Source organism: Misgurnus anguillicaudatus, chromosome 7, assembly GCF_027580225.2.
Source record: "Misgurnus anguillicaudatus chromosome 7, ASM2758022v2, whole genome shotgun sequence".
In the NCBI taxonomy this organism is placed as follows: Eukaryota; Metazoa; Chordata; class Actinopteri; order Cypriniformes; family Cobitidae; genus Misgurnus; species Misgurnus anguillicaudatus.
In genome coordinates, this window is record NC_073343.2 from 8,248,295 (window position 1) to 8,392,473 (window position 144,179).

Sequence of the window (144,179 nt, forward strand, 5' to 3'; positions counted from 1 at the left end):
AGGTTTTAGGTATCATTAGAATCAGTATTCAGATTGAAGATAAAAAACACTTTTAGTATGAACATTGTGAAACGTGAAACTCATAACTCAGGACTCTGTTAACCCGTGGTTTAGAATAACCTCTGGTAACCTATTTCAAGTGTGAAAACCCTAATGTCACACAATATTGTATATTACGTTCTTCCGGGCCTGCCGTGGTTGTAGTGGTTGTTGTGGACACTGGGCAAACCCCTGAGTAAAAAAGAGAGAATGAAATAAAAACACTTACACAACAGATTTCTTCTGTCATATTATTATATTGGTTCAAATGTAATTTTGACACATGCGGAAAGCTGTTGGATATCAGAAGAGTAAGTTATAGGCATTATAATTCATGTGATTTAAAGAACTTACACTCAAAGTCAAAGCAACAGGTGCCATGGTACTGACAGGAGCTTTCGCAAGAGCAGACACCAAAGTCAAAGCCACAGTAATACTCACATGTGTGAATCTCAACTAAAGAGGGGAGAAATATGTTTTACTTATAATACAACATGCTGGTGTAATTTATAATCACAGAGAGAACAAAGCTTCCCCAAACAATGTGTGACTACTGACTGAAAATCAACTGTAAAAGAGAGATGCATTGATATATCAACCAATAATAGGTATCGGCCGATTAAAGCATTTTCCTCGATATCGGCCAATAGTTTAAAAACAGCTGATAGTCATGGCCAATTTTTCCTCTCAATCAAAAGAGAACAGGAAAAGGCAATTCATTTGAGTACTGTCATAAATGTTCAATATTAATGAAATTTTGTCAATTAATAATATTCAGAAAATGTAATCCGCATATTTAAATATGACAGAAGTTACTATAACCACCAAACTATTGGTAATTTAAATATGACAGAAGTTACTATAACCACCAAACTATTGGTATCAGCGATTGGAAGTGCAGATGTTGAGTAATAATGATAATCAGTACATTCAGAGTCAATTAGAGTCAATAATGTTCCTTAAATTTAAATAAATGATCAAACCCCAATCTGTTGGATCCGGTTTATAAGTTGAGCAGTAGGCTATAAAGAAAATAAAGAAAACTGAATAAGTAAATTTACATTATGTAAGGATTTATAGTGAATATATATATATATATTCAGTCGGGAAGGATTTGTCTGTTTGATCAAAAACTCACTTGTAAAGTCAGGGCAACAGTTACCCAGATCTTGACAAGCACTGTAACATGCACAAGTGCCAACAAATGAGCCACAGCTATCCCTGCAGGAGGGGGAGCCATCTACAGAGGAGAAAAACAGATTTGACCCATTCCTCTTATGAGTGTGATATATGACTACTAAGAGATCATACAGCCTCTCTGTAAGTACTTAGTGAATATGCAAATGAGGGAAAGCTTTGGATTTCCATACGATACGGCCCGCAAAGGTGTCCAATCCGGCCCGCATGATGATGTATACAGTTTTATTAAATATTAAATACATATTTTAAAAACCCTTTCAGGCGGGTGTCGTGTTCGTTTTTAATATGAGAGACTTGCGGAAAGCAGCAAAACGCGGAACATAGACTAAACACGGTGCCCCAAAAGCCGTTTTATTGTTACCGCTCCGCTAAAGATCCACTGATTCCGGCGATCCACTTCGTGTTTTCCTGACCGCTCCGCAGCATCTCTGTGACGGTGTTCACTCTCTGCCTGGAGAGCGAAGACGACAGTTTCCGAAGTCCGTTGCATTAACAGGTAGATTCATTACATTATATCAGTTGTTAAACCACAGAATTAGTAATTTGTAAGCTTGTTTATGTATTTCTTCCGCTAATGATTTGCTGTCGATGTTCTAAAAGTGTTAACAACTTATCAAGGAAACAACAACAAAATATCCACATTCTTAGTATTAACGTTACAATGCGTGTCTAATTGATTTAATGTTCCCGATCAGATCTAAGTTAATATAAACACTACATTTGCTGCTGTTGGCACACTTTGTAGAAAAAACAAAAACAAAGAAACAGAGAATGGAAAGAGAGGCTGCTAAAGGCAGTTCAACATTGCACACATGGATTCAAAGCTCCATCAAACCAACAGATAAATCATATTGAATGTTTAGCAGACTTTAATTCTTGTTATTATATTTCCCATTATAATCACTTGTCTAAGTTGATGCTAGTAATATAACACATCATATTTATAATACTTCATTAAAACCATAATAATAGTACCACCCCCCATAGTGCCCTTTTTGCTTTTGGGCCACTGCCCCATCTAGCATTATCATTTTCTAAATGACTGTTCTCATTACAAAGAAAAGTGAATGGTTTATAAATAATTTTGGCATTAAGGCAAAAGAAGTTAAATTAAAGCTTTTCAACCTAAGGCCAGTGGGTTTTGTACAGATGTAAATATCCTTTCATGAGTAATATCAGCCTTTGTGGCGGTGCTTTTAGATCTGAACAGCTGACTTTACATTTCTAATGTAGGTATACATTGTTGCTGGTCTAGTGGGTAGTGCTGCACAGTAGTTTGGACAGACATACTGTCAGCAATCTGAGCTCGAATCCCGCCTCGTTGTATTTCTGTTTTATTCATACCAAACATTGGTAAAGTTTGTAGCCCTTTTATGCCCAAGTATTATGCCTAATTTCATTTTTATCTGAACTGCTGTCATCTTTTTGTCCATAGGATTGCATGCATAAAAAAATGAATATAATAACGTTCAGTCCTCCATTTATTTACTTCTGATATTTGAACCGTGATGAAAAATTAAATGTTTGCATTTACTAGAGAAGCAATTTCCAACAACAACTCTTTTCTTTAAAATGTATGCTCGTAGTTGCTGTAAACTTGTAGTAACACTTTCAGTTTTAGTAGTGAAAAGGATTTAGACCTCTTTGTCACGTGCTGTTGCCATGGTGAATTGTAATATTGGAGCTCCATTGGCTTTTCATAGGCCCTGTCCAAAATGGCGCACTTCATGTGGACTTGTGGCCTGAAATTGCGTGTGCTTGCTTAGAACTAACTCAGATCAGAAGTTCTGTAACTGAAAATGCAGAGTTTCCTATTTCAGAGAGTCAACTCAGAGTTTAAGTTTTAACTCGGAGTTGGTTGAACCTCCTTATTGAAACGGCCCCCAGAACTCGCATCATGTTTATTTTCTTAATTTTGAGAAAAGCACAAGATTTTGTTTTTATTGGGAGTGGACACAAAAAAACTAGACAGTTTAACGTTTTAAATGATGTATAAAGCATATCTGTATGTCCGAAATCAACAGAGTAATCTAAGTCTTTTTGCAGAGAAATTGAAAATAAAGAGTTTGCGGCGCCCGCAGTCAACCCCAGAGTGTTAAGGTAGAGACTCAACAAACATAAACAAAATATCAGATATCGAGTGCTGAACTGATATGCAGTACTTTAGTGCATCAAGCCTGGACTCTCTAGCATATTGAAAAAGAAAAAACATCAAATACCTTCTGATCAGGGGCGTCATGCACCAATTTTTTTTAAGGGGGCACAGTGTCAACAGCTAACAGAAATTTGTGCATACACAGACATCAAACGAAATATTATAGAGCTTTCAGTCTTTTCCATGGCACTTACATTTCTAACAATCTGAAAACCCCTGCTTTCATGCAAAAACCTCCAAAATAAAAGTGTTGACTAACTTTAATATCAAATACTATTCAATTGGAATAATGACACATTTGCATCATATTTACATCTGAAACGGCATGTTTTATTTATTTAAGTCTTAATGGCTTGTTTAATTGTGTCATTAATGCATTTTGCACAACAACTGCATTATCTTATAAAATTAATGTAATTTTAAATCCATAAAGTATATAAACAACGAAAATGACATAAGCTATAGCCACGTGATTGATTTTAATGTTCAATAATGATTTAAAAAAATATGTTTAGATAAAATTATTAGAGGAACGGATTTTTGCATTAAAGTTTACCTCATATGTGAGCATGTGAGATTCCGCGCCCGCGTGAACTCTGGCGAACTTTGGCGTTGTGCCAAGAAGATGAATCTCTACTAATATAACGTTGAGACGGTCACATTTAAAACCATACATTTTCTACACAGAGGAGGTTAACTGCACATTACCGTAGTGGGGTTTGGAAATGTTGTGAGCGTTTCTAACACGTTTTAATTCCTCAGATAGAAAAATGCAGCAGCAAGCCAGCAACAGGAGAGAGCTCGTGAGCGCGCCCAGACGCTGATGACGTCTGCGACTGTACTGAGTGCAGCACCAGCTGCCGCCAGAATAAAAGTAATGTAACATGATCAAAACACTATCAAAACGGCGAAAATATCCGAAAAGTGACAAGGATGCAGCACAGAATGTATAATAGTGTGCATATTAAATAGATTAAACGTCAAATAACAGATTAATGGACGCTTATTTGATTTTAAGATTGGATGCAAAATCCATTGGCTCAAAAAAACCAAGGGGGCACGTGCCCCCTTAGTTTGAATGGGCATGACGCCTCTGCTTCTGATGGATCCAATGTTGTGTCATAAGAGTCGGGACAAAAAAACAATATTTTAGCATCAAACCAAAATTAACATTGCACACTCATATCCCACCACCTAATGTTATGGAATATCAGTCGTTGAGGGTTCTGATGTGGTAGCAGTATCTGCTTTACAAAACAATATGCATTGGATGAAAATATATTATATCATTATATTCACCTGTTGTTGTGGTTGTGGTTGTTGCTGTAAGATAACACATAGACATGATCATCCAAGCTACCTGGTCTTTTTGCATTCATTTGAAATTTCTCAATTCCTATTGCTGGATATTACATTGAATCAAAATGAATTTCAATGTGTTTGTCAGAATTTCATAAAACTGTAGGCTACACTCTTCAAACGAATGTGTTAAAATAACAGATCTTGTGTCTAGTTATGGACAACACACCTAATGTGTTATATATATATTTTTTAGAACACCACACATTTTGTGTTGTTCCTTTTATTTATTTGAACACAAATTAACACAAAATGACACATAATGTGTTAAAATAACTGAAGACTGAAGGCTAAAAAGCACTAATTTTTTATGTTGTCAGTCAAATGCTGCTTGCAAGTTTCAGTAGCCTTAACCCAGATACAAAATATAATTTTTAAGAATACAATTTTCAATTTGATTGTATGTTACCTTTTCCATAACCTTAGACGCCACACATAAAATAAAGAAAGGCCTATAATTTGCGATATCTGATTTGCAACCTTTTTATGTACAGTAATGGAACAACTCTAGTACTTTTAAATTCTAGTGGAACTTTACCTTGTTCAGTAGGTACATATTCTATAGGGCTGTCACCTTTGCTGAATCCTTGAAAGCCTGTGGTGGTTAGAAGCACACAAAGAACCGTCAGAGCATCCATCGTTCAATTGAGGAAAAGTTGGTTTTCAAAGTTTACAGCATTACTTATATACTGATAATGAGTCCAAGGCGGATTTCCTTATAACACTACCCACACAGCAGGAGACCCCTATGCGGATCCGCCTTCAAGTCGCCAAACCCGCGTGACTATCACATTTGTTTTGGAGCCGCACAGAGGATCGTAAATTCTACTGTCAAACAGCGGATCATGAACAGGTTTTCTGTCCCAATGGGCAGGGCAACATGCATATTCATAGGCTGCTCCGGGTTGGAATAAGCGATTGGATTGCAAATTGTTGTTTGTTTTCCAGCTCTTTTTTGATATTTATATAGGGTGATAACGCTGAGTGATCACATGCCTTGTTTACAGTGGCAAGAAAAAGTGTGTGAACCCCTAGGAATAAACTGGTTTTCTACTGTGATTTGCCATAAAATGTGATCTGATCCTCATCTAGGTCACAACAAACACAATGTACATAAGGTGACAACACACAAATAATTCTAGTTTCTTGTGTCTTTTTTTGAGAACCCTCATTAAATATTCACAGTGCTGGAGGAAAATGTAAGTTAACCCTTGGATTTGACAGCTTGTTGAGCCTCATTTAGCAGCAAATACTTCAAGCAAGCGCTTTCAGTAGTTCTGAATCAGACCTGCGCATCGTTCAGAAGCAATTTTTGCACATTCCCCTTTACAAAACCGCTTTAACTCAGACACATTTGTAGGATGTCTGGTGTGAACCGCTCTCTTGAGGTCATTCCACAGGTTAAGGTCTGGGCTTTGACTAGGCCACTCCAAATGGCGTATTTTGTTTTTCTTAAGCCAGTCTGTATACAATGCTTAAGCTCATTGTCCTGGGGCCGTATTCACAAAGAATTTTAAGGCTGAAAGTAGCTCCTAACTGGCGAATTTAGGAGCAACTCCTAAAAATAATGGGCATGTCGCTCCTAACTTTAGGACTCCTAATTTTTTTCACTAAAAGTAATTCACGAAGCATTTTAGCCCTAAAAGTAGCACCTAAGTCTGGGACAGCTTAAAAGAAGTCGAGAGGAATCCTAACTCACTAAGACCTATTCACAAAGGATCGTAAAATGGCTTAGGTGCTGATTAACACATACATGGACAGTTTCACCAACTCAAAAGCATTGCCTAGACTTAAAAGCACACTTTAATGTAAGCATATTTTTATGACATTTGTTTCATAATTCATTACATTCATGACAAGCATGACGTTTTTAGAATTACATGAAACAATAATGATATTATATATTTAATATTGTACGCCAACCTGTTGCCATGCTTGCCCGTTTAAAGGCTGCAATCTCAACCCCTGACTGCGATTGTAATGCATACCACCGCCTCTCACAGCCGTCCGGGGTCCGCGACACAAGCGGGAATGCTGCATTGATCTGCAAACAAATCCTCTCCCCAGTGATGCGCGTGTTGATCCGAAATGAGCGCGCGGTTAGAGTCATCCAAAAATGTTTTTATGATATGCGGGTCGCGGTCGGTCGGGTCGTTTGAAATAAAAATGCCAGTTAACTATTTTAAACAATTACTACTTTAAAAAAATGCGGGCCAGCCAGGGAGCGGGTCGGGTATATATATATATATTTTTTGCGGTCCGAGTTGCGGGCGGGTTATTTGAAAACATTGGTCGGGTGCCGGTTATTTTGTACATTGACCCGCGCATCACTGTCTCCCACGTCTCACGCTTAGTTTTGCTTGATATCTCAGTGCCGAATTTCCCTTTTATTATGTTTCTTTTTTCCAGCACCGGGACAGCAGCTGTAACTGATCCTGCATCCAGTTGGGCTTTCTTTTCCGTTTTGGCGAGTTCATAATCCACCGTCATTTAGGCTTCTTCAATATGGGCAACATTTCCTTGCTTTAAGTAGTCTATTTAGGCTAATAGGATGTAAATTAATCAAGCAAGTGTTAATGCAATGTCGTTTTTTATTATTAGGCAATTGTCGGTTTTCATTTGGGTATTAGGGTACCTTGATATAATTTAATTTCATTCACAACTTTTCTTTTTTATATGCATTTCAATGGCATTAGGCCTACTATTATTATTTTGTGTAGGACACACAGACATATTTCAATGTTGTAATTGATTTGGTGCGTGTGTGTTATGTTCCGCATGACAGCCCTGTCATCTACAACCAATCACCGTGGTCATTGCGAGTCAGCTCGTGCATGAGAATTGACGTCATCCGTAGCAACGAAGACTCGCTCTTAGTTTAGGAGTAAACATTTTTACTTACTAAAAGTAGGTCTGAAAGGCGTTGTGAATAACTTTTAAGAAAAAACTCTTAGCTAAAATCTTTTAGTGTGATTTAGAAGTACTCTTAGTGGTAAGATAAAATTCTTTGTGAATACGGCCCCTGTTGCATTAACTAACTTCTGGTGGACAGCCACCCTGACATTATCCTGTAGGATTTTTTTAACTTAATAATTCATTTTACCCTCGGTGCCTGTCCAAAGACTTGCGTATGGTAGACTCAGGAACAGAGCTGTGTGCTCGTTCCAATGATGTCTTCAAGCCTTTAGCTGTTACTTGTGGGTTCTTCTTTACTTCATTGAGTATTCTGCATGGTGTCTTAGGAGTCATCTTGACTGTGCGCCCACTTCTAGGAAGGATAGCTACAGTATTTAACTGTCTCCATTTATAGACAATTTGTCTAAGTGTAGACTGATGCAGGTCTAAACATTTTGAGATTGTTTTGTATCCCTTTTCAGCCTTATAGAGGCTTGATCAGATATCTTTATAAGAGCATGGTTCAGAAGAGCTGATGCTTCTTAAGGACAGCAATATTAAGTGCCTTAATATCAATCAAAGTTGCACTAAACCACACATTTAAACTCATTTTATTAATTGGACTCCAGTTTGCCAGCTTCTGACAAAAGAAACTTTCAATAAAGTAATTAGTCCATGGGCTTACTCACACATTCCTCCAGCACTGTGATTGTTTAATGGGTGTTTCCAAACAAGAAACTGGAATTATTTATGTCTTGTGAGCTTATGCACATCGTGTTTGTTTATTGTCGTGACCTAGATGAGGATCAGATAACATTTTATGGCAAATCACCATAGAAAACCATGTTCATTCCTAGGGGTTCACATACTTTTATTGCCACTGTATATGTACAATTGTTTGGATTATGCTTTGTATGTGCGTTTTGTAAGAACACTTTTTCATGGCTTAACATTATCGTTTTTGCTATTTAGCCTACATTTACAATGCTAAACCCCAAACTAGAGCACGAATCGAGCACATATTTCTCCTCATTGTTTTTGTTATATCTTGTCCATAGTTAATGTCTTTTTGTAGTGTATTTTGCTACATTTATTGCATGCACTGCAATTAAACTCAAATGTGGCTAACTGCATTGTATAAATAAAAATGTTAAAATTCTCTGGTTTGGTTTTTTCCTTTTTGAGTTAGGTTGTTTTCACATATGTTGGTGCGCACCGTGGTGCGGCCTCGGAGCGCACCAAAATACATTGTATCATTTTTCAGTTAGTGCGGTCCGTGTTCACATATATATTTTTTACTTTACTCGAAATGCCGCACCGTACGCCATGTGACAACGGTCAGCGCTGTCATTGGTCTCTGACAGCTCTTACCGTCTCATGACCACCCCCACGTTTCCACGACAACCAGCCTGACAGGGAGAGAGTGCAGCTATCAAGATGTGGAGATAAACGATGCACGTGTTTGCGAAGTTTCTTTGCTTTAACGCGAAATTGCGTAGCTGTTCTATTAAAGCTTTTCTCACGGAGCCGTTTGCTAAAAAGCCCGTAATGTCACTATTTGTGTGTGGAGGACAGCTATGCATTTATAAAATCATCAGCTCAAACGTAAAGGAGACAGCGAATCTCTATGCAACGGACCAGGAATGGCTTGTTTGTTGTTAACCCACAATATAACACCCGGCTCACGTCACAACGGAAGCCCAGTGGCTCAAACATGTGGAGAACTTCCTGTATTTGGTTCGGCCCGAGGTCCGGCAGTGTTCACACCACAGGTGGGTCGCCCCAGAGTTCGGCAACAGCCGCTCCGAGACCACCTGTTTAGAGCGGTCTCGGAGCGGCCGTTTAGTGCGCACCTGAGTGCGGCTGTTGTGTTCACACTGACCCAAACGCACCGTACTCGGAGCCACACGTCATTTGGGCCGACCTAAACAGTGTATGTGTGAAAACACCCTTAGACTTCATAGAGCATTAATGAAAAGAGCAATCAATTAAAGAAGGATTCCTGTAAATAAAAATGGCCTAACATTTTTTTAAAGATTATTTACCTAATTGCATTATTGTTCAGACCAGCACTACATGTAAAAAATGTGCTGTAATAATGCAGCTGGTTGCCAGTAACTTACTGTAGAAGATAAAGACTGAAAATGTTTCATGTTCATTTAACTTTTAACAAACTGTTGCCAGTTAATAACATAAAAGTAAAATCTACAGTAAGTTACTGGCAGCTAGTTGTAATACTGTAATTTCTACATAATTTTTTACAGTGTATGTTTATGAGTGCTTTCCTGTTTTACCAAAAGGCAAAAAAGGAGGAGAGACCAAAAGATAAAAACAACATTTTAATTTTCTTTCTGGATGAGATAATGACATGTTTTAAAACAGAGTGATGAAGAGAGGATTGTAATGAAAAGAAAGATACCATAAGTGTCAAGTGGTTGTTCTCATTATTTGACCCAATCAGCACATCATACTTCCCTGGATCCAGCTGCAGTACAGATGCATAGAATCCATTTAAAGAATTCAGGATTCCTTAAAGCCTTTTCATTAAACTGACACTGCCCTTCCAGGGGTTCAATGGCTGAAAAGAATTTTCAGTAAGTAATGTCAGACTTACTAGGTAATGCATTGATAAGATTTATTCACCCTTCTATCCCAACAGAGGATTGATTTACACATAGAGAGCAATTGATTAAACAACAAAAAGAAAAGCAAGTGCAATGCTTAGATGTATAAATATGAATGGGTTGCACCTACACTGTTAAAAATAATATGCCATATCTACTCAATAAAATTGTGGCAACAGATTACAAGCAATATCATTAATTACATTCAACAAATAAAAATTGAGTTGGATTTACTCAATAAACCCCTTAATATTAACCTTTTCAAAAAGACAAACTGCAATTTGCAATTAAAAATGTATTAAAATTTAAACAAAAATATTGGGTATACTAAACAAAGAACTAGCACTATACAATAAAAAATATTATTGGTAATTAAATGAATAAACACAAGCAATAAATGAACAGAGCGGGCAAATGCAATGCTGTTTGATGTGGTGGTCAAGGAAAATTACTATAGGCCTCTTAAAGGAAAACACCTATAATTTCTACAGGGTGGCAATGTTCAACATATATGCTTCTATCCAACCCTATATCACTAAATGATGTACCTATAGGCACTAGTGATGTACCTATAGGCACTAGTGATGGGTCGTTCGCGAACGAGCAGAGCCGAATCTTCAGACGCATGCAGGGGAGCCGGCTCTTCTAAGGGAGCCGAGCCAGAAGAGCCGAATCTATGAAAAGAGCCGGACTGCCATCACTAAAATGTAGAGCCAGCGCTTGAGCCGAAAGAGCCGAATCAATGGAAAGAGCCGGACTGCCCATCACTAATAGGCACGTATGGACCAGCGTGACAATGTCACGTTTTGCCGCGTATGAGCATGTCATGAGTAGTTTTTTGTTTGTGTCACTGTCACGTATTGGTTACTCAACTTTTTTGTCTTATTTTCAAACCATTGTCGCTTCGGTTTAGGGTTAGATTTGGTGCTTGCGTTATATGTCACTTTAAATATTGGTTTATAAAAAAAGATACAAGACTTATTCTTTTATATTTTCTAAACTTTAACCAATTTTCGCCTGACGTTGGGGTTAGAGATGTGTTTGGGTAGGGATGTCATTTTATGTAAATCAAGCCCTCAAGTCGGTCAAAGACAAAATTAGGAATAAAATTCCACATAGTAGGTTATTTCAAACAAAATTTTAGCCAATTAATTTTGAAAGCATTACTTAAAGTAGAAAAATCTAGAAAATCTAGGCCACCACTGTTTTAAAACAACAGATTTACGAATATAGTGTACACGATTCTTCCATAAAAAATTATAATATCTGATCAATAGTTTTGATAGTTTTATTTTCTAAATGTATAGATGAAACAATATAGGTCAGCATAGAGATTCCTTCAGCTTTTGACAGGAGGACTCTACCTCTAAGGGACAAGTCCCTTAATAACCAGAGATTAAATGTACTTTTATCCTTTCAAGAACAGGATTGAAATTAAGAGAAACTCTATCTTGTTAATTTTTTGAGACAACAACTCCTAAATAATTAACAGTTTCTTTATCAGGGATACCATTTATAGGTACATGTCACGACTGGGAAACAGGAAGTAGGACGCATACGCAGAGTTCACAATAAATAGATAACCTTTAATAATAAATAAGAAACAAAACACGAGGAGTAAAACAACAGGCAGGTAAGTAAAACAGGAACATCCAACACAGGAACAGACAGGGAAGTAATGACAATGATACGGCAAGTGCACATACAACAGGCAGGGGTATATATACAAACAGACTAACGATAAACAGGAGTGATGAGGCAGGTAATTAATTAACAAGAGTCCAGGGGCCTCATGTATAAAACTATGCGTAGGATTCTTACTAAAAGTCTACGTACGCACAAAAGCCAAAAATGGCATACACCAAAAATTATGAAGACTTATAAAACAAAGCAATGTTCCCTTTATAAATCACAGATCACCTGCAAGTGTGCGTACATGAATCATCCTAATATCCCACCCTGCAAGCCCATTCTCCCATAAAGTTTGTTTTTTTATAAATCACAACCTTTGCGTGGGAACTGGCGTACGCACGTTTCCAGCCCTGTTTTGTGCGTACGCATGCTTTATACATGAGGCCCCTGGTGACGACAACCAGAACAGAAACATGACACGGATCAACCGTGATAGTACAAGGGAGGAGCTTTTCAAGGCTAATATTTCACACTTTTTAATATTGAGGCACAGACCTGAGGCATTTGAAAAGAGTTGAAAACTTTTAATTGCCTGATGAACCTGGCTGGATTTTTTTTTTTAAATAAGGCTGTGTCATCCGCAAGCTGACTAATCAAAATATTTCTACCGGCAATATGAATCCCTTCTAGTTTAGTATTCTTAATGAAATGACAGAAGGCCTGTACTACAATAAGAAAAAGATATAACGAGACTGAACAGCCCTGTCGGATTCCCCTTTCTAGAAGAAATCTCTGGGTTGTGCCAACTTTACGGAGCTATTTCCTCCTGCATACAAAGTTTCCATGGCATTACAAAATAGGGCCCGAAACCAAAACGCTCTAAACAGAACAAAATGAATGGATGCTCAATTGTGTCAAAGGCCTTGAAAAGGCCAAAAAAATAATTAAACTCTCATCTTCGATAAGATCAGAGTAATCAATCAGGTCGAAGACAAACCTAATATTATTGAAAATATGGCGGGTTTCATAAAACCTGATTGATTTTCGTCAATTACTGAGTTTAAAATCAACTTGAAACGGCTTGAGAAAACAAGGGCAAACACTTTATAATCATCTTTAAGAAGGCTGATGGGTCTCCAGTTGTCTAAGAAAAGTGTGTCCTTTTTAGGCTTAGGTATTAAGCAAATGACACCCTGGGCCCTATCTTGCACCCAGCGCAACTGACTTTGTCAGTGACGCATGTATCATTCGTATTTTGCACCGGCGCACAGCGGGTTTTTCCCTCCACAGGCGCACATCGGCAAACTAGGGAATTAACTTGCACTCCCTGGGCGGTTCAGCGCAAAAAAGGAGGCGTTTTCCGGCGCAAACCATCCCTGATGCTATTTTGCAGTTTCAAAAAACAATTGCGCCACTGACCAAAAAAAACTAGTTGTCAGGACTCTGCCACGAGAGTTTGGTTTTATATTTATATTTTATTGTGATGGCAGAGTTCTGACAGTCTCTTGTTTCATGTGGAGGCCATGCCTTGTTTAGTGTGGCATGTGCCTCTGGTGTCTCGTCTCTAGTCCCAACCCCCTTGTTCTCCCTGTTAATTATTCATTATCAGTTTATCCCATTCACCTGTGTTGCCCTCGTTATCTTGTTTAGGTTTCCCTATTTAATCTCCTCTTGTCTCTTGTCTAGTCCTGGATCGTTGAGTTGAATCATGTCATGTCTTGTAGTCTATCGTGTTTATTCAGTTATAGTTTTCGATTGGCATCTCCCCTGTCCTTTCGTTCAGGCTCTCGCGTTGCGGCGCACGCGGGAGCGGTCTACATGCCTCGCCCCATATTGGGGTACAGATACCCGTGTAGCTCCCCGTGCCGTGGTGGCCGGGGCATCTCTTATTTCTATTTCATCAGCAGCAATTTCCTTTAGTGATGGGAGAAACGAAGCTTTTCGAAGCTTCGAATCAATTGAACCAATTGCTTCGAAAATGTATTCACTTTTTCGAAGCAGTTCGAACCACCACACACACTGGCGACCCCTGCTGGTCAAAATAAAGTAAAGGCAGATATGGCCAAACATTTTACACTTTTTTTTACAAAATAATAGCAAGATTTTTATTAAAATATGTTTAAAAATTATTTTACTTAATTAAGACATAGTTAAAAGTGTATTATGTGTTTTAGCTTTATTTAGGGCAAACAAATCATTAAAACTACCCTTTTAATTATGCACATTTTGTCATTAAATCTGTCTATAAACAAAAATAGACAAAATGGCACTGTTATTAGTCAGAAGGATAAATGTTTTATGAACTTTTATAATAAATCTGACCCGAGTTCACCGAAACATATTAGACACTGGTCATGTGATCAACTCCCCCTAGTGGTGAACCATCGGATTTTCGAAACATTTAGAAACAGTAATGAATTAATGAAGCCTCGTTTGCTAAAATCACGTGACTTGGGCTAGTTTGAAACACGCTCCGAACCACTGATTCTAAACAAAAGATTCGTAAATGTTTCGAAGCCTCATGAAGCAGTGCTTCGAAAACGACCATCAATAATTTCCTTTTGTTTCCTCATTGTCAAATAAAGATACCTCTTGCATTGGGATTTTTTGACTCTGTCGTTCCTTACAGAATTTGTTGGTCAACCAGGTGGCCACCTATTAAAGTCACCACCAATCATTAAGTATGTGTTTGGAAATTTTGACTGCCAATAAGCAAGTTTATTTTCCATAACAAATAATAAATCATTCTCAGGTCTATAATTATACCCATAATAATTATCAATGATAACATCACATTATAACACTTTAAAACTAACAACATAAAGTGCCCATGCTCATCACAGTATGCAAAACATCCCCTGCGAAATAACTTTTTAAACAAGAAACTCCTTCTGAATGCTCTGAACCGTGAGAGAACCATATCTCACTACCCCACTGAGATTTCCAAAAAGCTATATCTGTCAGGATCCTGTCAGAATCTTGTTTTGAATTATATCTAGTCTTAGTGACAGGGTTCTAACAGTGCCATGCTTTATGTGGGAGATGCATGGTTTTAGTATTGGGGTCTTCAACTACTCTTCTTCGGGGGCCAGATTTTAAAATTGTAAATATGAAGGGGGCCAAACTTTTACCCCTATTTTTACTTTTGATATATTTATTACTTTTACCATATGTGTGTGTGTGTTGTTGTCGTTTTTGTTACTTTTGTTGTAGTATATTTAAAAAAAAAACATATTAAAAACATGCATTTAAAAAAAAGGAAATTTAAAAGCCTTTTAATTACTGAAAACTCATATTTTCTTTATTAATATTTAAAAAACTATTGCAGTTTAACATGTAAGAGCCAAATGTTAATAGTAAAAGTGTAAAAGATCAAAACACTTAAACATATTTTGTTTATAACTGTTTAAATTTCATTAATTGTTACATGTCAAGAATTCACAACATATAGCCTTCTCGTAATGACTAAAATTGCACTACATGTTCTGTTTTTTAAAATATTTTATAGATATATATGCTAAACAGCCTTTCCATTGTACATTACATACAGATATAACTGTTGGGAGTTCGCCCCCTAGTGGCAATCGTAATGAAAATGTAGTTTAATCGTAAATCTGTCATGGGAGAGAACCTTTAATCTACGAATATATGTATAGTTAATAATTTACTTACCAGTAATTAAAGTATTCAAGTGTTACTGAAAGTAAAACAAAAAATAATTAATAATTTTAACTTGTAACACACTGAAATACATCACTTCCGGTCGCCGCGTCACATGCGGTGTAGTTGCATAAGTTTATTTTCTTTAGTGCAACCAAAGCTTGAATTGGATCAGATAATAAAGCACCTGGTTGACACCCCACACAGCCCCTTTCTGTGTTGTCTTGTACAGTGGAAAGGTAAAAGTAAACACGCTTAATTTAAAGCAACACCAAAAGGTTTTTTTACCTTAAAATAACGCTTCCAAAACAGTTTCAGTCGTTCATCCACTCTAAACAGGGTGAACAGCACTTTCACATTCGCTTTGCAGCCCTCTATCGGCCAAAACCGCACTAAAGAAGTTTCCAACCGTCGGGTAGCGGTCCTGTAGTCCGAGTGAATACTACAAAAACTTGCTTTACGGCAGACCTACAATCCTATCAGAGCCAGCTATGCCTCAGTATTTATGACAGTGGGTAATGAACAATTACGCTTCTAACCTGTAGGGGGAGCAAAGAGCCAAAACTCTTTGGTGTTGCTTTAAATCAGACTATGGCCGTTTCTCAATAAGGCTGCAGCCTCCGGAGGTCGCATTTCCAGGCTGCATACGTCATTAAGTCTTATTTCAGAATTTTACAAATTATAAAGTTGACTATTATTCTTAGTTAATCTTAAATTGTTGTAATGTGCTTATGATTTGTGAATGTAATGCTCAGTTGACTTAAACTTTATGACGTATGCAGTCTGCACATGCGACCTCCGGAGGGTGCAGTCTTCCGATTGAGAAACGGCCAAAGGTGACCGGCGGGTCAGATAAAGATGATTGGCGGGCCGCATTTGGCCCGCGGGCCACCAGTTGACTAGCCCTGGTTTATTCTGACCATACATTTCCAAGGTCTCGTCACTTTTTCCCCGATCCCTTACTTGTGATTCTTTTCAGGGGTGTGTCATTAAGTTCTCTCTATTTAATGTCCTTTTGTTTGATGTTCTTCATGGTTCCAGTCTTGTTTCATGTCAGTGTATTTCAAAGGCGTATCTTGCTGGTGTTTACTTTGTCATGTTTCTTGTGCAGTTTAGTGTATTTATATTGTGTCAAGTTTAGTGTCAGTTTAGTGTAGTGTTTATCTTGTTCTGTTTTCCCCCTCGTGTTTTTTTTCTTGTTTGTTTTAATAAATTATCTGTTATTCATCTATTGTCTGCATCTGGGTTCATCCTTAATCAAATCCTCACAATATCAGAATCTTTAGAATGTGACTCTTGAAAAAATACAAAGTCAGAACCAAATGTGATGATCGGACGAAGAACAAGGAAACCCAAATGCAAACGATGTCGGGGAAGTGAACACTGAACATTTATTTAACAGAACACTGAAAACAAAAGCCCACGTTGGGGCAACACAACATTAAACATGATTTCCAAAGACACTGACAAAACACTAAAACAACTAGACTCGGATGTAACATTTAAACTGGAAACAACATACATGACAATTCACATCAGTACACAATGACCCAGCCAGAACTGAACCCAGCAGCGATGTCAGCGCGTTTTGTGCAGTCGGAGCTGCCGAAGCCAACGCGTTCAGCGCGGTCGGAGTCCCCGAAGCCAGCGTGTCCAGCGCCACCGGAGCCACCGAAGCCAGCGTGTTTAATGCCGCCGGAGCTGCCGGGGTCAGCGCGTTCAGCATCGCCGGAGCCGTCGATGTCATCGCGTTCAGCGCCGCCGGAGCTACCGATGCCAACGCGTTTAGCGCGACCAGAGCCGCCGAAGTCAGCGTGTTCAGCACGGCCGGAGCCGCCCAAGCCAGCGCAGTTCAGCGCAGCCGGAACCTCCCAAGTCAGCGCGATCAGCGCGCCCGGAGCCGCCCAAGCCAGTGCGTCCTGCTCGGTCGGAGCCTCCTTAGAAGGAGGCTACTGTCAGGACTCTGCCATGAGAAGTCTTTTTAAAATTTGTGTTTTATAGTGGTGGCAGGGTTCTGACAGTCTCTTGTTTCGTGTGGAGGCTCATGCCTTGTTTATTGTGGCATGTGCCTCTGGTGTCTCGTTCCTAGTCCCCGCCCCCTTGTTCTCCCTGTTAATTATTCATTATCAGTTTATCCCATTCACCTGTGTTGCCCTCGTTATCTTGTTTAGTTTCCCCTATTTAATCTCCTCTTGTCTCTTGTCGAGTGCTGGGTCACTCATTGTGTACTGATGTGCATTGTAATTTTTGTTTATTCCAGTTTAAATGTTACATCAGAGTCTAGTTGTTTTAGTGTTTTGTCAGTGTCTTTGGAAATCATGTTTAATGTTGTGTTGCCCCCACGTGGGCTTTTGTTTTCAGTGTTCTGTTAAATAAATGTTCAGTGTTCACTTCCCCGACATCGTTTGCATTTGGGTTTCCTTGTTCCAGTCATGACAGAATGAACGAGCCCAATTGAACCCAGCGGACTACGCAGCATGCAATGTGCGTCAGACCCAGAATGGTGGTCCTCCATATCCGACCAGACGCTCTCCGGCAGTGGTCCCTTCCCACCGCAGAGGGGGCTTCCCTCAGGGACTATGCCCTGACGGTGGAGAGAAGTAACGTTAGCGGAAGTTACCCGGAGTTTCTGGCCAGCGCCTACCTGGTGGCTGGAATGAAGGACTCTCCACCCATTCAGGAGCAAGGGAGTTTGCTCCAACTTCCCTATTGGGAGTTAGTAGACCGTCTCGCGCATCGGCAGCAACCAGGGAGACCAGCTGAGCCTGTAGGATCCTGTCCAACCTCCTCCAACCCGCGGGGTCTTCTCACGGGGACGATCAAGCTGGGGAGGTCGGATCTTGTTCCTCCAGCTCCGGAAACCACTCCTGCACCCGATCTCCATCCTACACTCCCCGCATCCAGACGGAGGAAGACGAGGATGAGGGGTACTTCGGAGCACCCGCCTGCGCAGCCACGGACACGTCAGCCGCCTGCGCAACCACGGACACGTCAGCCGCCTGCTTTTGGGACTCATTTTGGTCACCCTGGACATTTTGCACACCCTGATGTTGCCCCCCCCCCCTCCCTGATTTGTTATTTTTGTTAAATCACCCCAACCCATTTGTCAACTATGTTTGTCTCCCATTAATGTTGTTATTTCATGGGTGTTTTCTATTGTACAGTCTTTCGTTCCTCGTGTTTAATGTGTTGTTTTGTAGCGTCTAGCATCCGCCTTTAACTCTTTCACTGCCATTGACGAGATAAAACGTCAATTAACAGAAAAAGCTACCCCCCCAATGACGAGATTTTCCGTCTTTCCGCAATACCGCTATTATCCACCAGATAATATACAACCCGGAAGTAGCGCCTCATGTGAAAGAGAAAGAACTCCCTGTATGTTTTAAAGATCGCTCTGCATCTGATCTCTATCAAAAGTCCTTCACAAAAATGGAATTATCTCAGCTTTTTGCTCAAAATTGGGTGTTTTTGAAGAAACCTACACATGTTTGAGAGGTGATTACAAGAGAACTAATAAAGGTAGGATGAAACGGTTTTGTATAGTTGAAAGCAGAGGGTCTGTTCTTTCATCTGATATATTGTTTGTTTATATATTTAAAGAAGAACATTTTCTGGAAGGCATTAAACTTTTGTGAAAATCATGAAAAATGCTGGCGCTGGCTGGCAACTTTAAAAAAAAAAAACGCTGGCGGGGAAAGAGTTAAAGGAGGGGGTACTGTCATGGGCTTGCCAGACCTTTTGTACTAGATTAAGGTCTGAGTGCATTTGGCAAGACCATGACAGTACTATGTTCTGTGTGGGGACACGTGGAGTTATATTGTGTATGTGACTTCCACGTGTTCCCACTGTCTTGTCGCTGTCATGGTCTTGCCAGACCTTTGTGTGAGATTCAGGTCTGATCTCAGAGGGCAAGATCATGGCAGCATTGTGTTTTGTGTGGGGACACGTGTTTCACATCATGTATTTGTGTCACATGTTCCCAGTGTCTTGTCACTTTTACCCTACTCCCTTATGTACTCGTGTCTTGCATAATTATGTTCACCTGTCCCCATTTGTGTGTGTCTTTATAATGCCCTCTCGTTCTCTGTCATGTGCTCGTTCGTTTGTCCACATTCAGTGTATCCTTCATGTCTTCCGTGTTCACTGAATTGTGTAAATCCGAGTCTGTGTTATTTTTGGTATCCTGTGTTTGTTTCTTAGTTCTGTGTTTCATCACCACTGTTTATTTATCATCTGTTTTACCCCCTCGTGGGTTTTTGTGTTGTTTAGTTTAATAAACCTTCAGTTTATTTTATACCTTGTCTGCGTTTGGGTTCTCCCTTATTCCAGTCGTGACACCAAACTGTCTGGTAAACAAAAATAAGGCCTTGCGCTTAACAGCCTCTCTTAAACCCCTGCCGTTTAAAGTCAAAACAGAAAAAGACATTTAAAGAACAAAAACACTATTAACCTGCTTAAAGACAGAACTAGGAAAACAAACAATTATTAAAAATAGGTCGCAAAATTGAAAGACGCTGAAAAAGGTCAGATAACATTAGCACCATATTACACCTCAAACTGTGCAAAAAAACCTTACAAAACGAACCAGAGCCAGCCTCTAAAAAGTACCTGTCAAAATCTGTGTCACTGTATTCTGGACCTCTGGCCACAGCTTCCTTCTTCTTTCACGATCTCCAGCCGAAATTTCCGGACAGCATCTCGGTACAAGCGGATAGAAAACTGCATAATGGTCACCCTGGGTCTAACAGTCACACCTTGTTGGATCTTCCAGAGACGATGAACTACGTCGATAACTGCTGCGAGCTTGTCCTTTGCACTAGGATCTTCAAATCACGCCTTCTCATATGCGTTCATGCGATCATTTCCATGTCATCCATCTTTCGTTGCATCTGCACTACGGGCGTTCGACATGATCCACGCGTCGCTCAAGATGTGTAACCTTATCAACAACAGCTTTCAATTCAGCAGACATGTCAGCGATCTTTCTTTCAATGCCATCAGAGCAGCTGTTGATCAACTGCGTTATGGCTAACAGTTGTGACGAGACATCAGCTCGACCATCGTCACTTGCTCTTTTCTTTATGAGCGGCAATTTATATGGACTGATAGGCAGTGGAGGAAACTCAGAGTAAAACAGATCTTTCTCAGATGGGCAAGTGACCACGTAATCATGTCCACAGCTGGCTAAAGAGCACATGCTATCATCAGCCGATTTAGTAGCAGCCGAAGAGGGGTTCAGATGACCACGTTTACAGCCCATTTTAACATAGAACTGTGGAAAACTTAAAGGAACAGTATGCAAGAAATGTATATCAGTTAATCATAAAATGGCCCTGATATGTCACTAGACATTAAGAAATCATTTTCATTTCAAATACTTATATCACGAACAACAGTGGTCTGGCCAGGATATTGTCATTTAAAAAGTGGAGTTGCAGCCTTTAACTGATGTTTATGTAGTCATTTTGTGTATTGGCCACCAGTAGTGTGATTGCAGTACCAGCTTTAGCCACAAGTTTTGTTATTGCAATACCAGTTTTGGCCACAATCCTACATACTGTTCCTTTAAAGACAGAGCGGTAATAAAGAATAAACAAAGCGCACACATAACTAGAAGTTTTTTTTCCACTACCTAAACACAGTTGGTGCAAGAGCTCAAACAAACACATCTGGTCGGGTAGCCATCTTGGCGCGCTGCCCACAGGTCGTCTTTTGTACCGCAGTAAAGTCTCGCCTAGCCATACTAGAAGCAAGTGTTTTTTGCTGCTTTTTCTGGACAAAGCCCGCCCACGAGTTTGACTGACATGCCAAACAACCAATCACAATTTGTTTCATCTAGCGTCACGTTTCGGACTCCCCACAATAACGAGCCGGCTGGCAACAAGTCAGTTATATAAATAACCAGCCGCAACCAAATAGCATCTAAATAAACAACATTACTCACCATAGAACAAAGTTGTGCACTTCATCAACAGCCACACAAATGAGTCGCTCACTGTAAAAATTTTCATTGTAAATTCACAATAAATAAATGGATAAATTTTGCATGACTTTCACAGCAAGGATTACAGCAATATACTGTGCAATATACTCACAGCAATTTACTGTAACATTATATCTGTGATATTACAATGCATTGATGTAAAAGCACAACTGTATACTGTAACTTCACAGCTTCAATGGCAAAGCAATTACTGTGATATTACAATACATTACTGGGGAATTACAATCTTTTGCTGTACATCGTTACAACAAGACCATGTACTTTTGCAGTGTGTACTGTGAAAGTAATGTACAAGTTGACAATAATTTACTGTGAATTTACAATGTATACTGTGGAAGTCATGCAAAAATTGTCCAATAACTTACAATCTAGTGAATTTACAATCACACATCCTGCAACATGCTGATCCAGCCAGAGTCGGGCAGAGAGAACAACCGTTGAGTTCATGGTGAGTTGGTCACGAGACATACATTGCATGAATAACAATTAAAAGAATATCCCAATTAGTTCTCTTAAAGGCGGAGTCCACGATGTTTGAAAGCCAATGTTGATATTTGAAATCACCCAAACAAACACGCCCCTACCCCAATAGAATCTGGACCTTCTGTTGATAGACCCGCCCCACACATACGCAACCCGGCATTTGATTTAATTTGATTGGCTATAAGTGTGTTTTGGTAGTCGGCCCGTCTTCTTTTCCAACGCGTTTTTCAAACATCGTGGACTCCGCCTTTAACTCAAATAAGCATGTCAAAATTTGTGACTATCATGTTCAGTTTTGCTGCTGTTAAATAAGCCGAGAGTGAAGCGGAATTACCTAGTAATGTTACGTTACAGTGTAGTTGACTGGCTGTCCTTTTAACTTTTGACAATGTGACTGAAGTATTGCTTTAATAGCGTGACAGTTGAAGCAATGAGACATATCATCTCTCCTTAGCCTGTTATATTGAAAATGTATGTTTTACAATTTGCAGTGTGACATTATTGCTAAGTTATGTCTCGTCATAGTATAATACTATCGGTGGAAGACCGCTAACGTTAACGAGCTTGAAAACCACAACGAACTTATTCTGCCTAAATAAAGTAATGATTACTGTATTTATAACTAGCATATCTCTTGTTACAGTCCCTGCATTGTAAAATGAAAGTTAGACTTGAAATAAAATATTAAAACTAAAAGAAACATTTAAAAACTTAAATAAAAGTGCGTATTTATCAGAAAACATTTTTCTTGTCACTGTTTTAGTAGTATAAGTTTTGTTTTGTGTTAATATTATTCTGTTTGTGTTGCGTATATTTCTAAGGTTGATTAATTTGATATACTGTTGAAAAGTTTAATCTACATCAACGTGACGTGACATATTTTCTAAAATAAATGTATCTTTTTCTGATTCCATATTTATTTTAATAAGTCAGACACGTCTCCGGTGTGTCCTGCTGACAGGTGCGGTGGGCGCGTGCAGCAGGTGACGCAAATTATGGCGAAGTTTAAACCGTCTCATTTCAGTTCTCTTCACGAACTTCTGAGGCTGCCACCTTGAAAGACCGAGTGCTCACCTTTTAAGGTCACATGCTTAGAAGGTTGCAGCCCTTGAATTGGGAAACAGCTTTTGAGCTTCAAAACCGCTCAAGGAGTCTATGGGTGACCTCATGGACACTACGTCTATGTTTTTTGGTTCAAAACAGTTCGATTGTGTCATGTGACTTCTCAGGGCATATTTCAATACAATATTTCACTGTAATCATACAGTTTAATGCTGTGAAATGCTTAATTTTTTTCACTGTGTTGCTGTGATATTACAGACCTTTTTGTGATATAACAGCAGGTTTTAGATTGCAAGATTTTACTAAAATAAGAGTTAAATGCTGTACTAGGATACTATACTTTTCACAGGTGTTCATTGGGATATTACAGGAAAACTTAATTACAACAAGTTACGGTAAAATAATACTGTTAATTATTGTAAAATGCTGGTAATTTCTAACAGTGCTCCTGTTAAACATCTGTTTGAAGCATATCTCTCCATACAAGCAATTCAGGAGAACTGAACATTTTGACTCCACTAACTGCCTCAAGCAAAGCTCTTGGACGTCTTTAAGAGAGTCTATGCTGCATACTTTGTGTATTTTTGAGAATCCAATGTTTAGCTGATCATGATAACTGGTCATTATTATCCACGTGAACACGACTGATTCTCTTCCTCAATGGAACGTCAGAGCTTTGTTTTCCAGGGACCGAAACTAATTGCGACACTTGTGTCTCCTGGAAATCCGGTTTATTTCAACCAATCAAAGATGACTTTGACATTCTCACAGGGTTCTCTTTCATCATCTCGTGTTCGAGATCCACCTATGGGAAGGGCATCCGTACCTGACCTATACAGAAGCATCCAATTGCACCAAGTCTGGCTAGACAGACAGAAGCGCGCAGCCAACGCCAGGTAAGACCACACCCTCTTACCTGCTGGCATATAAGGCCAATGCGCGCTGCTCCTCCTCAGTTGACATTCGCTTCTCGCAATCTCTACACGGATACAGTTCGGCTGGTTTTTCACTGTTCACTGTGTGTCTTCAGGAGGAATTATCGTCAGATCAGCCTCCGCCTGACGTGTCAGTTGTTATTCCAGCCAGGTTATCTGTGTCTATTTCTTCGTGCATCTTCGAGCCGCCCACGCTCGTGCTTCCTTTTCTTCCCCTCATCCACGGCTGCCCGCCACGAATTTCTCCGTATTTTTCGCTGGAATGTCGCTTTCGAAAGCTTCCGCTACTCCCGGGAAGTCTTCATCACGGGCCTGCCCGGCCGCGTGTGGAGCTTTAATCGCCGCGAAAGATTCTCACGAGTTCTGCGTGGTTTGCTTGGGCCTCAAGCATGCAGATGAAGCTCTGCTTAACCCCGAGAATTGCAGCCATTGCCTTTCACTGCCGAAAAAGCTGCTGCGGCGCCGTCTTAAAGTTGCTGCGACCCAGTGTGGAGACGATGGCCTTTCTGGTTTGGATGAGGGGCTTGGTGAAGCGGACGCACCACCGGAAACATCCAAAGGCGCGTCCTCCCTCAGCTGGGCCGACATGCCCAATCCTGCTTTCCCAGAAGAGGACATCTTCCGGGAAATTGCTGTGTTAGCAGGCGAACCGGCCGGTTCCTGTGACGCTGACGACGCGGACCTTCTTGGGACCTCAGAGGACGAGGAGGCCATCCCGCCCTCTTGTGCTTCCCAGGTTAATCCCACCGCGGCTTTACCCCAGTCCATTCTCCTCGAGGTGTGTGAGCGCGCGGCCGCACGGCTCAAAATCGAGTGGCCGGCTCCACAGAGCGCCACCGACCAAGAGAGGGACATTTATGAAAATAGCTGGGACCCCCTCCCGGCCCAACTTTTTCCCGTTCTTCCTGCGTGGGCAAAACACATGAAGCACTATTGGAACGACCCGCTGGACCTGAAACACGGTCTCGAGCCTTCGATCGCCAGACACCTCAACCCCGTCCAGGGTGGGCTGCTCGCTCCACCAAAGCCGGTCTTGCCGAATAAAATTGACAGTTTTTCTGTGTCGGTTCTGCAGGCCTCTTATAAGTCCTCAGCCCTGGCGGTAAGGACCTTCAACGTTTCCTCTCTCCTTTCCGCCTACCAGGCGGAAAATCGGGATGACTTGGGGGCCCAGCTGTACAAGGGGACTCACTCGCCGACCTTATGGAAGGAGATTCTCACAGTTAACGACCTTGTTCTCCGTAACGCTCGACAGGCCGTCCAGGCTTGCGGGCGTTCTATGGCGCTATCCGTGGCAGGGGAGTGTGCGCTTTGGCTCAACCCGTCGGGCCTTCCCGACAGTGAGAAGAGGCGGATCGCTGGTGCGCCGGTTGAGCCTGGCCAGGCCCTTTTCGGCCCGCCGTGGCTTTGATGCAGCAACGGTGTGATCACAAAAAGAAGGAGGACGAAGCTTTCAAGCTCTGCCTTCCCAGGAAGGCAAACACACGTCAGGTGCCCCCTGCTCGTTTCTCTAACCCCCCTGCTACGGGTCAGAACCCGCATCACAGTAAGGAAAGACCCCGCAACAAACCCCCCCCATGGCAAGGTAACCCACCACCTGCTAAACCCTGGGGAAAACCGCCTCCTGCTGCGGCAGGGAAACCCCCTAACCCGACCCCTAACATCCCGAAATGCAAGCGGCCGGCCTGATGGTCGTCCGTGTGGGGTCCTTGTTCACGGGCCACAAGCCCAGCGGACTCTCTTTTAACCCCAGAGCTTCCGTCCAAGAGACAGAGGTTTCTCACAATGGGGTCGACCACCCCCCTCAAAAGGCTGCCCAGCCCGTGTGTTCGGTGGACATGTGTTCTCCCCCCACGTTCAGGGGGTCAGTTGTGAGGAAATGTACAATGAGCACAAACATTGTTCCCCTCACCTAGGGGTGGGCGGTATGAGCAAAAATTCATATCAAGGTATTTTTCACTCTTCAGCCGGTATAACGGTATTACGGTATGTTGCCATATAAGATAAAACATTTTGGAGTCACACTGTAGTGTGACAAAAGGACAAAAATTGTATTTTTAACCTTATGTTACTAATAAGTGAGGGATTGGACATAGACATGATTTTTTATCTTTTCCCATTTTTTCCTTTCAAAGCGCCATTGTGTGGATGGGTGCACTCATCTTCTTATGCATATTGTCACTAATATGGGAAGTATGAAAGTATGGAAATTAGTATGGTCATTTGCTGGTAGGCTATGTTCCTTATTACAATGTTTTACGCTACATCCAACAACTTTAACGCTGTGTGCTGTGTATATCTTGTGTCTGTTTGATTTATAAACAAATAACAAGATTTTCTTTTTGTTGTTAATATGAACATCTGATGGGAGATGCCATCTCACTTTAAATTATTATTAATCCCTGAACGCATTAATGAATGCAGTTTATTAATACAAGTTAGTTATATTAATAAATGTATTTATTGCATTTAATTTAATTAACCAGCAGATTCACATTACCAAAAACACTCCACTCATACGTTTTTATGCGTAAATATGCACTATGTATTGTTTAATAGCCTCTCTAATTAATAAATCTGCATTAAGAAAACGAAATTTACCATAAAGGCTGTTTTTAATGTGTTTGGTACGTTGCTTGCGTTATCCGCTAAAGCACTCTGAAAGCGCTATTAATTTAACCGTAACTCCTCGACCATTTGCGCTATCAAAAAAAAAAGGAATGGTTCCTAAAAGAAGATACTTTGCACTTTTTGGCAAATTATGGGTTATTACGGTAATTTCTTGCTTTCCGTCCTCGAGCGCGTGCAGGGCGCAGTAGAGAGAGCAGATCTGAGTAAAAAGGGAGTAACACCGTTAAACGACTTTGAAGCCGTGAGGTAAAAAAACTCCTAAATGTATAACACTGTTGACGCGCTGTTGGTGTCTTGGGACTCGACAGCCGACTGTTTAAGTTGATTTTCAATAAAGCAGTGTTGATTTTGTTCGCTTCTGGGTCCTGTTATGTTTCAGAACCTGGTAATGCTTAGGTTAGCCACGGGCTTGTTTCTCGCCAAACTCGCTGTATACAGATCACAACACCTGAAATATAGAATTTGGCAGGATTTGCGTGCACTATTATGTTCATCCTCTTAAAAAAAATGATGATTAAAAATAGATTGAAGTGCGATCGGAGCTTTTTGTTTTGTGTTTCTGTGGACAGCGCATCTCGGCAACGTAGATATGACTTTTAAGACTTGGGTAAACTCCCGCGGGGTCTTGAAAAAATAACATTCATAAAGTTAAATTTAAGTCCTAGGATGAAGATCTGGGCGTTTTAAGGCCATAGATATAACTTTCTGAAGGTTAATTTTTTGTAACACCCCGCGAGAACCCTGATAAGTGCAAAAATAGAATTTAAAATATGTAACTTAACGCCGGTATCAACGGTTTTGCAAAATCCATATCATGGCGTGACACAATACCGGTAATTACTATCATACCGGTTTATTGCCCACCCCTGCCTCACCCAACAAATAAAGGCTTCGGCCCAAGTGTTCCCCAACACAAAACACACAAAAAATACGATAAACACAATAAAACAAACGAATCAAATGAATTCGTTTCAGAGAGAGGACATCTCTCTACAGAGAGAAAATCTCTCTCTGAACCCACGCATGTCGCCCCCTGGTTGTCCGCTAGATGGCGCCATTGCATCACAAATGAGTCAACCGGCCGCTCACCAGTTGAGCTGCGCGTCCCCGGCGCTGGTAGAGACTCATTGGGTCATGAGAACAATCACGCAGGGCTACAGACTACAGTTTGTGAGAAAACCCCCGCTTTTCAGCGGTACTCTCTTCTCTCACACAGAGGAGAATTCCGCTCACATTCTGACAGAGGAAATCTCCTCTCTCCTAATAAAGGGAGCGATTCAGGTGGTGCCCCCGATCTGATAAATTAGGGGTTTTATTCTTGTTATTTCCTGGTTCCAAAGAAGGACAGTTCCCTCCGCCCTATCTTAGACCTCCGATTGTTGAACAAACATTTAAGGAAATACAATTTCAGAATGTTAACCCACGGTTCTCTGGCCCGAGCAATAAAACAGAACGACTGGTTCACCTCGGTCGATCTGAAGGATGCTTTTTTCCACATAAGCATTTATCCGCCTCACAGGAAGTTTCTGCGTTTCGCATATCAGAACATATGTTACGAATTCACAGTTCTTCCTTTCGGTCTCTCCCTCAGCCCTCGGACGTTCTGTCTGTGCACGGAGGCGGCTCTCGCCCCTCTAAGAATGTCAGGTCTACAGATTTTGACATACATAGACGATTGGCTCATCATAGCCGAGTCGAAAGAGAAAGTGCTGTGGGAAACCCACCGTGTGCTCTCTCATATCACGTCCCTGGGTGAATGTGAACAAAAGCAATTTCCCACCCAGTAGGAGTGTGATTTTTCTGGGGTTGGAACTGAACTCGGTCTCCATGCGAGCGCATCTTTCTCAGGAGCGCGTCCGCTTTTTAATGAATTGTGTGTCACAGTTTAGAGAGGGGGAGAGAGTGCAGTATCGTTCATGCCTCAGATTACAGGGTCTTATGGCCTCAGCTATTCAGGTTTTGCCCCTGGGTCTCCTGAGAATGAGACCATTCATGAAATGGGTTTTGTCACTACATTTCAGCCCGTTACGCGATCTCTGTCGCGGTGTCACAGTGACGCGCACCTGTTCGGCAGCTCTGCGCTGCTGGAGGAACGCAGACTTTTACGCACAGGGGACACCCTTGGGAACAGTCATGCTGCGAAAAGTCGTGACGACAGATGCCTCCCTAACGGGGTGGGGTGCAACCCAGGAGGGCAGAACGGTGAACGGGCTGTGGCCAGGCGGTCTCCGTTCAGCGCACATAAATTATTTGGAGCTCCTTACCATATGGAAAGCTCTGAATCATTTTCTGCCGCGTCTGCAGGGGCATCACGTGCTCGTTCGCTGCGACAATACTACAGCTGTGGCATACATCAATCGCCAGGGCTGTATGCGCTCATCGAAACTCCACAATCTAGCTCACAAGCTGTTAGTGTGGATCAAGGGGGGTTTTCTGTCGTTACGCGCGACTCATGTTCCGGGCATTCTGAACAGGGGCGCGGACCTTCTGTCAAGGGGAAACCCTCTTTACGGGGACTGGCGTCTCCACCCGCAAGTGGTGTGTGCGATATGGAGGCGATTCGGACAGGCAACCGTAGATCTGTTCGCCTCGCGCGAAAATGCCCATTGTCCTATCTTCTTCTCGCTAAAGGACTCGGACGCACCCCTCGGGGTGGATGCACTGGCCCACCCATGGCCCGAAGTGTTGCTGTACGCTTTCCCCCCTCTGTGCCTTATAATTCCCACACTGTCCAGAGTGAGAGAGAGAGGCTTGTCTCTCCTTCTGGTGGCACCCAGATGGCCCAAATCTCAGTGGTTGGCAGAAATAATTCCTCTGCTATATGCCCGGCCGTGGCCCCTCCCCCTCCGCACAGACCTGTTGTCTCAAGCGAACTGAGAAATTTATCACCCACACCCGGACAGGGTGGCTCTCTGGGTTTGGCCCATGAGAGGACAAACTTAAACGTGCTGGGATTACACCCGGGCGTAATTGCTACTATTCAAAATGCCAGAGCCGTTTCTACGCGGTCCTTATATGGTTGTAAGTGGCAAGTGTTTGAAAGGGTGGTGTAATGAGCACGATCTCATATCTTATCAGTGCTCGGTCCCTGAGATTTTGCGTTTCTTACAAAACCTTATGGATAAAGGCAGGTCTTTTTCCACAATTAAGGTTTACCTGGCAGCTATTTCTGCTTGTCACGTAGGCTTTGATGGCTCTACTGTCGGGCAGCATCCTTTAATCTGCAGATTTATGAAGGGTGCCCGTCGCTCTTTGCCAGTCATCAGGAAGTCTGTCCCTGAATGGGACCTCTCCATGGTGCTGGACGCCCTGTCTCAATACCCCTTTGAGCCCTTGGGTGTTATTTCCTTAAAGCTGCTGTCTTTTAAGGTAGCTCTGCTCTTGGCTCTAACATCAGCAAAACGTGTTAGCGAACTGCATGCATTTTCTGTACACCCTTCATGCACTAAATTCTCTCTGAATGGAGAAAAGGTTTTTCTGAAACCTAACCCGGCATTTATGCCTAAGTGCTTCCCTGCGTTCACATCGGAGGTGCTGGAGCTGTCCGCTTTTCACCCTCCACCTTTTTCCTCTGCGGAGGATCAGAGGCTTAATGCTCTATGTCCTGTTCGTGCATTACAGACGTATATCGACAGGACTAGAGTTTTCCGGAAGAGTGACCAACTCTTTATCTCATGGACGCCTCCTCACAGAGGGAATCCCGTATCTAAGCAACGTCTTTCACATTAGCTTGTGGACGCGATTGCCTTGGCATACGAATCGAAGGGAGTGCAACCACCTGGGAATATCAGAGCTCATTCTACGAGGGGCGTGGCCACCTCTTGGGCTTTGTTTAGGGGAGTGTCACTGCAGGACATATGTTCTGCTGCGAGCTGGGCTTCTCCCCACACATTCGTGCGTTATTATGGGTTGGATGTTACTAAAACCTCAGTAGCACATTCCGTTTTGGGTGTAGGGTCATCATAGCCCTTCACTGCTGCACACCTTTTTCCTACTGTTGTCTTTATAGTAGAAACAAGCGCATATGGGTTTTTGAGCTCGTTCATGTTACCAAGCATGCATTCACATCTCTGCCCTACTTTGTTTTTGCATTTATGTGTTTCTACAGGGTGTGCTTTTTACATAATTTCTGCCTTGCATGCGCACCACAGCCACTTGTGTGTGTGCGTGGGGCACATTTTTATGGGACGTGTCGGGCACCCCCCCCCCCCCTGTGTTGGGCAATCGGGGAGCTGTCCATGTCTCTCCCATAGGTGGATCTCGAACACGAGATGATGAAAGAGAACAATAGGTTACTTTCGTAACCCCGGTTCTCTGAAACATCGAGTGGAGAGATCCACCAGCTTGGCCCCGCTTGCCGCACGAGAAGCGAATACACTTACTGAGGAGGAGCAGCGCACATTGGCCTTATATGCCAGCAGGTAAGAGGGTGTGGTCTTACCTGGCATTGGCTGCGCGCTTCTGTCTGTCTAGCCAGACTTGGTGCAATTGGATGCTTCTGTAGAGGTCAGGTACGGATGCCCTTCCCATAGGTGGATCTCTCCACTCGATGTTTCAGAGAACCGGGGTTACGAAAGTAACCTATTGTTTTCAGAAAACAGTCTGTGGGCGTGACGTCTGAGGCTAAGACTAATTCGCTTCCTACCCGGCCGCAATTCTCTCTTTCATAATAAAAGTCCTTATTCTCTGATGTCCTCTTGCATCTTTCTTTCCCATTACATATTTTTACAAGATTTAAATAGGATACTTTATGCAACATTAGAAAGACAGGTAGCCAAACCACACCACTAGGAGAGGTGCGTTGTGGCTTGTTTCCGTTGTGTTGTGGCTTTATTTCGTTTTGTTGTGGCTTTATTTCGTTTTGTTGTGGCTTTATTTCGTTTTGTTGTGGTGTTATTTTGTTTTGTTGTGGCTTTATTTCGTTTTGTTGTGGTGTTATTTTGTTTTGTTGTGGCTTTTTCGTTTTGTTGTGAGCTTACGTTTGCTTTTCAAATGTTGCGGTACTTGCCTCAATGGGCCACCGTAAAAAAAACAGCCTAAGAATGATAACACACCATATAATAAAAATAATCCTTATAATTATTTCCTTATAACACAACAATATCCTAGAGAATGTGATGGTAAATAAATAAAATGACTGCATAACTGTGGAAAAGACACAGCTGGATGATCAGTGGCTCTTGAGAAAATGTATGGATTTTTTATTGACACAAAGTTTATGATATAGTGATCAGAAATTTCCGTGTAAATAATCACAAAACATAATGGTTAAATTTGCATTTTTCTTTTTTGTTAAATATTTAGAACAGCCTATCTGGCTTTTTCAAGAATTTAAATAAACTGTTTTTAACAAAAAATTTAAGTTCTGTAAAATATAACAACATTCACACAGTCATATAACTGTTAGTAAAAGAGAGTACTTGAGAGTAAAAGAAAATTAAATATACTGACTGTGGAAAATGTGGTGTAATGATTTAGAGCTGATTCTGTGATCATGTAGTAAAGACATTAAATACATAAAATATTGCACTAATTTATTTGTTAAAATGTTATTAATCATACCCCAGAAAAGATTATTAGATCTTTGCAGGAAAATCATTTTTTAATTTAAATATGTTTCACATTTAAAGAGATTTATATAGTAAAAAAGTGACCTAATTTCATGTACACTGTTCCTTTAAGAGCCTGTGAGACACGTAATATAAATCTTCTTTGACATGACTCTTGTTTTCTTTATTTCCCCCCAATATACATAAATATACACTGCGGTTCATTTAATCAAGTTTCTCTAACAGATTTTGACATAATATGATGCGTGTTTTTTGAACTTACATATACAACCATTATCATCTTTAAGGACTATATTCCATATCAAGAAGGCCTTTCATCTAGTATCTACACCAATAATTACAAATGTGCAGAGTAAAAAATAAAGAATTTAAGTCATGAAGACACAATAAATCAGAGAAATCAGGTTAATATAAACAATAGAAGCTTCAATGACAAGCACATCTGTTTGGGAATGCTTTATTGATTTGGATTGAGAAGTGGTTAACAGAGATTTTTGATAATTATCATTGTTTTCAGCCAATGAAGATGATCTCTTTATTTCTTTCTCTTCTCAGACTTCTTCACACCAGGCTTTTCTACTGGACAGAGAGATAAATTAATGAGTCATTTAGAAAGACAATTACAACTGATTCCTGTTACCAGTGACTGCCAGTGACTTCTTTTTTGAGGGCGTGTGTTTGGCACGTCATGTGTGCATCACGCGTGATGTCAAAATACGAGCCTGCTGCAGACGCTTCAAAAGGGGTTTATGATAAAAGAGACGCTCGCGTTTGCCAAATATTAGTAAAAAATCTCATGTGTAATCAGGGTTTAGTGTTAAAATTGTGTCTTGCGAGTGTTTCGTAAACGTGTCTCTTTTATCATAAAACCTTTCGACACGTGTGCTGCATGCACGTTCTTTGACATGATGATGCTCATGACTCTCTTGCTAAAATGTATTTAAGACAGATAAAACATCAAACAACTTAGATGACTGATGAGGTAGATGTATTACTACAACTGACCCCTTATATGACTATATAAACATTTTTAAGCATATTTGGAAAAGGGTTATTAAACTTGAGTAGCACAAACAAAGTCCTGTAGGCGGCTATTGTTGTTGGTTATGAAGTACTCACACATGCCTGTATACCGAACACACAATACTCATCCACATGACGTCATCGTTGTCACAAATTTGTGTTTATGTCTTTTACACAGAAAGTTAATGCCATCATTTTGAACTTTGTACCTTGAAACCCATTTACAAAAGCTTATGTTTACAGAACCCGAAAACGCTGTTGTTGTGTAAATGAAAAACCAAAACGGCTGAATTTTGGTTGAAAACATTGTAATTTAAACCACCCCTAAAACCGTATTTCATGTGCATACTTTCTTTCTATATAGATTGTAATACAAAAAAAACCAAACACTTTTTGTCCCTAAAGATCCAAAAGAATTACCCTCTGACCTTTGAGTGTGATTGGCCCCAGTATCACAGTATTGGAGTGGTGGTTGGATTCAAGGGTCCTCTTGCGACGTAAACGGCACCCCTGACGACACCGAGAGTTGTAATCATTTTCTGGGCAAATGATCACCTTACACTGCAGGTACACATTGGCATGAGTCCGAAGGAACTTAAAAGCCTGGAAACGGAACCTTGCGTAATACTGCTGACCGTTGATGTAGGAATAATATGAGCTGTCTCTGGGACATCTGAAACAAAACAGCGAAACTCAAATTTAATTTACAACTAACCCAGAATTATTTGAGCCATTAATAGATATTGTTTAACACTGTTGTGTACTATACGGTTAAGGAAGTAACAATAAAAAAATTAAACGTCTATGTACTAGTCTATATTACATCCTAAACTAAAAACATCAAATTTTCTGTGGTGTGATTTTACCCATTACGCAGCAGGTCATAGGAGCGGGTTTTAAAGTCATTTGGATCTGGAGATGCAACACAGGTCTCCAGGAAGAGATCCAGGCTCGTATCAGGTCTGTTTAGCCAAACCTGAACATACATGTATTGGTTAAGGTTCACTTCATATGGAGAGTGAAAAATTTGTTGGTTGAAACTGCTAGAGGTGTAAAAGGCAATGCTGGCATTAAAGCGACCCGCCCCTGTGAGGTTAGCATTGATGTCCTCTTTGGCCTTGTAGAGTATCTGCACCACAGTGTCCGGCTCCATTCTGCAGCCCACGTGTAACAGAAACTGTGGCTGAAGGGTGATCTCGCCCGTTTGAGCCTGAGATGCCCGCACGTTGTTGGTGTAAGTCACATAACCATTCATCATCTAGAGAGAAAGAGATGTTGTTTAATTCACAGAATGGAGAGCATAGTAAGGCAGGAGGGCAGTGTTGATGATTCTTCCTTTTTATTATTCAAGCACTAAATTCTTGAATGTTGCTACAAAAACGTGTGATTGTACCTCTTTGCCAGTGCCACACGTGTTGAGAGAGAAGAGGAACACAACCTCAGTACTGTTAATGGTGGGTCTGCATCGATGGTCATCCACATAAAGGTCATTTCCATTGAACCCAAGTGAATTCAGGTACGATGTTCTAATGACAATAACCATGTTGTCTGAAGAACAGTCCACACGACCTGCAGAGCAAAAGTTTTATTCATTTTATTTACTTTAATAAGCATATTTACTACAATATGCTCCCTTTCCAGCTTATTACCTTGATCTGCAGTCAAAGAGCTTGTGAACTGGGCCTTAAAGCCATGGCCGACACCAGAGTAGTCACTCCTGAAGACAACGGTCAAGTATCGAGAAGATGAGTGAAACGTCTGGTTTGTGTTGGCATTGAAGCAGATCTTTCCCAATTGTTGATGACCAGTGGAAGAACCATCATGTACAGAGATGTAGTCACAGTTACAGCAGCGCTCCAATCTGAAAGAGCCAGAAACAAGCGAAAAGGTACCTGAACCAAAAGAGTTGGATGTAATTTCAATTGCCATTAACATTGAAAATAATAAGGGGATAGAAACTCTTCAAGAGAGTTAAAATTTGTATTTATTTCCAACTACAGGTTGCTAGTGGTACTGGACATCAAACCAAATCAAAGATTGTTCATGAAAAAATGTAATGATTTAAAGGTAAGACATCTGTTGATCGCAAACATGATTCCACCAACACTGCAATAAAGCTGATATTTCACTTACTGTACATCGGCAAATGACAAGGAGATCCTCTGTCCTGCCTGGGCAGAAAGATACCACACACAGTATGCATTGTCATAATAATAGTGTGGATAGTTGGGACTGGAAAACATCCCAGAACCATACAGGTGTCCTCCACATGCTGGGTGATTATCTGCAGATCAGAAGAAATTAAGTATAGTTACAAACAAGTATCATGAGAATCAAGATACAGAATTTATACATTTACACATTACAAAAACCACGTTGTTGCAGTAGTACTGTACCTGTTATGGATGGCCATGATGTTGTAGGCGCTGGGCAATACCCTAAGTAAAAGAGGTAAATATGGATAAAGCTTTAGCAAAGCAAAAATTTACTTCAGATGCATTTTGGGGAATATGCTCTGATAGATCATGCACAAAAAATCAACTTCACCAAAGAAGTGTTTGAGATCAATTGAAGCTTGTTCAGGTTCCCAATAAATCCAGCATTATGGGAACATTGGATGCAGTTTGTTTATCCAGGGTAGCAGCAGGGTTGTGCAAGTGTGTTTGTTTAACACTGGATTTTGTTGAATTGGGGCGACCCCAGTAATGAAATACCCGGTCATGAGTTGCAGGCGTTAAGTAAAACTGCATTAAATGTCTGTGCTTTGTTGGCAATCGGCATATGTAAATTGCACGAGCATGTAATGAATCATAATTTATTAAAGTTTTTCTGAATTGCTAAAACACTAAACCCCAATCTCTGAACCAAATTCACAGTGGCCTTAACACATTTGTCAAATCGTGCACTATTTTTGCAAAACTCTTCACTAAAACACACATTTTACACTGCAATAATGCACTTGTTTGATAAATGCCAAACACAGACAGGCAAAAGTTGAACACAACTACCACACAGTTGTCATTAAAATTCTACACAGTTTTTTCTAATGGTATTTTTTACCAATTGTGCCAATTGGAAACAGTCTGAGAGTCAGATGAAGAGTATGATGAAGAACAGGACACCAGAGACGATGCCATTGGCAAAATTTGCAGTTGAATTGCTGACTTTTTACAAAATACAAGTGCTGCTTAAAGTAAGTTGAAAACTTACTATTACCTGCAGTACTTACAGTAAAGTATGAAACTGTTCAACCCGGCGCTCAGGTAGAATATTTGTGTGATAGGTGCTCTTGGGGTAGGGAAAAATCCAAGGACAAAAAACACAAGTCCCAGGCACTCAATCAAAAAATACCAAAAGGAGAAGGAATAAATAAAAAGCCTTTATTAAGTGTGGCTTACATTCTATAAAATCCAAACGCCAACATGTTTCGACCAGCAAGTGGTCTTCTTCAGGGCAAAGCAACTACAGTAAAGTATTCACTAAATTCACTGAACTAAATTTGTGATTACAGTAATAGAGATTTTTAATAGTATTTGTCAAGTGTGTTGTTAAATACAATAAACATGTATTTTTTCTGTAAGCAGATGTTCTGGATGTTGTGTTTTCCATTTTTTAAGGTAGTGTCTAATGGATGCTCTCTAGTGTTTTATATTACATACTTATGTGTGTATGATTCGAAAGCTTAGTTTCTAAAGCTCATCTGTATTTGATACATTTCATAAAACTAAAGACTTTGGAGATGTGAAGGATGCAGAACTACTCTATAGGAACTGAAGATTACAGTTTTTCTGAATTGCTAAAACACTAAACCCCAATCTCCCAATCATAGTAGCCTAAACCCATTTGTCATCATGCACTCTTTTAACAAAACTCTAAACACAAACTTCTCACTAAAACACACATTTTATAATGCAATGCACTTGTGTTATAAATGCTAAACACAGGCAGGCAAAAGTTAAACACAACTACAACACAGTTGTCATCATCAAGAAAACACAACAACTCAAAATTGCACACACTTTTTTTCTAATGGTATTTTTTACCAATTGTGTGGATTGGAAACAGTCTGAGAGTCAGATGAAGAGTATGAGGAAGAGCAAAACACCAGAGACGATGCAATTGGTAAAATTTGCTGTTGGATCGCTGACTTTTTACAAAATACAAGTGCTGCTTACAGTAATATTACTTGCAGTACTTACAGTACAGTATTCACTGTATTTACTCAACTAAACTTGTGATTACAGTAAAATAGATTTTTAACAGTATTTGTCAAGTGTGTTGTTATGTACAATAAACATGTATTTTTCTGTAAGCAGATGTCCTGGATGTTGTGTTTTAAAAAAATGTATGTAGTGTCTAATGGATGCTCTGTAGTGTTTTATATTATAGACTTATGTGTGTATGATTTGAAAGCTTAGTTTGATTTTGAGTACAAGTGAAATGGTTTTGAAGGAATTGTTTGAAAATCTGTGAATTTAGTTTGGCAATTGGGTTTGTGTTTAAGGTTTTGAGAAAATGAGTGATGGTTTCAAAAATGTGTGTATGATTTGCAAGCTTAGTTTGTAAAGCTCATCTGTATTTTATAAATTTTATAAAACTAAAGAATTTATTTTTGATTATTAAATAATATTTTAATTTATACATAGCAAATCAAGATATTGCAGCTCTGAGAAAGTTTTATCTCCTGTTACTTACATTCAAAGTCAGGGCAACAGTTACCATGGAAGTAACAAGAGTTGTTGCATGAACAAGTGCCAAAGTCAATGCCACAGCTGTACCAGCAAGAGTAAATCATCTCTGGAGAAGAGAGACATTTTACTCATCAAACCATGCATACCTGTAAAGTTTTATGACTACAGAATACGGTCTCACCAAACTGATTTACTGATCATCAGAATGAATATTTAGACTCAAGTAATACAATTTTATCAGAATAGTACCTGGTGTCATGGTTGAACTGGTTGTTGTGGACACTGGGCAATACCCTGAGTAAAAAGAAAATAAAGTAATAAAAAATAACAGAACTTTGAGTGGAACATAATGGTAGTTTTTGTTATATTATTGTATTGGTGCTAATGTTATTTTGACACATGGGGTCAGAAGTTGCATATAAAAAACTGAGTAGATTTTAGATATCATCCTTTTACAGTATGTGATTTCGAGGAACTTACACTCATAGTCAGGGCAACAGTTGCTATGGTACTGACAAGAGCTCTTGCATGAACAAGTGCCAAAGTCAATGCCACAGTTATCCCAGCAAGAGTAAATCATCTCTGAAGAGGAGAGACATTTTACTCATCAAACCATGCATACCTGTAAAGTTTTATGACTACAGAATACGATCTCACCAAACTGATTTACTGATCATCAGAATGAATATTTATACTCACGTTTTACAAATACAATTTTATCAGAATAGTACCTGTTGTCATGGCTGTACTGAATGTTGTGGAGAGTGGACAATACCCTGAGTAAAAAGAAGGAAATAAAGTAAAAAAAAAGACAACTTCCACAACTTTGAGTAGAACAAAACGGATATTTTTGTTATAGTATTGGTGCTAGGGTTGCCACCCATGTCTGATAAAAAACCTGGACATATCGATGACCCGGCCAATTGGTTTGTTCACAAGCCACACCCCCCCCCCCATAGCATAATATTTCTATAGGCCTATGTCATTATTGGCAACACTTTACAATTCTCTTTTTTTTCAATTCTTATTTGTTAACTAACCGTGAGCAGTACATTTGTTACTGTATTTGTTAATCTTTGATAACGTTAGTAAATAAAAATACAGCTGTTCATGGTTTATTCATGTTAGTTCACAGTGCATTAACTAATGTTAACAAGATTTAAATAAATGTATTATTAACATTAACAAAGATAAAAAATTGCTTTATGCTATAAGTGCAGTTTATTATTAGTTCATGTGTTAACTAATGAACCTTATTGTAAAGTGTTACCCAATTATTTGTTCATTATGTTAAAATATGTAAATCAGGTTTAAAATTTATTAAAGCTGCTTATACTATTTATGTAAACTGTTTTTATTTATATTCCATTGCAACTTTAAACAGGTCTAAATAGCAACTGGCAAATATGCACATGAAATTAAACTTGTTGAACTCACCTCAACATGCATTTTACAATCATTTAACTCGCCATGGGAAAAGCTGAAGTCACTGTTACAAACTCTACACCATGCAAGATTTTAACTCTTTTAAGACAGGGATACACTTTTGTGTAGTCTGGTGTAAAATGTGTCTTACATTTTCGCTTTTGGGGCATTCTCCCTCTGCCATGGTGCTCCTGTTTCTAGATACACTGATTAGTTTGGTTCGGGAGAAGAGATAAAAGCCCGCCCACACTGATAATTGATTGGTTGATGTCCTGAAACAGGCCAATCAGGATGCTCTCTGTCTTACATGCGCTAAATGAGGCAAACACACACACACAGACGCAAGGTCTCCCTCTCTGCCGTGCGCGCGCTTAATTTCATATTCACATAGCTTTTCGAAAACCGGGACATTCAGTGTCCCGGGAGAGTTGATAAATTTCCCGGGACAGGTTATTAAAAAGAAGGACAATCCCGGTAAAACCGGGACAGGTGGCAACCCTAATTGGTGCAAATGTTATTTTGACACATGTGGACAGCTGTTGCATATGAAAAACTAGTAGAGTAGATATTAGTTATTTTGTGTGATTTCGAGGAACTTACACTCATAGTCAATGCAACAGTTGCCAAGGTACTGACAAGAGCTCTTGCATGAACAAGGGCCATAGTCAATATCACAGCTATACTCGCAAAAGTAATCCATAAGAATATCTGAGGACAAGAGAAAATATTAATTTATTATTACCTATCTGATTATGAATGACTACATAAAGGCTTTTCACACTTGAAATAGTTATTCTAAACCCTGGGTTAACAGAATCCTGGGTTATGAGTTTCACATTTCACCTTGTTCATATTAAACCAGGGGTTAAGAGATAACCCTGGGTATTCATAATCTGACGTTTCACACTGTGCAGTCCTAAACCCTTAAAGTGCGCTGCCGTCCGCTTTTAAATAACAGCTTATCTCGCGCTTCTACATCAGTGCCAAAACGGGTTACAACCTAAAGAAGGGTGGCACACTGGACGCACAGCTCAGCGCAGCAGCGAGTGGCGTCTAGGACAACTCGGAGGTATCGTAAACCGGAAGTGCACATTAAATAGTGTGAGCTTAGTCAGATAGCGTCTACTTCGAAATGCAAAATATATGTTAGCAACCAATGTTAATTGTTAATGATTTGGGACAAATATGATGTTATTTGATGTTAAACTATGTGAGTCGCGCTCTGAGGTGCGACAGGGATTTGAGCAACTTCCTGAGTCAAAGCTGGGCGCTGCAGACAGGCGCCACCTGTCGGTGCCAGTGTGCGTATACTCATAGAAAACAATGTGTTACATTTTTTTTGGAACGACGCTGTGCTGAGCTGCGGGTTCATTGTGCGACCCCCCTAAGACTCTATTGGCTGTTTTAAGCCTCCTGGGATGTCTTTTTACTCTAATTTAGGCTTTTTCAGTACACAGATCGTGATATGAGGTACATGCTCTATTCAGTTTTGATTGGCTGACCGTTGCTAAGCGTCGTGTCATAACATTCTAACTCCGCTTTCCAGTTTCACATTGCATGCGTTTGGCACCACAATGTAAGGGATAATGTGTAGCCAGCAGGTTGTTATCGCAAAAATAAGCCCCGCCGCAAAGCAGAGGGTTTTGTATCACACTTAAGTGGGTTATTTCACGACAACAACCTGCTGCTTGTTTATTATTCCGCTTATTAGACGGCTATTTACCCCATAGGTAAGGTACAGTAAGGAGCATTAAATATTGATTTGAAATATTTTACTTTGGGATTTCAGATAAGACAAGACGTTTAATGTCACGAAACACACTATCTATTTGATTCAGCTGTTTGCTGCTACCCAGTCTCAAAAAATTATGTACCTATAGTCACGTAATTTTTTGATTATTTTTCGTTTTTTTTTGTGATCGTATCACGAATTTCTGTTTATGTGCCATTGTCACGTATTGGTTACTCAACTGATTTTTCCTTTTTTCAAACCATTTTCGCTTTGGTTTAAAAACGCGGAAATTTGTGATACAATCACGAAAAAAACGCGGAAATTCGTGATACGATCACGAAAAAAGAATAAAAAATGACATGACTATAGGTACATAATTTCGTGTGACTGGGTTTCATCATTTGTAAATATAATGCCGGATATGTTAATAAAACACATTTATATTTAAAGGAGCGGTGGATCAAATACTCAATTTTAACTTGATAATTTGTTATATAAGAGGTCATCATACTTAAATGAACATCCTGCAAGTTTCAGAACTGAAAATGTCCGTGCTACTAAAATATAACAGTTTTTGGCACCAAGTCAGTATAACACCAAGTGTGGAATTCGGAAAAATATGACGTCAAAGTAGAATTGAAGCACCTCCCCATGCCCATAGCCAAATACAAGGACCACTTTTGTAGCCCCTCCCACAGCTTTGCGTGACACACGTGTGTCTCAACAATAAGTAAACATGTCTTTAAAGATTGCCAAATGTAACCAAACCATGACTTTTAAATACATTTTTTTCTGAGAGACTTTTATTTTGACACGGTGATCTGAAGTAACCATGGAAACGCATTTTCGGTTGTGGAAGAACGGTCTATGGGAAGAACACAGACGTTGGATAACGGAGGCTCAACATTAGGAATGCGTGGATAAAGTTTGCTTTTGAAGAAGTTCCAGCTCGTGTTTGTTTACTTTGTGTACACAGATTTATTTGTAAAGAAGTCGATGCCGGATTTGCAGAGAGACTGTGATTAAAAACACCACTAATATTGGATCTGACAAAAATGACACAGCAGTATACACAGTAAGTTTATTTAAGTAAAAAAATTAACAAAGTTTGCTTTGTTAGAAGAGATCGCTTGATATGTCTGTTGTAACATCCGTGTCTAAACACGCATGTTTCACTGTTTTAATGTACTAAAAACATTAAACGATTAATAAAGGTACAACACTTAACAACACAACTGTAATTTAACAGTAGAAATATACAAAGTTATTGATGAAGTATTTATCAGCCGCAGTTTAGATTCTGATGCCTGCTTACTGAGTTGTATACGGTATTTTAGGCGAGTTGCGTTTGAAAGGTCAAACACTCAACCAAGCTTTTTTATCAAATAACTGTGGTATGTAACGTTACGTGTATGTCAAAGCAACCTCACAAGCACAATAGAAATATGCGAAGTTATTGATAAGGATTTATCAGCCACAGTTTAGATTCTGATGCGCGCTTACTGTGTTGTATATGGTAATTTAGTCACGTTGAGTTTTGTTTCTACTTTACTATACATATTGTCATTTATGTGTATCATCTTTAGCACCCAGAATCTTTTGTGTCTCAAACATATTTGTGTTCGGCTGCTATTTTTACACATTAATGTTTTTAAAACATTTGCGCACATGTAATGACGGGTAATGAAGCTGTCCAATCATAGCAGTGGGCGTTTACGTCCAGGTCTTAAGTGCGGCCCGCCCCTTCAAACGAACCATTTCTCCAGACAGCCACTAATCCATGTTACAAAATAGCGTATTACTTATTGCTTTTGATGTTTTTGAATGTAAAAACCACGCGAACATCATAAGTAGACATCAGACAACAGTATAAAACAATAAAATCAACAAATTCACCGCCCCTTTAATTTTGTGTAATATTAAACCGTATATCAAAATGATTTGTAGCATCCTGGTTACCGTGTATTATTAGTTTAAAATGGTAGTTATCTGAAAAGAATGAACCTTGGAATGCCAATCAGAATCTAGCATTTTAGAGAGCTGTGTAATCCCTAGGTTAGTTTCATGGATAATCCGCTTCTAAATTACAGTGAAATGCTCCATAACCCAGGGTTAAGACAGATTGTACAGTCTCCTTAAACTAATAAATTGATTTTCTAGGTTTAAGGTATCATTAGAGTCAGTATTTAGATTAAAGATAAAAAAATACACTTTTAGTTTGAACAGTGTGAAATGTGAAACTCATAATAACCCAGGACTCTGTTAACCCGGGAATTAGAATAACCTTGGGTTAATTATTTAAAATGTGAAAACCCTAATGTCACAATACTGTATATTACGTTCTGTGGTTGTAGGGGACATTGTTGTGGACACTGGGCAAAACCCTGAGTAAAAAGAAGAAAATAAAGTTAAAAAAAAAAAAACACAGAACTTCCACAACTTTGAGTGAAACATAACGGACATTTTGGTTATATTATTGTATTGGTGCAAATGTTATTTTGACACAGACAGCTGTTGCATATAAAAAACTAGTAGAGTAGATATTAGTTATTTTGTGTGATTTCAAGGAACTTACATTCATAGTCAATGCAACAGTTGCCATTGTACTGACAAGAGCTCTCGCATGAACAAGTGCCAAAGTCAATGCCACAGTTATCCCAGCAAGAGTAATCCACAACTGAAGAGGAGAGACATTTTACTCATCAAACCATGCATACCTGTACATTTTATGACTACAGAAAGATTATACGGTCTCACCAAACTGATTTACTGATCATCAGAATGAATGTTTAGATTCAAGTTTTATAAATACAATTTTATCAGAATAGTACCTGTTGTCATGGTTGTAGTGGTTGTTGTGGACACTGGGCAATACCCTGAGTAAAAAGAAGAAAATAAAGTTAAAAAAACAGAACTTCTACAACTTTGAGTGTAACATAACGGACAGTTTGTTATATTATTGTATTGGTGCAAATGTTATTTTGACACATGGGGACAGCTGTTGCATGTGAAAAACTGAGTAGATTTTAGTTATTATCCTTTTATGTGATTTTGAGGAACTTACACTCAAAGTCAGGGCAACAGTTGACATGGTACTGACAAGAGCTCTCGCATGAACAAGTGCCAAAGTCAATGCCACAATTATCCCAACAAGAGTAAATCTCTGGAGAAGAGAGACATTTTACTCATCAAACCATGCATACCTGTAAAGTTTTATGACTACAGAATACGGTCTCACCAAACTGATTTACTGATCATCAGAATGAATGTTTAGACTCAAGTTTTATAAATACAATTTAATCAGAATAGTACCTGTTGTCATGGTTGTACTGATTGTTGTGGACACTGGGCAATACCCTGATTAAAAAGAAGAAAATAAAGTAAAAAAAAACAAAAACACAGAACTTCTACAACTTTAAGAGGAACATAACGGACAGTTTTGTTATATTATTGTATTGGTGCAAATGTTATTTTGACACATGGGGACAGCTGTTGCATATGAAAAACTAGTAGAGTAGATATTAGTTATTTTGTGTGATTTCAAGGAACTTACACTCATAGTCAAAGCAACAGATGAGATGGTACTGACAAGAACTCTCGCATGAACAAGTGCCAAAGTCAATGCCACAGTTATCCCAGCAAGAGTAATCCGCATGAATATCTGAGGACAAGAGAAAATATATTAATTTATTATGAGCACTCTGATTATGAATGACTACAGAAGGGCTTTTCACACTTGAAATAGTTAACCCCAGGTTATTCTAAACCCTGGGTTAACAGAATCCTGGGTTATGAGTTTCACGTTTCACCCTGTTCATATTAAACCAGGGGTTAAGAGATAACCCTGGGTATTCATAATCTGACGTTTAACACTGTGCAATCCTAAACCCTCAAATTGCGTTGGCGCTTTAAAAAGCCACTTTTAAACAACAGCTTATCTCGTGCTGCATCACTGACAAAACGGGATACAACCTGAAGAAGGGTCGCACTCCAGATGCGCTGCTCAGCGACGCACCGTGTCGCATCTAGGACAACTCGGAGGTATCGTAAACCGGAAGTGCACAATAAATAGTGGGAGCTTAGTCAGATAGCGTCTACTTCAAAATGCAAAATATACATTAGCAGCCAATGTTAATTGTTAATGATTTGGGACAAATATGATGTTATTTAATGTTAAACTATGTGAGTGGCGCAACAGGGATTTGAGCAACTTCCTAAGTCAAAGCTGGGCGCCACGGACAGGCGCCACCTGTTGGTGCCAGTGTGCGTATACTTATGGAAAACAATGTGTTTGACTTTTTTGAACGGCGCTGCGCTGAGCAACCCCCTTAAGATTCTATTGGCTGTTTTAAGTCTCCTGGGATGTCTTTTAAATCCAATTCAGGTGTTTTCAGTACACAAAGGGTGATATGAGGTACATGCTCTTAATTTTCTTATTAGATGTCCGTTGCTAAGCATCAAGTTAAAACATTATAACCCCGCTTTGTTTCACACTACATGCGTTTGGCACCGCAATGTAAGGGATAATGTATAGCCAGTTTGCTACAAGTTGTTATCACAGAAATAAGCCCTGACGCAAAGCAGAGGGTCTTGTATCACACTGAAGCAGCTTATTTCGCAATAACAACCTGCTGCCTGTTTATTATCTATTTGATACACTTGTTTGCTGCTACCCAGTCTCACAAAATTATGTACCTATAGTCACGTAAATTATTTTTAATTCTTTTTCAGAATACTGTCACAAATTTCGGCGTTTTTTGTCATTGTCACGTATTGTTTACTCAACTGCTTTTTCCTATTTTCAAACTATTTTTACTTCGGTTTAGGGTTAGATTTGGTGTTTGCATTAGGATGTCACTTGAAGTATTGGTTTATACTATTTTTTCTGATTTATTTTTTTATATTTTCTAAATTTTGAAACATTGTCGCCTGGCGTTAGAGTTAGACTTGGGTTTGGATAAGGATGTCATTTGATGTAAATCTAACCCTAAACCAAAGTGAAAATGGTAAGTAAATAGGACAAAGCAGTTGAGTAACCAATACGTGACAATGACAAATAAACAGAAATTTGTGACAGTATCACGAAAAAGAATTAAAAAATTACATTACTATAGGTACATAATTTCGTGTGACTGGGTTTCATAATTTGAAAATATAATGCAGGATATGTTAATAAAAGATTTATATTTAATTTTGTGTAATATTAAACCGTACCTATCAAAATGATTTGTAGCATCCTGGTTATTAGTTATAAACTGTTATTATTTTTAAACGGTAGTTATCTGAAAAGAACGAACCTTGGAATGCCAATCAGAATCCGCTTCTAAATTACAGTGAAATGTTCCATAACCCAGGGTTAAGAAAGATTGTACAGTCTCCTTAAACTAATGAATTGATTTTCTAGGTTTAAGGTATCATTAGAATCAGTATTTAGATTGAAGATAAAAAAAATACACTTTTAGTTTGAACAGTGTGAAATGTAAAACTCATAACCCAGGACACTGTTAACCCGGGGTTTAGAATAACCTCGGGTTAACTATTTCAAATGTGAAAACCCTAATGTCACAATACTGTATATTACGTTCTGTCGAGCCTGTTGTCATGGTTGTAGGGGGCATTGTTGTGGACACTGGGCAATACCCTGAGTAAAAAGAAGAAAATAAAGTTTAAAAAAAACACAGAACTTCCACAACTTTGAGTGAAACATAACGGACATTTTGGTATATTATTGTATTGGTGGTGCAAATGTTATTTTGACATATGTGGACAGCTGTTGCATATGAAAAACTAGTAGAGTAGATTTTAGTTATTTTGTGTGATTTCGAAGAACTTACACTCATAGTCAGGGCAACAGTTGCCAAGGTACTGACAAGAACTCTTGCATGAACAAGGGCCAAAGTCAATATCACAGCTAAACTCGCAAAAGTAATCCACATAAATATCTGAGGACAAGAGAAAATATATTAATTTATTATTACCACTCTGATTATGAATGACTACAGAAAGGCTTTTCACACTTTGGGTTATTCTAAACCACGGGATAACAGAACCCTGGGTTACGAGTTTCACACTGTTTATACTAAACCAGGGGTTAAGAGATAACCCTGGGTATTCATAATCTGACGTTTCACACTGTGCATTCCTAAAATCCTTAAAGCCAATCAGAATCTAGCATTTTAGAGAGCTGTGCTTCAGAGCAGGGTTTTATAGTTTCATGGATAACCCGCTTCTAAATTACAAGTGTGAAATGCTCCATAACTCAGGGTTAAGACATATTGTACAGTCTCCTTTAACTAATGAATTGATTTCTAGGTTTTAGGTACATTAGAATCAGTATTCAGATTGAAGATAAAAAAAACTTTTAGTATGAACAGCGTGAAACGTGAAACTCATAACCCAGGATTCTGTTTACCCGGGGTTTAGAATAACCTCAGGTAACCTATTTCAAGTGTGAAAACCCTAATGTCACACAATACTGTATATTACGTTCTGTCGTGCCTGTTGTCATGGTTGTAATTGTTGTTGTGGACACTGAGGAGACAAGAAAAAATATATTAATTTATTATTACCACTGTAATAACTGAATATAGAAGGGCTTTTTACACTTGAAATAGCTAACCCCGGGTTATTCTAAACCCCAGGTTAACAGAATCCTGTGAAGAGTTTCAAATTTTACACTGTTATACTTAACCAGGGGTTAAGCGCAGTGTGAAAAGACTGAAGACAGTCTTCTTAAACTGATGAATTGATTATCTAAGTTTTATGTATCATTAGAGTCAGCATTCAGATTGAAGTTTTACAAAAAACACTTTTAGTATTAACAGGGTGAAACTCAGAGTCCTAACCCAGGACTCTGTTAACCTGTGGTTTAGAATAACCCCTATTTCAAGTGTGAAAACCCTAATGTCACATATATATATTGTATATTGTATATTGTATATTACGTTCTGTCGAGCCTGTTGTCATGGTTGTAGTGGTTGTTGGGGACACTGGGCAATACCCTAGGTAACAAAGAGAGAATGAAATAAAAACACAACAGATTTCTTTTGTCATATTATTATATTGGTTCAAATGTCATTTTGACACATGCGGAAAGCTGTTGGATATCAAAAGAGATTTATATGATTTTAAAGAACTTACACTCAAAGTCAAAGCAACAGGTGCCATGGTACTGACAGGAGCTTTCGCAAGAGCAAATGCCAAAGTCATAGCCACAGTCATACTCACATGAGTAAATCACATCTACAGAGAGGAGAATATGTTTTACTTATAATACAGCATGCTGCTGGTGAAATTTATAATCACAGAGAGAGCAAAGCCACCCCAAACAGTGTGTGACTACTGACTGAAAATCAACTGTCAAAGGAAGATGCACTGATATATCTACAAATAATCGGTATCGGCCGATGATAGCATTTTTTCTAATATCGGCTATCGCACAATAGTTTAAAAACAGCTGATAGTCATGACCAATTTATTCTCTCAATCAAAGGAGAAAAAGAAAAGGCAATGAATTTGAGCGCTGTATTACATGTTCAATATTAATGGTCATTTTGTCAATTAATAATATTCAGAAAATGTAATCTTTCAAATTTAAATATGACAGAAGTTACTATAACCACCAAACTATTGGTATCAGCATTGGTTGGAAGAGCAGATGTTGACTAATAGTCTAATTGACTAATAGTCAATTGAAATCAATAATGTTCCTTAAATTCAAATAAATGATCAAACCCCCATTTGTTGAATCCGGTTCATATGTTGTCAATGAGCAGTAGGCTATAAAGAAAATAAATTAAACTGAATAAGTACATTCATATAATGTGAGGATTTATACTAAAATATATGAAGAGTTTGGTTCCAAAACGCAATAAATCCATTTTGACAAATTTCGGTAAAAACGTGTTTTCTATACCAAGAAAGTGACAAGATGAAAACCAGTATTTTCTGTTACACACTTTCACATAGCATCTTTAGGTTATAAAAACATAAAAAATTCAAATCCATAACTTGATTTTCAAAGATTTATTATAAAAACGAATTCTTTTTTCCACAAAATGCAATAAATCCATGACAGTTTTTTATTTCAAAATGCTATAAATCTATTAAATCATTGTATAAATGTGCATTCATCTTTACCATTTTATATTTATTTAGTTGACTAGTGGTATACAATGATTAAAAAATAAACATTAATGGCATTAACCAAAACACTTACTTCGTTATATTAAGAACACAATGTTTTAGCATGAGAAGCTTGATGCTGTCTGGAGAACAAGCAACCGAGTGCCTCTCGCGGAAATTATTAGCTGTTGATGGCTTACGTTTCTTTCCCGTCACAGAAAACCATCACAGGTTTGGCAATGCTATTAAAGTATTATTTTGTTTTGTTTGTTGATCACGAAGTACAAAGTAGATGAGGAAAACCAGGACTCCGTGTACTACGCGCGTCCGCCATTGTTTGTTTACATTGCGTGAACGGTAGGCTGTAATATCAGAAATGGATTTATTGCATTCTGTAAAAAAGGAGCAGTGGCGTTTGTCGCATTTTGGGAAAAAAGGGAGAAAAGATGACAGAATATCACGGCGGGTATTTGATTTTGCGTAAAATTAATTATTTACTTTTAACTACTGACCTGATATAATACTGATTTTGGCAGTAACTCATTTTTTTCAAAAATGGCGTTTATTGCGTTTTGGAACCAAACTCTTCAATATATTCAGCCAGGAAGGATTTGTCTGTTTGATCAAAAACTCACTTTTAAAGTCAGGGCAACAGTTACCCAGAGCTTGACAAGCACTGTAACATGCACAAGTGCCAACAAATGAGCCACAGCTATCCCTGCAGGAGGAGCCATCTACAGAGGAGAAAAACAGATTTGACCCATTCCTCTAACTGTGGGTTTACACCAAACGCGAAGCGTGGAATCACATCGCGTTGCTCGCTCTAGATTACTCGCGGGATTTAACTTCGTGTCACGCAAATTTTTCGCTCGAGTTGAATATTTTCAATATGGACGAAGAAGCGTTTGAGGCGAATAGTGCATGTTTTCACGGGAAAAGCGCCGCCCATATCACGTCATTCGCATCGCCCCATACATCCTTTGTATGTAATCTACTCGCGTAACCCGTTGAACTCGCATCTGGTGTAAACCCACAGTAAGAGATCATACAGCCTATAAATACTAGTGGAATATGCAAATTAGGGAAGCTTTGAATTTCTATTATAATTTATGTGAAATTAATTATTGAAAATATATATATATATATATATTTAAAGTGCAATATGAGACTAATTTGTATCTTTTATGTTTTTATTATAGGCTAAATTTAGTTTATGTCCAAGCGATTTTTAACAGCACCTGAGGATGTTGTTGGACCTGCAACTGTAGTTGTCTCAAAATCTGGCCAGTCAGTTGTTTTTACACAGTAGTCTATATAAAGAATAGAAAATATATATTTAAAACAAAATTCTGCCATTTAAATACAAATATGTTAAAGAATGATTTGTAAATTCACTCCTAAAAGTGCTTGGTTATTTTTAGCCCATTGTTGGGTCAAAAAGGGACCTATGCTAAATTAACCTATGCTGGTTTGTTCTATTTTGACCCAATCATGGGTTTAAAATAACCCAGCACTTTTTAGAGTGTTGGCATTTGATCTTCCAGTGCCTGTCTGTTGGAGAGAAACTCACTCTTGTAGTCATGGCAACAGTTTCTGTTGTACTGGCAGTTGTCGTCGCATGAACAAGTGGTATAACTATATCCACAATAATTCCTGCATGATTTGGAATCTAGAGAAAAAAGCGACAGATTTCCGGATGACAACATGCAAAAATAAACAGGACGTTTTACCTTTGTGTTGATCACAAGTTGAATCCAGTATGTTTCAGATGTGTGAATCATCCAATGACCATTTTTGTCCACAAACGCGTATAATCCGTGAAATATAGATATATATAGTCTATTGTTTACATCAGATTTCGGATGAACGTCCGGTAATAGAATATGATATACAATCTGAGGACTATTTACATTGTTACATGTAAGGGTATATGAGATTACGCTTGTAATCTGGTATAACACATGAACCCGCCTTCAAAGTTTGTATTTAAAATAGGAAGGTAGTATAATAGATAATCCAAACAGCGCCGTCGAAAATGTGACATCCTTTAGGGATGTAACCAATCGTTCGCTCTATGATTACAAGCCAGTCACTTTTTTACTGTTTAGCACCATTTTTTAGAGTGTAGATGATGTAAATTATAAATTAAGCCATATTTTATTTTTAACCATACCTACAAAGACCCAATCTGCACGAAATCCTTTTTTGGTTACACTGCCATCGCTGTAGAACACCACAGTCACATCATTCTGGGTGGAGTTAAAAGATTGTCTCCTGTTCTCTCGCAGTTCTCCCAGTAAAGGATAAAGTGAAGTAGGACCGTCAAATACTTTAATGTAATCACAGCATTTTTCCAAACTGAAGACAAAAAGCAAAAATGTTTTGTTAGCATAAACACTTTATGGGAACATAGACAAAAAACATCACTACCAGTTTGGAAACATAAATTAGTGTTTTAATATACACATATATTAACTGTAGAATAAAAATGGTTTAATTTGTCTGTGCCAATGATCTAAGGAAAATAAGTATAAAGAAAGCACAATGTCCAAATCCACAAAGGTGAAGGTCAAGAGCACTGTTGTTTGTCCTGTGCTGTGAATGGTCCACGTGCATCGTGCATTATTGGGATAATTGTTAGGGTACTGAGGGCTGGAAAATTCACCCATCAAATCTGTCATGTAGTCACCACATGGTTCTTTGCATAAAAAATCAGAAAAATTGTGTTACTTAAGACACAGACTCAACAAACTATGAGACATCGAGTGCTGAACTGATATACAGTACTTTAATGCATATACCAAGCCTGAACTCTCTAGCATATTAAAAAAAGGAAAACATCAAATACCTGCTGATGGATCCAATGTTGTGTCATAAAAGTCTGGACAAAATCAAATATTTTAGCATCAAACCAAAATAAACATTGCACACCCATATCCCACCACCTAATGTAATAGAATATCAGTTGTTGAGGGTTCTGATGTGGTAGCAGTATCTGCTTATCAAAACAACATGCATTGCATTATATTCACCTGTTGTCAATGACCAAATGGTTGTTGCTGTAAGATAACACATAGACATGATTATCCAAGCTACCTGGTCTTTTTGCATTTATTTTAAATTTCTCAATTCAAAAATGAATGTGTTAAAATAACACATCTTGTGTCTAGTTAAGGACAACACACCTAAAGTTAAAAATTACCACATCCTTTCTTAGAGTGTACAAAATAGCAAAAAGTGTCGCAAACACTTTAAAAAACTGCAGAGGATAAAAACACAAAAAAGCTAAAGGCTGAAAAGCACTACTTTTTTATGTTGTCGGTCAAATGCAGTTTGCAAGTTTTAGTAGAGTGTAGGGGCCTTAACCCAGATACAAAATATTATTTTTAAGAATACAATTTTCAATTTGATTGTATATTACATTTTCCATAATCTTAGACGCCATAAATAAAATAGAGACAGGCCTATAATTTGCGATATCTGATTTGCAACCTTTTTTATGTACAGTAATGGAACAACTCTAGCACTTTTAAATTCTAGTCTTTCCCTTCTTCAATAGTTACATTTAATATAATGCTATAAGGGGTGCTGTCACCTTTGCTGAATCCTTGAAAGCCTGTACTGGTTAGAAGCACACAAAGAAGAACCGTCTGAGCATCCATCGTTCTCTTCGGGAAAAGTTGGTTTACAAAGTTTAAAGCATCACTTATATACTGATAATGAGTCCAAGACGGATTTCCTTATGACACTAACATCCTGGAGCCTGTGATAGACAAAAAGCTAACCAACTGCATAACTGTGGAAAAGACAATGCTAAAGGTGTTACAAATCCTTTTGTGTTTATTTATTTTGAAATAAATTAACACAAAAGGAGTTGTATAACACATTCAGCTGTGTTTTTCAACAGTTATACAGTTAGTTAGCTTGTCCATCACAGGTGACAGGATGTTAAAGTGTTATAAGGAAATCCTTCTCATTATCAGTTCATTTATTTATGTATTGACATTGCGATTTGTGATAATGATCCAATGTTGCACAGGTGATCATTTACTTGAACCTTTGGCATGCATGAAGTATTTTGTTTTGAAATTTCTTGTTCTACTTTGAAATACATATCCAATAACCAAGTCGAAGCCTGCTATTGAGGATTTGTTAAATATTTGTTTAGTGATGACATAAGCAAAGGCAGTGCCCTTCAGACATATAATTTCTTTTTTTTAACCTTGTTTTTTATTGATTTTTTTAAACAGAGTAAAAAGCAAGGTAAAGAGGAGGAGAGAAAAAAAGGAAAAAAATACACACATAAAACATAAAGGAAAAAAGGAAAATAAGTATCTAAATACTTCTAAACTAAAAAAAGGAAAAAGGAAAAAAAAATACATATGCCCTTAATAGTAGTTTAGATAATATATCACAAGTTGATATATCATCTGTGTGGTTTAAACATTGTTATATGTTAAAGTCCTTAAGCAAGTATCTTTCAATTGGTGCCCATTTTTCTTGAAAAATGTCAGATTTCAGTTGCAGGTCCGCAGTGATTTTCTCAAACATGTATATCTGTCTCAGTCTTTGTGTCCAGTCTTGTGTGTCCATGGATTTCAAAACGAGGGGTGAGCAGTGGACTGAGCCATTGGTTGCAATTTGCAACCTCACCACTGGATGCCGCTAAAAGTTACACACTGCACCTTTAAGAATTATGTTACAAATTGATTTTTTTTGTCAAATTGATTGACAAAAGTATGACTTTACTTTTATTTATTTTCAGTGCAACAATTCTGTATAAGTAATCTTATCAAATTTAAACTATTTGTATTAAGTTTTTTTTTTTGTATTGTATATGCTGCTCTTTATGACATTTCCCAAGGTATACATTATTTTTTAATCAGTGTGTATTTTTTAATCAGTATGACCTTTTGCACAACACAATGCTCTACCATCAAGCTATACACAGTGGCGTGTTTACCAACCAAGCAATTGTGTGGGCCCCGTGTGCTTGGGGCCCCCTACTGGCCACAAGTGATTACTTATTTAATGATTTGATGAGTATGTTGGACTAATTCAGACCCTAATTTAAAACCCAATTCACACAGCTTACATTGTTTTAAATACATCCCATTAGGAGTTTGCAACCAAAGAATAAATCTGAGAGGGGCTTGAAAATATTTTTCTGTCCAAGAGTGGGGCCCGGTGGAAAACGTTTGGGAACCATTAGCTTCAGGAAAAACCAAGACCTTTCTTTTTTACAGAGAATGATTCTGTATCATTTTGAATTAGACAATTGAAACTATTTAATTTTTTAAACCAAGATGTTTTGTCTTACACCAAAGTGTAACAATTTTGTGTTATGTTTCAAAATAAAATAAATCCAGTTTATATGCCCAATTTAATTTTATATACTCAATATTACTGTTGTAATATTATAATTGCAAAGTCACTTTTAAAGGTGCAGTGTTTAAAAATTGGCACCATCTAGTGGTGAGGTTGCAAATTGCAACCAACAGCTTAGTCCACTGCACACCCCTCGCTTTTGAAACTTTGAAACAAAGAAGCTACGGTAGCCACCACCGGACAAACATGTTATCGTCGGAGACAACTTCGTAAAAAAATTGTCCGTTAAGGGCTTCTGTAGAAAATGGCGGCACAAAATTGCGACTTCCATGTAAGGGGACCCTCTGTGTATGTAGATAAAAAGGTCTCGTTCTAAGGTAATAAACACATAATGGTTCATTGTGAAAGGTCTTTATACACTCCTGATAATATAGTTTTGTATATTATTTTGCATTTCTGTCAAGAGATCCTTCTAACCTTTAACTCTTTCCCTGCCAGCGTTTTATAAAAAAGTAGCCAGCCAGCTCCAGCGTTTTTCATGATTTTCACAAAAGTTTAATGCCTTTCAGAAAATCTTCTTCTACAAATATATAAACATACAATATACCAAATAAAAGAACAGACCCTCTGCTTTCAAAAAAAACAAAAAAAATACGTTTCATCCTACCTTCAGTAGTTCTTTTGTAATCAGCTTTTGAATATGAGTAGGTTTCTGCAAAAACACCACATTTTGAGCAAAAAGCAGAAATAATTCCAACCTTGCACACCAGGAAAGGAAGCATTTGACAAGGGCATAAACATGAAAGTATGGAAAAGACACAGCTGACAGTGTTGTAAAATTGATCGCTGTCTTTATGGACTGATAACAATGCAAATATATGTAGACAGTATGGCCAAATGGACACCTATACTGTTGCACTTATCCTGAATTATGTGCACTGTAATAAAAAGATTTGTTGGTTCAACCTAAAAAAGTTAAAAAATTGTATTGCAACTTAAAAACATTAGTTGAAGTGTTTTAGAAACAACTAATTCAAATGCAAAAAGTAATTTAGACATTTCAGAAAAAGTTAGAGGAGCGCCTGAATTTAAGGGCGCACTCACACTACCCAAACCAAACCCCCTAGGGCGCGTTTGACCCCCAAAGCCTGGTTTGTTTGACTAGTGTGATCGCTCTGTTCCGCGCCCAGGCACAGATTGGTTATTCGCGCCGTGGCCGGGTTGCAGAGGTGGGCCGGAGCGCGGTTCACTTGGGCTCAGGCGCGGAAGGCTGTGGTGTGAGCGCAATCGCGTCAGTTGAAGCCGTCAGTTGCGCGACCACTCACCTTCAACTGCCTTCGTACAAACCTTTTGATGTGCGCAGCGGGGTTATGTGAATGTACGAGCTGCGCACGTGACAGATCAACCAAACAATATGATGACATATGAGAGGGCTGTCTGTAATCGCGCACCAAACGACTCTGAATAAAAACACAGACTTATCATTACGGTGGGTTCCAGTGTTAAGAGAGAGCTTTACTTCCTGCTTTTTTCAAAACAATTGCATCTTAATGCCGAAAGCGCGCCCGGACTCGGATCGATTAAAAAGTACAGTGTGAGTGCGTGCACCTGGGGGAGTAGGGAGGTGTGACAATCTCGCTGGGGCATGGTTTGGTTTGGATAATTTGAGTGTGCCCTAAAGCCTTCTTTTTATGTTAGTTAACAACACAAAGTGAGGACTGTAAGTCCAACCACATTTACCAGTAGTTTTCATTCTGTTGTTCATTCTATTTTCATTTAATTTATCTTCATTTATGCACCTAACAAAAGCAACTTGAGGTGTAACTAAGTATATGAGTTTATAGATCTACTTCTTTCCTTGGACTCAAGAATGTCTCGGTTAAGTATGTAACCATGGTTCCCTGATGGAGGGAATGAGACGTTGTGTTGATGACGACAGTATGGGGTGTGCTCTTGAGAGCCAATCTGTCTCATGTCTTGTAATCATAAAGCAAGCATAGGCAGGTATAACGTGCACTGCTGCTAAATGGCATCAAAACCTTCCAGTAAGTGTAAGGGGGTCCTCATCCGAGGAGGTGGAACAGACTCTTCACCAGTAACACCAGTTTTAAAGCAGATAACATTGATTTAACCACAGGGAACTGAAGTATGCTGGAAATGTGCCAAAAAATAATGGATGTAGAAAAGGGTCACTACGTAGATCATACCTCCCCACTGGGTCATTGACACAGAGTTCAATTCATTTTTCGAGAAAAGAGATGCCCTGCACTGGGGAGAGCTTCCTATTTTCCCAGTTGACCCGAAAACCCAGACGGTCTAGCTGTTGTAACACTAAGTCCCTGTGGGCACAAACCAATTCCTGGGAGTGCTCTAGAATAAGCCAGTCATCGAGATAATTGAGAATGCAAATCCCCTGCTGCCTGAAAGGCGCTAGGGCCCCCTCTGCGACTTTGGTAAAGACACGAGGAGACAGGGACAGACCGAAGGGGAGGACCATGTACTGATATGTCCTCTTCTCTAAAGCAAACCGAAGAAACTGTGTCTGTGTCGAGGAAGAATAGAGACATGAAAGTATGCAGCCTTCAGGTTGATGGCCATAAACCAATCTATCCTGGTAACAAACCTCAGCCAGGATAAGTCTCTGTGTACACCTTGAGGGAAGGCAGAGAAAGAAGTTTCTCTAGTCCCTCTTGGAGGAATTAGGACATGAAAGTACGCAGCCTTCAGGTCGATGGCCACAAACCAGTCCTGGTGACAAACTTCCGCCAGGATGCGTCTCTGTGTTAACATCCAGAACAGCATGCGATAAATGTAATTGTTCAGCGCATGCAGATCCAAGATGGGATGCAGCTACGTCTCTTCTTCGGCACTATAAAATACGTGCTGTAAAAACCCAAAGACATCTCGGCTGAGGGGACAGGCCCTATCGCATACTTGACCAAAAGGGTGGCCACCTCTGCCCAAATATTCGCACCTCTGACAAAGGTAAACAGAACACCACGAAACTTGGAGGGGCATCTGGCAAATTGAATTGTGTAGCGGAGATGGATCGTATGCACCAGCCAACGTGAAAGGGCTAGGCAGCAAGACACCGCGCGAGAGGCATGAGAGGAATGATCTGCTTCGTAGTGCCGGCGGGGGTGGCTATATGGTGGAGCGTGGGGGGATGGCAAGCATTCCCTGCCATCACTCAACTCACTTGAGTAGACGTTGTTAGAGAACACAGACAAATCTGTTGACTGTTGGGGGTCCAAGAGTTGTTCGGTGCCTGAAAAGGAAGAGAAACATTGCCCAGGGAGGACAGATGAAAATGCTCTTTTATTGACCAAGTGGGCACCAGGCAGAGGGCATGACAGGAAGGGATCCATCTTGCAAGGGCCCGGGGACAATATAACATTCCAGTGAGCCAGGCACGATGGTTGATGTTTCCTCCGTGGGCTAGGACAATAGGGGCAGCTTGGAAGCTTTAGGAAGGTCCATTGCGGTCACCTGCTGACCCACCTGCCTGTTGATGGATCTCTTCCGAGGTCGGCCGCGTTGTTTCTTCTCCAATGGAGGGGGAGTTGATGCCAACACTAGGAGGTTTTGGCTGGTTGGGTGGGACCTCAACGGCCAAAAGGTGGCTGGGTCATGCCAGGGCAAGATGTGTTTAATCGCCTCGGTCTGCTTCTTCACCATGGAGAACTGATGAGCAAAGTCCTCCACAGTATCCCCAAAAAGCTCTGTTTGCGAGATGGGGGCATTGAGAAAGCGAACCTTCTCGGCATCCTTCATTTGTGCAAAGTTGAGCCAGAGATGTCTCTCTTGGACCACCAAAGCGGACATTAAAATGAGAACATGCCCCCTCCATGAACACTGCCTCAGCGTGCAGGCCAAGACAGCAAACGTGCTCGTCAGCAGGAGAGAGAACATCCAAGAACACATCCAAGAACACAGAGACAGAAACCCACCCTTAAAAGGACGCTCACTCTGTGTGGAAATTTGCTGTTTTAGACAACTTTGACTAAAACTGCTAAAGTGCACAGGGGATGAATCTGCTACCATACAGTCACGCCAACAGTAAAACAGATTTCCTAGATTTTCAACTGGAGAGAGAGAGATCTGACCAGTGAGCTCCGAAGAACAAGAGCGTCTGAATGGTGCATGTTGTCTCTTTTTATACACGTGAGTGTGGGCGGAGACTGGTACCATTTACGCAATTTTATTGCAAATTCATTTGTGTTTTACACACAAGTCAGACCAGATTGGCTCTCAAGAGCACACCCCATACTGTTGTCATCGACACAATTCAAGTGAACGACAGAAATGGAACCTTGACCTTGATATACTCTACCACTATATTTTGTTACAAATCTGAATTTGGTTACATGTTGTTCTTGTAAAAATAACTTTTATGTATGAAAATTATGTATGATATTCCAACAGTGATTAAAAGGTGTTGGGTTTCATTTATTTATTTGCCTTGTTTTAGCCTAGATGTCCCGGTTGTGTTTAGATGGCTATTAGATGTCCTATAAATGCAAAATTGCTTGCTGGGTCGCTACATGGTGGCACATTGTCAGAAGACAATGCACTGTCTGTGGCCAATGGCATTAAGTCAGGTAAATTTAAGAGAACTCTTTAACTCGCAAGACAAACTGTTGAAAAAAGAGCCCCCCCCCCCACCACGTCCAGGTACCATCCTTTGACTAATGAAAATAAGATAATGAAACCTTGAAATAAAAAAGTGTATTTTAAGGGTGTCACGATTTCGATTTTAAAAGAAAAGCGATCGAAATTAAGTCACAACCTCGAACTTCAAATAAAAAAATTCAAACATCAATGCTGCCACACCCATATGTCACGTCCGGTCGGCTCGCCAAGCAGCAAAAAAAAACACGTATTGAGTGCTGCGAGTCAACCTCCTCTAACTTAGCTAGCTACAGCCAGCCAGTCAAAAGATAGCATGGCAGATGCAGCAGACACCATGCGTGCTGCTCTTTACATTGGGAAAAAAGCAGCAAGCGCATCCCACCTTCAGCTTAAAGGGGATTGCACATAGGAAGTTGCTCAAATCCCTGTCGCGCCACACAGCGCCACTCACATAGTTTAACATTAAATAACATCATATTTGTCCCAAATCATTAACGATTAACATTGGCTGCAAATGTATATTTTGCATTTTGAAGTAGACGCTATCTGACGAAGCTCGCGCTATTTAATGTGCACTTCCAGTTTGCGATACCTCCGAGTTGTCCTAGATGCGACGCGGCACGGCACGACGCTGAGCTGCGCGGCCGGTGTGCGACCCCCCTTAACTCAATCAACGGCGTCTGTGTCAGGACCGGTTGGTTCTCTGAACGGAGATCTGTTTAGGTTTCACAACAACTTATTTCAGTTGCTTAAGAGTTATGAAAACAGCATTTAAACATGACTTATTGGGGTGTAGTCTCACAATCTTGTCTGACGGTAATAAAAGTGCGCTTTAAGGTGCAAAGTACTGACAGAAATGTTCATCTGACAGGAAGTTTCATTTTATCAGGTATGTGCATGTACCATATTTTTCCACTGGCAGCACGACTAACATGGCAGGGCATCTCCTGGTTCAAGGTCAGAAATTATATTTCATTAAAGTCTAGTCTAAAAATGGCATAGTATTATAAAGATTGAGAATCGAATCGAATCTTGACCTTGACCAAAAATGTAATCAAATTGACCAAAAATGTAATCAAATTGAGGATTTGGAGTATCGTGACACCACTTGTGTCTTTACAAAGAACAATAGAGGCACCAATGACAAGCAAAGCTGTTGAAATTTTTTATTGATTTTGATTTAGATTCATTTGATTAGTTAATAAAGATTGATTAATGTTATAATCAAGAGTCTCAGAAACTGAAGACGATCATTTATTTATGTTCTTTTTCCATCCTGCTTCACACCAGGCCTTCAACCTTAACGGATAGATAAATGTAAAGTCAGACAGGCTGAATATTAATAAATCATAAATAAGGAATTTGGGTAAAGGTTACCTTCTGATCTCTGAGTTTTATTGGCCCAAGTATCACAGTATTGGTGTAGTGGTTGGATTCAAGGGACCTCTTGCGTCGCTGTCGGCAGCCCTGGCGACACCAAGAGTTGTAATCATTATCTGGGCAAATGATCACCTTACACTGCAGGTACACAGATGCTTGAGTCCGAAGGAACTTAAAAGCCTTGAAGTGGAACCGAGCGTAATACTGCTGACCGTTGATGTAGGAATAATATGTGCTGTCTCTGGAGCATCTGAAAGAGTAAACGTCACAATTTACATTACAACTAATTGTTTGAGCAATTGATGGAACTTATTCAGAACAGGAGCAACAACATTTTTTCTGTGTTTGTACTTGCTTAGAGGCAATTTATAATAATCTTTGTTTGATATGGTGGAGGAAGTAACATTAAAAATTGTGAAATAAAATATAACATTCTCTAAATGACCTTACCCATTACGCAGCAGGTAATAGGAGCGGGCTTGGAAGTCATTTTGATCTGGAGAGGCAACACATGTGTCTAGGAAGAGATTCAGACTCCTATCAGCTCTATTAAGCTGTACCTGGACATACAAGCTCTGGTTAAGGGTCACCTCATATGGAGAGTCATACATTATTTGGTTGAAACTGCTGGAGTTGTAGAAGGCCATGCTGGCATTGAAGTGACCTGTTCCCATGATATTGGCATTGAGAGTGACATTTCTGGTCTTGTAGAGTATCTGCACCATAGTCTCTGGCTCCATTCTGCAGCCCACACGTAACAGAAACTGTGACTTACGAGTGATCTCGTCTGACTGAGACTCAGACGCACGCACATTGTTGGTGTAAGTCACAAAACCATTCATCATCTAGAGAGGGAAAAAAAGTGGGTAATGATGTTTTCCGCACAGAATACATTTGCAGATACATTTATATTTATTTCAGCACAGAATTTTTCACATGTTGATTTGTCAACCATGTGTAAATCATACCTCTCTTCCACTGCCGCATGTGTTGAAAGGAAAGCTGAACACAACCTCAGTACTGGTAATGGTGGGTCTGCACTGATGGTCATCCACATAAAGGTTATTTCCATTAAATCCCAGTGAATTCAGGTATGACAATTGAATGACAATGACCATGTTGTCTGAGGAACAATCCACACGACCTGCCGAACAAAGGGTTATGTGCTTTTACAGCAATTGTGTGCATTTGGTAAAATTCAGGAAAGATAAAGGAATTTAATTTAGCGCTCTTGCTTATATTTTAGATATGAGACATTTTAATTTGTTTCAGTTGCTTTGATAATTGTATTGTGGTGTCTGGCTTTCAGCTCATGTTTAACTACATATGTCTGATTTACAAAAGTGGTACTTGTGGTATGTACTTCTGACTCTAAAGTCTAATTGGATAAACTGCATTTAAAACACATCTAATGCTCCGTTTACACCAGCCGCGGTAGAGGCGGCAAAAACGCGTTATTCGCGCGTAGTTGGACGCTTGAACATTTTTGTTTACTCGCTTCATTCGCGAGTGAAAGCCGTGGGTGAAATTCTAGACATTCGAGACATTCACACGGAAATCCGCATCATGGGAGGGGCTTCTGCGACTCTGCGGAGACTCCGCTCGTTTCCTGTAATCACGTCACTACTACAGCAAGGGCCTGTTTGGTTAACGCGGCGCGGAAATCCACCAAAGTTCAGATTTTTCATCTCGCGTGTTTCTCGCGTTCCGCGCCATTCGCGCTGTGCGTTCCACGCCATTCGCACCTACCGCGCTGCAGGATGCCTAATCACATCTTTGTATTGACTTAACACGTAAATCACCTGCGCTTGCTGCCTCTACCGCAGCTGGTGTAAACGCAACATAATGATCACAACTCTATAAACATTTGTTTAAGTCTATATCTACTGTATGTTTATGTCAAACTAAAAACGTTGATAGGCAACTAAGAAAGCCTACAGTTAACAATATTAATATGCAGATATAACACTATGCAAAATAATTATTTATTCCTTTTATAATTAATAACCAAACTGTTTAATAAACATTTACATCTTTTAATAATTGAAGTTAAATTCAAATTCATTTCTATAGCTCTTATCACAGTTTTAACACTGATTAATAGATATACAGGTGCTGTTAATATAATGAGAATATCATCAAAAAATGTTGATTTATTTCACTAATTCCATTCAAAAAGTTAAATTGTATACAGACTTATATATTTAAAATGTTTATTCCTTTTAATTTTGATGATTATAACTGACAACTAAGGAAAATCCCAAATTCAGTATATCAGAAAATTTGAATATAGAATGTATGCACGTGACGTCACCTTCGGCAAAAAGTTATGCCCACTGAGTGGCAAAAGACTCTCATCATGAGTGCTGTACATCCTCATACTTTTCAGTGTAATACTTTTCAGTTGGGCAAGATTTCTAAAAATCCTTTATTTGGATTGGTCTAAAAGCGAAATTGAACCCTGGACATTCCAGCCTGTTATCAAAGGTAATTTATTTTCATTTTGCATTTTACTTGAGAAAAAAATCACGATTTCGATAAATTAGATTAGCCAGAAGACGAACCCAACCAAAGAGTAACTCCACTTTTCCCCTTGAAGGGAAAATCACCAAAACCCTCGATAAAAGATGACAAGAACCTGTGCAATATGTGGATGTAAGGACAACATATTCAGGCCACCGGGAGTTTTTATTGTTTACCTCAGCACGACTCTCAGTTGACACACCACTAACAGATAAATCGAAAATTAGAATATGCAGCCAGCACTTTCATCAGGAGGACTTTGAGTAGCCTACTGTTTTCAGCCAAGGTTTTCCGCGGACTCAGGTAATGGTAAATTGGTCAAAATATCTAAAACATCATTTTGCTTATTTGTTGCTTGTTTTGTGTAACTATGTGTCACGGTAGGAAAATCCATTGTTTTCCTCCGTGTCATGTTTGTGTGTGTGTGTTGTTCACTTACCCTGCCATGTGCTCGTTAGAGCGATCCCTTTCACCGGTGTGTTGATTGTCTCGCTCCAGCTGTTCATCATTACATCATCTCCATAAAAACTCACCTGACTTTCTGTTCCCTGCCAGATTCTATTGTTTGCTCAGTCTCCGTGTTGCTTGGTTGTTCCCTGTGCTTTGGATTACGTGTTTCAGTTTGGATGTGTATTGTCGTCGTCGTCTTCGTGTGGATGTTCCGTGTCAGTCTGGATTTCACCACTGCTCACCACTCCACCAACGTCGCACTCAAGACACCAACTTCCACCGTAGTCATCGTCACCATTGCCAACAACAACACCGGACTGGATTACTTCCGCATTTGACATTGCATACTCTCTCTTTGTTTATATTTAATAAACATTGTTTCATTTTTACACCTGCGTTTGCTTCCGTCTTTTACAAGTCATTATAGAAGAATCTGGCCAACATGGAAGCAGCAGGTGGTCAGCCGATCTCCGCGTTGGAGGAGTTTCTCCAGCGATCTCTGGCTCGTATGGATCATCAGGATCAAACCATCGAAGACATGCGGAAGGCCGTCCAGGCAATGGTGGCGAAGGTTTCCGAGCTCTCTCAGCGATCTCCGAACATCACGCCTCCCACTGCGCCACCCATGCCGCCCGCACCATCTTCACCTCCAGGGGGTAGTTTCATCCAGGAACCGAGACTGCCGATCCCGGAGAAATATGCCGGTGAGCCCAACTACTGTCGTACTTTTCTCTCTCATTGTTCTCTACATTTCGCCCAACAGCCCCGGACATTCTCGCTCGAGGAGACCAAAGTGGCGTTCACGCTCTCGCTGCTCTCGGGCAAGGCTGCCCTCTGGGGGACGGCGGTATGGGAAAACCAGGACAGCTGTTGTTCCTCGTTCGCCTCGCTTTCCGAAGAAATGAAGAGGGTTTTCGATCGCTCCGTCGCCGGGAGGGAGGTCGCCCGGCTCCTCACGGATCTCCAGCAGGGGGAGCGGTCGGTCTCGGACTATGCCATCGAGTTCCGTACCCTGGCGGCGGAGTGCAGGTGGAACGAGGAAGCGCAGTGGGACCATTTCCTGCATGGGTTGGCGGATCGGATCCATCGAGAGATCATCACGGCGGAATTACCGAAGTCGCTCAACGGTCTGGTGGACTTGGCGATCCGGGTTGACGCACGCCTGTCTACCGTTGCCAGAAGGAAGACTCAAGTTCTGCCCCTACGTCAAGCGGAGTCCACGGATCCTCCCATCGAAGTTTCCGCCGGTGGTCTCTCAGATCCGGAACCCATGCAGGTGGGTCGAGCTCGGTTACCCTGGAAGGAGAGGAATCGGCGGAGATCCTTGGGTCTTTGCCTGTACTGTGGTGAGTCGGGTCACCAATGCCAGAGGTGCCCGGTAAAAGACCAAGCCCGATAGTAAGACAGAGGCTACTATCGGGCAGGATCTCCGCACAGAAGACCTCTACTACATCCACTCTCCTTCCGGTGAGACTACGGTGGTCCACTATGTCACACTCGGGGCACGCACTTCTGGATTCGGGGGCGGAGGGCAACTTCATCGACAGCTCACTAGCACGTAAGCTCAAGTTACCTTTCACTGCACTCACCCACCAGATTGCGCCCTTCGCCCTCAATGGACATCAGTTACCCACTATCAAGTACACCACAGCACCTATCACACTCATCACTTCCGGAAACCACACAGAGACTATTTCATTTTTTATTACTGACACTGCTCTCTCTCCCATAGTTCTTGGTCATCCGTGGCTTCATTCCCATAACCCAAGTATTGACTGGAAACTGGGTTCTGTTACCAGCTGGAGCGAGGAGTGTCATAAGTCCTGTCTTGTCTCTGCTTGTGTTTCTGTGTCTGAGTCTGTGTTTCAGGGGAAAGCAGTGGATTTGTCTACCATGCCCGCGGAGTACCATGACCTGAAGGAGGTGTTCAGTAAGTCGCGGGCTGATTCTCTTCCTCCTCATCGTCCCTATGACTGTGCGATAGACTTATTGCCAGGTACGTTTCCGCCTAAGGGCAAGTTATACTCTCTGTCTGTTCCGGAGATGGAGGCCATGGAGAAATATATTTCTGATTCTCTGGCAACGGGGTTCATTCGCCCTTCCTCATCTCCAGCGGGGGCGGGGTTCTTTTTTGTGGGGAAGAAGGACGGATCCTTGCGACCTTGTATTGACTACCGAGGGTTGAACAACATCACGGTAAAGAATACTTATCCTTTGCCGTTGATGTCTTCAGCTTTCGAGAGGTTGCAGGGAGCGTCCGTTTTCACTAAATTGGACTTACGTAATGCATATCATTTGGTTCGCATCAGGAAGGGGGATGAATGGAAGACTGCGTTTAACACCCCTCGTGGCCATTTTGAGTACTGCGTGATGCCTTTCGGTCTCACGAACTCGCCGGCAGTCTTCCAAGCACTCCGCCTTTAATGACGTGTTGCGAGACATGGTAGACCAGTTCATATATGTTTACCTGGATGACATATTGATTTTTTCTTCGTCTCTCCAGGAACATTTGCAACACGTACGACGAGTGCTTCTGCGGTTGTTAGAGAATGGGCTTTTTGTCAAGGCGGAAAAATGCGTTTTTCATGCACAGTCTGTCTCTTTTTTAGGACACATCATTTCGACTGAGGGTGTTCGCATGGATCCTGAGAAAGTTAAGGCTGTGGTAGATTGGCCATCCCCAGAGTCTCGCAAGGCCCTGCAGAGATTTCTGGGGTTCGCCAATTTTTATCGGCGTTTCATTCGCAATTTCAGCCAACTAGCCGCACCTCTGACCGCTTTGACTTCCCCTGGTTTGACGTTCAGGTGGTCAGACGCAGCTGAGGCTGCGTTTGCCAAACTGAAAAGCTGCTTTGTTTCAGCTCCCATTCTTGTAACCCCTGATCGTTCACGTCAATTCATAGTGGGGGTCGACGCGTCAGAGGTGGGGGTAGGAGCAGTGTTGTCCCAGCGCGCATCCTCAGACGGAAAGGTTCATCCTTTCGCGTATTTTTCCCATCGTTTATCTCCTGCGGAAGTTAATTATGACATTGGCAATCGAGAGTTGTTGGCGGTCAAGCTAGCACTGGAAGAATGGCGTCACTGGCTTGAGGGGTCGGGTGTACCTTTCATTGTATGGACGGACCATAAGAATCTCGAATACATTAGAACTGCCAAAAGACTTAACTCCAGGCAGGCTCGGTGGGCATTGTTTTTCGGTCGTTTCGATTTTACACTTTCTTACCGGTCGGGTTCCAAAAACATCAAACCCGATGCTTTATCCCGTCTTTTTGAGCGTTCCGATCGTACTGCTACTCCCGAGCCCATTTTACCAGAGAAAATCATTATCTCTGCGCTCAGATGGGAGGTCGAATCGAAGGTTTTGACAGCCTTAGAAGGGGTAATGCCCCCGGCTCGCTGCCCACCGAACCGTTTATTTGTGCCGGAAGGGTTACGGTCAGACGTTCTCCAGTGGGGTCATGGTTCCAGTGTTGCTTGTCACCCAGGGGTTAGTAGAACTAGGTTTCTAGTCAAGCAACGATTTTGGTGGCCTGGTATGGCTCGTGACGTCCACGACTTCGTCTTGGCTTGTTCGGTTTGTGCCGTTGGTAAGACTTCCAATCGTCCTCCAGATGGGTTACTTTTACCGCTGTCTGTCCCTTCGAGACCCTGGTCCCACATTTCGCTAGATTTTATTACCGCCCTCCCACCCTCTAAGGGTAATACGGTGATTTTGACCGTAGTGGACCGGTTCTCGAAGGCGACCCATTTCATTCCCTTGCCCAAATTACCATCAGCCAAGGAAACAGCGGTAGCTGTCATTGACCACGTCTTCCGAATACATGGCCTCCCGACAGACGTGGTCTCTGACAGGGGTCCCCAGTTTGTGTCCAAATTTTGGCGAGAGTTCTGCAAATTGCTAGGGGCGACTGTTAGTCTTTCATCCGGGTTTCATCCCCAGAGCAACGGTCAAACCGAGCGAGCCAATCAGGACGTCGAAAGGGTGTTGCGATGTCTGGTTTCCAAGAATCCTTCGTCCTGGTGTCAGCAACTCTCAATTGTGGAGTACACACACAATTCTCTGCCGGTGTCATCTACGGGCATGTCTCCATTTAAGTGTAGTTTAGGGTACCAACCACCTAATTTTGTCAGTACTGAATCCGAGGTGTCGGTTCCCTCCGCAAACGCACTAGTCCAGAGGTGCCACCGCACCTGGACCAGAGCTCGCAGAGCTCTGCTCCAGGCAAGGTCACGTACCAAGGCCAAGGCCGATCGCCACCGGTCGAAGCCTCCCCGATACGTCGTCGGTCAAAGAGTGGGGCTTTCAACCCAGAATATTCCGATGCGTTCCGTCTCGAATAAACTTGCTCCCAAATTTATTGGCCCGTTTTCTGTTACCAAGATCATTAATCCGGTAACAGTGCGTCTTAGCCTTCCTCCTGCGTACAGGAGGGTTCACCCCGTCTTTCATGTCTCCAAAATTAAACCGGTGATTTCTTCCCGTCTTAATCCGCATACCCCGGTTCCCCCTCCGCCTCGTATCGTTAATGGGGAGACCACTTATTCGGTTAACCGTATTCTGGACTCCAGACGGAGGGGACGCGGATTTCAGTACTTGGTGGATTGGGAAGGTTACGGTCCGGAGGAGAGAAGGTGGGTTCCTGCTCGGGACATACTGGATCACCGCCTTATTGATGAGTTCAATCAACAGGTAAAGCAGGCTGGGAACGCCGAGGGGCGTTCCTAGGGGAGGGGGTACTGTCACGGTAGGAAAATCCATTGTTTTCCTCCGTGTCATGTTTGTGTGTGTGTGTTGTTCACTTACCCTGCCATGTGCTCGTTAGAGCGATCCCTTTCACCTGTGTGTTGATTGTCTCGCTCCAGCTGTTCATCATTACATCATCTCCATAAAAACTCACCTGACTTTCTGTTCCCTGCCAGATTCTATTGTTTGCTCAGTCTCCGTGTTGCTTGGTTGTTCCCTGTGCTTTGGATTACGTGTTTCAGTTTGGATGTGTATTGTCGTCGTCGTCTTCGTGTGGATGTTCCGTGTCAGTCTGGATTTCACCACTGCTCACCACTCCACCAACGTCGCACTCAAAACACCAACTTCCACCGTAGTCATCGTCACCATTGCCAACAACAACACCGGACTGGATTACTTCCGCATTTGACATTGCATACTCTCTCTTTGTTTATATTTAATAAACATTGTTTCATTTTTACACCTGCGTTTGCTTCCGTCTTTTACAAGTCATTACACTATGGTTAACATACTACAAAGAAAGTTAATATCATGTTATTATTATGAACATGAGCAAAGCAAGCTAATATTAGCTCATCCTGTTCAGCTGTCAATCAAAGAACAATATCATCTACTGTCAATCATCTCGCTCAAGACCCATTCAGAACATTCAGAATATGTAGTCGTGCATTTTTTATTTGAGTTACTTTTTTAAAAAGTAATGCAAGTTACTTTTTAAGTTTAATTAATTTGATTAAAAAAATGTAATAAATTAAACTAAACGTAGTCACATTATGCACTGTATGCATACACGCCTGTGTGGGAACATTTTGAGTCAGAAACTGAGATGGCAGGTCAGAGCTCAACATTTTTGTTATTAAATATGCAATTTCTGAATGCAGAACTTTTCGGTCATAAAAACACCTGCAAGGCCTGAAAGAGATCAAGCCTCAGCCAAGAAAAAGTAATGCAAAAAAGTAACGTAAGCATTAATTTTCATGAAAAGTAACTAAGTAACACAATTAGTTACTTTTTTATGAGTAACTTAATATTGTAATGCATTACTTTTAAAAGTAACTTTCCCCAACACTGGTTGGAGCATAATGTTTTAGGGTGGAGTTCTGCTTTAAGTATTATTCTAATTTTCTGAGACACGGAATTTGGGATTTTTCTTAGTTGTAAGTTATAATTATCTGTCAGGATCCTGCCAGACCCTTGTTTGGTAATTAGGTCTAGTTCTGTATGGCAGGGTCCTGACAGTACAATGTTCTGTGTGGGTACACGTGGCTTTATATTGTTTGTATCTTGTCACGTGTTTCCAGTGTCTCGTCACTTTTACCCCGCTCCCTTGTGTTCTCTTGTCTTTATTGTTTAATTATGGTCACCTGTTCCCCTCTTGATTTGTTCTGCTATTTAATGCCCTTTTGTTTGCTGTCCTGTGCTCGATCGTCTGTTTACATGGTGTTTGTTCCACGTGAATGTTTAATAGCAAGTCTAAGTCAAGTCAAGTCAAAGTTATCTAGTCTGTTAGTTTATTCAAGTCTATCTTGTCTAGTTTAGTTACCATGTAAGGCTGTCTGTTATTGCTTTGTTTACCCCCTCTTGGGTTTTTGTTTTCTGTTTTATTAAATAAACCTGTTTGAGTTACCTGCTGTCTACATCTGGGTTCTGTCCTTTCCGAATTCCTGACATTATCAAAATTAAAAGAAATAAACATTTGAAATATATCAGTCTGTGTGTAATGAATTAATGTTTTTCAAGTTTCACATTTTGAACGGACTTTTTGATGATATTCTAATTATATGAACAGCACCTGTACTATATAAACTATGGTCAAATGTTTTAAAACACCTGACTGAAATGTTACCTATGATCTTAAAAATCTTTTAATCTGTAGGTACATGATTAAATGCTTGACATTTTCATAGACAAAACATATAGCTGTGACAAACAGATTAATTTTAGTTATTAGAAAATTAAAATTTTATTAAAAAAAATATATTTTTGAAATAGATGACATAGACTGAAAATTAAAGGAAATGTATTATTATTATGTAATGTGGAAAAACTATATAAATAAAGAACATGTGAGTGTTCCAATACTTTTGGCTAGTAGTGTATATGTAATTTGAACATTGTATTAGTAGTGCTGATCACTTCTGGTTGTTGTATTGTTTATACATATTTATTACAATATACACCCTTTCCATTCAATTACCTTTATCTGCAGTCAGAGAGCTTGTGAACATGGCCTTAAAACCATGGCTGACACCAGAGTAGTCACTCCTGAAGACAACAGTCATGTATTGAGAAGATGAGTGAAAGGTCTGTTGTGTGGTGTCATTGAAGCAGATCTTTCCCAGCTCTGGATAACCAGTGGAAGAACCATCATGTACAGAGATGTAGTCACAGGTGCAACAATTCTCCAGTCTGAAAAAGTCAAAAACATGTTCTTGTCTGTAATGTTAAGTAAAGGCCATTAGCAATTTAAAATTACATGTGGCTTTTTATAAAAAATAAATCAACACAGAAAAGAAACATGTATTCCTCAAGCAAGTTAAAAAGCATATTTGTTTCTACCTAGCTGTTGTTAGTGGTACTGCACAACCAAACTGACAAACTAGTACACCAATGCCTTTCTAATTGTAGTTAGCAAATATAATTCCACCAACACTGCAAAGTCAGTCACAGGTAGTGTCTTACTCACTGTACATTAGCAAATGACAGGACGATCTTCTGTCCTGGCTGAGCAGAGAGATACCACACACAGTTGGAATTGTTATAATAATAGTTTGGGTAATTAGGACTGAAAAACTGTCCAGAACCATACAAATGTCCTCCACACTTATATCCTGCAGGTCAGAAGAAATTAAGTATCGTCAGAATCAAACACAAGCATGATAATATTTAGACTTATCACACAAACTACTTTGTCATAATAGTACCGTTTGTCATGGCTGGCTGTAATGTTGAGTCCACCAGGCAATACCCTGCGTAAAAAGAGAAAAAAGACTGGTTGAACTGATTTAAATTAGCTTTTAGCTTGAGACTGTATTTGATTTCTGCTGCACTTTTGTTTATTTGCATGTTTGTTTTCTGTTTTTTTTTTTTTTTTTTTGGTTGGTACATTTAAAGCAATAAATCAACATTAATTCTGCCTGATCCATCCCATTTTGGAAATAACAACTTCCCAAAACTTTAATATATTTTTGCATTAGCATTTGATTTTCAAGTGTCTGTTGGATCAAGACAAACTCACTGTTGTAGTCATGGCAACAGTTTCTCTCGTACTGGCAGGACTTCTCACATGAACAAGTGCGAAGTTGATATCCACAGCTATACCTGCATGAATTGGAATCTAGAGAAAAGATAGATAGATTTTAGCTATACTCAGGCCCGGCTGCAGAATGAAATGACTGAGGGGGCATGTGAAATTGTTGAGGAGGCTTAACTTTATACCATCAATGATACACTGAGATTTCACTTTGAAAAGACATATTTTTAAATGCAGCGGTCCATAAAACACTCCATATGTAACTGCACAGCGCAGGTAACCAGAAATTCACTAATGATGATAGATTATGAGATATTATGTGATAGTCTATAAGTGTGGATTTACCGGCCGCAGCACACACTTTTGAAGGAGCGCTGAGAGCAGAGAAGCGCCCGACGTCATTCGAGTCTTTCCATTGTCCAATCGAATGAGGGGAGAGGCGGTCCTTACGTTCTGGTGAGTAAAGTTTACAGTTGCTATGAAGAACCGGGCTCCACTCGCACTCTCCCCTGAGTGTTTGTGCACCTCTCACCCTCAAACAAGGTCATACCCAGTGTTCGTATCGAAGGGGGTCTGGGGGGGTCCCGAACCTGCTATAAGCCTTGAGGGACCCCCATAAACCACAAAAATATAAATTAGGGGGGGGTCCCCTGGTATAAAAAATAAAATACAACATGAATTTAAAATTCTCATATTGGGCTGTCACAAAGCGATAGGCCATTATTTGTTCAAATTTCGCAATAAACTAATTCAAATGATTTCAGTCTGAAATAAATATAAACTCGCAAGTGCGCCTCCCGCTGTTTTCTGGAGGAATGACAGACTAGTTAATGTGTCTGCGTGTCGTGTGGATTATATTCACCTCAGTGACTGTACGAATGTTAGTAATCTTTAGGGTTTTTATTCTTCTCAAAATATTATTTCATAACAGTGGCGAGGCTACACACTCAAATTGACAACTGCCTGGTCCACCAAGTCAAAAGAAACACAAAATATTTTATTGGGAAAGCAGAAGAAATTACGCATAAATGATAATAACTATAAATTATAGTCTCTTTAATACTAATCGCTCAAATACACACCATTCAGAAATAAATAACTATTTATAGAAAGCTTATCTTTTTCATGTGTAGTTTAAACTTTGCAAATGTTAACATGCAAGTGATTTAAAAAAAAATTGAGCGCAAGATGTTAAAGTGAGCTGTTTGGTGTGTGCACAGGCAATGACGCACACACATACTCCAATGGACGCACACTCATAAGCGGGCGCACGGAGACGCGTGATTCTAAAGCATGCAAACACAAAATTATCTCGAAATACCACAGTCTTGGCACCTATTCTCATAAAAACATTCAGTTATGTCTTAAAGTGAGTGCAAATAGTTCAGATAGAAGTCAGATCTTTGTGTTGGTCTGAAAGTAGCAGTTCTTATCTGCTTATGTTTCTGTCATTTATATTAACCAAACAACAGAAAACAAAGGAAAATCACTTCTGTATCTTTAAAAAGATTAATTATATTTAATTTATATAATAAAGAAGACAGTGTTAATGTTTATTTGATTCTATTTATGTACCTAAATACTACTGTTAGATCTTACTTTATTTGTAACTTTGTTCTTTTCTATTTTTATCATTTCTTAATTTGTTCTAATTTTATTTTCCTAGTGTCATGATTCGGCCCTCTTGTCCTTGTTTTAGTTTTAGTCATGAGGCAGAATCATGACAGGCCCATGTTTTGTGTGAAAGCACTGGCCTTGATTATGTAAGCCATGTGCTTTCTGTCTCGTCTCTTTACCCCGCCCCCTTGTTTCCTCATTAATTATCCCATTATTGTTTGATTCATGTCACCTGTTCCCCTCTTGATTTGCTCCCCTATTTAATGCCCTTGTGTTTGTTGTCTAGGGCAGATTCGTTTTGTTAATATCTGTACTTACTAGGTATGGGAGAAACGAAGCTTTTCGAAGCTTCGAATCAATTGAACCAATTGCTTCGAAAATTGATTCAGTTTTTCGAAGCAGTTCAAAACCCACACACGCTGGCGACCCCTGCTGGTCAAAATAGTGTAAAAGCAGATGTGTCGAAACATTTTACAATTTTTTTTACAAAATAATATCAAGATTTTTATTAAAAAATGTTTTACAAAAGTATTTAACTTAATTAAGACATAGTCAAAGGTGTATTATGTGTTTTTAGTTTTATTTAGGGCAAACAAATGAATAAAACTAACTACCCTTTTAATTATGCACATTTTTGTCAATAAATATGTCTATAAACAAAAAGTAGACAACATGGCAGTGTTATTAGTCAGAAGGATAAATGTTTTATGAACTTTCATAATAAAACTGACCCGAGTTCACCTAAACTTTTTAGACACTGGTCATATGATCAACTCCCCCACTGGTGAACCATCGGATTTTCGAAACGTTTCGAAACAGTTATGACGTAATGAAGCCTCGTTTGCTAAAATCACGTGACTTGGGCCAGTTTGAAACAAGCTCCGAACCACTGATTCGAAACAAAAGATTCGTAAATGTTTCGAAGCCTCATGAAGCAGTGCTTCGAAAGCGACCATCACTAGTACTTACCTGTGTGTTTATAGTCAAGAGTATTTTGTCAAGTTTATGGTTCTATTATTCATATCCTAGTCTCGTTCCTGTTTTTGTTTAGTCAAGTCCTGTTAGCTATTGTCAGTTTTAGTCTTAGTCGTTGTCTTGTTTTACCCCCTCATGGGTCTTTTTTAGGGGTGTAACGATATTACGAACCGAACGATCGCGATACACCACCCACGATACGAATCGCGAACCTCCCATGTCGTGTCGCGGTACTCTCTCACGCCTCCTGCTGCCCATTGTTGAGGTTAATGTCACTTATCTCTGACTAACTAATGTATTTATTAAAAAAATATATTTCCATGTATTTGATTAAATTGTATTAGTAACGACTAATAAGAGCTTTTTAAATGCTGTTCTAAATAGTATATTCCAAAGTTACTGTTTTCCAAGTGCATGTCATGTCACGTGACTTGGGAGTGAGCGCAGGTCACAGGATGGCTGCTCCGCCTGAGATTGCATGCAGATCCCCCGGACACATTTAAGTCTCTTGTGGGAACATTTTGGGTTTCCAGTGGAGTACAGGAATGAAATTCGTGTCATAGACAAATCACACACAATCTGTCGTAACTGTGTGCGTGTGCTTGCGTGTCAGATCGCGTTAACCGAAGTGAAATAGAAGAGCGCGAGATCATTCTCCAGAACAAAAGTAAAAATGTAACAAGACGTTGTCTGTCTGAGGTAAAAACAGAGGGTTTACACGTTTGCTGCTATTTTAATCGCAACAGAGATTTGATTCGCTTCAATATTTGATTGACAAGACAGCTGACTCGGTGGTTGCTTAGCAATATAAAAAGCCGCGTCGCTCTGCTCTTTTTTAATAAAGGCAGTGCGCCTTGCTTTTCCAAGCGTTTAAAGCGCATTTGGTGTGATTAGCCCCTAATGATGTTTAAAATCTCTAGCCTGTGGTCAGGACATGAATGGATTAAATCAGCAGATTTGCAAAGGTTTATCTCCACATAAAATTAGCAGGGTAACTGTGCAGTATGTCACATTATATAGCATATTGTCATGATTTCGGCCTTACCGGTTTGCTGTGTGTCTGTTTTCCTTTGTCTTGTATGTTTGTCTCACAGATCCACGTGCGCGTCTCTCACAGGTGTTCCCGTTTGCTGTGATTTCCTCACTGACGTCATCATCACCTGAAGCTTGTTTGATCCCCAATCGGCTGCAGTATATAACTTTCTTGTTCCCCTCAGTCTTTGTGAGTCCGTCATTGAATGTACTAGAGGTGCTTCTGATGCATTTCGCCATCTTGTCCTGTCATGTCATGTGTGTTCCCAGTTTAGTTCACAAATATTAGTCTGTGTTATCTGCTGTCTCGTCCTTGCAGAGTTCCAGCCGTCACAATGCTTCAGTCTTCTCAGTTCTGCAAACAGTCTGCTCATGAACTAAGATAGTCTTTGCTGTGGAGAGATTGGATTACTACGAGTCTCAAGTCAGTTCATCATCTTCTGCACACAGCTGAGTCGACTCTTGTTTACTGAATTACTACCACTGTCACCAGAGCTTTGTCACTGCTCATCTTCAGCGAGCTGTTCAGTTTGTTGCGCTGTCTAGCGCTTTCATTGTTGACCACCACTAACTGTGTTTCTCCTCTATATCACAGCTCTGGACTGTTGCTGTTGTCGAGCTGTCCCTTTTGGGTTGTGCCGTGGTTCGGTTCGCCGTGTAATTCCACGGAGGTTTAATTTCCCCCCGGATACCTAAAGTGACTTTGGTGACTGAGAGACTTTTTGTGTGAGCTTAATTAACATCACTCTGCTCTGGAATCCTTTGTCTGTGTTCCTTACAGAATGGACTCGCCAAGAATGGATTCCTCGGAGGCCGATTCCATGAGGTCGGCGCTTGCACAACAGGGCTCCTGGTTAGGCCAACACACTGGCCAGTTAACGTCCACCAATCGGATGGTTGATGATCTTACTGCCCAAGTCGCCGATCTCACTGCTCGTTTGGACCGTATGCAACGGGAACATTCTTCATCTCCACTCGAGAGAGAGCCTCATGTCACTGACCCGACACCATACAACGGAGATCCAGCCGCTTGCCGAGCATTTCTATCTCAATGTTCTCTGATCTTAGTAAACATCTCTGATGTTTCAGAACGTACTAAGGTGGCGTACGTCATCACTCGTCTAGTCGGTAAGGCCCGGGACTGGGCCACCGCTGTTTGGGATTCCCACGATCCTTGTCTCTCTTTACAGAGTTTAAAGATAAGATGGAGAGGCTGTTTGATCGATCTGCCCATGGTGACGCTGCTGCCGCCCATCTGACTCGTTTTACCCAGTCTGGGTTATCAGTAACAGACTATGCTATCAAGTTCAAGACTCTTGCTGCCATCTGCCAGTTTGTTGACGGTCTAATCGACGGTATTCAGGATGAGATTTCCACGCACGAACTGCCCGAGTCCCTGGAGGTAATTATTGATTTAGCTCCCCGCATTGAAGCTCGCCGATCTTTACGTGCACAGCGTCGAATTCTACGACAACCAAGAACATCCTTGTCTCCACGTCAACCACTGCCCTCATCTAACCCCCCTTCATCTGAGTCAGAACCTATGCAGATTGGTAAATTCCGGTTATCGGTCCAAGAGAAGGAACAACGTCTTCGTAATGCACTGTTTCTGTACTGTGGCAAGCCAGATCACATAGCTAAAGACTGTCCGTTAAAAGGGCTCTGCCCATCAGTGAAGTCGAGAGGACTGATGGGCGCCTCTACACCTAAATTCTCCCCAAATTCCTGCACTAACATGCCTGTCACGATATCCTTCGCCAGGCAGGATTTTTCCACTATTGCTCTGCTAGACACGGGGGCTGAAGGTAACTTCATTGATCAAAGATTAGCTTATTCCTGGGGTCTCTTCATTTGTTCCTCTCAAGAATCCCCTGGAGGTCTTCTCTCTGCGTGGCCAGCAGATGGCACAGATTACTCACTGCTCCACACCTGTAAATCTTCGTATCTCTGGGAATCACCATGAGAAGATTGTGCTGTACCTACTTCATGCTACTTTGTATCCCATTGTTTTGGGGCATGGGTGGTTCGTACAGCATAATCCTCACGTGGATTGGGTTTGGGTTCCGCTGTTTCTGCTCTTGTGTCTTCCCCTCCGCAGATACCGGCGGCCGATTTGACCGGAGTCCTGGCGGAATATGCCGACATCAGCAATTCAGTAATGCCCGGGCCACTTCCCTTCCTCCTCACCGGTCATATGATTGTGCTATCAATCTCCTCCCAGGCACGACTCCGCCTAAAGGAAGACTTTATTCATTATCTGGTCCAGAGAGGGAGGCTATGGATAAATATATTAATGATGCCCTTCATGCTGGTCTCATCTGACCCTCCACCTCGCCCGCAGGGGCGGGGGGTTTTTTTGTTAAAAAGGACGGCTCTCTGCATCCCTGTATTGATTACAGAGGATTAAATGATGTTACTGCTAAGAATCGGTACCCTCTTCCTTTAATGTCATCTGCTTTTGAGCTTTTACAGGGAGCCCAGGTCTTTACCAAGCTTGATTTGCGCAATGCTTATCATCTGGTACGCATTAGAGAGGGGGATGAATGGAAGACGGCGTTTAACACCCCTACTGGACACTTTGAGTACTGCGTTCTGCCTTTCGGGCTTTGTAACGCTCCGTCCGTCTTCCAGGCTCTGGTCAATGACGTGTTGAGAGACATGATTAATAAGTTTGTCTTTGTGTATTTAGATGATATTCTCATCTTTTCTCCCTCTATGCAGGAACACACTCAAGACGTTCGCAGAGTCCTTAGACGTCTATTAGAGAACCAGCTGTATGTTAAGGCAGAGAAGTGCAAGTTCCACCAGAGGTCGGTTTTCGTTCCTGGGTTTTGTCATAGCAGCTGGGGAGATACGTCCAGATCCCGCCAAGGTCAAGGCAGTCACTGAATGGCCCGTCCCCACATCCCGTAAGGAGCTATTAAGGTTTCTGGGTTTCGCCAACTTTTATCGGCGATTTATCCGTAACTATAGCCAGGTTGGTCACCTGCTTACGGCACTCACCTCAACTAAGACCAGGTTTGCTTGGAATAAAGCACCTCAGGAAGCCTTTGATAATTTAAAGCTCCGGTTTATCTCTGCTCCTGTTCTCTCTATTCCAGATCCAGCAGCCCAATTTATCGTTGAGGTTGACTTCTGATGTCAGGGTCGGCGCTGTCTTGTCTCAGAGCTCTTCTAAGGATGGCAAGGTGCATTCATGTGCCTACTTCTCACATAAGCTTAACCCAGCAGAACGGAATTACAACATAGGTAATCAGGAACTGCTAGCGGTCAAGTTGGCTTTGGAGGGGTGGCGTCACTGGTTGGAGGGGACCTCAGAGCCTTTCCTGGTCTGGATGGACCATAAGAATTTAGAATATATCCTTTCAGCCAGGAGATTAACATCTCGTCAGGCCCGCTGGGCACTCTTCTTTGACCGATTTAACTTCACTCTCTCATACTGGCCTGGTTCCAAGAATACTAAGCCCGATGCTCAATCCCGTATGTTCGAAGGTCCTCAGCCCACCAGAGACGAAACCATCCTCCCGGAGGGGCGGGTGGTGGGTTCACTGCGTTGGGAGATCGAACAAAGAGTGGAGCAGGCTGGTCGAGAGGGTGAAGTGCCAGTCGAGTGTCCAGCGGGGCGATTGTGGGTTCCGGATGTGTTGCGCTCTGAGGTTATCCAGTGGTGTCATGAGTCCAAGTTAGTTTACCATCCGAGAATTCGGAGAACATTGGCTGCCGTCCGCCAACGTTTCTGGTGGCCCTCTATGGGTCCTGATGTCAAACAGTTCGTATTAGCCTGTCAAGTTTGTGCCCGCAATAAGACATCCCATCAAGCTCCCTTTGGTTGTCTTATGCCTCTTCCTGTCCCATCCCGTCCCTGGTCTCATATTGCCATTGATTTCGTTACCAACTTACCCAGTTCTGAAGGTAACACTGTAGTGTTAATAGTAGTAGACCGTTTTCCCAAAGCGGTTCATTTTATTCCTTTGCCCAAACTCCCTTCTGCCAAGGAAACTGATAGTGCCATGATCAAACACGTCTTTCGCTTACATGGTCTGCCTACTGACGTGGTTTCTGATAGGGGTTCCCAATTTATTTCTCGTTTCTGGCAGGAGTTCTGGAGACAGATCGGTTGTACGGCCAGCTTGTCTTCAGGTTATCATCCCCATATCAATTGGTAATGCGAACGGCTAATCGGGATCTAGGTAGAGCGCTGTCTGACATCTCAGTATCCGAATTCCTGGTGCCAACAGTTACCCTGGGTAGAGTATGCGCACAACTCCCTTCCAACGGCTTCCCTTGATATGTCCCCGTTTAAGGCGTCCATGGGGTTCCAGCCTCCTCTGTTCCCGTCTCAAGAACCCGATGCAGCGGTTCCGTCTGCATTAGCTTTCGTCCAACGTTGCAAACGCACCTGGAGGAGAGTTAGAAATCTTCTTCTTAAAGGTTCCACACGAACCAAAGCCGCGGCTGACCGTCACCGCCGACCAGCCCCTCGTTTTATTTGTGGGCAGAAGATATGGCTTTCGTCCAAGGATCTGCCTCTCCGGGAGCCCTCTCGTAAGCTGGCACCCTGTTTCCTTGGGCCATTCACTATTGTTAAGGTCATTAACCCGGTGACAGTTTAGCTCAGATTGCCATCAACTCTCGGTCGGGTCCATCCGGTTTTCCATGTTTCCAAGTTAAAACCGGTATTTTTCTCTCCCCTTAATCCTGCCCTTTCGGCTCCCGCCCCTCGTCTTATTGATGTTATCCCGGCTTACACTGTCAAGTCCATTTTAGATGTGCGCCGCCGGGGTAGAGGTTTCCAATATCTGGTGGACTGGGAGGGCTACGGTCCGGAGGAGAGGTGTTAGGTACCGGCCCGGGACATCCTGGATCCTGGCTTGATAAGGGAGTTCTGTCGGCGACGAGGTGAGCCTCCCGATGGCCCGCCAGGTGTCGGTCGTGGGAGGGGAGTAATGTCATGTTTTCGGTCTTACCGGTTTGCTGTGTCTGTTTTCCTTTGTCTTGTATGTTTGTCTCACAGGTCCACGTGCGCGTCTCTCACAGGTGTTCCCGTTTGCTGTGATTTCCTCACTGACGTCATCATCACCTGAAGCTTGTTTGATCCCCAGTCGGCAGCAGTATATAACTCTCTCGTTTCCCCTCAGTCTTTGCGAGTCCGTCATTGAATGTACTAGAGGTGCTTCTGATGCATTTTGCCATCTTGTCCTGTCATGTTTGTTCCCAGTTTAGTTCACAAATATTAGTCTGTGTTATCTGCTGTTTCATCCTTGCAGAGTTCCAGCAGTCACACTTCTTCAGTCTTCTCAGTTCTGCAAACGGTCTGCTCATGAACTAAGATTGTCTTCGCTGTGGAGAGATGGGATTACTATGAGTCTCAAGTCAGTTCATCATCTGCTGCACACAGCTGAGTCGACTCTTGTTTACTGAATTACTACCACTGTCACCACAGCTTTGTCACTGCTCATCTTCAGCGAGCTGTTCAGTTTGTTGCGCTGTCTATCGCTTTCATTGTTGACCACCACTAACTGTGTGTCTCCTCTATATCACAGCTCTGGACTGTTGCTGTTGGCGAGCTGTCCCTTTTGGGTTGTGCCGTGGTTCGGTTCGCCGTGTAATTCCACGGAGGTTTAATTTCCCCCCGGATACCTAAAGTGACTTTGGTGACTGAGAGACTTTTTGTGTGAGCTTAATAAACATCACTCTGCTCTGGAATCCTTTGTCTGTGTTCCTTACACATATGTCCTATGTGATTTCCATATTATAGACGAGAGCATTCAACGGCAATAAATGTCTGCAATAAATATCCTAACTACATTATTTCTCAAAACTTTGAAAAAACTTATATATATATATATTTTCAAAGGAACTTTCGTACAGTTATTCAAAGATGCACACATTATTCCGCATATGATTTGAATATTAGACGAGAGAATTTATATAACAGCAATGGACGTCTCATATGGCAATAAATATAGGCTATAACTTAACATAACAGCATAATGAAATGAATAAACAGAGAAGGAAGCAGGATTGACATGTAAATTGTATTATTACCGTAAAAACAGCAATATTACTGAAATAAACTCTGAGGTAAGCTTAATGCGCCAAACACTCTGTTAACCGCAAGTTTAAATAAGCAATAAAAGTGGATAAAACATTATTATCTCTTAAAACTTCATATGACAAAATGATATTTAAAGGAAATGTATTCTTACAGTTATTCAAAGATGCACAAATTATTCCATATATTATTTTCAGCTCGTTCGTCTCTAGCCTCGCTTGTTGTGTTATGTAATAGCTGCTTGACAGGTGCGCATCTCTGTTTTTCAAACAGGTATCATTATAACCTTTATAACAATAGAGTAAACTTTATAGTTGCTTCCACTGTGTTTGTCTGATATGTATAACACACGTCAGCAAATGATTATTATTATCTGAAAATAATTTTTATTTATTATTTGCAAATTATCATCTTATTTGAATAGATTTTTATTGCTGCTTCCACAGACATCAGGGTGTATTTTACAAACTATAGGCTATTGTTTTACCAGTGCTTTGTACATGTGTATTTAAATGTCTGAAATCTAAAATAGAAACAATTCTACTGCAACGCTTCGATCTCTCGATCTTCTTCAGGCATCATATATATGAAGAGTTTGGTTCCAAAACGCGATAAACGCCATTTTTGAAAAAAATGAGTTACTGCCAAAATCAATATTATATCAGGTCAGTAGTTAAAAGTAAATTCTTAATTTTAGGCAAAATCCAATATCCGCCGTGTTATTCTGTCATCTTTTCTCCCTTTTTTCCCAATATGCGATAAGCGCCTATCCCCCTTATTTACAGAACGCAATAAATCCTACAGCGCACCCTTCACGCAATGTAAACAAACATGGCGGTGCGCTGAGTACATGGAGTCCTAGTTTTCCTCATCTACTTTGTACTTCGTGATCAACAAACAAAACAAAATAATACTTTAATTGCATTCATAAACCTGTGGTGGTTTTCTGTGACGGGAAAGAAACGTAAGCCATCAACATCTAATAATTTCCCTGAGAGGCACTTGGGAGATGGGTGCTTGTTCTCCTGACAGCATCAAGCTTCTCATGCTAACACATTGACCCCAGATGATCTTATGAAAAACTTTCCATAATTTTACTCAAAGTCAACGAAAATCGAGCAGGACCAAAACATTTTACAGATGATCGTCGTGAAAAACGTTAAGCGAGGACGTCAAGTATAACCGCAGAAATGACAGTGTTCTTAATATTACAAAGTATTTTGATCAATGTTTATATTTTTAATTAGTGTGTACAACTAGTCAATTAAATGAATATAACATGGCAAAGATGAATGCACATTTATATAGGCTATTGATTATATTTTGAATAAAAACTTGTCATGGATTTATTGCATTTTGTGGAAAAAATAATCCGTTTTTATAATAAATCTTTGAAAATTAACTTATGGATTTGAATTTTTTATGTTTATATAACCTAAAGATGCTATGTGAAAGTTTGTAACAGAAAATAGTTGTTTTCATTTTGTCACTTTCTTGCTATATAGAAAACACGTTTTTACCAAAATTTGTCAAAATGGATTTATTGCGTTTTGGAACCAAACTCTTCATATGTTTGATGCCTGAAAAAGATCGAGAGACCAAAACGCCGCAACAAAACCACTTCCATTCTAGATTTCAGACATTCTATTTTTGCAAGTGGATATTGTGCGGGACCTCTCTTTTTCTATTTGTCAATATTTTGACTTTTGAGTCCTGCTCTCCTACGCACCTATCGCACACAGGTGTGCAACGTTTATGTGATTGAAATCTAAAATAAACATTATGAGTTTGAAAACACTGCATAGTGTTAATATATGACACCGCTGAGCTCGTCCGTCTGGCTCAGCGTCAACCAACGCGAAAGACGTTTGAATCTGGCAGTAATGTCACGTTCCTGAACATTCTAAATCCCATATGGGGATAAGGTTAAATTATTATTTAACTCAAAATGATGAAAGTTTTTTTTGTAACCATAAATTCAAAAATAAAACAGAGGGGGCACAAATCAGATCTGAGGGGCCAATGCCCCTTTTTGCCCCCTCGTGGCGCCGGGCCTGGCTATACTGCTATTGTAACAAGTCACTTGGCATTAGAAACTAGATTAAATCTATAGTATATGATACATCAAGTCATATACATTTCATCACATACCTACAAAGACCCAGTTTGCATGAAATCCTTTTCTTGTTACACTGTGATCACTGTAGAAAACCACAGTCATATCATTCTGAGTTGATTTAAAAGATTGTCTTCTGTTCTCTCGCAGTTTTCCTAGTAAACGTCCACGTGAAGTATGACCATCAAATACTTCGATGTAATCACAGCATGTTTCCAAACTTAAGAGAAAAAGAAAATTATTTTATTTTATTATACAAATGTTTTGACACAATATTTGAGGACACTTCACAAAAGCATATGCTAACAAATTTTGCAATTTGTTAATGTTTTTTTTTTTTGTTAATTCTTCATGCCATTCCAGCATCTATATGGTGTGAACTGGTTAATCCATAATTTTAAAAAGTTTTAATATGCCTGTGGCAATGATTTAGAAGCAAACAAATACAATATAAGCGCAATGTCATACTCAACAAAGGTGAAGTTCAACAGCACTGTTCTTTGTCCAGTGCTGTGAATGGTCCATGTGCATCGTGCACCATTAGGATAGAAACTAGGGTACTGAGGGCTAACAAATTCACCCATCCAATTTTCCATATTGCCACCACATCCGTTGTATCCTTATAGACAAGAACAGAGCAGAAAAAGATTGTTACTTATTTCACAGACTTATTCCTAAAATAAACCAGCAGACATTTAGTACAAATGCATTAAAGCATTGATAGTCTATAAATATATAAATAAAGTTATAACCATGAAACACCATTCCCATCCGATGTAATGTTACAATCTTTACCTGTCCATTTTAAGCCACTTATTACTCAATGTTTTACAAAACAAAATATGCATGATTTAAAATATGAATTATGAAAATATGCATTACAATACTATTTTGTACTAAAATGTATTATATTATGAAACACTAATGTCCATTTTAATGTTATGTTATATTTACCTGTCCATTCCCGGTCAACGGTCGCGTTACTTGTTGCTTTAAAAAGCAAAATATGCATTGATTTAAAATATGAATTATGAAAATATGCATTACAATACTATATTGTACTAAACTGTATTATATTATGAAACACTAATGTCCATTTTAATGTTATGTTATATTTACCTGTCAATTCCCGGTCAACGGTCGCGTTACTTGTTGCTTTAAAAAGCAAAATATGCATGATTTAAAATATGAATTATGAAAATATGCATTACAATACTATATTGTACTAAACTGTATTATATTATGAAACACTAATGTCCAATTTAATGTTATGTTATATTTACCTGTCCATTCCCGGTCAATTGTCGCGTTACCTATTGCTTTACAAAGCAAAATATGCATGATTTAAAATATGAATTATGAAAATATGCATTACAATACTATATTGTACTAAACTGTATTATATTATGAAACACTAATGTCCAATTTAATGTTATGTTATATTTACCTGTCCATTCCCGGTCAATTGTCGCGTTACCTATTGCTTTACAAGGCAAAATATGCATGATTTAAAATATAAATTATGAAAATATGCATTACAATACTATATTGTACTAAATTTTATTATATTATGAAACACCAATGTCCAATTTAATGTTATGTTATATTTACCTGTCCAGTCACTGGTTGCGCTGCTTGATGCTTTACAAAGCAAAATATGCATAATTTAAAACATGGATTAGGAAAGCATTACAATACAATATTATACTAAATTGAATTATATTATGAAACACCAACGTCCAATTGAATGTTATGTTATATTTACCTGTCCAGTCACTGGTTGCGATGCTTGATGCTTTACAAAGCAAAATATGCATGATTTAAAACATGGATTAGGAAAATATGCATTACAATACTATATTGTACTAAATTGAATTATATTATGAAACACCAACGTCCAATTGAATGTTATGTTATATTTACCTGTCCATTCCCAGTCACTGGTTGGGCTCCTTGGGGCTTTACAAAGCAAAATATGCATGATTTAAAATATGAATATTTTTTATAAATATGAATAATTATATTATGAAACACCAACGTCCCACTCAATGAAGTGTTATAGGATATTTATCAATGCAATCAGTTTTCGGGAAAATACAAAATATGCATTACTTAAAATACCAATTATAAAAATATGCATATTATGTTCATAAAAACTACTTTGTCATAATAGTACCTGCTGTTGTCATGGCTGGCTGTGATGTTGAAGCCACTGGGCAATACCCTGAGTAAAAAGAGAAAAAAGACTGGTTGAACTGATTTAAATGAGATTTTAGCTTGAGACTGTATTTGATTTCAGGTGCACTTTTGTTTATTTGCATGTTTTTTTAGGGCCCGAGCACACCGGGGTGTGAGGACCCTATTGTTCTTCAAGGAGTAATTAGGGGTCAAGCACCGAAGGTGCTGAGGCACCTATTGGAATTGTTAAGGCCGGGGTATACCTTTTATCCGCGTCCGCGCAGCTTTTCGAGTATACTCCCCGCGGCTACACGCGGATGGCCGCTTTCGACACTATAAGCAATACAAATGATTTCTTATTCAAATTATTAGTCTAACAGGCTGTCAGGGCAGCACTGATTTGGTGACATTTACAGTACATTAAAACATTAGGATAGGTGAAGAAAAGTGACTGATCCACCATTGCAAACACAGTTTAGAACAAACAATAAGACAACAAAGAACAGGAAACAAAAAAAAAAAACATGCTCCAGGGCTTTCTGTTCTTGGAAGAAGTAAAAGTTAATGAAGACAAACGATAGTGTGCAAATGCTGTCTATTTCCTTTGTATAATTGTTTATATAGTGGAGTGCCCTGTATAAATATGTTCACGGGCATGCGCTGTTGTACGCGGACTGTACGCGCACTGTCCGCGCGGTCTCAAATTTTGGGCTGCACGCGGACGGTCCGCGCGGCATACACCGTGTAACCATTACACCTGCGTGTCATTTCTATTTTACCCCGTGATCAGACCCAGCATTTCTGATAGCAAGATATGCCCCTGAGGGGTCTCCTAGCATTCTGTACCACATGTGATGCCCCCAGCACGGGATGAGCAGCCACGTATGACGGGCTTGCGGTCTCAGGGGTGTGCATAGCACCCCAACTACCGCGACCGGTGCACTGTATATCTGGGACTTGTACGCTCCGCTATGGAGATTGCGACTGTTGCGTTTTTTACCGTTAAGGCGGTTTTTGCGCTCTCATCACCTGTCGCATCTCGCCCGTCATCTCCTGCTTTGGAGTCAGAAGCATCTGAGGTCCCTTCGTGCCATTTACATCCCGGGTTCACTCAATACAGCGGCAGACGCGCTTTCCCGAGCTGCACGCCCCGGCGAATGGCGACTCCACCCACAGACGGTCCAGCTAATTTGGAAGAAGTTCGGTTGTGCACAGATAGATCTATTTGCGTCACCGGACGATACCCACTGTTGCCTGTTTTATTCACTAACCAAGGGCAGCCTCGGCGTGGATGTGTTGGCACACAGCTGGCCGCGGGGGACGCGCAAATACGCATTTCCACCAGTGAGCTTAATCGCACAGACACTGTTCAAAGTCAGGCAGGACGAGGAGAGCCTTTTATTAGTCGCCCCGTACTGGACGACCAGGAATTGGTTTTCAGAGTTAATGCTTCTCGCGTCAGCCCCTCCCTGGCGGTTTCCCCTGAGGAAGGACTTTCTTTCTCAAGGAAGGGGCGCATTTGGCACTCGCGCCCCGACCTGTGGGATCTCCATGTATGGTCGTTGAGCGCGCGCAAGGTTTAGGTGATTTATCGCAAGCGTTATCTAACAGCATCGACGCGGCACGAGCACCGCCCACATGGCGGGCTTACGAGCTTAAATGAAACCTTTTTCGTCACCTGGTGCTCTTCGCAACGCAAGGACCCCAGAGAATGCCGCATCAACATTGTGCTTTTATATCTTCAACATAAGTTATATGGTAGGCTGTCACCCTCCACCATTAAAGTTGATATCGCCACTATTTCTGCTCATCACTCATTTATTAACAGCAGATCAGTTGGCCAGCATGATTTGGTTATTAGATTTTAAGAGGCGCTCGCAGGCTAAACCCCTCGCGCCCTCCCTCTATTCCTCCTGGGACCTGTCCAGGGTGCTGAAACCCCTACAGATCCCCGGTTCGAGCCTTTGCAGTCTGCGAGTCTGAAGTTTTTGTCAATGAAAACTCTGACCCTGCTAGCATTGGCCTCTGTGAGGTGAGTAAGGGATTTATATGCATTCTCTGTTGACAATTCGTGCCTTTAGTTTGGTCCTGATGTCTCGAGCGTAACACTCAGACCCAGACCAGGCTACGTGCCCAAAGTTCCCACCACTCCCTTCAGAGATAAGGTGGTGAGCTTGCAAGCGGAGCCTCCGGAGGAGGCAGACCCAACCATAGCTTTATTATGTCCCGTACGAGCTTTACGCCTCTACGTGGATCGCACACAAAGCCTCAGGACTTCAGATCAGCTCTTTGTTTGTTACGGTGGTCAGCAGAGAGGGAAAGCTGTCATTAAGCAGAGGATGTCTCATTGGATAGTTGATACTATCGCCCTTGCTTATAATCTGCAGGGCATTCTTTGTCTATTTAATTTGAGAGCCCACTCTACTACAAGTGTTGCCTCATTTTGGGCACTCGCTTGTGGTTCCTCGCTAACAGACATCTGCAGAGCTGCTGGTTGGGCGACCCCTAACACGTTCATTAGGTTTTACAGTGTTCGTGTCGAGCCTGTCTCCTCTCGTGTTCTTTCCTCGTTAGGGGAAGCACGGAGAACAGGCTCGCAGGTCGGCTTGCAGCCTCCGACTGCTGCTCAGTATGGAAGGCCATCAAGGCAAAAATGCATAATAATTTGATTTGTCTTCCTCCGCTGCCTTGGCAGACTGATGTTGCGGAGCATCCGCTGCCAGCCTCTCACTAGCTGCATCCTCGCGAACCTGTGTTTGGCTCGGGCGTCCACATTGCGTCCCACCGGGTTCCTTTGTGAGTATTTTTCCGTGGGGTTAATCCTACTAGCCCACGTTTCCCTCAGCAGAGCACTGCTTTGCTTACACAGCCACGGCTGTCATTTACACCTCAACTATGGTTGACTTTCGCCCATCAATAGCCCTTAATGGGGCGGTGGCTTCTGCAGCGTTCCTATACCGCTCAGATAGGGCGCTTCCCAGTCGCTGGCACTACTGTGGGGTTAAAGGAACATCTAGTGCCCAGCCTTCTGCCTTAAAACCTAATTCTCCTTATCCTTAAGTGGAACCGGAGGGCTTTACGCAGACACTGGAAGAGGTCAGCCCTCAGTGGCGTTTTGGTAGGGATTCCCAATTCATCGGTCACGATGTGCGTCGTAGTGACCGACTGAAAGGGAACGTCTCGGTTACATATGTAACCCACGTTCCCTGAAGGAAGGGAACGGAGACGTGACGTCTCGTCGCCACAGGGCTGCTCCCTGCTGTTTATCGGCCAGTCACACTTTCCGGCTTTCTCAGCGAAACGAAGCTAATTTCCATATTTGCATCTGCGGCTTATATACGCACCTGGCGGGGCAGCGCCAGCATTATGCAAATATCTCAATGCCAAGTTCATTGGCGTTTTAGTAGTTTACGAAAGCAGATTGGTCTCTCTAAGCGAGTTCCCAATTCATCGGTCACGACGTGACGTCTCCGTTCCCTTCCTTCAGGGAACGTGGGTTACATACGTAACCGAGACGTTCTAACTATACAAAGCTTAATGCCAATGGGTGAAATGTCCCTTTCATCTTCAAGTGCCTGTTGGATCAAGACAAACTCACTTTTGTAGTCATGGCAACAGTTTCTCTTGTACCGGCAGGAGTTCTCACATGAACAAGTGCGAAATCGATATCCACAGTTGTACCTGCATGAATTGGAATCTAGAGAAAAGATACATAGATTTTAGCAATACTGATATTATAACAAGTCATTTGGCATTAGAAACTAGATTAAATCTATAGTATATGATACATCAAGTCATATACATTTCATCACATACCTACAAAGACCCAGTTTGCATGAAATCCTCTTCTCGTTTCACTGCCATCACTGTAGAAAACCACAGTCACACCATTCTGAGTTGATTTAAAAGATTGTCTCCTGTTCCCTTGAACTTTTCCTAGTAAACGTCCACGTGAAGTATGACCATCAAATACTTCGATGTAATCACAGCATGTTTCCAAACTTAAGAGAAAAAGAAAATTATTTTATTTTATTATACAAATGTTTTGACACAATCTTTGAGGACACCTTTACAAAAGCATTTGCTAACAAATTTTGCAATTTATTAATGTTTGTTTGTTTATTCTTCACGCCATTCCATCATCTGTATGGTGTGAACCGGTTAATTCATAATTTTAAAAAGTTTTAATTTGCCTGTGGCAATGATTTAGAAGTGAACAAATACAATATAAGCACAATGTCATACTCAACAAAGGTGAAGTTCAACAGCACTGTTCTTTGTCCAGTGCTGTGAATGGTCCATGTGCATCGTGCACCATTAGGATAGAAACTAGGGTACTGAGGGCTTACAAATTCACCCATCCAATTTGCCATGTTGCCACCACATCCGTTGTATCCTTATAGACAAGAACAGTGCAGGAAAAGATTGTTACTTATTTCACAGACTCATTCCTAAAATAAATATATGAAGAGTTTGGTTCCAAAACGCGATAAAAGCCAAGTTACTGCCAAAATCAGTATTATATCAGGTCAGTATTTAAAAGTAAATTCTTAATTTTACGCAAATCCAATATCCGCAGTGTTATTCTGTCATCTTTTCTCCCTTTTTTCCCAAAACGCAATAAACGCCACTCCTCCCTTCTACAGAACGCAATAAATCCGCTCCACATATTACTGGGCACCATTCCACGCAATGTAGACAAACAATGGTGGTGCGTTGAGTACACGGAATCCTAGTTTTCCTCATCTACTTTGTACTTCGTGATCAACAAACAAACAAAAGCAAAATAATACTTTAATGGCATTAATAAACCCGTGGTTTTCTGTGACGGGAAAGATTGTATCATCAATATCCAATAACTTACACGAGAGGCACTCGGGAGACATGTGGTTGTTCTCCCGACAGCATCTGTGAAGTTTATGTGATTCTAACACATTGACCCCAGGGGATCTTATGAAAAACTTTCCATTATTTCACTCAAGGTCAACGACAATCGAGCAGGACCAAAACATTTTACAAGCGGATCGCTTTGAAAAATGTTAAGCGACAGCGTCAAGTAAAACCGCAGCAATGACAGTGATCTTAATATGTGGGTTGCAACATGACAAAGTAAGTGTTTTGATTAATGCCATTAGTGTTTATTTTTTTATCAGTGTATACCACTGTTCAACTAAATGAATATATCATGGCAAAGATGAATGCACATTTATACATTGATTTAATAGATTTATAGCATTTATAGCAAAAAATGCTTTTTGTGGAAAAAATAATTTGTTTTTATAATAAATCTTTGAAAATCAAGTCATGGATTTGAATTTTTATGTTTTTATAACCTAAAGATGCTATGTGAAAGTTTGTAACAGAAAATAGTGGTTTTCATCTTGTTACTTTCTTGGTATAGAAAACCCGTTTTTACTGAAATTTGTCAAAATGGATTTATTGAGTTTTGGAACCAAACTCTTCATATATATAAAGTTATAACCATGAAACACCAATTTCCCATACGATGTAATGTTACAATCTTTACCTGTCCATTTCAAGCCACTTCTTGTGTTACTACTTGATGTTTTACAAAGTAAAATATGCATGATTTAAAATATGAATTATGAAAATATCCAGTATACTATATTGTACTAAATTGTATTATATTATGAAACACCAACATCCAATTTAATGTTATGTTATATTTACCTGTCCATTCCCAGTCAATGGTCGGGTTAGGTGATGCTTTACAAAGCAAAATATGCATGATTTAAAATATGAATTATGAAAATCTGCATTACAATACTATATTGTACTAAATTGTAATATATTATAAAACACCAACATCCAATTTAATGTAATGTTATATTTACCTGTCCATTCCCAGTCACTGGTTGTGCTACTTGGGGCTTTACAAAGCAAAATATGCATGATTTAAAATATGAATATTTTTTATAAATATTAATAATTATATATCATATTATGAAACACCAACGTCCCACTCAATGAAATGTTATAGGATATTTATCAATGCAATCAGTTGTCGTGAAAATACAAAATATGCATTACTTAAAATACCAATTATAAAAATATGCATATTATGTTCACAAAAACTACTTTGTCATAATATTACCTGCTGTTGTCATGGCTGGCTGTGATGTTGAGGCCACGTGGCAATACCCTGAGTAAAAAGAGAAAAAAGACTGGTTGAATGTATTTAAATGAGCTTTTAGCTTGAGACTGTATTTGATTTCAGGTGAACTTTTGTTTATTTGCATAAATTATGTACAATCAGACCGAATACTTTTACTATTAAAATACTACTACTTCGGATTTTGTGTTGACTTATAGCTTCATTTCATCAATCTTTCATAGCTAATATACTATTTCTGTTGTATATTTCTACATAATAATCTAATCATGTCAAAAACATTTCTTGAATTTTTTCGAGGAACTTACAATTAAAGTCAGGGCAACAGTTGCCATGGTACTGACATGAGCTGTAACATGAACAAGTGCGAAGTTGATATCCACAGTTATACCTGCATGAATCTAGAGAAAAGATACATAGATTTTTGCAATAATGTTATTATAACAAGTCACTTGGTATTAGAAACTAGATTAAAATCTATGGTATATGATATATCAAGTAATATACATTTCATCACATACCAATTATGAAAATATGCATATTATGTTGTTATGTTATGTTAAATTATTTACCTGTTGGCCATGACTCAGTGATTCTTGCTGTAAGATTGCACATAGACATTATATTTAACTTAAGCTTTATTCACTGATAAATATTTTCTATAGAAAAATGTTTCTATTGCAAGTGAAGGATTTTCATACCTTAAAAGCTTAGAAGTACATAGAGAAGAACAGCCAGAGGTTTCATGGTTCTTGTCAGGCCAAGTTGGTTTCTGAAACTTAAAGCATATACCCAAAACTAGTTTAAGAAGGATTTCATTTTGATTGTGAAAGTGATGAGTTCAGCATGTTAGTCCATGCTTCTGCTTTTAAGCCCAAAACAGAGTGAGAAATGAAACTGAGACACAGATTGACTTGCTCACATCTTCCTATTTTTTCTTCTCTACATTTATCATCTTTTTTTGCACAACTGCTCAGCAATGATCAGCAACTATTTTTAGTCAATACTCCTTTACCAGATAGAAAGTCTTTACCATTTATGTTTTGTCATATGTTTAAATGAGAGAGTGTATATGAACCAAAGAGAGCTGGGCACGTCCTTGAGCTGCGTCTCAAGGACACAAGACTTACTGTTCACAGGCAAGCCTATTGAGAATATCAGAAGTCTTATGCAAAGTCCTTGAGAGATGCAAAATCACAGTTCTACAACTATTCTACAACAGTTCTATAACAGCAGGCCTGGTAACTCCAAACAAATTTTCTCTACTTATAATCACATTCACAAATCACATTACTTTTTCAAAATAAAGTACACTCTAAAAAACGTTGGGTTAAAATTAACGTTAGGTTAAATATGGACCAACCCAACACTGGGTTATTTTAACCCAACAAGGGTAGAAATAACTTTTTGTTGGGTTGAAACAACCCAACGTTTGGTTAATGTGTTTAAAGCTGAAATTTTGTGGTTTAAATTGCTTTCATACCTTTCATTGTGGTGTCTATAAATAACAAAGCATAGATTTCATTGAAAAAGCATATTTATTGCACATGAACAATAAAAGAGTACATAGCCCTACACAAACAATCAACTTTCTAATAAAAAAATATATTAGTATTATATCTCACAATCTAAAATGACAGATACCCGGTTAACATTACAATTAGATCAAGTAAAAAGTTGTACAAGTAAGGGATAATGTATTGGCAGCATGTCATCACAGAAAAAAGCCAACAGTTTCTTCAGGACAAATGTCACAAACACATTGGTTTAATCATTTGTAAATTTAATGTCGGATATGTAATTAATAGACATTGATATTTAATTTTTGTGTAATATAAAACTGTACCTGTCAAATGATTTGCATTGGAGTTTTTAGTTTTGAGCAGTAGTAGAATGTCACGACTGGCCAATCAGAAACTAGCATTTTAGAGAACCGTGTAATAAGAAATGGTTAATGTAACACATAAGATCAACACTAAGTTGCAGAAACAGTCAACATATGATCAACATGAAAAATCACCTTAGCATGACAAATAACTACACAGACTTCTTATAGAAAAGGATTCCGTTCTTGGGAGTTTGTAAACAACAGTCTTCAAAAACACCCACACTGATGTGCACTGCTTAGTAAAATTAAAGTCCAAAACATAAAAAAGTTTAAAACATGTCAACATCACCAAGGAGGGTGTATTGCTGGAGTGACTGTCTGTCAAAAAAACGAAGGCTTTATGGCAGAGATCGTCATCTTCCAATTCAAGGACAAATGGGAGTGGTTTTGTCACCTCAGCCTCTCAGAAGAATGCAACCATGTTGGTCCCAACCTGTTGAAAACAGACAAAACACTTGTTAGAATGCAGGCAAAGACGCTAAATGCATGATGCAGCATTATTATACAAAACCAAACAATTCATATTTAGATAGCTATTTACCGATAAGATGGGCTTGACAATTGTATACAATTAAAGAGATAGTTGGGCCAAAAATGATATTAAACCCATGATTACTCACCTCCAAGCCATCCAAGATGCATACGTCCATCATTTTTCAGACTAACACATTTTCAGTTATTTTAGAAAATGTTTTAGATCTTTCAGTTAATCAAATGTAAAGTTATGGGGTCCACTCCTTCAAGTAAAAAAATATTTGCATCCATCCTTCACAAAATAAATCCATCTGGCTCCACGATAATAAACAAAGGCCTTCTGAGGGAATTCCGTGCAGTGTTGTTTTAGAATTATAACAAAAATAACTAGCTTCTGCTAATGGCGCCATATTGGTCGCGTCCGCATTCAAGATGAGACCTGTCCTGAATACAGAGGAGTCTAAGCTAGTTATTTTTGTTTATAAAGTTTAAATATAGATATTTCTACAAAAAACGGCACGGATTACCCTCAGAAGACCTTTGTTTATCATCGTGGAGCCATTTGGATTTCTTTTGTGAAGGATGGGTGCACATTTTTTGGACGTGAAGGAGTGGACCCTGTAACATTACATTTGATTAACTGAAAGATCTAAGACATTTTCTAAAATATCTCAAAATGTGTTTGTCTAAAAAATTATGGACATATGCATCTCGAATGGCTTGGGGTTGAGTAAATCATGAGTTTAATATAACTTTTGGGTGAACTATTCCTTTAATCGTGCAACCTTACATACCACTTTTGAAAATGACATACTCACAGCAAAATAAGCAGGGATTCTTAATAAAGAAATGCTTTGATATGCCTCATTGTAATATCAACATATCACTTTAAATAATAAAAAACAAGTGCATTTTCATGTTACCTGTAAATAACTTTGTAAAAGTTGGTATCAGAACCTCAAAGTGACATTGTTTTAGCTTCTCCAGGAAAAAATATCCATCTTTTATCCATCAGGGTCTGAGGAAAAGAGCCAAAACTGTGATTTAAGTGGGCATCATCAAAAACATTTGAAAAAGACAAAAATGTCTGTAAGTTACACAGACCAAATGAGAGTTCACAATGTGTGACCCTGTCTCTGAACTCAAGGTTAAAGTTTCATGATCTAAACATGATATTAAAAGCATCAGTTTGATTTCAACTTTTACAACAAACGATTATTTATTTAAAACGTACACGTTTCTTCCTCATATTAACGTTATCTGTTTTAAACCGAATTTCTAAACCATTAGAATACGTTACATTCTAACGTTTCTAAAATTATTAAAACAAGCCATGTTTTAGACATATTTCATAAAACGTTTGATCACACGAAATATTTAAATCATTTAAAAGCAAGCATATAGATTTACTGGACATTACAGACTAGCCAACGAACGCTAATAAAACTTTTAATAAGAGTTATGTCTTGTGAACCATCATTTTGCATACTTTTGCATTCAGAAATAGTTTAAATGATTAAAAACAATGACACAAACCTTTTCCTTCAAATAAATCAAAGATAAGTCGATGAAAACCCGTTTATGAATCCTGAGGTGATGGTAAATTCCCGCGTCAGGCAATACTAACCAACTGCAGACGCGCAGAAGCATACGTCAGCTGAGACTGACAGCGCCAGACTGACAATGTGAGGGCGGAAATGGGCGGAGTTCACTCCACACACTCCAGATCAATAGGGAGCGGTAATGCGCCTTTTCGTTGAGAAGGTAATCGGCGAGAAGGTAATCGTGGCGCCAGAAGAGTTTAGTCAAAAGTTAATAAAAACAGAATCATCATGGCGGAAGAACAGAACTCGGTAAAAATTCCTTTGTGTTGTGTATTTAAGCGAATGTTTTTTTTTTAATTAACACTTTTACAAAATGTCTCAAAGTATTTTGGGAGTGGGCATTATGACGACGGCACTGACGACGGCACTTGATCACGTTAATTATTTTGCAATTACATTCTATTACTTTAAGATACATTTTCATGGTTTGACATCGTATTTTGAAGGTGTTTTTTTTTTTTACATTTTCTGACTTTTAAAAATGCTTTAAATGTTTTCATTTCAATTATAGAACCATATAACGATTCAGAAAGGTTCAGCAGTACCTTTGGAGCAATGCACAACATGCTGCAGCGATTTTCACTTCCCAGGGGACAAATTGAATAGTCACACCAAAAAGGCTGTTGTGCATGAAGGTATTAATATCTTAAGTTAACTAATATACGGTGGCAATAAATATTATTTAATAATTCCTTTGGAATTAGCTGTTTTTCTCCATGATTTTATCAAAATTGGCCATTAAAGTCAAAAGTTTAGGCTAAAAATACACACAAACAGTTATATATTTGATTATTAGTATTTTATAATAATGTTTCATATCTTTAAATCTGATTGACCATCAGCAACCAGCACAGAGTGTACCGGGGCTCCATCAGCTACCATTGAAAGGTACCTCTCTCACTCTCTCAAGTATTTCTTTGTCCATGTGTCTATAAATTAACTTAAAATTAATTTGTCACAGGAAACATGCTGACCTTGTTGTGCAAGTGCCACTTGAACAACAGGACACTGAAATGGGTGACAAGGTATGTTTTATTAGGCTTGTTCGACTTCATGCAGCGCTGCTAGAACTGTCAGGCGGATGACGTCAAAGTGCCGCGAGAGCGAGACGAAATTACACTTCGTATGATTTCTCTAATGATTCTCGCGGTACTTTGACGTCATCAGGCTGTCGGTTCTTGCAGTTTTTAAAATTTTAATTCACATGCTACATCCTGATTAAAACAGGTTTTTTTAGGACACTTTCCATCTTCCCAGGGACAATGGATGGATTTTTATTAAATATTTTGTCCCTTTTTTGAATTCATCTCTCATTAAGGAACCACAGATCGTCAAAGACCTCTTGACTGCAGTGGAATGGTTGCAGGAAAACTGCCATGCCTTCAAAGGTTTTGCACAAGAGCCGTGGTATTTGACCTTAACCAAGGAAGACCAGGAAAAGGCCCTTCTTCAACTTGATCATGCGGAAATGAACGACGACAGACAAATGGCCAAAGAGCCTTTCATGTTTCGTTTCAAATTCAGGGAAGATATGGAAGTTTTTCTTAGCGAGTGTCACGACAAAAGGTGCCTTAGGATTAACTCCATGTTTATGGAGTTTTAAATTTATTTAAGGGAGAATTATTGTTTAACATTTAAAATGTATTAAAATGCTCAAGGTTTATTTTTTAAGATTTGTGTTAAATTTATTGTTATTCACTTATGACACAACAAAACAAATGGATAATAAACTATACATTTAACTTTGAAACAAAACTACTAACAATTGTTTGTAGCATATAACAATTTTACACAAATACATAAACACACATACATACATTTAGTGAATTCATACTGAATTATTGTTTAACATTTAAAATGTATTAAAATGCTTTTTCATTAAAATCAAATGCTCAAGCTTTATTTTTTAAGATGTGTTAAATTTATTGTTATTCACTTATGACACAACATTTAACTTTTAAACAAAACTATTAACAATTGTTTGTAGCATATAATTCTTACCTTTTACATTATTTTACACAAATACATAAACACACATACATTTAGTGAATCTATATTGTTTGGAACTTAATTCATCTCTATGGCAAAACGTGTCTAGGTCATTCTGAAATCGTCCTTTATATATTTATAAATAGTTGCAGTTCGGGGCACTGCATATGCACATTATAACACATCTCACCATTAAGGATATCGTGTTTTTTGCCATTAAGGGAAATCAAATCATCTGGTCTCAATTACAAATTTGACTGGTAAATGATCAAGAACGTTGAGCCCTTTTGTACTGCATTGCATATTGAATGTTCAAGGATGACAGATAAAATTAATACACGTATGCATGCATGCATGCATGTGAATAATTAATGTATTTATTTTACACAATGTAAAAGGTAAGAATTGATATTTGCTACAGACAATTGTTAATAGTTTTGTTTAAAAGTTAAATGTATGGTTTTTTAAACAAATCTTTTAAATCAAATGCTCAAGCTTTATGTTTTTATGAAAAATAAGTATTTTTCAACATTAAAATCTCACCCTCAAAAAAAAAAAAAAAACACTAAAAAAACCTCAAAACTCCATAAACATGGAGTTAATCCTGAGGCGCCTTTTGTCCTGGCACTCATTAAGAAAAACTTCCATATCTTCCCTGAACTGGAAACAAAACATGAAAGGCTCTTTGGCCAGTTGTCTGTCGTCATTCTTTTCCGCCCGATCTAGTTGAAGAAGGGCCTTTTCCTGGTCTTCCTTGCTTAAGGTAAGATACCACGGCTCTTGCGCAAAACCTCTGAAGGCATGCCCGTTTTCCTGCAACCATCCAACTGCAGTCAAGAGATCTTTGACGATCTGTGGTTCCTTAATGAGAGAAGAATTCAAAAAAGACAATATTTAATTTAATTTATAAAAAAAAATCCATCCATTGTCCCTGGGAAGATGGAAAGTGTCCTAAACAAAACCTGTTTTAATTAGGATGTAGCATGTAAATTAAAGTTTTTAACCTGTTATGAAACGGCTGAAATTCCACAAAAGGGCGTATTTGTTCCTCAGACATTGCACAATAAACGTGACACCCAAATGTAGCAGAGTCGAACGAATGTCCGGAAGTGAACTAATTGTTTTCAGTTTTTATATCATAATTCGTTCAGAAACGGCAAGATTGTGATGTGAACAAATTGTTTTGTATTAAAAGGCTTGAATAATCAATTTCCTTGGACTTTTATGAATAATTTGTTTTGGACAATTTCACAGAAGCGGATGAAGGGAAGATTTTGAAGGCAAGTAAATAAACTTAATCAGCGCCACTTGGTTCAGATAACTATCAGCTAGATAACAGTTTTATGGCTGCTATAAATCATATTACGCTTTGTGTGCAGGCTTAATGGAATCCTGAGAGTCTAAGCTTTCAAACGATGTGCCACACTACCGTATGTTTTGAAGATTTAATGACAATATTTAATTACAATGACGTTTATGCAGCCTCATTTCTGAGGGAGGGGGTGTGCCGTGTACGGCACAGTGATCCTTATTAGGTAAACACCATTTCTGTCATGTTCCCCAGTTTGAGACAATAAAAAGATACCTCGTCACCCATTTCAGTGTCATGTTGTTCAAGTGGCACTTGCACATCAAGGTCAGCATGTTTTCTGTGACAAATTAATTTCAAATTAATTTATAGACACATGGACAAAGAAATACTTGAGAGAGCAAGAGAGTTACCTTTAAATGGCAAAATTCTCCATCAGAATAAGACACCACCATTTCCGAATGACGGGAAAATCAGACTTGCATATTGGGGGGAAAAAAGTGTTAACAGATCAACAATTTTATATTAAATCGTTTAAAAATATGATATTTTAACGAAGACTTACAGCTGTAAAATCAAAGGGTTCCTCCAAGATCATGTAGAAAGCATACTGAAACAAGTTAAATCAGAATTTCAGGCAACCAGTTCATTTTTTTCATACTTTTGAAAAAGACATTCATATATTTCCCCTTTTTTTACCATCAACATGAAGATCCCACAGTCAACAGAGCCGGCCAACTGTTTTGGAACATTCTGAAAAGAAATGGAATGTCATTAGGTTATTCTTGGAAATTTTTTAAAAACATAGATTGTGTATTGTTTTTAAGTAGCTTTAAAAAAACTTAGTAAAACTAACCTTGTTTTTTATCAGCTTCCACAGTGCTTTAAGTGGGCTGGAACGCGCCGGTACTCAGTACCGCCACTTCTAAAAATAGCTCTTGAGCGTACCACCACCTCTCCGTGAGCCCAGAACGTGCTTCTAGCGTACCGGAACGCTCATTTGCACATCTGTTTAAATCAGAGGTTTTAATCCGTTGGCTGCGCTGCCGCTTTTCAGACCGCTCTTCACAATGTACACTTCCTAATTCGTCCCACCGAGAGCAGAGACTACATTACCCATACACCCTTGAGTTTACAAGTTAAAAGCGCATGCGTCGCCTTTGTCAGTCAGCCTCAACGTGGTGTGGAGAGGTGTGACTCATACCCGTCAAGTATCCCGTTTTGGCCGGGAAAGTCCCGTATTTTATCCTTCTTTCCCGCCGTCCTCCCGTATTAGTATTTTCCCTTAAATCTCTCGTATTTTATCCTCCGTAATTTCGCACGCAAAGGTTGTGATCTATAAAAAGATCCTAAAGATCGCTAAAGATCCACTGATTCCGCTAATCCACTTCGTGTTTTCCCGCCCGCCCGCAGCATCTCTGTGTGCACTCTCTGCCTGGACGACAGTTTCTGAAGTTCGTTGCATTAACAGGTAGATTTATTACATTATATCAGATGTTAAACCGCAGAATTACTTATTTGGAAGTTTGTTTATGTATTTGTAAAATGTAAAAGTGCTAACAACTTAGCAAACAACAACAAAATATCCACATTCTTACTATTATCGCTTGTCTAATTGATTTACTGTTCCCGATCAGATCTATATATAAACACTAAATTTGCTGTTGTTGGCACACTTTGTAGGCAAAAAATACAAAAAACACCAATGCCTTCACAAAATAAAGACAGAGAACGGAAAGGGAGGCTGCTTCTAAAGGCAGTTCAACATTGCAAACATGGAATATTTTTTGTCACACTTTAATTCTTGTTATTATATTTCCCATTATAATCACTTGTCTAAGTTGATGTTAGTAATATAAAACATCATATTTATAATACTTTAAAACCATATAGTACAATCTCCCTAATTAGTGCCCTTTTTGGTTTGGGACACTGCCCAACAAAATTTCAATGAATTTGAACGACGCGCACAGTAGTTTTACCACCCGCAAAATGGAAAACAGTGGGACAAAATAAAATGATGACTTTCTAGTTTTAAATTGCCAGTATTTTGTTATTCTTGAACCCATAGACATGGTCTTGGTGTCATTTTAAAGTTTTTGTTTTTAAGCTCTTTCTATCTGAACAACTAGTTTTAGCATTTGACCAGACTGAACATTTTACTTATATATCTACCTTTTTCACATTTTATGTATGTTCAATAGCTATTTCTAGCTCAAGCAAATCCACAAACTTATATAAGGATTTATTATTTTTTACAAGGTCGTCTGTTGACTGCTGAATATAAAACCCCTTTAATATAGAAGTCTAGTCAGCAAAAAAAAAAGAAAGAAAAATAGAGTACCGGCACTTCTTTTGGGCCACTTAAAGCACTGAGCTTCCATGATCCTGAAGTGATTCTGCTTGTTAGTTTACTGCAACAAAATAAAAAATATTTTAATATATAACCATAAAAATTGGACAAAGGAGCCAAGTTACTTTGTTCTAAAGCAGGAGTGTCAAACTCAGTTCCTGTAGGGCCGGTGTCCTGCAGAGTTTAGCTCCAACCACCCCAAAGACACCGGTCTTGAACTTTCTCTGCATCAGATGTGTTTGATAAAGGCTGAATCTAAACTCTGCCAATAATTGAGGAATTGAGTTTGACACCCCTGTTCTAAAGTGAAAAGAACCACTGACTACATTGCGAAAACATATCAAATTAGCATAAAGCACCTTAAGTGTAATTTTCCCTTAAGTTGTTTCCTTTAAACTTAAGGGTGTTGCAGAAAAACCCTTAAGGTTTTCTGTTGCGTCTCCATGGCAACAATAGTATTTTATAACAACAAACCGGGGTCGCTGTCATGAAACACTTAACGATTACCCTTACCTAAGAGAACCGTTTAAGGGATTATATGCAAAACTCTTTAATTATTATCTTACAGTAGTTAAGGGGACTTTACCCCTTAAAGGCGGAGCCCACGATGTTTGAAAAACGCGTTGGAAAAGGAGACGGGCCGACTACCAAAACACACTTATAGCCAATCAAATAAAATCAAATGCCGGGTTGCGTATGTGTGGGGCGGGTCTATCAACAGAAGGTCCAGATTCTATTGGGGTAGGGGCATGTTTGTTTGGGTGATTTCAAATATCAACATTGGCTTTCAAACATCGTGGACTCCGCCTTTAAGTGTCATACTTAAGGGAAAAACTTAAGGTGCTTTATGCAACAGGGCCCAGGGATGGAAATTAACTTTTTTGTCCACCGGCCACTGTGGCTGGTGGATTTCAAAATCTACCAGCCACTCAATGTTTTACCAGCCACTTTCTTGTTTTTAACCGACTGTAACTGCATGTGAAAATTAATACAACATGATGTACAATCCTTAAGCAGTTTATTCAATCGCAAGTCTCAATGAAATACTGAAATTTTCTCTCTCTCCCTTTTAAACACACAAACCATGAACTGATGGAACTACTTTCCTTAAATGAGTAGGGCAGATTAAGTTAAACAAACACCTTTTAAGATGTTTTCTTATGTGAAATATGAGAGCAGAACATACAGACCAGAGCATTGTCAGACTTGTCTCATCGGCCTCGTACTTTCGGGAGTGACAACCGCATTTAAATGCTGGAGTAAATGTTTGTTTCATGTCTGTATGGAACAAGACTCACTCCCAAAAATGTGATGATTGACCGAGATAACCATAGCAACGTTCTGCCGTCTGGCGTGCTCATCACTCACAACTTTGACCAAAATAATTTAACAGCGTTATGTTTTGCAATAAACCTCCGTCTTGGCATTGTGTATTGCACGCATTTAAGGCTGCTCAACAGCACACTCTTGAAGTGTTGCCAGGTCCTCGTCTTTTTTTGTACTTTTATACTGTTTTGGTGCTTAACCATTTATAGCTTTTGGATCATGAAGCGATCAAGTTTTTAGTGTTATTAAAGTGTGAACATGCGGTACAAATATTTTGATCTTTGAAGTTGTAATGTGGACTGACTCGGTGGAGTAGTTGAATCCATATGCAGAGATTTATTAGCAGCAGAGGTACAGAGAAGGGCAGAGCAGAGAATCGTAATCCAATATACAGGCAGATGTTCAATAACAGGCAGGAAATCCAAATAGCAAACAGTTTCGAATCGTAATCCAATATACAAGGTCAAAAACAGGCAATGAATCATACACGTGGCAAACAAACAATGGCAATAGAAAACGCTTGGTAGAGACAGGGATAAGCTGGCAATACTTCGCGACATTTTGGCATTAACCCTGGGCTTTTAACAGATATCAACAGGAAGTGAAGAGAGAGGAAGAGCAAAGTCAGTAATCAGGCGATGGCGCCCTCTGGGTGTTGGATGAATGGGTAGCGGGTATTACAGAATCCCCCCCCTTAAGAACACCTCCTGGTGTTCTTCGTGGACGCCCCCTTGGTCGTGGTGCTGGACGATCGGGATGTGCATGGTGGAAGTCTCGGGTCAAAGACGGATCCAGAATGTCCTTGGCAGCTACCCAGGATCTTTCTTCAGGACCGTAGCCCTCCCAGTCCACTAGGTATTGTAGCCGCCCCCCCCGCCATCTGGAATCCATGATATCCTTAACCAGGTAAGCCGGAGCTCCATCAACATCCAGTGGCGGGGGGGGTTCCCTCTCCTCAGAGGTAGTACCAGGAGCAGGGTGAGCAGGTTTCAGTAGTGATACATGGAAGGAAGGAGAGATACGATAATGAGCAGGAAGCTCCAACCTATATGTCACTGGATTTATTTGTCTTAAAATACGAAATGGACCTACATACCGTGGACTGAGTTTTCTGCTGGGTAGCCGCAACCGTAGATCTTTAGTAGATAGCCAAACTCTTTGACCAGGTTGGTAGTTGGGGTGGGGACGCCTCCTGCGATCTGCCTGAATCTTCTGGGCTCTGATCGCCCTCTGTAGTCTCACATGAGTGCTGTCCCACACCCTTTCGCTTCTTCTGACCCAATCGTCCACCGCAGGAACTTCAGAGGGCTCACCAGACCAAGGGAACATGGGAGGTTGGTATCCTAGAACACACTGGAAGGGGGTGAGACCTGTAGATGAGTGAGTTAATGAATTTCTAGCATACTCAGCCCAAGGGAGAAATTCAGCCCAACGTTCTTGTTCCTGGCTACAGTATGATCTGAGGTAGCGTCCTAATTCTTGGTTCAGTCTCTCCACTTGACCGTTTGCTTGGGGATGATAACCTGATGTTAGGCTTACATTGATATCTAGCTGTTTGCAAAAAGCTTTCCATACACGAGATGTAAATTGTGAGCCCCTATCAGACACTATATCCTCCGGTATCCCGTACACACGAAACACGTGGTGAAATAATGCTTGGGCAGTCTCCATAGCCGTAGGTAATCCCTTTAATGGAACCAGACGACATGATTTAGAAAATCTGTCACAAATTACCAGAATCGTGGTGTTTCCTTCAGATCTGGGAAGATCAGTGACAAAATCTATTGACAGATGAGACCAGGGTCGTTGTGGAATAGGTAGAGGTTCCAGGAGGCCAGCTGGAAGTTTTCGTGGCGTTTTGGATCGGGCACATACACTGCAGGACTTTACATACATAGACACATCATTAGACAAACTTGGCCACCAAAATGTGTTACGCACCAGTTCCTCTGTTCGCTGAATACCAGGGTGTCCAGAGCTCAGGGATGTGTGTGTCCACTGCAAGATGCGTTGGCGAAGATTTTCAGGAACGTATTGGCGTGTTGTGGGGCATTCTGGTGGTGCTGGGTCAGTTTGTAGTTCTCTCTGAATTTCCTCCATGATATCCCAACGAATAGGTGCCACGATCACTGATGATGGTATAATTGGCCCTTGACAGCTAAAATTTTCTTCCGACTCATATCTTCTTGACAGTGCATCCGCTTTCCCATTCTTGGTTCCAGGACGATACGTGACTGTAAACTGAAACCTTGAAAAAAAAATGACCATCTAGCCTGTCTCTGATTTAAACGTTTAGCATTCTTAATGTATTCCAAGTTCTTGTGGTCTGTGATCACCTGAAATGTATGGCGGGCTCCCTCCAACCAATGTCTCCATTCAGATAACGCTTCCTTAATCGATAGCAGTTCCTTGTTTCCCACGTCATAGTTCCTCTCTGCCGTTGTTAGTTTTCTAGAGAAGAAAGCACATGGGTACATTTTACCTGGATTACCATGTCTCTGGGACAATACTGCTCCAATGCCCACGTCCGAAGCGTCTACCTCCACAATGAATGGTTGTTCAGGGTCTGGGTGTTTCAAAATGGGAGCCGTAGTGAAACTGGTCTTTAAAGTGTCAAAGGCAGACTGAGCTTGTGGTGTCCACAGTATTCTTTTAGGGCTACCCTTCAGTAAGGAAGTGAGTGGGGCTGCAATGGAACTGTAATTCCTAATAAATCTTCTATAAAAGTTGGCGAATCCCAGAAATCTCTGTAGCTCCTTGACTGTAACTGGATGTGGCCACTCTGTAACCGCCTCAACCTTCTTGATATCCATCTCCACTCCCTGGTGACTGATCTTGTAGCCTAGAAAATTAGTGCTGGCCACATGAAATTCACACTTTTCAGCCTTAACATATAACTGATTTGCCAGTAAACGTGATAAAACATCCTTCACATGTTGAATGTGCAGCTCACGTGTCTTTGAAAAAATTAGAATGTCATCAATGTAAGCTATAACATAGTGGTTGAGAATGTCTCTGAAAATTTCATTGATAAATGACTGGAATATCGAAGGTGCATTAGAAAGGCCATACGGCATCACGGAGTATTCATAGTGCCCTCTAGTGGTCACAAAAGCAGTCTTCCACTCATCACCTTCTCTGATCCTGATCAAATTGTATGCACTGCGTAGGTCAAGTTTAGTGAAAATGGTAGCTTCTCGTAATTGTTCCAGTGCTGATGGAACTAATGGAAGTGGATACCTGTTCTTGATCGTCACCGAATTCAGACCACGATAATCAATGCAAGGACGAAGGCCTCCATCTTTCTTTTCTACAAAAAAAAATCCAGATGCTGCTGGTGATTTAGATGGTTGGATGAAACCAGATTCGAGAGCCTCCTCAATGTACTGTTCCATTGCCTGTGTTTCTGGTATAGTTAAAGGGTAGACCTTACTTTTAGGTGGTGAAGAGTTGGGTAAGAGATCTATAGCGCAATCCCAGGGGCGATGTGGTGGTAACTTGGTGGCCTTGGATTTGCTGAAGACTTCCTTTAGTTCCAGGTACTCTGTGGGAATATTCACTGATTCATTGGTTAGAGGGCTTTCAATACTAGTAGTTAAACATGGATAAAGTAGTTGACCTTGTAAACAATGAGTTTGGCAGTATGGTGACCATTTCGTAAGTTCCCTGGAGTTCCAAGAGATTTGAGGATCATGGGTTGCAAGCCAAGGATTTCCTAGAACCACTGGGTGTTGAGGTGTATTAGTTACATAAAAGGATATATTTTCGGTATGGAACAGACCAATTTTGACTGAAATGGGGACTGTTTGATGTGTAATGCCCTTCCCAATGGGTTGACTGTTGATGGCAGTGATGTTTATGGGTGGTATACAAGGAATGACGGGTATGTGGAGCTTATGCACTAATTCATGGTGAAGCAGATTTAAAGCTGATCCAGAATTGATTAACGCTGAAACACATTGTGCATATTTGAAGTAAGTGAGAGTCAGCACGAGAGTAAAGCATTTGTTAAGCAAATTAGTGCAATGAGTACTCACTTTACTTGATGTGGGTTTATTGGGGCAGAAACGACATTGGTGTCCAGCCTGACCACAATAAAAACAAAGTTTGTACACTCGTCGTCTTTCTCGTTCCTCCATTGACGGTTTGGTGAATCCTATCTGCATGGGTTCCATGTTTTCAGACGAATTCATAGCTGAGGTTGAGGTAGCAAACGGGCTCAATGGGGTATTACGAAGCAGATTATCAATGCGGATGGCCATAGAGATGAGTTCATGTAAATCAATATCCATATCTTTGCATGCAATCTCTGCCTGAATCTTCGGGTGCAACCCACGCTTAAACATTGGTTTTAACGCTGTCTCGTTCCATCCGCTTTGCGCTGCAATCGTGCGGAAATCGACAGCATACTCTGCAACAGTGCGATTGTTTTGACATAACTCTACCAACTGCATAGACATATCACGTCCCCCAGCCGGATACTCAAAAACTTCGCGGATTTGTTTGCAGAAATACGCAAATGATGTGCGTAGCATCTCGTCTTGATCCCAAACCGCAGAGGCCCATTCTAACGCCTTCCCCGTAAACAGAGACATCACAAATGAACACTTGGTAGTATCACGTACAAAGGCTTCGGGCTGATTATCAAAATATATGGAGCATTGGCGAATAAACCCCTTACATTTCTCTGCAGTACCATCAAATTTATCCGGTAAAGAAAATCTTACCGCCTCATGTCGAGTGGAGGGAAGAGATTGGATATACCGGGTAAGATGGTCGTTTGCGGCTCGGAGTGACGTGAGTTGGGTTTGAAACTCCGTGATCATCTCATTCTGGTAAGCGAATGCGGCCTGTAGTTGCGACATCTCCGCTGGATTCTGATCAGGCGAAGTATTCTGTAATGTGGACTGACTCGGTGGAGTAGTTGAATCCATATGCAGAGATTTATTAGCAGCAGAGGTACAGAGAAGGGCAGAGCAGAGAATCGTAATCCAATATACAGGCAGATGTTCAATAACAGGCAGGAAATCCAAATAGCAAACAGTTCCGAATCGTAATCCAATATACAAGGTCAAAAACAGGCAATGAATCATACACGTGGCAAACAAACAATGGCAATAGAAAACGCTTGGTAGAGACAGGGATAAGCTGGCAATACTTCACGACATTTTGGCATTAACCCTGGGCTTTTAACAGATATCAACAGGAAGTGAAGAGAGAGGAAGAGCAAAGTCAGTAATCAGGCGATGGCGCCCTCTGGGTGTTGGATGAATGGGTAGCGGGTATTACAGAAGTAAAGCATTTAGCTTTATTTCGGTTTATTATTGATTATTTCTTGTTCGCCGATTCTTCATGCAAGATCTACGGTTGTCATATTTTGTGGGAGTTAATTCGGTTGTAGAATGCGGTTGTCAGTCCTGTAAATTACTGAACTGTGTGTGTACAGAACAGAATTAAGCATTAAAAGTTGAAATGACAACCAAATTAATATGCAGCATGTACAGGACCATTGTAAACTAACCAATTGCAGGACTCCCCATTGTCTGCTTTTCTCCTTCGTTCTTTAAAAAAAAAGTTTTTTTAACCTTCACCACTTTGTCCACTGGCTCCTTCTTAGAGGTTTTCTCTGCAGACCTCTTAACGCCTACGATTTAACGCCACATTTTTTAAAGGTGTGCCTCCTCTAACAGTGTCCGGGTACGTTACTTTTATTTACCCGCCACGATGGCCGGTAGGTGAAGCGAGATTACCTGCCACGACACAAAATCACCCGCATTTGGCTGGTTTGGCTAATTTCCATCCCTGCAAAGCATGCAGAACACCATGCTTAGAACAAACAAACAGCAATGAACAGAGAACTTTGGAACCGAACTTCGAACAGCAAACCTTGAACTGCGAACTTTGAACTCTGAACATATCTAGATTTATAAATTCAACCTGAAGACATTCACATATCGTGAATCACCAATCCCATAGGGATGAGTTGAATCAAAAAAGTACATAGCCTTGTATTTAGGCTTCAGAACCTGTGAAGTACAGATGTTAGTAAATCGAATCCTAAAATAACTTTAAATGTAATCAGTTTAATTCAAAATTAATGCAATTTGTGGCAACTATGCACATTATATTGACAAAAAGTTAGGAAAACAACATACACATAACATCCAGTGTCCTGGCCTCCAAGCAGGGAGCAAAATACAATCCTTGGATGCCATGTCATCCTTGGGGAAACACATGATTGAGTCAATTGTTGTAAATACATTTATAATGGTTTCAATTTTAGATAAACAACTTTACTGACTTACCGGAAATGATAGAAACGGGTCACAATTATGTGGCGTAGCCAGGTAACAACAACGTAGGAATCCACTGCCAACAAATCCATTCCCTAAGCATAGTATTCAATTGCACATCAATTACAAAAGAAAATTATGTTTGCAGGTGATCATGAGTTATGCTGCATGGAAAAATACCTTTTCCTTAGCCACCATGGTGATCACATTAAGACAACTGTTTGCAATCTGTAAAAAAAATATCAGTTGTACAGTAACTTTAATTTTTGAAATCATGGCATGTCCACTTACTGTTGCCTCAAGCTCTGCATTGAGACCCAAGGTCCAGAAATCCTTCCGCTGCAGTGTAATCCTCCCAACTTGAGCAATTTTCTCATCTGGGTTATTTTTCCTCAAAACCTGGTCAAGGTTTACCACAAAAAGAGAGAGACCAAACTTACATTCATAACACATTCTGAAAATTAAAAAACTAGGGCTGCACAATAAATCGCATGCGATATCATGTGCATCTCCTCAGTAAAGCTGGTTCCTTGAATATTATACCACGGGCTGTTGAAATACTTGATTCCGATTGGCTGGAAGGTGTGCATTAAAACTGTTCCATCTGAATAGCAGATCTGAATAGCAGGTGATGGCGATTTACTACCAATCAAGAAATCTGCTTTACTGACAAGATGCACATGACAATCACATGTCATTTATCGTGCAGCCCTAAAAAATACAAAACAATGATTACCATTGATGTCTGCTGCTCACTTGGCTTGAAACCCCAACAACTTCTACTGGCAGACAACTGTTTAATGTCACAAACCATGTGATTTCCTGTTGTTGTATGGACATTTTGAAAATAAATAATTATACACAGCATAAAAAACTAAAATTTGCCTATGTTTTACCACCCCCATTTAACCCCTGAATGAAAACACTCACCACCAGTTGTAACCATTGTAACAGTCGGGGCACTGTGCTTCATCACAACTTCAGTCCATGTAAGCTTTAGCGCAAGTTCTATCAGGAAAACTCTAATGCCACGTCATCCATTTCACAAGATCTGGCCAATCACCTCTGATACTGGGAGTATTTAAATCCTTTGCTCACCTGTCTCTGCGTTCACAGACACCGACGTCAGGATTCACACGCGCGATGTCCAGTGCATACACGGCACTAAAGCCTTTGTTACCCGTAACACGCTGATTTAAATGTCGAGTGATTCTATCGGGCATTTGAACTGTTTTCCTAGGATCCTGTCATCCAGCAACATCTGGCTGCTCTTTCTCATCTACTACTCATCCTTTCCGAAGTCACGGTAACGTTACACGTTTCGTTTCACCAGCATCATCATCGTGAGGAGCTCTCATAGAAAGCCACAGACTTTAAATAGGGAAGTCTGCAAGTTTCCTTAAAAGTGCGTAACGCTGCACAGGGAAGGAAAGGATATGCCGTTTCTTTTATGAACAGTGCAAGTACATTTGGTTGATTCGTAAAGTGTAAACATAACATTATTAACTGTCGCACACTCTGAACGCCCGCAGCAGATGTCACTAATCATCACTGATTGGCGATACGCTGCACCTGCACGCTGGCAGTGCCACAGCGGGTTTCGGAGAATGCCGAAGGTTGACATTTCCCTAATCACAGGATCTTTGTCCTACATCTACTATACGAAATGCTCCACTTATTATTGGTTCCGAACAGTTAGCGGGTATCTTAGAAAGCAAAGACATCGATCGACTCGGATGATCGGCTGTTGCTCGCGAAAATTGGTGTTTCCTTTTCAGTATTTCCCTTAAATCAACTAATTTAAGGTACCATGTATTTACTTGCTACTCTATAACAATGCATGTTGCATAATGCCTAACAGTTATTCATGCCTAACTGATCAATGGCAAATATTAATCATAGATATTCACCCACCTGACCCTAATTACAGACTTTAATAAGGATACGGGAATAGGCTATTTTACGTATTTTAAATCTTACGTCAGATAGCGTAGCTCACATATTTGTTGCTAATCAAATCATTAGTGTGTGTGGTCGAATGACAACAGTAATGCATATTGTTAATTTTATCGAGCACGGGTTACAGCATTTATGTTTTATCTAAAGCTTTGTGCTTTAAGATCTTCAGTTATTAAAGTAGGTATGATGACACAATTTTCAAAAACCCCAAAGCTCAAAGTCTATCACTAAGCAGACATTCCCATTTACAAAGATACCAGGATTGTAAAAATCCGTTGGGGATTGAGAAAGTTATGATATTTTTCATATTAGAAATCAGAGGAAAAGTTATATGGATGTATATGGAATGTGTGTGACCAAAATGCTGCTTATTCACATGTTTTTGCTTATAACTTCCTCATTCTCAGATATTTCAATGAAATTTCATGCATAAAGCGTGACCGCTTCACCTTATAACTGTACTTCTCAAATGAGACTTTATTCCAGATTTCGGTCAACTTCTCATCGAAGCTCGGTTGCGTTGAACATCCTATCTTTATTTATCTGGATAACCGTCTCCTAAGGTAAGCTCTGTTTTTCATTATACTGGATTGGCTGATTGCATGCTTTTACAACCGAAAGATTGCAAGGACTATGTTACAGAGTGACATGGAGACGGAGCTGTGGTTGCATCAGTTTAAACCATTTATAAGCACACTGTGCGTTGCTTGCAACGCAGGAACCCAGTGCAAGTGCATGGGTAGGCTACAGCGGATGTCTGGACACTGTAGAAAATGTAATGTGACTGTTAGCTTTAAAATTCAAAGCACATAATTCCAATTTAAAGTGCCGTTGAACGTTGGCAACAGATGGGTCGCTGGAAATGGCGGTGCACCAGCTATAACTACAGATTATAAACACAATTCATTCTTGTTTTAACATGGAACCCAATGGAAATAATGTCCGTTTTATATTTGTTCGAGTGGTGTAATGTTCGTATTTATCGTTGTTCGATTATCTATGTGTATTAACTATTTAATTTTAATCATCATAGGCTGTTTTAATGAAGTCCAATATGACAGGACAAATGGAATGCGTCTGAAATAACACGTCATAAGTTTTATTTACTTTAAAACGAATTTCGTTTCATAACTTGGTTCTAATTTCATTCTATGTTTTGTTTTAAGCCCGGAATACACCACAGGATTTTTGCACTTCTACAAGATGCAGCAGCAAACACACTGTGCGGTGATCATGCTGAATTTCTGGAAACTATTGGAAGCTATCTTGGACACAAGACTGGGAAGACGTCCGTCTTTGAGCCTCTCCCGTTGTATGACACTGTACCACTGACAAAGAGCACAATCACAGAAATCATGCAGTTAATCCCGGGCTTAAGGTTATGAATCTAGATAACTTTACAAGGAACTTTGTCTGGAATAAGATGAGTACACTCCACTTACTCTGCATCTTCAAGCAAATAGCAAAACGTGTATCACCTTTCCATATGACTATAATACACTGCCTGCAAGGATTTAAACAGTATAACAGTGTGGCCGAATACATAAGGCAAGCTATTTTAAAACGATATACATGTTTTTAGCATTGACTCTAATGGACACGCAGTTCTATAAGTGCTTCATTTCCAGATGTCTGTATTACCGTCAGGACTCTTTATCGATGTCCAGGGACTCGAATTGCATTATAAACTGCTGCAAGGATCTGAACATGCATAATTGCTAAATGCACAAGGAGTAAGCTTTTGGTAGTGTTGTGCCATGCGTACATGCCGCGTGCACGTGGGTTGTCACAATTCATGTCTGCGGTCATGAATGGTGCGGACTTCGATCATTTCTGGAATACCAGGTTGGAGGAGGATCTTCATTAAGTCTCTCTCGGAAGTATATCCATCTATCATCTGTACAACCCCACTGATAGCACTTATCAGTTTTTTGGGGGGTCTTAATTTACATCGTAAACAAGATTTTTATAACCATCTGTGTGTCATGGCGAAGCAGGTAAGATAAGGCAACGGATCCAAATGCAATGGTTTATTTCTTAAAACCCAAAAGTGCACAAAGCAGAACAGGAACGAAGACCAGAATACAGGACTCAAAATGCATGACAGCAAATAATACTTGACAAAGGACAACTGAAACACAAGGACTGTACATATACATGTGGGTAAACATCATATAAAGATATACCTGGGAAACCATCTACAACAGGACCAATGAACTACAAGTCTACAGACATGGACGACATGACAGAACTTCAAATAAGAGTACAAGACCGGGGAAGCACAAGATGTGACGCAGACACCGTGCAATCTTTTATTGTCATCAGTCAGATTTGTTTGTTCCCTCTAATCTTCTTTCTACTTTTTAATGAATACAAAAGCATGCATAAATCAATCTTCTCTCTTCATCAGGAGCAGCACTCCCAATTTCACAGTATGCAGGAAAATACAATGCATTTCAATAAAATAATGGCAAGCCATAATCAAGGTATGTCTTGCGCAAACTACTGGTGGTGGTGGTATATTCAAACATGTTATATCATGGCCTTTACATCATTTATGGCCATTTCTCACTCTGGTATAAAGTTGCCTTCTGCGGCCTACGCGGCCCCTCTGCTATCAAGCCTAACGAGGCTTTATTTTCGGCCAAGCGGCCTCTTAGCTCTCAAGCCTAACGTGGCTTTATTTTCGGGCCTATGCGGCCTCTCTGCTCCCAAGCCTAACGTGGCTTTATTTTCGGCCTACACGGCCTCTCAGCTATCAAGCCTAATGAGGCTTTATTTTCGGCCAAGCGGCCCCTTAGCTCTCAAGCCTAACGTGGCTTTATTTTCAGGCCAAGCGGCCTTACTGCTCCAAGCCTAAGTGGCTTTATTTCCGGCCTTCGCGGCCTCTCTGCTCCCAAGCCTAACGTGGCTTAATTTTCGACCTACACGGTCTCTCAGCTATCAAGCCTAACGAGGCTTTATTTTCAGGTCAAGCGGCCTCTTAGCTTTCAAGCCTAACGTGGCTTTATCTTCTGGCCTACGCGGCCTCTCTGCTCTGAAGCCTAATGTGGCTTAATTTACCGGCCAAGCGGCCTCTCTGTTCTCAAGCCTAACGTGGCTTTAGTTTCCGGCCAAGCGGCCTCTCTGCTCTCAAGCCAATGTGTTTATTTTCCGGCCTACACGGCCTCAGCCCTGAAACCTGACGTGGCAGCCTTCCACGGCTATCTTCTACTGTTGACGTTATGGTCACTATCGGCGGACAGTTAATGACTATTCTCCTTATATCACTATGTTCTAGGAACTTCCAAGAAACATTCCAACTGATGGGTGTCCATCAAATCTTTGGGGGTAGGCTCCGCCCCTGCCTTCATCTTCAGGCAGGAAATGCATGAATCCACGATCCCCGGATTCAAACTACGGACGGGGTCTACGCCAAAGAACTATATCATTACACCCTTAAGCATTGCTGTTTATCACTGTTAAATAAATTCAAATTAATTGTTAATCTGTCTCCGGAGTTTTTCTGGTAGAAATGTAAGCTTTAGCGCAAGTTCTATCAGGAAAACTCTAATGCCACGTCATCCATTTCACAAGATCTGGCCAATCACCTCTGATACTGGGAGTATTTAAATCCTTTGCTCACCTGTCTCTGCGTTCACAGACACCGACGTCAGGATTGTTTTTTTCATCTTTGCAAAGAGTTGCTCTGCAACCTGGCTGTTTACTTTCCCGGCCAACTGAGGTACTAGGGTGAGCTTTCTCAACACATCTTTGCTGTCTTTTGTATTGGCTTCATGAAACCGATCATACAGCACATAATGATCTGATGAACCAGTCACTGGGTGACCATTATGGTCTGGCGCTGTCTTTTTATTGTTCAGCCTCTTACACTCTGAGGCTATTTTGGGGATTTTCGCCTGGATTTGGCCTACCTAATTTCAAAAGCTTCTCATACCTACATGCAGAGGTGCACATACAAAAGTTTGGTATCATTTTACAGGAAACCCTTTGAAATGACATAAAACACTGTTAAAAGTGCTCAACATGGTTGTATGTGTTGTCAGTCCTCTAATAAACACAAAAATAAATAGGCGCTTTTTGATGTTTTTTTTCTAAAGTCTGTATTTAAAAGTGTATAACTCTGGCCCTGAGTGGGAACGAAACGTGCAGACAGTTTTGTTTGATTCCAGCAATTGCCAGCTTACAGAGGAAAAAGGAATTTTTTCTCTATCATTATAAATGCAAAAGTTATTTTACTCCAACTGATGGGAGGAATTATACGCTTTTTGTATACTTTGTATATATATTTCTGCCTAAAAACATTTGAAGTGCTCCCATAACCACATACAGTGGAATAAATGCAATATCTTTATATCATTTTGCAGAAAACCCTTTGAAGTTACATAAAAAGCTGCTGTTTGTGACAAATAGTGTTATTTATGTGGTTTTTCATATAATAAAACACCAAATTTTATTTTTTTATGTAATAAATACTGTCTTTGATAGTGTATAACTCTGGTTCTGGGTGCTCTAGCAGACTGCAGACAGTTCTGGTTGTTGCCAGCAGCAGACAGTAAACACCCAAAAAAAGAATGAACTCTTTAGCATGTCACATTCAAAAGTTATTCTCATTTTACTGAAGTGTGCGAAAATACATTTTTCATATAAATATTATTTTTTTGTTTTGCACATATAATAAATAGCAAGGGATTAATTATGCACACAACCAAAGAAAATGCTGTGAATGGACTCATTTTTTAGAGTAGGACCTAATATAAAAGATGGTGTATCATTTGTGGCTATATGTGCTATCTGAGGCAGTCCACACCCAAGTTTCCCATATGTTTACAAAAGACGATTTTTTACTTCATTATTCATTCGACGATTGTTGGATATGTGTTAACAATAGGACAAAAATAACGCTGCAGCCTTATTCCTGAGAGTGAGAGCTTTCATTTGATATAAGACTTGCCCATGTTTGTCATACTTGAAAAATATGAAATATGTGAATATTAAATGATATTAAAAATATGGGGGGGGTGATAGTGTAAATTAAGTGTAACTAACTTTCTTACAGTAAAACATACCCCAAAGTGATGCATATCTGCAGAAAGTAGAGAGTCTAAGCTTTCAAACAGTATCTCAAATGTGGTACTGGGTCCATGACAGACCATTAAAAAGGAATATTTTATATTAAGTCAAAATAAGATAATTCTGGACCCGGTACAGGGTCCACAGAGTCCAGATTTGGCCAATTGTATGTTGGAGAGAGTGGGTTCTGCCAAGCGACCTTCAAATGGAGAAATGGGTACCTTTTTCTGATGCCCTTAGATTCAAGTGCGTTGCAAGACCCCGTGCAAAGTCATAAATTATGATATTTGGCATATGCTTCCATGATAAAAGCAAGTCTGCAAAGTCTCGAGGGCTCTCAGCTCGCAGATTGCATTTAATACTATAAACAATCCCACATGGGCACATGATCAGTGCCCAGCCTCCTAAAAAACAAGAAATTAATTACATCCCACAAGTAAATCAAAATATCATTTTGTTTTGTTTCTAGCTACACATCACCTAGATCAAAACATTATGTGCAAAACAGTTTTAGCTTACCAGAGGCCCCCCAGATTTTGTCAAAGATTTTGTCATACATTTGTCTGGATTTCATTTCATTTGACAACCTCAGAAGAAGATCATTGCGGGATCCATTAGGGTCCAAGCCACATTCTTTACACAACTTCCTAATGACCCCAACCTAACAAAATATATATAGTCTTGTTAACAATATAATTATAAAAACACAGTGTTTTTTACGAACAAACTCTACCTTTTGTTTGTATAGTTCTTCTCTGAGTCTGTCCTCTGTAACTGTAATTTCAGCCATTTCAGATGCAGACTTCGCAACATGAATCTTGTCGAACTCAGTGTTTAGTACATTGTTTGAATGCCGTGTGTGCTTCCCTATCCAAGGGGCCCAAAAATGGTACGTTGGTGATACCGCACATGGATTTTGTCTACCACCTAAAAAAAACAACAACAACAACATTGTAGCATGTTGCCCTTTGCTTCTCAATGATGCACTAAGCACTATGTTCATACTTGCAACAAATCCACGACCAATCAGTTCACAGGACATGGCTTCCCAAAAATTTTCCAGGTTGACCTCCCCATTAAAATTCTCTACAGGACCCTGTATGTCACTTGCTAAAGAGAAAAAAAGTGCATTATGACAAACTGAGAGAAAAAAAAATATAAGGAATAAGGTACGAGCGGCTGTGCTGTATCGTGAATAAGTAACGGCTAAAGGGCGTCGTTAGGCACAACGCGAAGCGGAGTGCCTGCAACCCCTTCAGCCATTACTTATTCACGATACAGCACTTGCCCAACCATAACCAAACCCTAAAATCAGAGGGACATGATGAAAAACAATGGTCTAGAAACAGCTAATCCTGGTTGTAAGCTTGAACTTAAAACAAACTGTAAACTTATTTCTGAAATCTGATTGGTTGATTAAAATGTTGCCCCAGGGTCAACATAATGCTGCCCTGAGGACAACAACCACTTGGCAAAATCAGGAGAGCCTTACATGTACATGGTTATTTTTAAAAACTGAGACATTTACCTCTGTTTGTGCCCCTCGTTTACACGCAAACGGAGAACTCACCTCTAAAACCAACTGTTTCTAAAAACTACAGCCAGAGTGGAGATCTTGAAAATCTTCGGTTGCACGGTTGCATGTAAACTGAGACAAACAGATGTGCGGCAGAGCTCGCACATATGTCAAAAGTGCGACCTATGTACGTGTGACTGCAAATACAGCTGCTTCATTATGTCAAGGAGCAGAGACAAGTGCTCGGAGGTCAGCAATTTTACACCTGTTTGACTTCATTCTGCGCTGCAAGAATCGACAGACGGATGATGTCAACGTAAAGCGAGAGCGAGTTCAGAAATCACACAGAGGTCTAATTTCGAATCGCTCTCACGGTACTTTGACGTCATTGAACACCTACTGCAACAACTCCTCCCTCCAACACGAAGAACCAGTCCGCGTCACCACTTGCGACGCCGGTGATTGGCTTACGTGGACTTGAGCTTCTCTTGACTGCATATATGCACGGGTACGTGTAAATGAACACTTTTCTGAAAACTGACATGTGTGCACGATATTATTTTTGAAACCGGAGAGGTGGAAATGTCCGTTTATGAAAATAGCCACCCACGTGTAACGTAGTCTTGGTGTTACAAAAATTATCACCCACTACACGTTGACGTCATTTTTGCTGCACGGACACGTCGAGTATGAACAATACTTAAGTCGCTTTGGATAGAAGTGTCTGCCAAATACATAAAAGTTGACGTAAACAATTAGCAAGGTGAAATATCACAGTGGTCATACCTGATAAATGGAAAACACCTTTTTTGTGCAAATCCATAATCACCACAGGGGGGTGATCACCACAAGTAATGCAAGTGTACTTGTAGTCGTGATCTGTAAGGGCCTCAATGTGCAAATATGCATGAAGCACTGTGTCTACTGGTGGTAACTTCAAACCTGTCTGATCTTCTAAAAACTCAACAACTCTGCTCACAGCAGTATGGACCTGGGGAAAAAAACAACAAATCAATGTACACATTGCAGTGTTCTTACTAAGCATATTCATACACTGAAGGTTACCTGTAAAAGGTTTCTTATGGTTAAGCATAAGGGTATGTCGAGGAAGATGTGGTCATTGAAGTTGTGGAGTTGGTCTTTCCACTCTTGATAGCGGTAAAACATTCCACACAGTGGGCACTGCTTACAGTAGGTTGATACATCTATCATTTAAAACAAGTATTACATCAGAGGACAGTAAAATTACACAGCACATATTCATATTAATATCACCATCCTACCTTCAATAATGCACCAGTTGGAGAGTATTTTAGCCCTCTTTGTAATAAGAATAGGGTCACTTAGAGGGACAACACCTGGGCATCTCTGACACATAGTTTCTTCAGGACAAAGATATTTTGGGTACTCTTTGCCTGGTGATGGTACACGTATATTGTCTGGTAGGACAGCAGGTATCTTTTTGTGCTGTAGAATGTACTGCACCATTTGTTTGAGTTCCAGATCACGTGGAGGATACAGAGGATGGTCTTCTGTGACACCGTTCTTCTCAGAATGTGTATGTGCCTTTTGGGGTGGGGATTCTTCTCTGCTGAATACAGTACGGAAAAGATCACGGTCTGTTTGAAAGAGGTGCCATTTCGCAACGTACTTATGCGGACACAAACGGCGCACTTTGGAACAGGGGCAGTGCCATGTGTTTAATTTGGTGTTGTAAACAACGACGACACGCCCCAACCGGCTATAATAGGAGACATTTGGCTCAAAAACAGAAATGAACTTTTTTGTTTGAGGGCTGCCGGTTGAGGTTTCAACAGAAAGTGGTACACTGCTGGAAAAAGCAAGCTGTTGACGAGCAAGGCATATGTTTTTCTTCTCGTCACCAAACCATTTGGCTCTCACCATTTCTGTTAAAACTTCTTCCTTTAGAGAGACTGCTTCAGCTGAGGATGTGCAGTAACTTAGAGACCTGACATGCATACACTGGTAAGATATTAGGCCACTCCTGTGTGCTACTTCCATGTTTACTTGGCATTCGTTTGATTCACAGCAGACTTTTTGTTGTTCTCCCCATGTTTTGAACTGGACATGAAGCGGAGTACTCTGACCTCTTGCAACATTAAGCACAGTGAATATGCCATTTGATTTGTCCACACACTGGCTTGCAAGGTGGAAACTAGCATTAATTTCCTGAATTGGGTGATGTGTGTGTTTACGGTCAATATGTTTCTTTAAATTTTTTTTGTTCATGAGGGTATTGCACATTGGGCATTTCTGTTTAATAACAGGCTGTGCACGAACCCTGCCTGACACGTTACATATGTTGCTGGTAGCTAATGGAGTCCCGGTAGTCGTGGGCATGTTACATTCTGTGCTGGTTGCTAATGGGGTCCCAGGCATGATACATTCTGTGCTGGTTGCTGATGGGGTCCCAGGCATGATACATTCTGTGCTGGTTGCTGATGGGGTCCCAGTAGTCCCAGGCATGATACATTCTGTGCTGGTTGCTGATGGGGTCCCAGAGGGTGCTGGTATGTTACATACTGTGCTGGTGGCTGATAATGCACTTGTGGTTGACAGTACTTTACATAATGTGGAATGCTTGGATTGACACATTTTTAAATGAGTACAAAAAACCTCTCTCCTTAGAATTGTGGCTGTACAGTAGAGACAGTGGAAATGTTGGGTTGGTCTGCAGCCCAGGCCACATCTGTGAAATGTGAAATCTGGAAAAAATATATAACTGTTTGTGTGTATTTTTTTTGCCTAAACGTTTGACTTTAATGACCAATTTGAATAAAATCATGGAGAAAACCAGCTAATTCCAAAAGAAACTATTACATCATATTTATTGCTACCGTATATTAGTTAAATTAAGATGTTCATACCTCCATGCACAACAGCCTTTTTCAAATGAATTTTGATGTGACTATCCAATTTGTCCCGTCTTGCTGGTTTGAAAATGCTACTAGCACAAAAAGGGCAGTGAAAATCACTGCAGCATGTTGTGCATTTCTCCAAGGGTACTGCTGAACCTTTCTGGATCGTTATATGGTTCTATAATTGAAATGAAAACATTTAAAGAATTTCTAAAAGTCAGAAAATGTAAAAAAAAAAAACTAATAAAATACGACGTCAAAAACAATTAAAAAATCACAAATATGAAAACGTAACTTAACAAATCAATCTAATTGCAAAATAATTAACGTGATCAAGTGCCTTCGTCATAATGCCCACTCGCAAAATACTTAACTTAGAGACATTTTGTATAACTTATAACTTAAGTGTTAATGCAAAAACAAACAATTAAATACACAACACCAAAGCATTTTTACCGTGTTCTGTTCTTCCGCCATGATGATCATATGGTGATTTTATTAACTTTTATAAACTCCTCTCGCGCCACGATTAAACTCTCACAGATTACCTACTAAGCGTGTCTTCTTTTTGGCGCCACGATTACCTTCTCACTGCGTGTCTTCTTTTTCTGTTGTTTTATGGCGATTTGCAAACCAACGGAAATGCGCATTACCGCCACCTACTGATGTGGAGATTGCGGAGTAAACTCCGCCCACTTCCGCCCTCAGATTGTCAGTCTGGCGCTGTCAGTCTCAGACTGTCATGACGTATGCTTCTGCGCGTCTGCAGTTGGTCCTATCTTGCGTCAGGTAGCGTGCTGTGGCAGGAGGAGTCTGGCGTGTCTGTGTGGGGGAAGGGAGAAGTTCTCTCTGGGGAAGAACAACAGTGACACCCGGTGGTCGCGCCGGTAACATTCGACTTTTTGAAATTAAACTTTAAAATTGGCGTTCACTTTACAAACCGACTGCAAATTTGAACATTACACATATATATTCTCGCCTGAACTTATGTTTAAAATACATTTTGTGGACTAGAGAAAGTAATATTGAGAAACAGCTATATGTATCTATTAAGTTGGCTCTGCTTCAAAATTACCCAACATATAACCCAACAAGTTGGGTTACACAAAAACTACCCAACACTGATAAAACAACCCAACAAAATAACCCAACTGGCTCAACCCAGCAGTTGGGTTGAAAAAACAACCCAACGTTTTTTAGAGTGTATATTCGTTACCTTCTACTTATCTTCTTTGCTTTGTTTGTCCCAACTGTCGACTTCCAGCTTGGGACCTCACAACCTCTCTGCTCTTTTTCTGACATCTCACAGTAAGAGGTTAAGGAGAAAATTGAAAAGATGAAATCGTCCACCTTTGACCCCTTTCCTACAGCATTGCTGGCTATGTACCTTTACAGTTAAAACTGCTGCCATTAGGTCACATTTAAAAAGAAACTTAGACACAGAAATTTTTGCCACCTACAGGCCCATCTCTTATCTTCCATTGCTGGAAAAGTAATTGCTGCACAGCTTCAGGTTCATTTACAACAAAATAGTCTTTTTGAGAAATTCCAGTCTGGTTTTCGCTTTAGCCACAGTACAGAAACAGCTTTGGGCAAGGTTACAATACAAATGATTTGCTGACGACGGCAGATGATGGGTACCTATCTCTTCTCATCTTTTTGGATGTGACTGCAGTGTTCACCACTGTGGACCACACTATCCTCTTTATTTGTCTATGCTACATCATAAATTAGATTCTGTCTACAATTAGTTTTCATCTTACCTTACTGGAAGAAAAGTGTATGTCGCCTAAGGAGAGACTTAATTTCATGGTGCTGCCTTCATGTATTGGCCCACGTGTTTTGTGTGGTACCACATGGACTTTTGTTTGGAGCTTCCTTGTCTCACCTCCTGACCCCGGCCAATCCTTTCGTCATTAATTATCCTGTTGTTGTTTCATGATATTCACCTGGGGCCCGTTTCAATAAGGAGGTTCAAACAACTCTGTGTTTAAACTTGAACTCTGAGTTGACTTAATCTGAGATAGTAATCTCTGAGTTTTCGGTTACAGAACAGCTGATCTGAGTTAGTTCAATCGACTCTGAGTAGGTTGACTCTGATTTAAGCGCGTGCACAGCCACAATTAAAAGCCATTATCAATGGAGCTCAGATATTACGATTTACCATGGCAACAGCAAGTGACAAAGAGGTCTTAATCCTTTTTACTACTAAAACTGAAAGTGTTACTGCAAGTGTACAGCAACTACGAGCATATATTTTAAAGAAAAGAGTTGTTTTTGAAAATTGCTACTCTAGTAAATGCGTACATTTAATTTTTCATCACAGTTAAAATATCAGAAGTAAGTAAACTGATGACTGTACGTTATTATATTCATTTTCATGCAGATGCAATCCCATGGACAAAAATATGACAGCAGCCCAGCTAAAAATTAAATTAAGCAAAATACTTTGGCATATAAGGCTACGAACTTTACAAATGTTTGTCATGAATAAAACAGAAATTCGCCGAACCAGGATTCGAACTCAGATCGCCGACAGTACGTCTGCCCTAACTACTGCGCACAACACTACCCACTAGACCAGCGATAATGACGAGTGATTACTTAAGAAATGTCAAGGCAACGGTTTAGATGTAAGAGCACCACAAAGATTGATATTAGTGACGTAAGTATATTTATTTCTAAAATGACTGCAAAAAAAATAATAATTCAGCTCACATAAATGCAAGAGGATATGACAAAAATCCACTCGGGGTCTCAAAATCCTCTTGCAACATAAATGGAAATTCCTACAAAAGAATGCAGCACCATCATCTACAGGAGCCTCTATAAAAGCACTTAAAATTTTAGTCACTTAGACGTCTCTGCACCTAAGTATATCAAATCAACATGATCTCACAGAGATCAGGTTGTTTACTAGTCATTTCAGTACACTGTTTCTTTTTTTTTATTTAAGTGTAATTTATAAAATATATAAAGCACTAAGGTAAAACGATTTGCACTGGCAATTTAATTACAACTTAAAGACAGCTAAAAACATATTTTACAGTGTACATAATAAAAATGTGCGCAATGACAAGACTTCCTGCTCTGCTACTGTTCGGACGCTTTTGCTTACTGCTCTACGCTTTGCTCTATCGCTTTTTATATTTTATCTTATAATTTTAACTTCAGCAAATCAGCATAGTGCTCAAACAACAAAGCTTGGCATCAACGTTAATTTACAAACTTTCGGGACTGGAGGATTACAAAAAAGTGGAATTTTTCATCCGTCTAGCCTCCCACCGCCATCAGCTTACATTCCAGTAGGAAAAACACAGCTGCCTGCATTCAAAAGGATAAGAAAAAGAAATGCCTCATCAACAATCTACTTGCTGCACAAACTGCCACAGACTTTTACAAAGGATTGCTGTTCTTGAAACAAAGTTACTTACAGGGCTACCAAACCAGACGGAACACACAACAGAGCTTCGTCATCATGGACGCTCTCAGCATTCAGCCGGTGAGTCCCATGAATCTAATAATCAACACACTAATCAATGGTACAAACAGGGAGCAAGACCCAAAATCACTCGAGAAATCACACTGTCACGAGCATCCCATTTTGCCGCAGTAGCTTCCTCTACCCTTAGATACAGCTAGGATTGCAAACACTGACTTTCTACCACCACCTATACATCTTGAGAACAGATTTGAATTATTAATGAATATGAGTGAGGAATCCCCAAATGTGATAAATGTGATTGAACACCGATCAAACAGCCAGCAGCTAACACTGATGCTAACTGCCGCTCAAGATCGAGCAGACAGCGGCACTCAGTGCAGAGCGCATTCGAGCCCAGAACGCTGATATTGGGTGACTCAATTATCAGAAACATTAGCAACAGGGACTCAACTACGTGCTGCCTTCCACAAGCAACCGTTTCTGATGTAAACAGGGAACTTCAGAACATTCTGATGAAACATAAGACTGTAAATCGAGTTGTCATTCATGTGGGGAAGAATGATATTCACAAAGAGCAATCTGAACTCCTTAAGAGGGATTTCAACAAACTTTTTGAAACACTCAGAACAGTGAAAGTTCAGCCGTTCATCAGTGGACCACTTCCAGCAAGAGGAACAAATAGGTTTTCATGTTTGCTTGGACTTAATACATGGCTGCAAAAAACCTGCAACATAAAATGACTGAACTATATTAACAACTTCAATCTTTTCTAGAGTCAGAGACAACCATTTAAACAGGATGGCATCCACCCAAACAGACTGGGTGCAAGAGCGCTAAAGGACAATATCTATTTCTCCCTTCATCATCCTTCAGCAGTGTGTGCCAATCCACTCAACCTGAATGGCACACACACACCTGGACAGAGTATGAATGACCACAGGACTTCTCTCCAGCACCTGAATGGACATGACGGCAAGCCCCAAAACCACCAAAGACAGTGAGCCCAGTTCCCCCTCCTCGTCCTGTGAGAGCTCTTCGGTCTCTGACACAACGTGAAGGCACACACCCTCCTCCATCTACTGTAGGTGAACCAAAAACAACTGATAACGGCTCTCAGTGATGTGTGTCGGGTTCCTGCTATGAAAATACTAATACTTTTATCAAATGTTTACAAAAGCAGGAACTCATTGTGCCTATATCTTTCTCTATTTCTGTTTTAGTACATGATAGAAAGCGTAAGGCTAGATCAAATCGTGTGGCAAATCAAACTAATCTGCTGCCTGTGACTTGTCAAACTAAGATCTCTGTTAGGGAAAAAAATTGTACTGTTAAGTTAGCACTTTTAAATATCTGTTCACTTAAAAACAAATCACTTCTAGTCAGCGACTTAATAGCCACAAACAACCTGGATTTTATGTTTCTAAATGAAACATAGCTAGAAGAAAGCTACAGTGCAACAGTCCTTAATGAAACAGCCACTCCTAACTTTACTTATATGAGTTTCTGCAGAACTGCTAGGAGAGGTGGCGGTCTAGCTGCTCTTTTTAAAGATGTCTATCAATGTAAGCAAGTGTCATTTGGGAATTACCCGTCTTTTGAACATCTAGGTATTGTGTTGAAAGGTACCCCACGCATTCTACTGATCATTATTTACAGGCCCCCAAAATACTCTCCAGCATTTGTTGAGGACTTTACAGAACTGTTATCAACGATTTCCTCAGAGTTTGACTGTTTTGCTATTGCTGGAGATTTTAACATTCACATAGATAAGCCAGAAAGCATTATGACAAAAGATGTCACAGCTGTTTTAAATACTTTTGATCTGACTCAACATGTATATGGACCCACACACAATCGTGGACACACTCTAGATTTAATTATCAGTAAGGGTGTAAACATTTCCTCAATTCTTATTAAGGATGTAGCACTGTCTGATCATTTCTGTATTTTCTTTGATATATTAATCTCTCCTACTATTGAAACTAGATCTGTGTCTGTCAAAAAGAGATCCTTAAATGAGAACACCAGTGTGCTATTTACGAAGGCTATATCTTTAACACCAAGCATATCTGAAGACTCTGTTGTTTTTCTCCTTGATTCCTTTAATTCGAAAGTTAAGAGTGCAATCGATGATATTGCTCCTGTAAAAGTCAGGAAGAAGAATGGCAGGCAAAAATCACCTTGGAGAAACTCAACAGAGGTGCAGAATATGAAGAGACAATGCAGAAAAACTGAGCGCATGTGGCGGAAGACAAAATTGTAGTCCATTATAATATCTATAAAGACAGCCTTCGTGCTTTCAGTGTGGAACTAGGCAAAGCTAGACAGACTTTCTTTTCAAATATTATAAACAAAAACATAAATAACACACGCACTCTTCTTGCTACTATAGAGAGACTAACAACCCCCCCAAGTCACATTCCAAGTTAAATGCTCTCAGACAGCAAATGTAGTGAGTTTGCTAACTTCTCTGAGAAAATCAATAATATCAGAAAGGTGATCAGCACATCCTTGAGCTTGAAGAAGTTTATTTTAATCCCAATCTACATGAATATGAGTTTACCATTATAATCACATGCAATTTGTTTACTATGAAGTTATGCATGTCATGTGTTATGCTGTGTGGGTCAGGAGTTTAAAACATCTGTGTGGTGCATTATGTGTTAGAAGTTTTAAAAGCCATCTGTGTGGATTTAAGAACAGCTGTGTGTATTCAGGTTTCATGGTAGTTTAAAGAGCCATCTGGACAGGCACAAAGGGTTTTCAGCCAAGGGTCAAATAGGTCATGAGAAGAAGACACTGGTCTGAGGACTGTCATGTGATTCTTCAAGTTACAAGCCTGAACAGAAACATATTGTTTGAACCATGAGGGGAGGGAAAACAAAGACCATATATATTTACCAAGCCTGGCTCAGAGAGTCAGACTGATTTGGAGAATCCTCCCAGAACGTCACTCTGGTTCTGGGGGGATTCACCAGGGCGGCCTCGGCTTCTTATTTTGTCCGGAAAATAAAAGTCTATCTCTTGAAATCAAAACCTAAGACTGAAGATTGTTTCATATGAGGAAAAGGAAAACCACAACATTTGGTGCCGAAAACCGGGATAGAAAAGAGCTGGACAGTAACACCACCTGAGCGAACCTGATGAGCAACACAAACATCGTAGGGCCATATACAAGGTAAGCACTTTTTGCTTATTAATTAGGTTTGTGTTGTTTGTCAGAATTTGCTCAACGTGGTGAGAAATTTAAGCTCTTCTAAATTTAAGAACCATATAGGTGAACTGGGTTTTGATTTCAAGGGTACAATCTAATTAAGGCATGCATGCATGAATCTGTATTAAGTTACTTTGGCTTTGATGATCGAGGTGAATTGAAACAGATTTTAAGTGAAGAGAACGCGTAAGAGTTGCCTGTATCTGTTGGTTGAAAGTGTATGATACAGAAGTCAATATCAGTGGTCGGAGGTGCATGATATAGAGGTCAATGTCGTGTGGTTGGAAGTGTTTATCGATATTGACAGTATACCGTGTAAAAGTGGTATATTTTATTGTTTTAGTTAACGACCATGTTGTAGGAGGTGTAACGGTCATTCGATTTGGGTATATAAGGTGATATCAAGAGTGGCATACAAGGTTTTATGTATGAAAATATATGTACTCTGTGTGTTTGAATTTTGAGTGTGTATGCAGCTGCAGTTTGTGTGTTAGTGAGAGAAATGTGAACGTACATCTGGCAGGCAGGGAGAGAGTTTCTCTGCGGGTTGTTAAGGGGGGTGCAAGTGTATCCTGTGAGTGTAGGGTAAATAACTACTGTGTTATAGTGTGGAAGAATGAGCCCTAAGGAAATAAATAAATAAAATAAATAGAGCCCAATTAAATACATAAAGGGTTGTACATAAATGCTAATGGGTTATTACTGAAAAATGGTTGGGTTAACAATTTGGTTTATAGGTTATCAAACATACATTTGAAATTTAAGGTTTGGTAAAAACAATTGACACCAGATGGGACATCAAAAGGAGCACAGAACCTGAGACCACAGCTGGCTTTCTCAATGGACAATGCAATCAGGTGGCCACCTAAAGAGATGAGCAGTTTTGCTTGTTAAAAGATTGTATTGTTCACCTGAGAGGGCTCGGGGTGGTCAACTCACAAATGCTCTTCCAAATTTAAGAATAAAAAAGGGAAATTAAAGATTATTAGCTTAAATGATAAGAATAAAGGGTTTCATTTTCAAAAGGAATGTGTGCTAGGACAGATGATGGTTTATTGTGTGAGTGAGTTTTATTTTTTGTCGTTGAGTGGCTTGGATAAAAATGTAATGCTAAGTTGAGAAAATGCCTAAGAAGTTTCACGCAAGAGTCGTGAGGAACCTGAGTGTTACCGTGTCGGGGCAGACATGTTGGGGTTCGAAGGAAAGAGTACTTAAATCCTGTAGGTAAGGTACGGTATATGTGTTATTTGTCTTGTTGTTGTGAAGGGCCCGGGCTGATGAGAGATATTGTTTTTGTTTTATTTGTCATGTCAGATTGGTAAATTGTGTAAGTGAATTTTTTCCATGTCGACTGAAGTGTAATGGAAAGATGAACTTGGCCAGGTAGTCTAGATAGAGTTGTTTTATTTTATTTGTGTGAGAATGTAATGTGTCTGTGATATAGTGAGTCTGTGTGTGAATGTCTGAGATGGAAAGAGTGGGGGCTGAGTGAGCAGTGGGTGTGTCTTTCTTCTGTTGCTCTGTAGAGAGCACAGAGAGGTGTTGTGTTACACTAGTGGAGTGAAGGATTGTTTAAAACTGTGGAGAGGGAATACAGTTTGTGAAATTATGTGAATATGAGTAAAAATATAAGTATGAATATGAATACGATAAGAATAAGAGACAGTTATAAATGCTGGGTTATAAATATGATATTGAAAGTATTGTGGAGTTATTGTAGCCAAAAATATAAATTATTATAGTAAAGTACACAGGTACTAATCTCTGAATAATTCATTTAAATAATTGATTAAAATAAATGAGTGTGCTCGATAGGAAAAGTATAGCTTGCACAAAAAAAGCACAAAAGTATGTGATGGAGTTTGACATTATTTGAAAGAATTTTGTTTTAAAGACACACTGAGAATCTGATTAACTATTTGGGAAAATATATAAATTGGACAAATAAAAACAATAAGTTTGTGAAGTGGTTAAATGAGAAATAATTATAAAATATAAGGTGTGTTATATTGCAAAGAAAAGATTATGGCAGTCACATTAAGGGAAAAATAAGAATTTAAACAAATGTTGTGTGGAGAATTAGAAAATAGAATAATTGGATGTTCAAATGAGGAAACATTTGATGTGGCATTGTGTGAAGAGAAATACAACTAAATAAAAATGTAAACTAATGAAAGATAAGAACAGATAATTAACAGACAAAGAAATGCTCAAAGGGAGAAAGAGAGAGAGAGAGAGAGAGAGAAAGGGAGTGGGTTTTAAATTGTCACCAGATTTGACCTGTAAAGGTCAACTCCCAAAGCTCGAGGGAAGTGTGGGATTAAGCAAAATCTAGCAGAAAGACAGAAGCGAAGCTTTGAAAGAAAAAACAACAAATTAGAGAAAAAGAGTATAGACCAAGTTATTAAAGGTGGAAATAAAGAGAAAAATAAAAAGGACAGGAAAATTATTAAAAGGTGAATGACACAGATAAATTATACAAAGATAAATTATTACAAAATGAAGAGGAGTCTTCATCTGATGATGGAAAGTGGTCACAAAATACATTTTATTTTAAATCAAAAGGCATTATTTTGCATGGGTCAAGCTGAAACCTTGTGGGCTGATCATTCCCATCCTTTGACATTCAAGAAAGTGAATAAAAGCTGTCGATGAAAAGACAATGGCAAAAACTGTGTGACATCAAAGTGTTGGAGCTGCAAAGAGAGGAGAACTCATAAACTAAACTGTGGACACATCCTATATGAATGGGACTATATGAAGCAGTGAAGGGGGCACTGCACAATGTTCGGAGACGATTACAAAAAAGACTGAGTGGAGTCCAAAAGGAGACTCACAAAGACAATAATGTTCTTGGAGGCAAGAGAAACTGGACAACACTTCACTGGACACTGAACTTTTTTATCTTAATACGAGCCTTTGAGTGAAAAAGGGGAAAGAGTAAACAGCCGTTCAATGTTTAGCTAGGACCTTATAACTATAGGGTCACATACAATCTTTATGAGAAACTCAGATAGACAAATTTAAAGGCTGATCAAGAACTTATGTTGTTAGGTGTGACTACCTGTTCTGAAATCAAATCAGACTCATTTTAATCTGACAGAAAGAAATGCATAATGAAAATTGGGGGTTTTTGAATTTGGTATTCTACAGAGAAAGTTAGAACTCCAATGATGGTACTACGCTAAAAAACAAATATAAATGGCATAGAACAGCTATGGCAGAAAGGAAAATAAAATAGATAAAAGAAATAAATTGAAAAAACACCATAGGATACTATAAAAGGTAAACAAGAAAAAGCTGTGAGAATAAAAAAAAGAAATAACTAATTATTATAACAAACTTAGGATTTAAGGAAATAAATCTAAATTGTATCTAGTCACGATTGAAGAGCAATTAATGACAAGAAAAGATTGATGATCCAAAAAAAAAGCACATACTTTGCTTACAAGTGTTTCTCCATTCGATAAACATTTTCACTGTGAATTATGATTTGCATAAGAAGTAGATACTTGCATTTACGTATTTAATTATAAGGGAAAATATTATACAGGTTTAGAATAGATGAACTACTATTTCAACATTTTGAAAGGTTTGTCTGGTTGATTAATGTTAAAAAGTTGATAAAATGATTGGTTGTCATTGAGTTATAGGGACACAGGAGAACAGTTGATTTTGCCAGCATGGGCAAACAGATGTGGAAGCTAAAAAGGGCCTCAGAGTGTCAGGAGATCTTTTTAGATTGTATAGAAGTGAAAAATCTCATTCATAAATATTATTATCATAGATGGACATGGGGCAAATAAGTGGAATGAAAATAAATTATTTGATTCACGAGAAGAATAAAGATTTTGAGTTGAGATAAGAAGGGAAAAACTGATGTGACGGATAAGAGAGAAGAAAAATTTGACTATTATCTACATTCACAAGGGATGGTAGATGAAAAGGTATAGAAAAGGAATCATCATCAAAGCCATACTTAACAAAATGTGTGAAAATACTAATCGTAACAGAAGTTATGTTTTACCTTGTATTAATGAGCATGTAAACTAACAAACGTACACCTTTAACACTGCATGAAATATTCGCCGATAGACCTATGCGTATTGTAAAAACATCTGGAATTAAGTGTTATATGAAGAAACTAATTGTCTATGCATTGAGTTATTTGTGTACAGAAAAAGCTGACAGGAGTTGAGGAGGAGATGAGACAACATGACTCATTGTGCGAGATGATCTAGCTTATCTAAGGGTCGAGAGGTCGGAGGAGCCTAAACACGGCCACAGGGGGCCTAACTGGGAAAGACAGAAGGATGAGACCAGCCCCAGAAATGTCAAAGTGGGAGGAGCAGCCAATGTAGCAGAGCTCGTAGGAAGGAGAGAAGGAGAAAAGAATGCCATGATATGAAAGAAGAAACATCAAAACCAAATCAAAGTAAAAGCAATTCAAGTATACGGACGGATGGAGAGCAAAGTTTTGAGCACCGAGAGGAAGAAGTGAAAAAGAGAAATTGTCAAAAGAAATTGAATTGAAAAGAACGAAGCTGATTACTACAGAAGATTTGCATTGCTACAGTCAATTAAAAAACGAAACCGATTACTACAGAAGATTTGCATTGCTACAGTCAATTAAACTTCCTGGTGATGGACTTTTGCCTTAAACGAGGCCCAGTGAAAGATCTGCAATAATTTCAAAGGAACAGACTCTGAAAGAAAGACTGAAAACATAGAGACATTGAACAGAGAACATAAGGTGGACATTTTATGGGAAACATCACAAAGATAATAAATTATACAAATGGGGAATATTTACAGTTAAGGAAATATATTTGCAAAGTTGCTTTTACTGGTTTAAACCAGCTTTTAATAATGCAATAACATTTTCAAGTCCACATAAATAGGGTGATAAATTCAACAAGAATTCTTATGGATTACGAGAAAAAGTTTAAGGTCAACTTATCTTGATAATACTTAAGGTCATTTGGAAAATCTGAGTTTAAAAATACATCTTGTAGGCCACAATTTGGAAATTTGTGTCAATGGTAGTAAATAGCAAAACACTAAAAAATAAAAAAGGATAGATATTTCAGAATGGTACAGTAAAAATTCTGAATGGTACAGTAAGATTACAATCAAGAAAATATAAGCCTTATGGAATTATAGACTTAAGAAAATTAAATAGGAAATGCTTTATAACAGGAATTTTGAATGAATCAACTAAAAAACCTCTAGATCTATTATGAAGACATCAAAAAGTATAACTTAAGGTGTAAAAGTGAGAAAATAAATGCTATTAGAAGAATAATATAATCAAATCAGAGAAACATATACATTGAAGATATTTGAAGATCAAATAATATCGATTGGAGAATTATTTTGGATTTGTAGAAAAAGAAAATGTTTGACCTCGTTATCATTAGGAGGGAGAGAAAAGGTACTTAAATATGATGGAGACAGGAAATCACTACAAAAGAAGGGAATTTAGAATCCTTATTAAAGGATGACCAAAACAATTAATCATAAATTATATGTAGATCTGTTGATCAACCAAATTGGTAACAAATTAGATAAAGGGATGGGATTAAGCTAAATAAGGAATTTAATAAAGTTTTGTCAGAATAAAAGTACAGAATAAATAAATTATGTACAGTACTACAATCAAAAAGTAGATTATTAAGTTTACAAATAAGGCATTAATTTATCTTAGGATAACAACTAGATGCAGCCATTAGAAATACATGATAACATATACTGAATCAATTTTAATTAGAGGTTAGTGGGTAAATGAGGCGTAGGTGTCTGGTTAGAGAACCAAATGGAAGTTAAAATATCAGGATGATGGAAAAATTGACTTGAAATCAACAAGAATGTTATCAGGACTTACGTTACAAGACAGTAATGAATTTACAAATAGTAAACGAGAATTCAAGCACCTCTGATGAGGATGGAAAAATTCATTTAAATTGTTATCAAGAATTATTATGCAATCTTTACTTAGTGTATTATTGGTTATTTACATTTACTTGTTTTATTTGAATTAATTACATTTATGCGTGTATTATGCAATCTTTACTTAGTTTATTATTGGTTATTTACATTTACTTGTTTTATTTGGAGTACTTTACTTTAATTTGTGTTGCAATCTTTACTTAGTATATTAGTGGTTCACATTTTAATGTGTTATTTGAGTTAAACTACATTTATTTGTGCTTTTGATGCCATCTTTACCTAGTTTTATTATTGGTTATTGCTCTTTACTTTGTTTATTTGAATTAACTTACATTTATACTTGTTTATTATAATTAATTTTTGAGTTTTTATGCTTCAATTCAGTATCAATTAGTTATATTTACTCGTTTTGAATTTGAATATTGAATCTTTAACATTTATTTTGTGTCATTGTCTGTGTGTATATTTACATACTGGATAAGCTTGTGTTTTCGCCTCCGCCCCCAAAGGGAACAGCATGACTACTGAATAAGGATAGTTCGCCCAAGACTGAAAATAATGTCATTAATGACTTACCATTATGTCGTTCTAAACTCGGAAGACCTCCGTTCATCTTCAGAACACAGTTTAAGATGTTTTAACATTAGATTTAGTCCGAGAGCTTTCTGTCTCCTCCATTGAAAATCTATGTACGGTTTCCATGTCCAGAAAGGTAATAAAAACATCCTCAAAGTAGTCCATGTGACATCAGTGGGTCAGTAAAATTGTGTTGATACATCGAAAATACAGTTTGGTCCAAAAATAGCAAGAATTACGACTTTATTCAGCATTGTCTTCTCTTCCGGCTCGAGCGTGAAGTCACGTGACTGTAGTGACGTGGCTGCTCTGTCCCTTAGACATGTTTGCTTAACGTTAGTTTTATTTATTTTTTTCAAACTTATAGCGTGCGTCTCCCCAGACTGTAAATGAAGCTCGGGCGCACAAAACAAAAGAAATATAAAATAAGCTGGGGCGGAACAAATAACAGTCAACCGCATCGTACGTCAGCCGCGTCACTGACTTTATGGGGCGCCGCAGTCGGATGACGTCAAACATCCGACTGCGGCGCCCCATAAAGTCAGTGACGCGGCTGACTGTTATTTGTCCAAACACACAGAAGTTACACAGAGATCGTTGTATTCTTTATATAATATTGGCTACATGTTTTGTCTATCAATATTTTCCATGAAGTCATTGGCTGATGGAGGAACGAGCGAGCGATTGGTAACATATCTTAAGGACTTCACATTTTCAACAGTGCTGTTTTTGGATTATCTATTATTTTAAATACAAACTTTGAAGGCGGGTTTATGTGTTTAACGGAACGTAAATACCGGAGTGTAATCTGATATACCCTTACATGTTACGATGTAAATAGTCCTCAGATTGTATATTATATTGTATTACCAGAAGTTCATGCGAAATAGACTATATATCTATATTTCACGGATTATACGCATTTGTGGACAAAAATCATTGGATGATTCACACATCTGAAACAGACTGGATTCGACTTGTGATCCCCACAAAGGTAACGTTAAAAGTCCTGTTTATTTTTGCATTTTGTCATTCGGACTTCTGTAATAAAATGCTAGAACAGCTGTATCTCAAAACGGCTTTACAGGGGGTATGGCTTAGCTAAATGAGATGTAAATGAGCCCTATTGTCTCTCCAGCCAGGGAAAAGGGAAAGTGTTAACTTTTTCTTTCTCAAATTTCTCAGCATTCTCTTTCTTGAATGTGTTACATTCAAATGGCCACAACTTCTCCAAATCTTATCAGATTTCCATGTGTTACACATCGTTGGAAAGCTTAGAATCTGCACTTTCCGAATCTATGAATAACTCAAAATGCCCCAGATCCGACTTGTGTCCCTACTTTCTGTGACTGGTCACAATTTACTTTTGTTTTTATTATTTTTTACTTGGATTCATTAACGTTGACTTTACATTTACGATATTTTATCATATACTCTACATAGCTAAAATGATAACTGTAAGCGCAGAACCAATTGCGCACAAACTGTTTAGGGCTTAAGTTCTTTTACTTTTACATTCAAGACAAAATGAGAATGGAAAGACGTTTGTTCTTAATGTCCATGGTTCGAAGTGCAGTGGCATAATTTAGTAACTGGTAAGGTATAGTGGCTTTCTTTAGCCACAAGATAGTAATAATTGAGGGCTGAATTATGAGACTGCACTCCGGATTAAAATAAACAGGAAAACTGAGGCTAGGTAAGCCTCAGAGCGGGGATTATGAAGAAGTTAATTTTAATCCCAATCTACATGAATATGAGTTTACCATTATAATCACATGCAATTTGTTTACTATGAAGTTATGCATGTCATGTGTTATGCTGTGTGGGTCAGGAGTTTAAAACATTTGTGTGGTGCATTATGTGTTAGAAGTTTTAAAAGCCATCTGTGTGGATTTAAGAACAGCTGTGTGTATTCAGGTTTCATGGTAGTTTAAAGAGCCATTTGGACAGGCACAAAGGGTTTTCAGCCAAGGGTCAAATAGGTCATGAGAAGAAGACACTGGTCTGAGGACTGTCATGTGATTCTTCAAGTTACAAGCCTGAACAGAAACATATTGTTTGAACCATGAGGGGAGGGAAAACAAAGACCATATATATTTACCAAGCCTGGTTCAGAGAGTCAGACTGATTTGGAGAATCCTCCCAGAACGTCACTCTGGTTCTGGGGGGATTCACCAGGGCGGCCTTGGCTTCTTATTTTGTCCGGAAAATAAAAGTCTATCTCTTGAAATCAAAACCTAAGACTGAAGATTGTTTCATATGAGGAAAAGGAAAACCACAACAAGCTGTGCCGGGGTCAGACAAATGAGACCACAACATCAGAAAGTAGTTACGATGTCTGATTTCGAAGCAGTTGAAAATTTTGGAAGAAACAGTACAGAAAAAGAGCAACCTAGATAACACTGTATTGAGCAACTACAGACCAATCTCAAATCTTCCTTTCATAGGCAAGATTATTGAAAAAATTGTTTTCAATCAGCTAAACAAATTCTTAATTTCTAATGGTTACTTTGACATTTTTCAATCTGGTTTCAGACCACACCACAGTACAGAGACAGCGTTCATAAAGATAATAAATGATATTCGCCTCAATACAGACACAGGCAAACTATCAGTGCTGGTGCTACTCGACCTCAGTGCTGCTTTTGACACTGTCGATCACAACATACTTCTTGACAGGCTGGAAAACTGGGTCGGGCTCTCTGGGGAGGTCCTGAAATGGTTCAAATCATACTTAGAAGGGAAAGGTTATTATGTAAGTATAGTTGGCATAAATCTGAGTGGACATCCATGACATGCGGAGTCCCGCAAGGCTCAATTCTTGTGCCACTCCTGTTCAACCTGTATATGCTCCCACTAAGCCAAATAATGAGAGAGAACAAAATTGCCTATCACAGTTATGCAGACTGTTCTGTTGTTTAATAGGCACATCGACAGCCTTTGTAATGGAGGACGACGGGACAACCAGCCATAACTTCTGATAACTCTTTATTATATATTCAGTACCGTAACACACACAGTATATGTCGCCACCGTTTCCTGTGTATTACAAAACTACCGTAAATAACCTAATACTACATCCCCCTTTCCAAATAAGGATACTTTTCTTTTAATCCTTTAGGGATGCAACATAAACTTGAAATACAGAAATATTTATCTTTTCAATAAACAATAAACATTCTCAAACATTACGGTTTAAATAACAAATTCTACATTTTGAACAATACAACTTTTTTTCCTAACTAGAAGGATGGGGTGGACTGCCCAAAACCTTCAACCGAGTGTGGGGATTATTCTGCCCCATTGGCCACTCAGTGTTTATCCAGGGTATCGCTAACTACATTCAAAGTCCGGCTGGTGAACCTTCGGACTTTCTGGTGTGACCATTAAATCTGAAGAGTGTGGAGATACCTGGCTCTCTGTCAGGTCAGGAAGATCAGAAGAGACCACAGGAGCAGTCGGAGTTGGTGAGAGGTGAAACCTGTTTCTCCTAAGTGTACCCCTTGGTGTCTCTATAAGATAAGATCTGGGTGTGCCAGCCGCAGACACCACAGTACCCCTTTCTGACATGTCTTTGACCCAAACATGTTCCCCAGGCTGCAAGTGTGTCATGTTATGTGCTTTGTGTCTTCTGTCGAAATTTTGTTTCTGTTTACATTTGTATATCAGCTCCTTCATCACCAGCTTTTTCACATCTGGACACTTTGGATTAAGCTGAGAAGGGATCAAAGGAACCCGCGTTCTTATCTTCCTCCCCATGAGGAGCTCAGCAGGACTATAACCATTAGCCAGAGGAGATGCACGGTAAGCCATAAGTGCGAGGTAGGGATCATTTGCCTTTTTGAGAAGATTTTTAATCGTCCTCACCGCACGCTCCGCCTGTCCATTGCTTTGCGGAAAATGAGGACTCGATGTTACATGGCTGAAACCCCAGTCCAGTGCAAATACACGAAAACACTCTGAAGCAAACTGTGGTCCATTGTCAGAGCGCACAACCTCAGGGATTCCATGACGTGCAAAGATGGATTTAAAGTGTTCAACCACAGCCTCTGAAGTTGTCGACGTCATTTTTGCAACCTCAAAGAACCTAGAAAAGTAGTCCACAACGACCAAGTACACCTTGCCGTCTTTCTGAAACAGATCTGCTCCAACTGTGGACCATGGCCTCGACGGAAAATCAGTAGGCAACATTGGTTCTCTGAGGTTAGTTCTCTCTCGTGCACATGTGTCACAGTTCTCAATCATTTTCGTCAGCTCTTTACTAAGACCTGGCCACCAAACCGATTGTTTAGCTCTCTCCCTGCACTTTGTGATGCCCAGATGACCTTCATGCAGTTTCTGTAGCATCTCGGCTTGGAGTGACGCTGGAATCACAATCCTGATACCATTCAACAAAAGTCCATTTTGCACAGAAAGGTCCCCTGCAAATGACAGGTAAGGCTGAAAAACTTTTTCAATTGAGAATTTACTCGGCCATCCTGACACACAATATTTCTTTAGCTGCAGGAGTGTAGAATCATCATCTTGATGTTTCTGGATCTCTCTGAGTCTTTTTTCTGTAGCCGGCAAACTCGACATGACAGAATCAGCATACAGATTGATGTCCTCTTCAGAGAGCCCTTCTGCTGTATCGCTAACGGGAGCTCTAGACAACACATCGGCCGTTGCTATGTTTTTACCCGCCACATGTGATATGGTGTACGAAAATCTCAATAACCGCATGCGAAGCCGCTGAATGCGTGGAGGGAGTTTATCCAATTTCTTTGAGCTAAGCAGAGGAACCAAAGGTTTATGATCAGTCTCGATGTGGAAATGTTTCCCAATGAGAAACTCGGCAAACCTCTCACAAGCCCATGTGGTGGCCAGCGCCTCCTTCTCTATTTGCGCATACCGTTTCTCTGTATCACTGAGAGACTTTGAAGCATACGCAACAGGTTTCCACACATTCTCTGCTTGCTTCTGTAGGAGAAGAGCACCCAGCCCATAAGAAGAGGCATCCGCAGAAACTACTGTATCCTTGTTTGTATCATATAGCGCCAAACCGGGAGGTTTTGTCAGTTCCTCTTTGATTTCCTCATAAGCCACCTGCTGAGGTGATCCCCAGACCCACATATTGGACTTTCTCAACAAGTCTCTGAGTGGTTGTGTTTTCTCCGTCAAATGTGGCAAGAATTTACCAAGGTGGTTGACCATTCCCAAAAACCGCCTTGTTTCGCTGACATTACATGGTTGTTTCATGGCTTTTATTGCTTCCACCTTATCTGGGTCTGCACTCACCCCCGTCTCCTCAATGATTTGTCCAAGAAACTTGATTTTACTCCTGGAAAACTCACATTTCTCATTGAGAGTGACACCTGCTTCCTGAAGTCTTGAGAGCGTCCGTCACAGCCTCTCGTCATGTTCACTTTGAGTGGACCCCCAGACAAGCACGTCATCCATTTGACAGACGACACCTTCCAGACCCTCAAGTATTCTGGACATGCGTTTGTGGAAATGCTCAGGAGCTGAAGAGATTCCAAAGCATAGACGGTTATAACAGTATCGTCCAAATGGAGTAATAAAGGTGGTGAGCAAAGAGGATTCCTTAGAAAGTGGAACCTGCCAAAAGCCAGCATTGGCGTCCAACTTGGAAAACACTTTGGCTCCAGCAAGTTGTCCCAACGTGTGCTCCGCCGACGGCAAAGGATGTTTTTCCCTCATAACTGATCTGTTCAGTTCAGTGAGATCTGTGCAGATTCTCACTTTCCCAGTCGGCTTCGGCACTACGACCATGGGAGCACACCACTCTGTCGGTTCCTCGACCTTTGAAATAACCCCCTGCTGTTCCATTCGGGTTAATTCTTCCTTCACTTTTGGTAAAAGAGGGAGGGAAATGCGTCTAGGTGTTGACAGAGAAAAAGGTTTTGCCCCAGGCTTTAGCACGATGCTGTACTCACCCTCCATTTTGCCTAAGCCGCTGAAGAGTTTTGGAAACTCCTGCTCCACTCTTTCTTTTGAGCTTAAGCTGACATCATCCAGCCTGGCTACTATTTGAAGTGCAGCGACCGCTGGCCTGCCTAGCAATGGCATGTACAATCCATCAACAACATATACGTCCTGTTTTGTGCATTTGTTGTTTTTACTAAGGGTGGCTGTAAATTTCCCTTTTACATTTAATGACGTTCCACCTGGCCCCTGGAGAATTTTACCAGCATGTTTCAGTTTGTTGAACCGGCCCTGGTTGTACAACGTCACAGGAACAACTGTAACATCTGCTCCAGTGTCAATTTTGAACACTACATCCAAATCGTCAATTTTTATCTCAGTCATCCATGGGCTTCCAGCCAGATTTGTTGTTACTGAGCCTAGGAATGCAATGTCTTCATCTGCATCCTCAGTTATTGTGGCAATATTTACCTCGTTCACTTTCTTTGACTTGCACATTTTTGCATAATGTCCTGTCTTATGACACCGGTTGCATATTGCATCTCTTGCTGGGCATAGCTGCAGGTTATGGCCTCTTGTGTCTCCGCATCTAGAACACTGAATCCCCTTTTTATATTTTTCATGAGGTGGTTTCTTTGCAAATTGTACATAATGTGGCTTCACTTGTTTTGATTTCACATTGCTGTACTGTTTAGCCTGCACGCTGTCTAACTGTTCGTTTATGATTTCCCCTTTAAAGTTGGACTTGAGCAATTCTTGTTGTTTTTTTACTAGTTCACTTTGTCGAACTCGTACAACAGCTTTCTCAAGTGTCAATTCAGGGTCTAGTTGTAATTGTTCTGACAGCCTTTTGTCTGTCAGACCCACGACGAGTCGATCTCTTACCATCTCATCGTGCAGCTCTCCGTATCCACAGTGCTCGGCCAAACAATGCAGTTCCGTTATAAAGTGATCTACAGACTCACCCACGGCTTGCTGTCGCTGATTAAATTTAGCTCTCTCAAAAATTACATTTCTGCGAGCGATGAAGTGATCATTCAGTCTTTGCTTAACAACTTCATAATCAGCCGCATCCGCGGGACTTAAATGCATGGAAGTTAATATGTCTTCTGCTTCCTCACCCATCACATAAATCAGAGCATTCACCTGATTTTCGTCCGCCTGCGTCTCCAATCCCGACGCAATCCGAAATCTTTCGAAGCGTTTTATCCATTTCAACCAATCATCCGCTTTAAATGTGAATTTCTCAGGCGGAGAAACCTGAAACTGATTCATGATGATGCGTGAACTTGTCCAGACAGCCCCCCTTCGGCCGACAGGACAAACCGAAACTGAAACGAAACCAATGTCCCGACTTCAATAACTCACTTAAAAGTTGCTTTCTGCACTTCTGACACCATGTTCTGTTGTTTAATAGGCACAACGACAGCCTTTGTAATGGAGGACGACGGGACAACCAGCCATAACTTCTGATAACTCTTTATTATATATTCAGTACCGTAACACACACAGTATATGTCGCCACCGTTTCCTGTGTATTACAAAACTACCGTAAATAACCTAATACTACACAGACGACACTCAGATCTACTTAGCTCTATCCCCTAATGACTACAGCCCCATTGACTCCCTGTGCAAATGCATTGATGAAGTTAACAGTTGGATGTGCCAAAACTTTCTTCAGTTAAACAAAGAGAAAACGGAAGTCATTGCGTTTGGAAACAAAGATGAAGTTCTCAAGATGAATGCATACTGTACCTTGATGCTAGGGGTCAAACAACTAAAAATCAAGTCTGCAATCTTGGTGTGATTCTGGAGTCTGACCTTAGTTTCAGTAGTCATGTCAAAGCAATAACTAAATCAGCATACTATCATCTCAAAAATATCGCAATAATTAGATGCTTTGTTTCCAGACAAGACTTAGAGAAACTTGTGCATGCTTTCATCACCAGCAGGGTGGATTATTGTAATGGCCTCCTCACTGGCCTTCCCAAAAAGACTATTAGACAGCTCCAGCTCATTCAGAACGCTGCTGCCAGGATTCTGAGCAGAACCAGAAAATATGAACATATCACACCAGTCCTCAGGTCGCTACACTGGCTACCAGTTACATGTAGGATTGATTTTAAAGTATTATTAATGGTATATAAATCACTCAGTGGACTAGGACCTCAATACATTGCTGATATGCTCATTGAATATAAACCCAACAGATCACTCAGATCATTAGGATCACATCAGCTAGAAATACCAAGGGTTTACTCAAAGCAAGGAGAGTCAGCTTTTAGCTATTATGCCAGTCGCAGCTGGAGTCAGCTTCCAGAAGAGATCAGATGTGCTCCAACAGTACTCACATTCAAATCCAGACTTAAAACACATCTGTTTAGCTATGCATTTACTGAATGAGCACTATGCTGCGTCCGAACTGATTGCACTATATTTTATATGCACTATTTTAATTATTTTCTATTTCTCTTGATTTTATTCTTATTTTTAACTGTTTTATACTTTTATTCCTGTTTTATTCTTTTTAAAAAGTTTTTATTAAAATCACATTTATTTTCTTTTAATTGATATTTTAAATGCATGTATCTTTGATTTTTGTTTTCTCATTTCTATGTAAAGCACTTTGAATGACCTTTGTGTATGAAATGTGCTATACAAATAAACTTGCCTTGCCTTGCAATGAATGAATGTACTAAAGTAACTAACAAGATTAAACACAGCTACTCCTTTAAAAATGGGGAGGAGACCACAAGAAACTCTGACTCTACAGGATAAAACCTGCTCCCGACCAGGTTAGGTTCACAGAGTAAGTTACTCCGGAAACAGACTCTGAGTATAAGTTACCTCTTCTTCTGAAACAGGCAGAGTTTCCCTCATTTCAGGGTTAACAAACTTAGAGTTTGCACTTAACCACCTTTCTGAAACGAGTCCCTGTTCCCCTTGTGATTTGCTCCCATATAAAATGCCCCTGTGTTTGCTGTCCTGTGCTGGTTTGTTTTAATACTACCCCGTGTCCAAGTTAAGTGAGTCTCATGTTCATAGTCAAGTCTGTTATCAAGTTTAGTGTTTTGTTTACAAAAGTCTGTTTGATGTTATAGCTTTGTTTTATGCCTCGTGGACCTTTGTTTTGAGTACCTGTTAACCCCAAATAAACCAAAAGTCTTTGTTCACTTATGCCTGCATCTGGGTTCTGCCCCCTAACTCATGACACTAAATCACTGGAATACAGTATCACCTGTGGTGTACCAAAAGGCTCAGTTCTCGGCCCTAGTCTGTTTATCCTCTACAGTGAGGAAAATAAGTATTGGAACACCCTGCTATTTTGCAAGTTCTCTCACTTAGAAATCATGGAGGGGTCTGAAATTGTCATCGCATGTGCATGTCCACTGTGAGAGACATAATCTAAAAAAAATCCAGAAATCACAATGTATGATTTTTTAACTATGTATTTGTATGATACAGATGCAAATAAGTATTTGAACACCTGTCTATCAGCTAGAATTCTGACCCTCAAAGACCTGTTAGTCTGCCTTTAAAATGTCCACCTCCACTCCATTAATTATCCTAAATTAGATGCACCTGTTTGAAGTCGTTAGCTGCATAAAGACACCTGTCCACCCCATACAATCACTAAGAATCCAACTACTAACATGCCCAAGACCAAAAAGCTGTCCAAAGACACTAGAGTCAAAATTGTACACCTCCACAAGGCTGGAAAGGGCTACATGGAAATTGCCAAGCAGCTTGGTGAAAAAAGGTCCACTGTTGGAGCAATCATTAGAAAATGGAAGAAGCTAAACACGACTGCCAAATGGAAGAAGCTAAACACGACTGCCAATCTCCCTCGGACTGGGGACCCATGCAAGATCTCACCTTGTCCGTGATCCTTAGTAAGGTGAGAAATCAGCCCAGAACTACACGGGAGGAGCTGGTAAATGACCTGAAAAGACCTGGGACCACCGTTTCTAAGGCTACTGTTGGTAAAACATGAAGACGTCATGGTTTGAAATCATGCATGGCACGGAAGGCTCCCCTGCTTAAACCAGCACATGTCCAGGCCTGTCTTAAGTTTGCCAATGATCATTTGAATGATCCAGAGGAGTCATGGGAGAAAGTCATGTGGTCAGATGAGACCAAAATAGAACTTTTTGGTCATAATTCCACTTAACGTTGGCCAAAATCCGTCCTGCAGTGTGTGCAAACCTGGTGAAAAACTACAGGAAACGTTTGACCTCTGTAATTGGAAACAAAGGCTACTGTACCAAATATTAACATTGACTTTCTTAGGTGTTCAGATATTTATTTGCAGCTGTATCATACAAATAAATAGTTAAAAAATTATACATAGTGATTTCTGGATTTTTTTTAGATTATGTCTCTCACAGTGAACATGCACCTACGCTGACAATTTCAGACGCATCCATGATTTCTAAGTGGCAGAATTTGCAAAATAACAGGGTGTTCAAATACTTCTTTTCCTCACTGTATATGCTCCCCCTTGGTTGTGTCATCAGCTGATAGGGTATTTTATTCCATTGTTCTGCTGATGACACCTAACTATATATTAGGACAAACTAGACTACCAATGCTGCACTGTCGTCATCCACCGTGACTACATGCCTGGAAGAGATAAAACTCAAATACTGAAGTAATTTTAGCTGGCACATCTGCTATTACCATCATAACTTTTTTCTGGACAAAAGATTCCATTTTCAACAACAGTTACAAACCTGGGAGTTAA

The 144,179-nt window shown here is 39.7% G+C and overlaps 3 protein-coding genes, 2 long non-coding RNA genes and 1 pseudogene across 22 annotated transcripts in view; 2 read left to right on the forward strand and 4 right to left on the reverse strand.

Annotated features, from left to right (window-relative positions):
• Positions 1-5,450, reverse strand: part of LOC141365251 (uncharacterized) — an 11,046-nt gene extending 5,596 nt beyond the window's left edge. For 4 of the 7 annotated variants that reach the window (XR_012370451.1, XM_073869365.1, XM_073869367.1 and 1 more), the window contains exons 1-6: positions 5,292-5,447; positions 4,694-4,717; positions 1,178-1,279; positions 1,023-1,061; positions 394-495; positions 178-231 (exon numbers count right to left, since the gene is read on the reverse strand). Coding sequence is in view for 4 of the 7 variants with exons in the window: in XM_073869365.1 (XP_073725466.1) it covers positions 178-231; positions 394-495; positions 1,023-1,061; positions 1,178-1,279; positions 4,694-4,717; positions 5,292-5,309 (339 nt within the window). In the remaining 3 variants the exon portion in view is untranslated. Of the gene's footprint in view, positions 1-177; positions 232-393; positions 496-1,022; positions 1,062-1,177; positions 1,280-4,693; positions 4,718-5,291 lie in introns of all 7 variants that reach the window. The other 3 variants (XR_012370452.1, XR_012370450.1, XM_073869368.1) reach the window with 3 other exon arrangements.
• A 23,145-nt stretch (positions 5,451-28,595) lies between these two features.
• Positions 28,596-30,645, forward strand: LOC141365422 (uncharacterized; annotated as a pseudogene).
• Positions 30,646-32,690: 2,045 nt separating this feature from the next.
• LOC129417036 (uncharacterized) lies at positions 32,691-52,977 on the reverse strand. 2 transcript variants are annotated; one of them, XM_073869362.1, is made up of 32 exons: positions 52,840-52,975; positions 52,277-52,303; positions 52,093-52,125; positions 51,792-51,942; positions 51,418-51,596; positions 50,815-50,913; positions 50,483-50,554; positions 49,880-49,978; positions 48,855-48,899; positions 48,261-48,362; positions 48,065-48,121; positions 47,607-47,651; positions 46,955-47,062; positions 46,702-46,761; positions 44,674-44,781; positions 44,433-44,477; positions 44,185-44,283; positions 43,952-43,996; positions 43,696-43,797; positions 43,460-43,504; positions 39,989-40,096; positions 38,695-38,739; positions 38,444-38,545; positions 38,213-38,257; positions 37,968-38,069; positions 35,669-35,710; positions 35,406-35,556; positions 34,922-35,133; positions 34,666-34,841; positions 34,139-34,530; positions 33,701-33,945; positions 32,691-32,828 (listed from the first exon to the last, which is right to left on the reverse strand). In XM_073869362.1, the coding sequence occupies exons 1-32, from the start codon at positions 52,904-52,906 to the stop codon at positions 32,785-32,787; spliced, it is 3,252 nt and encodes a 1,083-aa protein (XP_073725463.1). In that variant the 5' UTR covers positions 52,907-52,975; the 3' UTR covers positions 32,691-32,784. The 2 variants fall into 2 exon arrangements, with proteins under 2 accessions (XP_073725463.1, XP_073725464.1); XM_073869363.1 differs by lacking the exons at positions 51,418-51,596; positions 51,792-51,942 and having other exon boundaries at positions 52,840-52,977.
• Positions 52,978-60,355: 7,378 nt separating this feature from the next.
• LOC129417931 (scavenger receptor cysteine-rich domain-containing protein DMBT1) lies at positions 60,356-94,964 on the reverse strand. 11 transcript variants are annotated; one of them, XM_073869369.1, is made up of 28 exons: positions 94,946-94,964; positions 92,362-92,438; positions 92,233-92,259; positions 91,969-92,061; positions 91,643-91,690; positions 91,383-91,418; positions 91,219-91,254; positions 89,773-89,923; positions 89,344-89,528; positions 89,126-89,224; positions 85,526-85,573; positions 85,273-85,308; positions 85,115-85,144; positions 84,961-84,990; positions 84,797-84,832; positions 84,633-84,668; positions 84,469-84,504; positions 84,304-84,339; positions 83,818-83,968; positions 83,385-83,569; positions 71,540-71,638; positions 71,226-71,270; positions 70,988-71,132; positions 70,499-70,710; positions 61,553-61,728; positions 61,035-61,429; positions 60,582-60,834; positions 60,356-60,503 (listed from the first exon to the last, which is right to left on the reverse strand). In XM_073869369.1, exons 5-28 carry the CDS (start codon positions 91,653-91,655, stop codon positions 60,486-60,488), a joined length of 2,487 nt encoding a protein of 828 aa, XP_073725470.1. In that variant the 5' UTR covers positions 91,656-91,690; positions 91,969-92,061; positions 92,233-92,259; positions 92,362-92,438; positions 94,946-94,964; the 3' UTR covers positions 60,356-60,485. The 11 variants fall into 11 exon arrangements, with proteins under 11 accessions (XP_073725470.1, XP_073725471.1, XP_073725472.1 ...); XM_073869370.1 differs by lacking the exons at positions 85,115-85,144; positions 94,946-94,964 and having other exon boundaries at positions 92,362-92,487; XM_073869371.1 differs by lacking the exons at positions 84,797-84,832; positions 94,946-94,964 and having other exon boundaries at positions 92,362-92,487.
• A 1,172-nt stretch (positions 94,965-96,136) lies between these two features.
• Positions 96,137-97,373, forward strand: LOC141365170 (uncharacterized). The gene is made up of 3 exons (XR_012370342.1): positions 96,137-96,261; positions 96,469-96,651; positions 96,945-97,373. It is a non-coding gene; the product is annotated as an uncharacterized lncRNA (long non-coding RNA).
• Positions 97,374-108,379: 11,006 nt separating this feature from the next.
• On the reverse strand, positions 108,380-109,298 carry LOC129445865 (uncharacterized). Its single transcript, XR_012370343.1, has 4 exons — positions 109,188-109,298; positions 109,077-109,124; positions 108,909-108,991; positions 108,380-108,824 (listed from the first exon to the last, which is right to left on the reverse strand). It is a non-coding gene; the product is annotated as an uncharacterized lncRNA (long non-coding RNA).
• Positions 109,299-144,179: the final 34,881 nt, after the last annotated feature.

Bases quoted from the DNA above. Each gene is read 5' to 3' on its own strand.
- LOC129417036 (XM_073869362.1), bottom strand. From the start codon at position 52,906: ATGGATGCTCAGACGGTTCTTCTTTGTGTGCTTCTAACCAGTACAGGC. The intron at 51,943-52,092 runs GTATTTGATGTT...TTTTATGCAAAG, and splicing joins AACATTGGATCCATCAGCAG to AACCATGTGGTGACTACATG. The intron at 33,946-34,138 runs GTAAAATCACAC...GTTTTGTTTCAG, and splicing joins TATGACCTGCTGCGTAATGG to ATGTCCCAGAGACAGCTCAT.
- LOC129417931 (XM_073869369.1), bottom strand. The intron at 84,340-84,468 runs GTAAATATAACA...TGCTTTTTAAAG, and splicing joins CGTTGACCGGGAATTGACAG to CAACAAGTAACGCGACCGTT. The intron at 83,969-84,303 runs GTAAATATAACA...CTTGTCTATAAG, and splicing joins CGTTGACCGGGAATGGACAG to GATACAACGGATGTGGTGGC.